Source organism: Calliphora vicina, chromosome 4, assembly GCF_958450345.1.
Source record: "Calliphora vicina chromosome 4, idCalVici1.1, whole genome shotgun sequence".
Lineage (NCBI taxonomy): Eukaryota > Metazoa > Arthropoda > Insecta > Diptera > Calliphoridae > Calliphora > Calliphora vicina.
The window spans coordinates 47,171,931-47,316,109 of record NC_088783.1 but is presented as its reverse complement, the minus strand read 5'-3'; the positions used below and the strand labels follow the sequence as shown (position 1 = coordinate 47,316,109).

The window sequence follows — 144,179 nt, the reverse complement described above, 5'->3', positions numbered from 1 at the left end:
GAATGGTGTTTCACACTACGAATAATCGAATAGCTGGTTGTCGAGCCTCGCAGCAGAAGCGATTGGTATATTAACTACCAGTCCGCTATTCTTTGGTTGCCATTACTTAGTAGTTCAGAGACGATGAAACCATTAGGTAGATCAATAAAAAAATTGGTCCAGAGAAATTACGAACTCGAGTTACCAGGCAGTCTCCCTTTATCCGCATGATGATATCATTTAAGACAACTAGATATTAGCACTTGCTATACAAAAAGTAAACAAAATTTTGGAAAATAGTAAAACTAGAAAGCAAACGAACAGACAGATTATAAAGCTCAAAGTCTTGGCCTCTTGCATCAAGTTCTATAGAAAAATGTCTTGTTCAGTTCACAAAGTGTTTAATAGGGTATTCGAATTATTCGATTTTTCTCTTGTTCGAATAAAACGAATAATTCGAATAAGAGATTTTAACTTGTTCGAATAATTCGATCACACGTTTAAAATTAATCGAATTATTCGAATAATTTAAAATTTTTTAAAAAAGTAAAGAATGAAGTTTTGATGTTGGTTTTTTAATATTTTATTGTTAAAGAAAAACAAAAAATAAAGTTAAAGTTAAAAATTCAAGTATTGATAATGTTAAGAAACATTCGAAAACAAAGTCCATCATTAAATTTTCAACATAAATATTCTGATCAGATTAACTCCCGAACAATCTACAAAACAATTGACTAGCAAACACTTTAGTTTCCGTTTTGGAGATATGCTTTAAAAAATTTGAGCTAGTTAGACATGATCCTGAATTCAAATACAATATAAACGTATTAAGAACTTTTTTATGTCGTTCATTAATTCGGGTTTTAAATTGAGTAACTAATTCTTTAGTAAATTAATTATTCGCTATTTCTAAATTATTTATAACAAACTGTATTATACATCAAGCTCTATCAACGTTGCCGAATCTTTGCTTAATAAAGTGGTCTTGGGGAACTACACAATAAAGGGAATCTGTCCAAAGTTTGATATCATTGTCAGTGAACGTGGCTAATTTGAAGTCAGTCAAAGATGTTCAAAATAATGTATATGACGAACTCTTGCAACAAAACGTTAGTTTGCAATATTTGTGTTTATCATTCGATTTATTAAATATTTTGCAACACTTACGTACGCGGTTAAAAACATCACTTACATTGTATATACATATATGTTAAGATTATGGGCTTCATCTATTTTAATGTAATCATTATAAATGTCATCCTTAATATCACTTTTCACTTTAATCTAAGTTAATATTTTGATTATTAATTGCGATTCTTCTAATATTTCGCCAGCTAAATAACAAATATTTTATTCCGTACCTTTTATTTTCATTGGTTCAAGTCCTAAGTTAAAAATTTTGAAAGATTTGTTTTTAGAATTGTAACTTCTTGCAGTAATATTTATATATTTATATATTTATAGAAGGAGCTATCGGAACACTCATCTACAGTGATCGAAAGTCCCTTTATCTTTAGTTATTTGTCGAATTTCAGAAACAATACAATTTTTGTGAGTCATTATTACTTATTTAAATATGAAATTATTAAAAAATTTAAGCAATTTAATAAATTTAAATATATATGAACATTTATTCGTTTTATTCGATTATTCTACATAAAATTATTCGAATTATTCGTTATTCGAAAATGGTCATTTTTAAATTGTTCGAATAATTATTCGTAAGAAATTATTCGATTAATCGAACGATCATTAGTCGAATGAATACCCTAGTGTTTAATAAAGTTTTTCTAGCCGCAATATTTCACAGCCTGTTCAGGTTCGTAAGCTACGAAAAGCCTTTGGACAATAAAAATTCCAGGACAAAAATAGAAATGATTGGGAGATTCACATTATATATCAAAAGTTGTTGCGAAATACTTTATTTTATTGCAAACCACTACGATATACGTGTTTAATTAGTATTTCAAAACTACGAGCTCGAATCATATACGAGTGAAATTTTTGAAAACTTTCAATAGCGAGTGACGAGAAAAAATTCGTACATACTAAAATAACTAAATATTTCCAACAAAATCCAACTTGGTCCAAACAATCAAAGGTCTGCAGTCAAACTGATTCTAATGTTCTTAAACAGTATCGAGAGAACTTGTCCATTGATATAAAACCTGGTTCAGGTAGAAGGATTGGTCCACATGATGTTTCTAAAGCCAATAAATAGAAATCATTTTCAAAAGAGAACCCAACACATCCAGTAGGAAAGCAGTCCGGTTAGTTCAGTACTCAGACTATTTGCTACGAAAAGTTAAAAAGAAAAGAAAAAGTTCCTGACAGGAACTCTGCTAAAAATTTATAGGCCAAAGACCATTCTGCATATGGATGACGAAATGTATGTTCTGGAAAATTTTTGACAACTTCCGGGTGAATATTTATAACCTACACCACCATAGTGGGGAGGGTATTATGCGTTTGTGCAGATGTGTGTAAAGCCCAAAAATATTGGTCTAGCACCTACCTTAGAGTATACAGATCGACTTAGAATCACTTTCTGAGTCGATTAAACAATGTCCATCCGTCCGTCCGTCTGGCTGGCTGGTTGGATGTCCATGTAAACCTTGAGTACAGGTCGTAATTTTGAAGATATTTCGATGAAATTTGGTACAAGGACGAAGCCTATTGAAACTGGCTGAAACCGGACTATTATTTCACCTAGCCCCCACACAAATGTCCTCTCGAAATTGGACTTTATCGGTCATAAATCTTTAATTTATATATGTCTCTACACAAATTTCGCTCCAAATAAGTTTTATATATACAAAATTCATGTCACCAAATTTTGTTACGATCGGTCAATAATTAGTCATAGCTCCCATATAGACACGCTTCCGAAAATCACTTTAACGTCACTTAAAAATGTTTGCACACACACAAAATTCAACATACTTAACTTTAATATAGACATAAATCACACGACCTAATTTCATGGTGATTGGTAGATAATTGGTCATAGCCCCCATATAAGGCCCACTTCCGAAAATCACTCACGAATATAAATTATTGATATTTTAAAATAAAAATATTTTTACTCATTTACTTGGTGTAGGGTATTATATAGTCGGGCTTGACCGACCATACTTTCTTACTTGTTTTATGTTGCTGATGTTCGAGGGAATGTTGTAGAAAAGTTTAGGACCCAAAAGCAGACAAAATTTCCCAAAAAGTTGTTGGTATGACAAACAATATGCAGTTGCGACAAAAGAAGTCAAACATTTTTTGCAAAAGGGCTCTATAAATACCGAAATTTACATAAAGAAAAGTTTACAAAAGTTGATGCATCCATTCTTAATGTGTCCACTAATTTTTGGCCTGATTTAGCATCCCGTCACTATGGTAAGAAAGGTCCTGAGTGGTACACGAACAATAATGTTTTATTTGTACCAAGAGAGGAAAATCGTCCAAACTGCCTGGAGCTAAGGCCATTGAAGAGATACATGGGCTCTTGTTAAAAGAGAATTGAAGAGCATAAAAAAGGTGTCCAAAAGTGTGGTAGATTTTAAACGGACATGGACCACCTGTTCAAACAATGGAGATAATTAAAAGCCATCCTAATATAAGTAAGTTTAAATTAGTTCCTATACTCTTTAAATAACTTGACATTTCATTGCAAAAGCGAGTGTGTGGTGCAAAAGGGTCTTTGGGTTTCTATTTCAAAGTAAATTTTTCATATTACACACATATAACAACCAACCCAACCAACCAAAAATCGAAAATTTATTTGAACACAAAGGTTGGTAAAATGATCAAAATGCTGAATCCATCGATATTGCTAATGATTCGTTATTGATATCATTTCGAACGTTTAGAATATTTTTAGTCGTTCTTGAATGTTTGTAAAAGTGACGTTCGCCCAAAGTTCGATGGTGACACAAATCTTCGAAAGCTCTGGTCAGTTGGGAAATACTTAAGTATGTGCGTGTGTTGAGTGTTTCCATTTATATCTTCCTTTATTGTCCCTTTTCCTCTACACTGGCTAGATGAAACTGAATCTAAAAGTTAATTAAAAGTAAACTGTCTCTTAAATTAATTGCATTTAAACGAACTTGTATACATTTACTGCTTTTTCATGCTTAATGTCTCATGTTGCACATGTTAAATACATGCAGCATGAAAATATGTGGATGTCACACAAAGAGATTCATAAAATTCATTATTATTTGAAAAACAACACATTTTAAATACTTGAGTTAAGAAGACTAATGAAATTATATGGTACATATGTATGTATTTATTACTATTTTAGCATTAAACTGTAGGTTTTGTATATATTTTTGTTTTTAGCAAGTAAGTATGTTTTTCTAGGAATACAAATTTATGTTTTGTAATTTGCCTGCAGTACAATGTGATGATATTTAAATAAGCTGCAGGACTTTACATTAAGAAGGATGCTTGCTAATGTATATATGTATATTCATTAGAAAATGGAAAAAGCTTTTTGAGCCTGTTGAAATAAATGAGCTGAGGATAATTAATTATAACGAAGTTATTATCTTATATTCATTAGGATGGCCCAATGAAAAGTTGTGGATGTTTCCAACTAAAATTAAAGTTTAATTCATTCCATGATACCGCTTCTCCAAGTTTTTGCCCTGGTTTTAGTTTTGCAAGTTTTATATGAATTTTAAAATTTCTAAAAATTAATAATTTTAATGATATAATGCATAAATGGTAACAACTATGTAATTTCTAAATTACTGGTCACATTTCATTGACACTGGGAATATCAGCCACTACATTCCAATATTTTTAAAACACAAAAAAAACATTTTTGCAGAATTATATAGAATTTAACAAAGATATTAAAGTATAAAATGATCATATTTAAATTTCAGTTTCCTATTAACTAGCACAATAGACAAATGTAATTTAATTTATATTTATGTATATGAGGCAAATCAAAAATTTTGCAGAATTTCACAAATTACACATTTTATACTAAAATATGAAAAAGCGCAATATTTTTGAAGAACGGAGTTTTAATGTGTCATATTTTTGAATCTAATTGAGATATTGTTTTGAAATTTGTTATTGTAATACCAAAAATTAACTTATTTAAACAAAAAAAAATTGGTTCGGAATAAATTTGGATGAAAATGTTTCTAATATTTGCAATACTATTAAATTTTTGATACAAATTTTAGTTTTAGAAACTCAATAAATATATAATAAAATCTTTATATATTAACGAAACTCAATGCAATTTTCAACGTTTTTTTTAAATTTGTAATTCTATATAACAAAGTAAAAAAAAATTCAAAGGGAATCCCGCAATTCCTAAAAGTTGGAGCGAAAATCCCAAAAATAAAATATAACAATTTTGCCCATAGGGTCCATATTTCGTTCGGGGCTGGGAGAATAAATATACAACACATCAAGGTTTCTAAATCTGCTTTCCGTTTTCTGATCCCAGTAGCCCGTTTCTGTATTTCTCGAATCGAAAAACTTTCCACGTGAAACGATTGAATTGCAACAAAAACAGTGTAAAATTAAACAAAATATGTTTTTCTCGCACAAGTGTTTCTGTATCTTGAGTTTGCGAGAATTATCTGTCATTTAAATAATTTTCCAGCTATTATTGGAAGGATGTGAGAAAAAGTGTTTCTGTAACAATATTTTGCTAAAAGTTTCTCACAAGAACTGTCAAAACAAGTCACATTTGAAATTGGTGTGAGAAAAACTAAATTTTAAAAAATATATATATTTTTAACTTTGTATGTATAAATATGGAACCCAAATCAGCCGAAAATGTAAGTAGCACAGAGTTTAAATAAAATAATTATATATACACATGAAAGTAAACAAAAATGTATTTCAAAATTATTTTTTTAAATTCAGCAGTTATAAGCGCCACACTATACCTTTTGTTTTATATTCAAATGACGTCAATCAATAAACACAATTGTTATATTTTGGCATTTTAAATTTTTTAGCCTTTCACTGTTTTCGTTTTATTATAAATTCTTTCTTTCGTTGACGTTTGTCTTGCATTTGACACTTAATTACCTGAAATATTTCAATAAGAACAGAATCTGTGTTGTCTGTTTTCACATTCAAATACAGAAACACTTTTTTCTCGCACATCGAGAAACGATGGAATTTTTTGTTTCACACTTCATGTGAGAAGTTTTCCGATGCGAGAAATACAGAAACGAACTACAGTTTTGGGATTTTAGAACATGTGAACCCAAAATTGAAATTTTGATAAAAAAATAGGTCAAATTCCAAATGGCTTAGGGCTCGTTGATATTCAAAAAATACCACATGTATTTATACCAAAATGTTCTCCGAAAAGATAACTTACAGAAAACAATAAAATTGTTATACATATCGTCACCTAAAATGCAAAATAACGTAACATTACTTTTCATAAGTTTATAGGAGAAGCAAAAAACGATATAAAATTAAAACTACTTGAGATATTGAAACAAAATTTTCAAATCTGAATTACAGTGACTCTAGAAATATATTTTCTGAAAAAAAACTAATTTTTTCAAAGAACACTTTAAGTTATATGGCTTACGTTTTTTTGAATTGTTATTTTCTCAAACAAAAAAACGTATCATCAATATAAATTTTTATGAAAAAATAAAAACTTAAATTAAAATATTTTTTTTATTTTAAATAAAAGCAGTTTATATATACATTTTTAATTTTATTATGTTTTTTTATTTTAATTACTAACAACTACTTTTTTAAACTAAAAAAGGTTCTTCATTAAATTTTCATTAAGACTGCAAAAAATATTCAATTGCAACAAATTTATTAAAAAAAAGTTAGGATACTACCTAAAATAAGGTAAAAACGATTTATTAATTAATTACTCAAAGCGTATACGTTATTTTGTTTAAGAAAATCATATACCACCATATAATTAACTGCTAAAATGTATTGCCACAATTATTTATAGGCTATAAAAATATCCAAAGTCTAGCATTTCTTTTTTCCTCATATATTTAATTTACATATTCCCATAAATAAATATTTGATTTTGTTACAAAAATACCACATAACCACAAATATAATATTGACCATATAATCCAACAATTAATATACATATTTAATTGTAAAATTATCTAGTTTTGATAAAAGCCCAACAACCCCCCATCTGACAGCAATGCAATTTAATCAGAAACCTTCCTTTCATACTTACTTACATGGATAATTAATATTTTATTTTCAATTAAAATTTAATTGCATTATATCAACGTATTATTATCAAGGAGAACAATGCTAATAAGCTTAATTAATTCATAGTTTTAATGAATACTTGTGCAGTTACCCAAACACACACACAATTTAAATTTACTAGAGCGTAATATTAGTAAAATTTAAGAACATAATACGGTTGTAGTTTTTAAATGGGTTTTTGTTTATTCAAATTTTACGTTTTTACTCTTTATGTGGTTAAACAGCAAGAGATTATTATTTTTTTGGGGGGTTTATAAGGCACTAAGCAAAAGAAAATAAGTTTTAAACCACAATATTTTTCGTAAAAAGTAGAAGATTTGATAGTAGTTGTGGTAAAAACACAACTTGAAAGAAAATATTAAATGAACAAACCCAAAAAGTAATCTAAAACTATCACGTAGTATTTATGTTAAAAATAAATGCAAACATATGTGAGCAAATTCAAGAATTTTTTTAGGTTAGGTTCCATTTAAAACTAATCACATTGTGATACCCAAGAAGTTAACAGCATTATACTTATTCTACATCCGTTGGTTACAAGTTGAACTAACAAGATTCTACGAATGGATGCATCTTATATTAATCCTTGATAACTCATATAAACATCAGAGGAAGGAATTCCAAGAATACGTTCCCTCAAGTTTCTAAGAGCCGGGTAATGGTAGAATAGTCTCACACAGTCTCCTCCTTTTTTCATTTCGCCAGCTTCTACAGTAGTCGTTAAAGTGTAGGTTCATTGTTCTAGCATGTGTTCCAAGTATGCAGTATCCTGTAATACATTGACTCACGACGAAATTCTATAAGTAGAACTTATGTACTGCCGGCTTCTAATACGGGCCAGGACGACCTCACGATAATACAGGTATTAGCTCTGTGCAGTCTCATATAGATTCTGCTGTACAACTATCTTATATTTTGCAAGAGAAATACCAGAAATATTAGGATCTCAGCATAATGTTACGACCTTCAAAATACAAAAGCAAAACATCTGCCTAAATCCCCTATCTAACAATGCTCAACGATCCTGAATAATTTAAACTTCTACTTTTTATGCTCACAACTACAAATTTATGCACATTACCAAAGCACTCATAAATCTCTATATACCCTCAGCATCATCTCAGCTCTCCCATAGTAAACAGCAATAATGTGCTGAAAAAATATTAAAACAATTTGCAACACAAGTGCAATTTTTTACCACAATTATTTTCTTTCTTTATTTCTTTTTATTTTTTGAACTTAAGGCAAAATATTATAAAAACATAACTAAAACATAAAACAACAATAATATAAAAACATTCTCTAAAAACTAGAAAACTAAAATACAACATAAATAAATTTAAAGAACAATTGCAATGGCCACAAGCAAATAAGAATAAATTTATGTTTAAGTCATTATTGAACTACAAAAAAAATAGCTAAAAGCCATTACTTAAAACATGAAATGGAAAAGGAAAACAGAGAAATATATTATTGAATATGGTTGGGAATCAAAATAATACAAATTTAAAAGATGTTAATTAACATTGTACTGGGAGTAGACTTAATTTACTATTAAAGAAACTACAAAATGTTGGTGAATAAAAATTAAGGTAATGATAAAAATATAAAAATTTGGAAGAAGTATGTTTGTTTTCGTTCAAATTACTCAATTGTGTTCTGTAAACCTTATTAAAAAACAAACAGTTGAAGTAAAAATAACACCTATACGTATGATTAATATGAAACTAAAAATAAAAGTTTATTGATCATACGCCCTCAATGCGGGCTATAAATTTTATATGAGGAAAATCAAAAATTTGGAAGAAATGTTAAATTTTGGAGAAATATGCACGAATGCCATATTGAACTACATATTAAACTACACTCAGAAAACAGATTGCAACCGAATTTTTATACCCTTCACCATGAGTGGCAAGGGTATATATTGTCATTCCGTTTGTAATCTCCACATTTTTCATTTGCGACCCCATAAAGTATATATATGCTGGATCGTTATAGATAGCGGAATCGATATAGCCAAGTCCGTCTGTCCGTATGTGTGTTGAAATCAACTTTCCGAAGCCCCCAAATAACTTACATACACGATTCATACATCAATATCTCCGAAATTCTTCCGGATCGGTCGGTATTTAAAATCGAGAAAATCGGTCCACAAATGGCTGAGATATAAGAAAAAACTAGGACAACCTCGATTTTTTACCTATATCTGGATTACTAAGTCATTAATATAGACAATATGGATATCTAATGATAGATATTTCAAAGACCTTTGCAACGACGTATATAAGACCATAGTAAGTTGGTCATACAATGGGTCAAAATCGGAAAAAAATATTTTTTAACCCGAATTTTTTTTTCATCAAAAATTTTTTTTGTCATAAATTCTTTTTCCAAAAAAATTAAATAAAGAAATTTAAAAAAACTTTTTTTTAAAAAACAATTTGGAAAAAAAAATTTTTTAAAAAATTTTTGATTTTGGTTAAATAAAAATATTAAAAAAAAAAAATATTTTTAAGTATAATTTGGTGAAGGGTATATACTTGTTTACTTTCACTTTATTTTATATGTAGAGTCTTCAAATTTTTCTCAAGCATCCCTGCCGGTTTTATAAATATTTGAGGACAAAATTGGTGGAGTATTAGTAGTGGCCATGGCACCTCCCATACCAACTAAATAATGAAATTCATAAGATATGACTAACTAAGGAGTGAGATCGAAAAATTCTTAACACACGTTTTTCATTACATTTTTTAACCCAAGTATTATTTGAATTTTTTTTTGATCAAGTTACCTTTGAAAAACATGTCAGTTATTATGTGTAATGTCAATTATATTAATTTTTTTGTTAATCTGATTAAAATGAGTGACCAGAAAAAAGTGCGTACTGAAATTATTAAATATTTTCAACAAAACCCAACTTGGTCTTACAAAAAGTTGGCCAAGCATACAAAGGTCTGCCGTCAAACTGTTTCCAATGTTATTAAACAGTACCGGGAGAACTTGTCAGTTGATAGAAAACCTGGTTCAGGTAGAAGGAATGGTCCACATGATGTTTCTAAAGCCAAAAAAATAGAACGCATTTTCAAAAGAGCTCCCAACACATCCGGTAGGAAAGCAGCCCGGTTAGCTCAGTGCTCGGACTATTTGGTACGAAAAGTTAAAGCTAATGCAGGTTTAAAAACATACAAGGCTCAAAAAGTTCCTGACAGGAACGCTACTAAAAATTTAGAGGCCAAAAACAGAGCACGGAAATTGAAGTCAAGTTTTATAAAAAAATATTCTTGCTGCATAATGGATGACGAAACGTATGTTCTGGCAGATTTTTCGCAACTTCCAGGTCAAAAATTTTATGTTGCTGATGCTCGAGGGAATGTTGAAGAAAAGTTTAGGACCCAAAAGCAGACAAAATTTCCCAGAAAGTTCTTGGTATGGCAAGCAATATGCAGTTGCGGCAAAAGAAGCCACTCATTTGTTACAACGGGCTCTATAAATACCGAAATTTACATCAAGGAATGTTTACAAAAAAGGCTGCTTCCATTCATAAGACTTCATAATGTGTCCACTTATTTTTGGCCTGACTTGGCATCCTGTCACTATGGCAAACAAGCCCTTGAGTGGTACAAGAACAATAATGTGGTATTTGTACCAAGAGAGGCAAATCCTCCAAACTGCCCGGAGCTAAGGCCAGTGGAGAGATATTGGGCTCTTGTTAAAAGAGAATTGAAGAGTACAAAAAAGGTGTCCAAAAGTGTGGTAGATTTTAAACGGAGATGGACTACATGTTCGAGCAAAGTGACAGAAAGCACTATAAAAACGTTAATGGAAGGGTTTCCGAAAAAGGTTCAAAATTTCATCACTAGTGATTAAAACTATAAAAATAATTTTTTTTGTAAATTGTAATAATAATTTCAATCAAATAAAAAAAAAATTAAAGCTGTAAGTTTAGTGGTTTCTTTTTTATAAACATATATGTATGTTAAGAATTTTTCGATCTCACTCCTTATATATAGGGAAAGCAATAGCAGCTATCAATATCAATATTTAGGACAGAAATGGGAGGACTATAAACAAGTATATGTTTGTGACAACCATTTTTATGGTGAAGGACTTTCCATATTATGTTGCTCTCAGCCTATGGATATCATAATCTGAGAAAACATATTATGATATATTTATTCATCATAAATATGATTGTCACAAACTGTATACTTGTTTACTGTAACCATGTGTATGATTGATACAATCATGTGAATCTTAAATTAACCATATTATGGTTACCTCAATCATATAAATAGTTGCTGTGACTATAATATTGTCGTCTAGCTGGCTGTTCATTTAAACCTGGGAGACTGATAACTCCGTGTGGAGTTATCAGTCTCCCATCGGACGCGTCCCAGGTGGCGGATAGGGGGAGCAATTACCTAGTCTAGTGATACTGTTTTCTACAACAGGTCACTGGCCCTGACAATAGCTCGAGCGATGTCAATATCTTGAGATACATTTTTAACAAATGGTCTGAACTTCTTGACATAGCTAGGTTTGTAAACGGAACTGCGATAGCTAACTTAATAATACTGTGATGCATTTTATAACAAATGGTCACAGTAGGATGTAATTGGTGTTATGATAATGCTTAACTGGCGATACATTTCATAACAAATGGTCGTCTAGTTCTAGTACATTATTTCTGTTTCTTAGTGTTACAACCCGCGGACCAAAACTGTTCTTTCGTCATTCTATTCTTTTCCCTCCACTTGTAAGGTTAAAGTGATGGTAGAAGTGCCGAAGACCTGAATGGCTAGTAAAAAGTTAAAGAAAACTAGTCGCTAACAGCTCCTCTCCGACGCCAGGGTACGGGTCGGTTGTAATTCAGTTTTTACCCAGTCCATGTACGCCGTCCCTGCATGGATAGTCCATCCCCTTACAAAAATTAACTTAATTAATAAACAACAGCAAGAGGTCAGCAGGGGAAACCTATGCTGGCCTATTGCAAAAATTCATCTGTCCAACCTTCTGGTGACAGTTTGATTAAAAGCAGCGAGGTAGTCTTGGATTTCAAGCCGAGCACCTCCAAATCTGCATTAGCCCTCGCTGGTAATACACCAGCAACAACCCCTTTGTTGGACACTGTCGATAAGACAGATTTCCCTGCGAAGATGCTACAGGTTGGATCGTCGAACCAGAAGTCGGGTTCAACCACTGTAGCCCCACCCGCCACTACGGCAGAACCGAACGCCCCAATTCGCAAGGAATCATCTAGGAGGGCTTTCGTGCAAAGGCGCGCCGCCTTGCGCATTATCGACTTGGATCCAAGTCGGCCGATGCGCTTAATATCGACGAGTTGTCGAAACTTAGCTGGGCTAAGGCCCAACTGGCTTAGCTGGACAGTTCAAATCCTCTGCAGCGGACCAAGCCGCATCTGCTGGGCCTAAACGGACAACGCTCTGAGGAGGGACTGCTTCAATAGCAAAATCAACAGCCGAGGACTAAACGTCCGAAAGAAAGAGGCTCGTGTGGTAAGAAGGCCTTACAGTAAGGTTGCTCGCATCCACTTGTAAGGGCGATTATCGACAGGAGTGTTGAGGACGGAGAAATGGCCAGGAGAAATGGCTGAAAATCCGTCAAGGTATGCTGGGGGTATACTGGAAGATTCTCAAGGAGAATTACGGTCCATCACCATAAAACGACGATGCTGGCTGATACCAAGGCCATGTGAAACTACTAGCGTGTACAAATGACCGCTCAGCTCTATTGCTAAAATTAACAATCGCGTCCCTAAAGGAATTATTGCCTGTGAATCTTTTGTTCCAAAACGTTTATTATAAAATTTTTGGAAATACTCATATAAATTCAAAAAGGAATTTTTGGTTCATAATGTTAATAAACAGCACCACATTATATATCACATTAAATGTATTTTGAAGCACTATTCAATCATACCCATAATGATCAGATTTTATGAGAAATTTACTATTTAGCAGAAATAAAATAAATTAGGAATATTAAAAATTATTTAAACTATTTAAATCTATAAAAATAATCTAAACTAACTGAATAAAATAGAGCGTGTGAGCTTTGTTGTTGGATGAGTTATAGCTGCCTATCATATATGGACAAAGCTTTTGCATATAGTTTATAATTGCTCAAGCAATGATCAATTATAAAATATTTGTATGTAATGAGAACAAATAATAAGATTTAGTTTTGAGAAATAAAAAGGGATTTTATTAAATATAATGAAGCTCACCTTATGGGAATTCCAGAAAAAGTGATTTATTTGTTCATTATTAACTTGCCTCGAAGGCTTAAACAAATTTTGGAAGTTAAAGGTAAAAAAAATGGCAATTCTATCTGATAACTTTATCCGTACTTAACATATATAGGGTTTCTTATGATAGATAACAATTCATATGTGTATGATTTAAATACAATTTTAAATTCAAATATAATTTCAAATATGATTTAAACACTAACTATTCATTCAATTCAATACTTACTCTGTTGTTTTTTGCGCACAAGAAATTTAGCAACTACTTCACTTTTTCCAATATATAATCCATTAAATAATCATATATAATGACATAATCTGTGATCAATTTATTGTCCGGTATTTGATTTTGATATTCTATTAAATGATTAAAATAATTTGCGAAATTTTTAGATTTCGACATTTAAAACAAAAATAATTACAGTTACCCTAAGTGATGCCATATTATTTGCATATTTCCCTTACCCAGGTTTGCTTTTGGTACTAAATTTCTTAACATACAGGGTTGCAATTTCATAACTACAAACACTTCCCTAAAATTAAAATGATGTGTAGAAAAAGTGTACTAAAATGATACGACAGCTGTCAGTTCTCTTTCCGTTTTCGTGAACGCTGCCAAAATGAAATAAAGGGCACCATCATAAAATATTTTTTCTACCAAATATCTGGTTAAAAACTACCAAAACGTACGAAATTTTAAATAGTTGAGAAATGCTATATAGATTCGTGGATTCAAAATTAATATAAGATGCGCCTCGGAAAATCGCTTTGACGAGCATAAATCTCTTAAAAATTTTGGTATACATACAAAATTCATGATAAATAACGTTCATATAGAGATAAATCACACGACCTAATTTCATGGTGATCGGTCCATAATTGATTATAGCTCCTATATAAGGCCCACTTCCAAAAATCACTCACGAACATAAATTATTGACATTTTAAAAGAAAAATATTTTTGTTCATATTACATGGTCGGGCTTGACCGACCATACTTTCTTACTTGTTTTTATAATATTCATATATCGGAACAGTTGTCTGTGTTTAGATATAAAACCAGCACTAGCGGATATAAATAAAAACAAGTAAAAAAGTATGGTCAAGCCCGACCATATAATACCCTACACTAAGTAAAAGAGCAAAAACATTTTTCTTTTAAAATTTCAATAATTTGTATATTTGAGTGATTTTCGGAAGTGGCCTTATATGGGAGCTATGACCAATTATGGACCGGTCACCATGAAATTAGGTCGTGTGTTTTATGTCTATATTAGAGTTAACTATGTTGAATTTTGTGTGTATACCAACATTTTTAAGCGATTTATGCACGTCAAAGTGATTTTCGGAAGCGGGTATATGGGAGCTATGACTAATTATGGACCGATCGTAACAAAATTTGGTGACATGAATTTTGTATATATAAATATTTTTTAATTATTTGAATTATTTGAAGATACATATATAAATTAAACATTTATGACCGATAAAGTCCCATTTCGGAAGGACATTTAAATGGGGCTAGGTGAAATAATGGACCGCTCAAATTTGGTACAAATTTTAAATATCTTCAAAATTGCGACCAGTTCTCTGCGCACAAGGTTTACATGGATAGCCAGCCAGCCGACCAGCAGACGGACGGACATAATTTAATCGACTCAGAAAGTGATTCTGAGTCGATCGGTATACTTTAGACTAACATTTTTGGGCGTTACAAACATCTACACAAACGCATTACACCCTCCCCACTATGGTGGTGTAATGTATAACAAGTAAGAGAACTATATTCGGCTGTGCATAATCTTATAAGTAAACCCTTCACCATATTATACTTAAATATTTTTTTTCAAAATTGTTTTTGAAAATTTAAAAAAAAATGATTTTAACAAATTTTTAATTTTTTTTACATTTTAAAAAAAAAAATTCCAAATTTTTTTTAAATTTTTTTGCTAAAAAAAATTTATGACAAAAAAAATTTTTGGGTAACAAAAAAATTCGGGTTAAAAAATATGTTCCCGATTTTGACACGTTGTAGGTCCAAATTACTATATCCTTATATAGATCGTTGCAATGGACTTTGAAATATGTTAGATTAGATATCCATATTAATGACTTAGTAATCCAGATATAAATAAAAAATAGGCCAAAAATCGAGGTTGTCCCGGTTTTTTCCTTATATCTCAGCCATTTGTGGGCCGATTTTCTCGATTTTAAATAGCAACCGAGTCGGAAGAATTCCCGATAAGTAAGTTATTTGGGGGCTACGAAAAGTTGACGGATATGGCTATACTTTGTGGGGTCGCAAATAAAAAATGTAGAAATTACAAACGGAATGACAGAATTATATATACCCTTGCCACTCATGGCAAAGGGTATAACAAGTAAGAGAGCTATATTCGGATGTGCCGAATAATATGTATTTTACTATAAGATAAAGAAAGAAAAATGTTTTTGTTAAAAAAATTTTGGCATAGAGTAAAAATATTTTGAAACAAAATGTTGGTGAAAAAATTATATTTAAGAAAAATTTCAGTTAAAAAAATTCTTAATTTGACCCATGTCGTTTCGAATTTTTATTAGAACTTACTTCTCTTACTTATAGATCAACAATAGGAAAAAGAACCGTTGTAGGGCCGATTATCCTGATGGACTATATCGGATATAATCATATCAACATGCCTATATCCACTCCACTATCTAAGTATAACGATCCAAAATAAATATGCTTTATACGGTCGCAAATGAAAAATGTATAAATTACAAACGGAATGATTTCTTACACAAATTTTATGATATTCTCATATCACTTTAAGAGTTGAAAGGTTGGTAATCTAAAATTTCGCATTCACAGGTTTTTTCTATGGTCCGCCGATAAGTGTCTTTGATTTTTTCATTTCGAAAAAATAAACAAAATACAAGATAACTGAATTGACTCTCAGCAATTCCCCAAAATTTTTGATTTTCCTTAAATGATCTAATTGAAACTTCTAGAATCAATATAAGAAATAAAGGAATATATTGTGCTTCACATATCTTATATTTGCAGACAGCAACATGAAAAACCACTTAACGTATAATTGATATTAATTGAATTAATAGCTGCATAACCATACGCTCCAGTATACCAGAAAATTTAATGAAATTAAAGTCAATACAAATTAACTAAATAAGAATAAAAATGTATCTCCTAAAAAAACTAACATATTTGTTTGCTAGTTTCCTAAATAATATCTATTAGTTTTCATAATATAATTTTTTCATAATTCTGTCTTGTCTCTTTCAAAACAAAATTTGTAACAAAATTGTTATTATTATTACAAAAGTTTTAACATTTCCCTCTTAAAGCAATTAAATTTAATAAATTATTTTCAACAATTTAAAAACTTCAACCACATTATGCCTGCCACACAAAAAACTTTACAAATTGCACTTGCTCATCTTTACTAATGATTACGAGCAAAAACTATATATTTTGAGTTTCATTTCATTCGTATAATAAATATTTTTTTGAAATTTATTTTTCTTAGCCCAACTTAAATTACTCAGTTGTACATTTTATGTTTATCTACATGTTTTCTTAATAAACCCCATTGAAATTTATTATTTATAAAATAAATACAGAAATGAACAAGAAAAAAATCTAAATTATGTTCCACTTTGCAACCTTTTTCCATCCTGAAACAGTGCAACATTTGCCACTCACTGGCGGCGGAAAAGCACAATGTCATGGAAAACGAAAAGAAAAAAAAAGTGAAATAATTATCCTGGTTATTTATGTTGCGGTTGAGTTTCACTTTTTATTTTATATTTTATTTTCCTTAAGTTTTTTTTTACTACTCATTTTTCATTATAATATTTCTTCTACTTCAGAGACTTTAACATGTTTTTTTGTGGTTTTTATTTATTTATTTTTTTTCAAACATATATTTTTATGAACTTTTCTTTTTTGGGGAGAGTATAGTATTTCATTTTGGTTTTAGTGGTATTTTTATAACAACTAAAAGTATTTCCTCCTTTATAAAATACCTAAATAAAATACGTATGTGGCGCTAAAGTATCAAAAAGTTGTTCTATTGTCCTTTTGTTTTAGAGCTGCTGTGTACACAAGTGGTAAATGCTATTTGAGGCTTGTTAAGGGATTTTGTTCTTTTCTCTCTGTCTTCATTTGTAGCTATGAACGTGTATGCCCCAAGGAAAACTTTGATTTAATTTTGCAACAAACCTAAATTGGCCAAATTTTGATAATTTTGCTAAGTAGAGGTAGAACATTACAGTGGATTTGGGGGAAATATATGAAAACTATTTATGGAATATAAGAAAGTTATTTAAACAATCAAGTTAATTAAATTGTAGTGGGTATAATGAAACAGAAATATTTAAAGGATTTATAAAATGGAGTTTACTACGATGCTGTACCTTTTTGGCATTGGTAAATGATAGAAGAAAATGTTTTGAGAGGATCTGCAGAATCATTTTAAAATTAATTTGTAATATATTTGTAACACTTAGATGGTTCCTGTTTCAACAGCAGGAACTATACAATTCATAACTTGTGGGTTCTACAAACTTCGACTAAGGAGTGAGATCGAAAAAAAACATAACACATGTTTTTCCTTAAAACTTTTTGAGTTATTTGATTTTTTTTATCATATTACCTTTGAAAAGTATGTCAGTTTAATGCCAATTGTGTTCATTTGTTGTTAAAATTATTCAATATTTTCAAGAAAACACAGGTTGGTCCTACAAAAAGTTGGCCAAACAATCAAAGGTCTACCGTCAAACTGATTCCAATGTTATTAAACAGTATCTGGAGAACTTGTCCGTTGATAGAAAACATGGTTCAGGTAGAAGGAATGGTCCACATGATGTTTCTAAAGCATTTTCAAAAGAGTTCCCAACACATCCACTAGGAAAGCAGTGCGGTTAGCTCAGTACTCGGATTATTTGCTATGAAAAGTTAAAGCCAATGCAGGTTTAAAAATATAAAAAACTCAAAAAGTTCTTAACAGGAACTCTGCTAAAAATTTAGAGGTTAAAAACATTGAAGAACATTTTTTTTTAAAAAAATATACCTGCTGCGTAGTGGATGACGAAACGTACGCATGAACAATTTTTCGTAGCTTTCGACTCAATATTTTTATGTTATGTTGCTGATGATCGAGGAAATTTTCCCAAAAAGTTCTTGGTATGGCAAGTAATATGCAGTTGCGACAAATAAAGCCAAACATTTGTTACAAAGGGCTCTATAAATACCGAAATTTACACCAAGAAATGTTTAAAAAAGAGGATGCTTCCATTCATAAGACTTCTTAATGTGTCCACTTATTTGGCCTAATTCGAATACTGTCACTATAGTAAGCAAGGTCTTGAGTGGTACAAGAACAATAATGTGGTTTTTGTACTAAGAGAGGCAAATCCTACAAACTGCCTGTTGCTAAGGCCAGTGGATAGAGATTGGGATCTTGTTAAAAGAGAATTGAAGAACACAAAAAAAGTGTCCAAAAGTGTGGTAGAATGGAAGGGTTTCCCGAAAAGGTTCATAAATTCATCGCTATTGATTAGAACTATAAAAATAATATTTCTTGTAAGTTGTAATAATAATTTCAATCAAATAAAAAAAAATAAAAACTGTAAGTTTAGTGGTTTCTTTTTTATTAACATTTATGTATGTTAAGATTTTTTCGATCTCACTCCTTAGATGTGTCCGTAAATATTTTGGATAAAGCTAAGAACTAATCCAATGCTGCTTATGAGTTGTAGAAGGCACACAGTAGATGAAGCCGGTACACCAAGCAAAGTTTGAGATCTCGATCCGATTTCAACGATTTTTGTATTGCGATCTTTGAATGAGGTTTTTGTTATCAATAAACTATATATCATTTTGAAGATTACATATCTGTCATTTATTCTCACTTCTTTATTAAACATAAGTGCAAACAACAACGTTTTTTTGCTTCGAAAATGTCGAATTTTGTGCCATCTAAGCGTCATAGTGGGAAGTTTTGCTTTACTATTTTAATTTAAAAAAAAAATGCCGCTGAAGAACACTGATTGCTCATCGAAGTTTATGGTGAATGTGTTGCATCGGCTTCAACTTACGAGATATGATTTGTCGGTTAAGAAGTGACCAGCCAAAAAGGTCTGAAGAACAAGAATTAGAGGCATTACTTCATGAAGATTGTTGTCAAACTCAACAAGAGATTGCAAAATCATTGAGAGCTACTCAATCAGCAATTTCAAAACTTTTGCAAGTAGTAGGGTTCATTCAAATGCAGAAAAATGGGTACCATACGAATTGAAGTTGTGAGACATTGAAATGCAAGTTTTCATGTCCGAAATTATGTTTGAATGCTATAAAAGAGAATGAGCTTTGCACCGAATCCATTACTTGTGAAGCCCGGATTACCAGCCGTGACGATACCATAGCCAAATATCCATGACGCTATGGTAATGCTCTTTATTTGATGGGCGCTAAAGGGTCATATCTATTATGAGCTGCTGAAATCTGGCCAGACCATGAAACCTGTATCGAATGCAACTTATTTCTATTGATGCGAGAATTTGCAGAGAAACGACCATAATATGCGGCCAGACATGAAACTGTTATATTCCATCATGACAAGAAAGAAGTGGTTGGGAAGTTTTGACCGGTTCGACTAATATTTGTTTGGATCGATGAAAATCGCTCTCTCTAGGATACGCTTCACTTTGTGAACAGAATATCCGAAATTGGCTTGATTCGTTCTTGGCCTCAAAAAATGAGCAGTTCTTTTTAGCTCGGAATCCATATGTTGCCAGAAATGTGGGAAAAGGTTATAGCTAGCAATGGCCTATATAGTACAAATGTTTCGAAATAAAATCTAAAAATTTACAAAAAAATCTCTTATTTTTAAAAACCAAATATTAATGAAAATATATTGCCAAAATTATCAAAACAAATTGTACTGTGCCTAAAATTTTCTCCGACCTCTACAACACAGATGGTTGCACATTTTATTTAAATGTTGGAATATTGAGACAATGTTTTCAAAAAAAAAATTAATTAAAAATTGGTTTTGTATTTACTATACTCATATACAATAAATTTAAATATAAACCTTTCCTAACATCGATATATCAAGTTATTAATTTGATACCAAAAAAAAAATCGTAGATAGAATTTCTTCAAAATATTTTTTATATGAAATTTCAAAAAATTAAAAGAATTGTTTTCGATTTTAATACACACTAAACGAGGATTAGAAATGCCTATTATGGGACCAATTTTAAATTGGAGAAATTTCGAGAAATTAAGTAAACTACGTTGACTTGATTTGTGATATTCACAAAATTTTATTGAATTGAATTTTGAATATTGAAGTTAATATTTTATATTTAAACATCAATGGGTAATAGGGCTATAACTTTTTTACATTTTTTGCAAATATCCAAATGGCCCTAGCATAGTCGAATAGACTATGGTACTACTTTTTATCCAAAAAACGCAAACATTTTTTTTTTAAATAAATCAACCTGGCTCGAATCTATATTTAAAATTTGTGCTAACTATAAAAAAATAAAAAAAGTAATAAAAATTTGTGGAAATTTTTACTTTAACGGTGAGGTTTTTATTCCAAAATTACCCAAAAACCAGTATGAGTTATATCAACACAATTTGTATTAAATCAGATTGTACGAATTACTCACAAAAAAATTCAGTACGAAATAAACGTTTATAGTGATTACAATCTATATTACTTAGAGACATTTAAACGACAAGTGACTTCACGCTAGATTACCTGGTATGTATAAAGTGACCAATTGACTTCTCTCTGCACTACAAAGAGCATATGCCTGTCAAATAACCCATATTATATAAATTGGAGTCAGGCAAGTGATCAAATATTAGTGACAATGACTATCTTTAAGAGATACATTGATTACTTGCTTAACTGCTGCCATCTATTTCGTTATTGTATCACACATTACGTGAAAAGAGAGCAATTATGTTTCATTTGTTTCATTGAATTTATATTTCCTTCCATTCTATGTATTTATACGCACTATGTTGTTGACATTTTCTATGACCATATTGTATAAATGTGGCTGAATTTCATTGATGCAGCGCATAGTGGGGGAATTTAAAAAAATGTGGAAATAAATCTGTAACTCTTAAACTGCTAGTCCGATTTTAATTAAATGTCATTCACGCAGAGAAAAATTATAGTTGTGCATGTTTACTGTAAACATTTCAATATTATTAGAAGTTTCTTAACAATATTATAGTCACAGTAACTATTTACATGATTGTGGTAACCATAATATGGTTAATTTACGATTCACATGATTGTATCAACTATATATATGGTTACAGTAGGCAAATACATTTTTGTGCCAACCATATTTATGATGAATAATTTTATCATATTATGTTGTTCTCAGATTATGATATCCATAAGCCACACAACATTTGCCATCGCATGGTGTCCTAATGGGTAATGAATAGGGGGCGGATTTTCATGCATTTATTATTGGAAAATATGCGCCTAAAATATGCTTCAAAAAAATCAAAATATGACGTAAAAATTTAAAAAATATGCACTTATATTTTTGTGTAGAAACATAAAATAATTAAGTATGGATTTCGAAATGTCTTAAAAATACACAACACTGTTGCCAAAGTTCTAAAACTATTTTTAACATAACTTTTCATCTAAAAAACGATGGATATTTATATTAATTGTAATATCTTGGTATAAATACTTGTTTAAACTTTAAAATCTTTCGATAACGAAATCTCTTATAAATCGAATGTGCAATGAAAACAAATATGAATGTTTTCGACACATTTAGTGAATTTTTGATACTAAAATTAAACTTTTTTGATGAAAAATGTTTTGAAATGATAAATTTAAATTACTGATAGAGAAATGAAGAACTTAATGCCAGTTTCTCGATGTCAAAAGAAGTTAGTCGATAAAATTTACTGTTATTTCTATAACAAATTCGACAAAAAAAAATTTTGTCAAAACAATGTATTGCCCATTAATGACAAAAAATTATATTTTTATTAAAAATTGGCATAATATGCATATACATATGCATTTTGAAGTAAAATATAACAAAATATGCATTATCAATAAAATATGCAAAAATATGCACTAACAAATCGATGCCATTTTGCAGCAAAATGTGCGATTCGGATAGATAATTAGTCTACAATGTATTTGGACGTTCGAGAAAAAACATGCATTTGCATATAAATCCACCACCTAGTAATGAACTACAAAAACTGTTTATTTTTAATACGATTTTTTTTTTCCAACATTTAATTTTTTGGAAAACTCGAAACTTCAAATCAAATGTTATCCGATTTTGCTAAAATTTTCAGCATTTAGATTTTAGATGACTAAGAATAAACAACCTTGGGAGCATCAAAAATCCAAAAAGTACAAAATAAGAGCCACCTAATGGACATAAATGGTTTCCACTCATAATAAGTATAAACATTTTAACAACGATTAAACCAAGTTAATTTGAGCAAAGTGTTTTGTTGTTCGAATTTTGTAAATCAATTTCGCGTGATTTAAATAAGGTATTTGCCGTAAGCAAATCAACATACATCTCTTGTTTTATGAACTCATAATTGCTAACTGTTATTAAACACCACACAAAGTTGGAGGGGATGGTATTATACATTTGAGCAGAAGTTTGTAATAGCTCAAACTAATAAATCAACATCCAGCATTACGTTTTGGTATATGACTTGTTATTACTTTCTGAGTTATTTGAATTTCAATTCTCGACATTGCACATAATAAAATCTAATGTATCTATATTTTTTGAGTATTGAATTATGTATTTTCTAGATCTTAAAGTCATGACCCAGCATGACTCTGGATTTCAACCCTTACTAAATTGTTACACATATAAATTGCAGCATATTGAACTAAAAAAACATCACAATAACTCTTAGTTAATTGATTTCGTTTTCTTTCCCAGAAGAATATAATTGAGTTTTGTAACTAATACGAAAATTAGCTAAAATATATTAAACACATCGCCGTTACGTGAATAAGAAACATTTATTAATGTTACTGGGGAAACATGTTTAATTAGCCTACTTTAGGTGCAAATTAACTTAAAATGTTTCCACCTATTTGTCATGGTTAGTAGGCGCACAATATTAACATATGTACTTTTATGTATGTGTAAATACATATACACTCACATGTTCACACATAGATATCCATAAATATAATAGTATGTTAACAGCAAAAACAAATGAATAACACTTAATAGACATTTATATACATATGTATGTTTATTAGGGTGGCGCAATTTGAAAGGGAGCCTAAAGCATATAAAAATAATATTTTTGATATTTGATCCATTTAGAAGCAAATTTAAAAACACATACATTGTTTACTCTCGTGTGTTGTTTTCCACACATACGTTATGTCCATGTATTTTACGCTAGTAACATAAATTTTGTAGTCAAATTCACCATTTAGCATTAATAGCATATTTGTCATTATATTTTTTTTTATTTTCCATCAAATTAGTTTATCTTCAAAACATTTTACACAAATATTTCGGTTATGATGCAGCTTTCACATACACATTTTTACAGAAAATCACATTTGCCGACAAAAAATGTTGTTTCTATTGCCAAATATACATAAAATACATATGTGTGAAAAACCACACAAGAGGGTAAGAAAAATTTGGTTTGAATAAAAATTTTAGATTTGCATTTTATACAAGAAACATAAATTTTGTAGTCAAAATCATGATTTACCATCAATAACATATTTTTCATCACATTTGTATCTATTTAACATCAAATTAGTTCATCTTCAAAACATTTTATTATCTTTTGTAAACATTCCTTGATATTTCGATATTTATAGAGCCCTTTGTAACAAATGTTTGTTTTCTTTTGCCGCAACTGCATATTGCTTGCCATACCAAGAACTTTTAGAGAACATTTTCTGCTTTTGGGTCCTATACTATTCTACAATATTCCCTCAAACATCAGCAATATAAAAATATTGACCGCGAAAAATTTCCCAGAACATACGTTTCGTCATCCATTACGCAGCAGGTATATTTTTTTTTAATCAAATTTGACTTCAATTTCCGAGCTCTGTCTTTGACCTCTACATTTTTAGCAGAGTTCCTGTTAGGAACTTTTTGAGCCTTGTATATTATTAAACCTTCATTGGCTATAACTTTTCGTACCAAATACTGCGAGTACTGAGCTAACCGGACTGATTTCCTACCGAGCTCTTTTGAAAATGCTTTCTATTTATTGGTTTTATCAACGGACAAGTTCTCCCGATACTGTTTAATAACATTGGAATCAGTTTGACGGCAGACCTTTGATTGTTTGGCCAACTTTTTGTAGGACCAAGTTGGGTTTTGTTGAAAATATTTAATAATTTTAGTACGCACTATTTTCTCGCCACTCATTTTAATCAGCATAACAACAAATGGACATAATTGACATTAAACATAATAACTGATATAGTTTTCAAAGGTAACTTGATCAAATAATACTAGGGTTAAAAGTTTTAAGGAAAATCGTGTGTTAAGGTTTTTTCGATCTCACTCCTTAATACACATTTTTTTGGCAGAAAACTCATATTTTCCTATAAAAAATGTGTGTTCCTAGTGCAAAATACATAGATATTAAATATGTGTGGAAAACCACACAAGATGGTAATCAATGTCAATTTTTAAATATATCGACATCAAAAAATGTGACAGGAAAATTGCAGAAATTGCATAAACATCATTAAAACAACATTGTTTTAAATATTTATAATAAGGATTAATTTTGTGTGGTTTTCCACACAACTTTGAGATGAGGGTTAAAACAAACTAAATAATCTATAATTTTAGTTAGAAGCATTGACTACCTTTGTTTGTCTCTCTACAAATGAGGTCAACCTAATGTACAAGCTCGTTTACACTTCTACATGTTATGTACACATGTAAACAGAGAAGCGACAGGGCATCCTAAGTGTGCTTATAACTTAAAGAAACTGAGATTAATAGCTTATATAAATAATATTTAAAGTACCTATATATCACATGTATACACAAAATATACTGCTACTGCTGGCTTGTACTTGTAACAGGTTAAAATAAAAAGTCCTTTAAAATTGAGTCCTAAAACTATAACAGGGACTCTCGGAGCTTAAAGCCAAATTCGTTTTTGAAAGAACTTTTCAGTTTTTCCTCGGTTTGAGTCCATTGTATAACACATGTATGAACTCCTTTGCCTCTAGACATATGTGTTTGCTCTTATTTGTCATTGCTGTTGCTTAGTAACCCAAAGGTTGGATGTCCTTTAAGAAAATGGCTTGTAAATTAAACACATAAATTAATATGCGGCCACCTACATATTGTGTGGTTAAATTGTTGCTGTTGCTGTAGTTTGTTGCTTGTCTTAATGTTGCTGTTGCGATTGCCATTATTCCTGCTGTTGATGCTCATGCACGTGTTAATTTATGAGATGGAATTAATTTCGTTACAGTCTGTTTAATTTACTTAGTGGAAGGGGTGCTCACAGTTTGTGAAAGTAATTATGTAAGGTTTTGATATTGAAATATAAATTAGCATTATCTCAATAATGTATCAACTAGTCACTCAATAAGCACTAAAAAACTAAAAATTCAAGCTCTTGAAAATATTGCTAGAATTTTACTTGAATTAAAATAGTAATTATTACCATAGAGAAACATAGAGCGGAAACTAGGAAAAAAAATCAAATAAAAAAATTACTCAAAATAATCACACATACGAGTGCTGTTTTTGTTTTCACAAGTAAATTCTAGGGAGAGGTTTTTTTAAAAAAAAAATTTTAAGTAAAATTGTGAATTTTTTTTAGACCTTTCTCCTTATAATTAATGATAAATCAAAAAGGGCTAGTCCGATGTTATTAAAATAAACTTAGAAAATTTTAGATTTACACAACCTTTAATCCGTTTATATATTGTGTTTCAATCGGCTCAATAGTTTCGGAGTTATAATAACAAATTGAAGCAACACATATATTTTTTACGTGAAAATAGCAATTTTTTTTGTTTTAAAAAAATCATGAAAAATCGAAAACGGCAAAAATTGTTCAGATTTATTACTTTATCGCAAAGCCATATGTAATGGCAAAAAACGAGATATTTATCATTAAAATTGATGGGTTATCTTTGAATTTATGCATAATTAAGTGAATTCGTTCATTTTCACAAAATTTATTTTTTTTGTTTGATATACATAAAATTGAGTAATTAATGTTCTACTTTCGATTGATTGAATTTTGAAAACATTTTCCCCAATTTTTTTTTTTTTTTTGTTTTAAAAAAATCATGAAAAATCGAAAACTTCAAATAATGTTTATTATATGTGCTTTATTGCAAAGCCACATATAATAGCAACAAAATGAGATATCGATCATAAAAATCAATTCATTCTTTACGAATTTATTCACAATTAAGTGAATTCGCTCATTTCCAAAAAAATTTTGTTTTTTGTTCGGTATACATAAAATTTATCAGTTAATTTTCTTCTTTCAATTGATTGAATTTTGAAAAAAATTTTTCAAAAAAATCATGAAAAATCAAAAACGGCCGAAATTTTCTGGTTTATTACTTTATCGTAAAGCCACATATAATACCAACAAAATGAGATATAAAAAAAGATTAATTCTTTTCGAATTCATTAACAATTAAGTGAATTCGAGGGTTTATATTCAAATAGTGCTATACGACATTTTCTCGAAAATGAGGTTTTTATAGCAACGTATTCCCTGACTAATTTGTCATCTGTCATTTAAATTAAAAAAAAGAACATTTCCAATGGTTTTTTCATAAAATTTATATTGTGCTATCTAACACACAATGCATATGAAATTCGTGTATATAATAAAATATTAAAAGTGTTTTTTATATATATTACAGCATACGACACTCAATATTAGACACGAACCGGATGACATACGTCTAAAACTATAAATTAAATGGAGAAAAACTGCGTTTTCAGTTTTTCATTTCGTGATCCTGTTTCCTTTTAAAAGGACTTCAATTTTTCAGATGAGTAAATTTTTGAAAACATGTTTTAAAATACCTCTGATCATTCTACTATGCCAAATTTGATGTCAAATGATCAGGAAGGGTTGTAAAATATTTCGTATTATTTTATCCTGTCAGGATCAAAAGATCTTAAAAATGTCCTTCCAAATTTTTATCCTTGAATATCCTTTTAGAATTCCAATCATTTTTTTTCAAAAAAATAGTGAGTTAAAGATCCATATATTGAATACCACACGCCAAAATTTCATCCTTCTATCTTCACTACTTAAGTGTTAAATAATATTTTAATTTTGCATTATTTAATTGTTTATATTTATTTTAATATTGCATTCGAAAAAATATAACAAAAACCGTTGTGAAAAGAAACGAAGAATACGTTTTAATAAACAACGATCAACCACCAAAATGAATTCCCTGCACCCTACATTTGAAACGTTTTGGAGTATGTCCTGAGTAAGTAAGCAATTTTTTTTAAAGACCCACGTAGCACAGCTTCCTACAAAAAGAAATTCTGTGGAAAATTCTAGGAAGCTGATTAGCTTTATGTATAAACTTTCTTACAACTACGAAGTTCTTCACGTATGTAAATCTATGTCCTATTCAACTAAGCAAATATTAAAAACTCGTGTTATAGGGCACATACACTACACCATCATGAATGTGCAATCAAGTGATTGTGCCAGCTGATTGGCCGTGTATGAGCTTGTAGTGTGATTGTACCAGCTGCTGGGCTTTATCAAAAATAATTTGATATTTTTTTGATTGTTTCCGCTCAAAGTAAGCATATAAAATCTTATGAAAAAAATCTATCCACAGAATTGAAAAATTTTACCATTTTTATACTTAGCTAACCATGATTCATCAAAGCTATATAGTGAATAGTCAAGCCTTATTTGGCTGTTCACCTGTGTAAATCAAATTCTCCAACTGCCATGGTCTATAATTATTTTCGGTCATCAAAAACATTATATTGAAAATTCCAGTAAACTCGGCAAATATTTTATATGAAGTTTTAGGGTCAAAATTTTCCAACAAAATTAATGTTGAAAAAGAATTTATTAAAAATAGTTTTTGTAAGTTTTATCCTTTTTTATTTTATTTTTAAAAACCAACATAATTTTTTATCTCAAATAACGCATGGAAATCCATAGTTGGTACAACAGGCCGTATTAGTAATACTTAATTCAAGGAATGCATTTTATATCAATCATACGTACAGGTGATGCTTTAAATTGCACTAGGTATAAAACTTTAGTTTCATATAGTCTGCTTTTACACAGGGCAAGTTTACTTGAAGCAAGTCTCGTCGATTCCCTTTTAAACTTGCTCGTCTGTTTACACACAGCAAGTCTGTGAGCAATTTTGTATGTCAAAACCTAATAGACGCCATATTGAAAATGAGAAAACAAAAGAAATTTGAAGAGACTTGCCAGTACAAGCAAGTGTGTACCCCTCTTCTTTCTTCTTGCCTCTCTCTCCTATAAACTCTAGACTTGCGCAAGAAAAATTGCCCTGTGTAAAAGCAGACATATTGATTTTGTCATTCCGTTTGTAATACATTAAAATATTTGTTGCAGACCCACATATATATTCTAGGTACACAAAAAATTTCAAGACGATCTGTCAATGTCCTTCCGTCTGTCCTTATGTCTGTTGATAACACGATATGGCCCATTGAAATTACCCTCCAGAAAACTGTTTCTGCAGTCATTGATTTGGTGAACCCTTTGGAACCGCAATATGTCTGGTAAATTTCATTAAAATCGAAGAAGTCAAATCCGAAAATAGCAGTTTTCTGTCCGTTTTGATATGGATACTCCCAATGGATAAATTTACCGTTTTCCCAAGAGAGGATAATTTTAACATTTTAATCAATGAACAAGTCATAATCGAAGTTCCATTTTAAATATTCAGTGTCACAGTATTCTCAAAATTGTAAAAAAAATAATTGATAAACTATCAACATTTTAACACATTTAGATCAGTATGTCATGGAGATAAAATGTATACAATTATTTATACAGTCATATTATAGTATTTACCTTGCTCTGTGACCTCCCCTATTGTATATGATTTTTTTTAAAGCGAAACAATCTTCTTCAAAACAAGACAGACAAACTTTGTAAGTGATTTAAGTAAACTTACAAAATAGAAATGTCCTTGATTTTGAATTTAGTACACAAGTTGGGCTGGTTTCTCATTAAAATACTTTGCCATATATTTAAGCTTTACATGAAACAAAACTTTATTATTTGTCTTATTTTAATTGCATTAAAAAATAATATTTTTTCTTAGTCTGCATGAAACAACTAGAGTGATATTTAGAAATTTAAAGGACATTAAAAATGTATTCAAATGTTTTTAACAAATAATGATTTGTTGATTTAATAATTTTAGATAAATTTTCATTTATATTGTAAATATAAAATCTATAAAGTTTTCAACAAATAATGATTTGTTGATTTAATTCATTTAGATCAATTTTGATTTATGTTGCAAAATTTTGTGGACAAAGAAATTTGAACTTTCGCACAAACACAGACAGAAGGTGTTTGCATTTTTGCAAGTTTAAAAAACGGAGAAGTAAATGCCTTTAAAATTTTGTACTAACAGCAACCAACCACAACTCTATTCTTGGGCCCTCCTAATCCTCATATGACTTGCAGTCCCTAGGCTTGTAAGATAAACTCATAGAGAATTAAAAATATTTCTATACTATAAAAATAAATTTCAATTACTCGTTGTCATAGTCATAAAATGTAATCCTTATTTTTATAGGCAAATATTTGCAGGCAAATTGAATAAATTATAATTTATGCTTAAATTGTTAGGATACAGAAGAGAAATCATAAATTCTATTGTATACTAGGCAATAGGATTTGTTTAAATATTAGGCAATTACTTGGCTTTTTTATTGTTTGAACAATCTAGTGTGTGGCAATAGGTTTTTCAAATATAATGGTTATAGACATAGGGTAGAACTGGAGGCGCAACTTATTCTCTACACGCAGAGAAAAAATATAGTTGTGCATGTTTACTGTAACCATTTCAACATTTTAACAATTTTATAGTCACAGTAACTATTTATATGATTCTGGTAACCATAATATGGTTAATTTACGATTCATATGATTGTATCTATCATATATATGGTTACTAAGGTGACCAGATCTCATATGGGGAGAAAAATATGTCTGGACCCCACAAAACTATTCCCCTTTCCAGATATTGGGATAGCCGAAATTTGAACTCGATTAAACGACGTTAACTGCTCGTGCTGCTCGTCGCTCAAAGTTTTGAGGTGCATTTAAAGGGTGAAAAAAATGCAATTTTATTAGTTTTTGTAAAAATTTTGACATAAAAAAATTACTTTTGAACATTAATTTAAAAGAATAGACATGTACATGCAATTGTCGTTCTAATGAGATATACAAGACTAAAATTGGTTAAAAAATGTTAAAGTTATTAAAAATTCCCCAGACCATTAACGTGTCTCAGGCCACTAGAACAAGAAATGTAGGAACAAAATTAACATATTTCAAGAAATATTAAAATAAAAGCTCACTTTTGCTTAACATATATCCATATTTACTTGTATATGACTTTTTGTCTTCGTAGAATATCGTTAACCTATTCGCAGGTAGACCAAAAAAATTTAATTTTTTTAACAGCAGTGTGAAATATCCGTTTTCAAGTTTTTCAAAATTTTGTTAAACAACTATAAGAATTTTTGTGATCTTCACATTTGGATTTATTGACAATATAATAGGGGAAAAAATGTGAAAAAATTATGGCAATACCTCCTACAGTTTGTCCGTACCATCGATTTAAATTTGGCGATGTTCGAGAAAAACTAATTTTTTGAACATATTTTGGCGAATGAGCCCAATTTCCTTACTGTTATGCATTTTAAGTAAAACCTGTTAAGAGTATTATAGTACAGGTAATTCTAAATTCAGTCGGAAAGTTTTATTAAAATCGGAAAACGTTACCCCTTAAATCGTGAAGGTCAAATGCAAATTTTTTTAATATTTGGAATTTTTCATGGAAATATAGCGAAATATTATATATTTTTGGGCTGATTTTGATAAAACTTAAGAAAAATATAACACAAAGTCTAGTATTTACAATAATAGCACAAAAATTAAAATTAACCCTTAATAGCACTTGGGGTTATAATGAACCTCAACTTTTAAAAGCGTCATATGTGGGAAGTTTTGCTTCACTTCTTTAATTTGAAAAACACATCGATTGCTCACCGAAGCTTATGGTGATTGTGTTTCATCGGCTTTAATGTGCGAGAGACAGTTTTTGCGGTTCAGAATTGGTGATTTTGACACGGAAGACAAACATAGACCAGGCCTCCCAAAAAAGTTTGAGACCAAGAATTGATTTACTCTATGAAGATTATTGTAAAATTCAACAAGAGCTTGCTAAATCATTGGGAGCTACACAGCCTGCCCTAAATGCTGCTTGAGTGCTATAAAAGAAAATATTTTTTGCACCGAATCATGACTTGTGATGAAAAATGGAACCATTACAATTGCCCGAAGCGTAAGAGATCGTATGTGAAGCCCGGCCAACCAGCCGAATCGACATTAAAGCTAAATATCAGGGTGCTAAGGTAATGCTCTGTATTTGGTGGGAGCAAAAGCGTTCTATCTATTATGAGCTGCTAAAATCTGACCAGACCATCACAGGGAACTTGAACCGAATGCAACTGATTTGTTTGAAGCAAACATTGGCTGAAAAACGCCCAGAATATGCGGTCAGACGTGAAACCGTAATATTCCATCATGACAAATCTCGGCAACATGATGCAATACCTTTTAAAAAAATATTTAGAATGAAATGGTTGTGAAGTTTATCCTCACCCGCTTAATAGTCCAGACCTTTCCCCGGCCGACTACTATTTGCTTCGACCGAAGCAGATCGATCTTCTCTTTGCAACAGAGTATCCGATATTGGCTTGATTCGTTCTTGGCTTCAAAAGATGAGCAGTTCTATTGGCTCGGAATCTATATGTTGTCAGATAGATGGGAAAAGGTCATAGCTAGCAATAGCTAATACTTTGAATAAATTTATATTGTACAAATGTTACAAAATAAAATCCAAAAATTTAAAAAAAACAGCTTTTTAAGTAATACACCCAATAAAAAGTGCAATAGTTATTTGGCTATAGCACATTTTGCTTTTTCCCCCCTTTTTTATGAAAACTTTTTGGTTTTAGGGGGGGGTGTAATTCCTACTTCACTCTCCCTGGATTTGATAGAAAGTATTGGATTTTTGGTCAATAATGAGTGATCTTAATTTGATGTAAGGAAAGAAGGCAAATAGTTATCATATTCTAAAATAACTAAAGTTACATTATAAAAGTTTTACACACTAAAACAAGTAAGAAAGTATGGTCGGTCAAGCCCGACCATATAATACCCTACACCAAGTAAATGAGTAAAAATATTTTTCTTTTAAAATATCAATAATTTACATTTTTGAGTGATTTTCGGAAGTGGGCCTTATATGGGAGCTATGACCAATTATGGACCGATCACCATAAAATTAGGTCGTGTGATTTATGTCTATATTAAAGTTAACTATGTTGAATTTTGTGTGTATACAAACATTTTTAAGCGATTTATGCACGTTAAAGTGATTTTCGGAAGCGGGTCTATATGGGAGCTATGACTAATTATGGACCGATCGTAACAAAATTTGGTGACATGAATTTTGTATATATAAAACTTATTTGGAGCGAAATTTGTATAGATACATAGATAAATTAAACGTTTATGACCGATAAAGTCCAAATTCGAGGGGACCTTTGTATGGGGGCTAGGTGAAATAATGGACCGATTTCAGCCAGTTTCAATAGGCTTGGTCCTTGGGCCGAAAAAGTAATATGCACCAAATTTGATCGAAATATCTTCAAAATTGCGACCTGTACTCTGCGCACAAGGTTTACATGGACAGCCAGCCAGCCAGCCAGCCAGCCAACCAGACGGACGGACGGACGGACATCGTTTAATCGACTCAGAAAGTGATTCTAAGTCGATCGGTATACTTTAAGGTGGGTGTTAGACTAATATTTTTGGGCGTTACAAACATCTGCACAAACGCATAATACCCTCCCCACTATGGTGGTGTAGGGTATAAACATACAAATTACTTTGTTTTTAGTGTGTAACATAACTTATTCTTTATTAAGAATATTTCCTAAACTTCCAATCATTTCTAGGTTAACTACAAAATTGTCTTCATTCTAAAACTTATACTTTATTCTTTTACAACTCACGTTCTACATCGTGCCAAGAATGCAATTAAATACATCTATGTATTTTTAAGAATTTTTTTGTCTTTTTTATTATTTTTCCTCAATCCAATCATATAGAAAAGTTACTTTAATCTATGTTCAAATTCAACAAAAAGTAAAATATTAAATGGTCAATTTAGTAATGACTTTATCTATGTTTCTTTGCCTTCGTTTACACATACAACAGCAATTGGAATATATATGCCCACCCGACCAAACTATCGAAGATTTAGGAAACTTCTTAAAAGCCAATTATTCTGGAACAAATTATTCGCTTTCAACAAAATTTGGAAAGTTTTTAAAATCAATGGCCCATAATCATAGTCAAACACTAAAGTCGGTTCTTATTAAAAACAACTTTAAAATAAAAACCTGCTTTTAATTATTTTGCAACTATAGTCAAATTGAACCGACTCTAACTGGGTGCAACCTCAAATGTAGAAAAAGTTTTCATACATTATACAACAAAATACAGACAAGTGGCACCGCTGAACAGCTGACAGAAAATTAAAAAAAAATCAAAAAAATTTAAACAATAAAAGTAACCGGTACAACTAAAGAAAAAAAGTTGTTTGTGGTGGAAAACTGGAAAAGATAAGATTAATATCATACTAATTTTATTGATAACTGTTTAATAATTGCAAAATCTCTGCCAATATCTTGTAACCAAAACATTTTTGACTTTTTGTGGAACTTTTTTAACTTTGTTAAATGAGTTAAAAACAACTTCAGCTGGTTTTATATTTACAGTCGACTTTAACGTCAAAAGTATACTTTAACTTGTCTATGGTAGACCTAAAGTCCACTCTTAGGTAAAGACGACTTTATTTCTCTTAAAATTTACTTTATTTTTGACTATGATTATGGGCCAATAATTTTTTAAAAGTAAATCTGAGAAGTTGTGGATGCAAATCTCGATCAATATTGCTAATGATTCGATAAGGTATTATTGACAGAAACTTAGCGACAGCTGAACATTTCTCGAATCATTTGGGATAATCGTTCGTGAATGTTTGTAAGAGAAATGTTCGCATGATTTTCAAAAGCTCTGGTCAAGTGGTTGTTTTTAAATATGTACTATGTATTGGTAAAATAATAATAAATTTCATTTGAACTTCTAAAAAACGAAATACATACCAAATTTGTTCGTGTATTAATTTCAAACAATTGAAATAATGTTTTCTGGTATAAATATAAATGTTTTGTTCTTTCTGTAAATTGTTTTAGTATGTGATCCACATAAATTGTTAAAGAATATAACTGAAATGTAAAACCATTCGTACTTCTTGCTACTGATTGGTGTTGCGTAAATTTATTTAGATTCACACAATCAACTACTAACAGGAAATGAAACGAAATGAGAAAAGAACTAAAAGTAAAATCTATATTGCTTGCATAAGCACTTATTTGTTGTTACAAGTAATTCAAGTGTATTAACATTTTTCTCATATTCTCACACACAAGTTTTAGCAGAAAAGCCCGGTAGTTCTTGGAACTAGTTCAAAATTAACAAACTATTTGCTGTTCAGTGTGATTTTGTTGCCACACACTCACAGTAGTTATGGAACTAGCGATTTTATTGGTGTAAGGTAATGTAGACAAAACCAATTTTGACCAGTGTTTTTTAAAACTGCCAGGATTTTCTTGCTTCTTCTGTAGTAAGTTCCAATATCTGTGAATCTGTGTGAGTGTTTAAGTATGTTGTTTAGTGCTTGTATGTGTCGATATGATTTGTTTTTATTCCAGCTATCAATAGATGTTTCTTCTTATGCTCCTCACTTGCTTACAAACATTATCTTATTTCCCATTACATCTTATCATTTTCTTATTGTTTGTTCATTCTTTTGTGCTGCCAGCACTTTCATGTAAAGTAACACTTACCGTATCTTGCTTACTTATGGATAATATAGGTCAAGTTTGTTTGCCATTGAACATTGAGCAGATTTTTAGTTTTCATTCTGGCTGCACGAATATTAAGAGCACCAGTTTAAAATTACACATAATATCTGCTGACAATAATAATTGAACAGCTAAATTTTAGCAAGAACTAAAAAATGAATTTCCTTGAAACGCATTAGGATCGATGGGAAGCGGCTTTAAAATGTCATGTTCTATTAAAAGAATAATAATAAAAGGTATCCCAAAGTTTACGCAAGATTCTAATTAAGTAGAAAACATAGCTTCAACATGAGTGGTAAGAGTACCCGTTTATCAGTCCACTTGTAATTACCACATTTTTTGCGGTTTTCGTGTCTTTTTGAATTTCCTGCCTCTTAACTGCTTAACCTATTTGCCTCTATAAAGCCTTTTTCGGCGCTGAGGCGATATTTTTTACTATTGAATTAAAAATTTTAAATAAAATTAAAAAAAAATTTATTGACTATTGTCAAAATTTGAACAAGATGCGTCATTTAGTTTGTGTTTGACAGCAGACTACCTCATGATTTGAGGAGAAATTTGAAAAAAGTGAATTTCGATTGGTATATGGGAACTCTTTACCATCAATTTCAAAGGTAAAAAAGTGTTTTACTAAATTTCGTCGTGGCCGTACAAACACGGAAGATACCGAACGTTCTGGAACCAATTGCTCGACAATTGTCAAGTATGCACCAGGTTTATATGATTTTAACAAGTTCTATTGTCTTTTGATTTGCGTTGGACCATATAGGAATTCACAACAGATGACGTAACTTTTGAACAAGGTTTTTGTCTTTAATAACTTATATGTCATTTTGAAGGCTACATATCTGTCATTTATTCTCACTTAGTTATTGAAACAAAATTTTTTTTGCTTCCAAAATGTGAAATTTTGTGCCAACAAAGCGTTATATGCGGGAAGTTTTGCTGAAGCACACCGATTGCTCACCGAAGCTTATGGTGAATGTGTTTCATCTGTTTCAACGTGAGAGAGATGGTTTGTTTGGTTCAGAAGTACTGATTTTGAAACGGAAGACAAAAATCGCCCAGACCAGCCAAAAAAGTTTGAAGGCCAAGAATTGGAGGCATGCAAATTGTAGATCAAACTCAACAATTCCTTGCAAAATCATTGAAAGCTACTCAATCAGAAATTTCAAATTGAAGCTGAGAGACCTTGAAACACGATTTTGTATGTCTGAAATGCTGCTTAAACGCTATAAAAGAAACTATTTTTTTACGATAATCCGAAGCGTAAGGTATTGTATGTGAAACCCGACACCAAAGCCAAATATCCAAGGCGCTACGACAATACTCTGTATTTGATGGGACCAAAAGGTTCATATCTATTATGAGCTGCTGATATCTGGCTAGACCATCACAAGGAAATTATACCGAATGCAAATCGATCGATGCAAAACGCTCTCTCTGGGACAGAGAGAACAGAGTAACCGAAGTTGGTTTGATTCGTTTTTGGCCTCAAAATATGAAAAGTTCTTTTGGTTCGGAATCCATATGTTGACAGAAAGATGAGAAAATCTGATAGCTAACAACGCCTAATACTTCAAATAAATTTATTTGTACAAATCTTTCAAAAAAAAGCTAATAATTTGAAAAAAATCACGCATTTTCAAGTTTTACACCCAATATTTCAAATTATTATAATAACTGTATGTGACTGCTCACTAGTTTCACAAAACATGACGAATTCAAAATGAAATCATCAAAAAATACGTAAGTTATTATAAAACATAAGAATATTTGGTTGTGTTATTTTCTTTATTTTATATTTACATTAGGATGTCCCTTCTTAAGGTTTCCATAATTTGGCTGTTATTTGTTTCAAACGAAAAATATAAAATATTGGTATCAAAATTCTTTGAAAGCGAAACCTGCTGAACTTTAAATGATTTCTATTGATTTCCTTATTTCAGAAAAAAATCGCCCCTATCGGCAATGACATGTGAAATTAATGTTCCCATTGAATATATTTCCCTTGAAGGGAAAATTGCTATCGTGATGAACTTTTCATTCACAATAGTTGATTTTATACGTAACAGCTGTTTTTTGTTTACAAAATTCCATCTAAAAATTTCATAACATGGGGATTTTTTTCACGTGAACAAAGTTGATAAACGAAAAATTTGAAATGGGAACATATTACATGTGAAATATTGATTCGCGATAGGGGTGACTATAAATATTGGGAGTTGTATATGAATTCGTATTATTTTATCTATATTAAGTAATATTCCAATGAAACAGTTTCAAAATAAATTTTCCTTAGCCTTTCGATAGAATTTCATGTGATTTCAAAATTCCACATTGATCCTTTAGAACAAATATAATATAAATCTCAGAAACTTAAAAAAATTAATTGTCTGTCCTTAGATCCAGAACAACAACTGCTAACACTAGAACAATATTTCTTATAAAAATTACATTTTACATCTGCTGACCATCCTAATGTAAGTACATGCATGAAGATGATCTATTTATTTTATGCATAATGTGCTGAGTTCTGCAGTATTTGCATTTGTTTGTAAAATACCTATCCAGGCAAACAAACACCCAAAAACGCACCCATACCTACTTATTTATGTATGAAAATGCAAATGATAATGTCTGTTCATGGACTAGAATTTCAATTGCGAAACAGGAACAAAGCAAATGAAATGCTCGTAAAATAAATATTTTTTCAACAATGTTGGAATATTTTGTGGTTATTTTGTACATAGATACATATGGGTAATTCCATGAATATGTCAACCTTGACTGAAAAAATAAAACTCTTGAATATTTTTTTTCAATATGAGTTAAATAGGTATTTAAAGCTTATTACAACTTTGTAAGAACCAAAATAACAGTTTAAAATAACTTGAATATATTTTTTGCTATTATTCCCTTGTTTTCTGAAACCCAAAATATTTTTTATTTGTTTCTTAGCTTTAACAGAAATATATATACAGAATACATATTTTATTACTATAAGAGAAAAATCTGTCATGACCGATATTAAATATGATTAATTATAAAATCAGCCAAAGATTGGTTTTATTTTATGACTATCCATTTAGAAGTAACAGATTTAATTCCTCTTTATTTCATTTGCCCCACTGTGTTTCGCTCTATTTTTTGCAAAATCTTTTCGATTATATATGCGTACAATTGTCACTTACGATGTCGTGGAAATTCCCATATGTGAGTATGTACTTAGAAACACTTGTACATGGTGAGTATCATTATATGTTTTAATACTTTTTCCATAAGTGAGTGTCATTTTACAACTAATAATTGTACCATAGCACTATGGCCCCAATGACAAAATTTTGATACTTAAATAATAATAACAATAAAGAAGTTTTCTCTTCAAAAACTGCTTCGGTATATACATATTTCATCGTCGAAAACACTGTGCATTAATGGCTCTTCCTTCTGCTGGTTCTAGAGATAGAAATATTGTAGAGCTTTGCAGACATGATCATGATATTGGTTGAATAACTTAAAATCGCAGTATTCGATGGCGTATCTATTGAACGTGGTTTTTGTTTTTAGTAAAGTTTCAAAAATGTTGAATTTTGTGCTACGAAGCGTCATATGTGGGTAGTTTTGCTTCACTTCTTTAATTTGAACAAAAGTGCCGCTTAAGCATACCGCAGCTTATGGTGAATGTGTTCAATCGGTTCAACGCACGAAAGATGATTTGACAAAGATCGCACAGGCCAGCCAAACAAGTTTGAAGACCAAGAATTGATGAAGATTGTTATTAAACTCAAGCAGAGTTTTCAAAATCTTTGGGAGCTACTTTACGAATTTAAACAAATCCTTCCGCATAATTTTAAAATTTTGACTTCAGATTCGAAATACGAAAGTTTCCAATTTATATTTCATATATGCTACGCTTTTAAAAGTAGCGTTCGTCAACCAATTTAGGATTTATCTCGAAGTTGACTGGTGTGTTGGAGGATTTGTTGGGATTTAAATTAACACCGTTGGAAGTTGGAAGCTGATCATCAGACAATGTTGGATATGTGATGCCCTTCTTGTCTGTCGTTGATTTGTCTGCTCGAATGGCTACATTCGCCTGGACGCGTCGTTCTTTGTCCCTGTGATTTGAGACCTCTTCCTTATATAGAACATCATACAGTTGAAATCCAGGCTTGAATTTGCAGCCTGAAAATTTGAAGTTTTATAGAGCTCTTTTGAAGCTTCACAATTTTGTCCAGAACTGCTGTTTGGAAGACCTTAAGCTTCTTTAATACCTTCTAACCATACGATTTCATGGAATTGAGTTAAGATTATTAGGCTTTAAAGATAATAGCTCAGACACACTGAGGCCAATAGGACACGTTCCTACTTGTCATTTAACAAAAAAAAGTAGATATTGGGAAAATATCCTAAACAGAGCCTTACTACTTACTACGGAGTACAAACTGAGCTGCCAATCTAGATTCGCAATATTATGTTCAATGGCTCTTCAACACGCATGCTCGCTTATTGGGACTTAATGAGGCTATGCCATTATCAATTGATTTTCTATATTGCATTTCTATATTGCATTCTATTTCTAATTCTTGATATGAAAAACACCTTTTAAATTTAACAATTAAGGAGCGGGAAAAAGTGATCACAAAATTAGCTTCTTATTCACTGATCAATTTATAATTTTTTTACGGCATTTACACCCATAAACAATTAACACATATTTTCCACAGGTAGTTTTGCAAAATCTTTTCTCCATATTCATATATAAGTTTTTCATTCCGTTTCTAATTTCTATATATTCTGTATCGTTATATGTTGATAGCGGAGTCGATCAACATCAGAGGCTCTTAAATAATTTATATAAATGATTCATACATCAATACATCCGCTATAGTCTCGGTTCGGTTGCTATTTAAAATCGAGAAAATCGGCCAACAAATGGCTGAGATATAAGCAAAAACCAACAACTACCTCTATTATTTTTTTTTTTTATTTAAACCAAAAATACATAATAGCCCATGGTGCACGGTTCAAATATTTGTTTTATTTGTGCATGCTTCTTCAACTTTTGTCTTGTTGTGTTGATATCAATTAAGTCATTGTGTTCTAGTACGTGTCTGAAATCTATTGTCTCCGCATTGTCTCTGTCAAATTTCACTCCGTTTTAAACGATACAACAATTCATGCTACAAGATTTTCTCATTAGCATTTCAAATTGTTAAAGGACAAAACTGTTTTTCCACCCACAAAATTCTGCAATGAAAGTGATGTGCGGTGATTTTAAGCAAAATTGAAAGAAAAAAAAAAGTTTTTGGTTTTTTGCATTTCTAATATGGAATTAAGATACCAACAGTACACCTGTATTGTTTGGAAATTATGTTGAACAAATCTAATTACAAATTTTAAGGATTTGAATTAAACACTTAGCATTTGTGGTGAAACAATTTGCAGCAATTTGAAATTTTATTTATATATTTTAATGCACTTTTGGTTTAAAATGCGAATAATGAAATGGAAATTTATATTAACTTAGGATTTAAAAAGGTTTTATTATATTATTCCAGCGAGAAAAGTATGTAAATTATACTAAACGTTCTTGTTGTGTTAAATGTGAAAATATGACATATTTATTATTTTAATCACTGTCAAAATATCCCTCCTGGTACTATGTTGTGTTAAAGAGTATGAAAACCCCTCAAATGTGAAATCTCGAAAAACCAATCACAAGAATAGTTCTCTCTCCCTGTGTAATATAATGAGCCACTTGAGTTTCAAATATATAAGCCACTATATCACAAAATATATATGTATGTATTTAGTATTTCAAATTTATCATCTTCTACTTGCTTACATTTTCCATACTAAACAGGTTACCTGTCAAAATCTCTCACAAATCTTGAAACTTGATTAAGTTAAATTTAAATTGAAAATCTATCAGTGCTGCCCCATTTAAAACCACAAACATTTTTGGATAAATTTATTTCTTTACAGTTTTCTTTTGTGCTCATTTTCAAATATATCCTTTACTACATGCTACAAACAAACAACCTTCCTTTATATGCCTTTGACCTTTTTAATCCTGCTTCATCAACGTTTACCAACGTTCAAGCTTAATTAATCTTCTGGTGTGTGATAGGAAGACTGCGAGTGTGCGAGTTTGTAGAAATATTTGTTCCTTAACATCAGCAACTTCATCATGCTGCTCTGTACATATAAATCAATTCCCATCAATATCTACACATTAGGGTGGCCCTTCTGTTAAACTTTTTGGAATTTCGATATTCCCAAGGTCTTAAAAAAATGTGCAGAGGTATCACATTTTATATGATGTTTCCAGTGTTTATACCCCACACCACCATAGTGGGGAGGGTATTATGCGTTTGTGGAGATGTTTGTAACGCCCAGAAATATTAGTCTAACACCCACCTTAAAGTATACCGATCCGTCCATCTGGTCGGCTGGCTGGCTGTCCATGTAAACCTTGTGCGCAGAGTACAGGTCGTAATTTTGCAGATATTTCGATCAAATTTGGTACATATTATTTCTTCGGTCCAAGGACCAAGCCTATTGAAACTGGCTGAAATCGGTCCATTATTTCACCTAGCCCCCATACAAATATCCTTCCGAAATTGGACTTTATCGGTCATAAGTGTTTAATTTATAAATGTATCTCCACAAATTGCGCTCCAAATAAGTTTTATATATACAAAATTCATGTCACCAAATTTTGTTATAATTAGTCATAGCTCCCATATAGACCCGCTTCCGAAAATCACTTTAACGTGCATAAATCGCTTAAAAATGTTGGTATACTCACAAAATGCAACATAGTAAACTTTCATACAGATATAAATCACACGACCAAATTTAATGGTGATCGGTCCATAATTGGTCATAGCCCCCATATAAGGCTCACTTCCGAAAATCACTCAAACATATAAATTATTGAAATTTTAAAAGAAAAATGGTTTTGCTCTTTTATTTAGTGTAGGGTATTATATGGTCGGGCTTGACCGACCATACTTTCTTACTTGATTTTATTAGCTTGGTCCAGCACACAGGGGCTGGCACTTGCTCATGTCATGCATTGTTTTGGATCTAAGAAAATAGGTTATGAGATAGAGGGAGTAGTGTTTGTGGACATTTTATTTGAATTTTCATATATTGAATGTGACAGGAAAGACTTCAGCAGGAAGCTTATTCCACATACGGACTGTATGGCAAAATAATGGACCCTTGCAGAAGAATGTATATTGCAGAGCACATTCCATTGTAGTATCGGTAAAACAGTGATAACAACCCTACTGTCACCGATAAGCATCTTCGCCCTCTTCTGTACGCAGTCTATTAACTTAAGAGTTGTATAATAATATAAGTGGTGTAAATAGTAAGGAGAGCAGATGGAGTGAAGTATTTACTACAAAGTTTTAGAAAACCAAGGGACTTGCTTCGACACTTGAAAATGTGTTTTGTACAGCGGACATCGCTCTGAATACATATGCCTAGAACATCAAGAGCTGCTGATCAACGATTTTAAAATTTTAAATTTCCAGGACTTTATTAACCCTTTTATATTTGCCCAATACAGCAGAGAATCTACTCAAAATTTTATTCTCTTCAGTTCATACATTCCTTCGACAGGTTCAAATAAAATGTTCAACCTCTAAACGTTATTTTGCTAAAAAAAAAAAAACAGTCGAAAATCCACAAAGTGCAAAATAGGCGTAACCCTACTGCACAAACTACTATACAGTACCAGAGAGAGTTTAAAGGAATTTTCAAGTATAAATCAAAATTGGCATGTTACTAATCAAGAACTGAAATGTTTAATTTTCTTTTTTCTATATTTTCATTTTACTTTTTCAAGATTATCAAGGGTAAATATACATATTTAAGTAAAAACTAGTAAGAAAGTACACCATTTTAAAAACAGTTTTTTTTTAAATTTTAAATAACTTTTTTCGCAAGTTATTTTCAGAATTTATAACATTATATAACAATTCTGTTTTATTGGTGTAAGCCAATATTTGTGTCCTTTATCTGTTATCTTTTTCCATAATCTGCCATATTTTGTCATCTTAATTTTTAAAATCAAAACAAATTTTATTTGACGCCGGTCACTGGATTTTTCTGTCAAATCGTATAGAAAATGTCGGGCTGTGCTTGTTCTCTTCATACTCTTACTGAACTTTGAAAATAAATGGTAACACTTAAATTCTTATTTTAATACTAGACTTTATGCTATATTTTTCTAAAGTTTCATTAAAATCGGCCTAAAAATATATAACGTTGCGCTATCTATCAATTAGAAATTCCAAATATTGACAAATTTTGCCTTTGACCTTCACGATTTAAGGGTTAACATTTTCCGATTTTACTAAAACTAGGAGATTATGTAAAATATGTAAAAAAAAATTTAGAATTCAACTTTTTCTTTATGTCATCTATTTTCATTTTCAAAATCTGGTCGCCTTACCTTAGCACCATGGATATTTGGCTTTGTTGTCGATACCACAGTGGGGCAGAATCGAAATTTTTTGGAAATAAATCAGGCATTTCTAAACGGCTGTCCGAGCGGGATAAAGGAGTATTCGAGTTTAAGTTATTAAAACGGGCCCTACAAATACTCCAGGGGCGACGTAATGGGGGCTCAAAGTAGGGTACCTTCGACATGTAAAATTTTTAGACACCTGCCATTTTTTTGTTTCACATCCGATTTCAAAGAATGTTATATTTTTGGAAAATGCTCGGCTGGGTCTTGAAAAAACATGATTGCGTGTGCTATTTATCTCTTATAATTTCCTAGTTATAGGCATTTCAAAATTGCCATACCTTGGTCCGCTTTTTTAAAAATATAGGGCGCACTTTTGAACCGAATAGACTCGAAATTTTTTTGTTAGTTAGACAACTGAATTACCAATAACATGCAAAAGATTTCAGAGCAATATCGATTACGAATCCAAAAATAACCGATTTTTAATTTGAAAATTCTAAAAATATTCACCCCTATCGGCAATAACATGTGAAATTTTGTTCCCATGAAATATTCATTTCCCTCGAAGGGAAAATTGCTTTCGGGAATATCACGATGAACTTTACATTCACAATAGTTAATTTTGTTCGTAACAGCTGTTTATTGTTTACAAAATTCCATCTAAAAATTTCACAACAAGGGGAATTTTTTCACGCGAACAAAGTTGATGAGCGAAAAAAGGAAAAGGGAAAATATTTCATGTGAAATATTGATTCGCGATAGGGGTGATTATATTTTTGCTGTTTTTTGGACAAAAAGGTGACTTAACACTTTTTTTTTATTAAAAAACAACCTTCTTTAAGAACGTATAACAATTTTATGTTTTTCTATAAAGTTTCTTTACGGAGAACATTTTGGTATAAAAAACATGTCCTATTTTTGGAACATGTCGGCTTACGCTCTTTAGAAATTGACCTATTTTTGATCAAAATTTCAACTTTGGGCCACATGTTCTAAAATCCCCGAAGGAAATGTGGACCCTATAATTGAGAAGGCCAAACACTGAATTGGAAAAGTACAATGTAGTAAACACTGTCAAACATGGTGGATAAGGGGTCATGTTGTGGAGTTTTATGGCTGCATCTGGTGTAGGAAACTTAGTTTTCATCGACGGATCAATGGACAAAACAGTGTATCTTAATATTTTAAAAGAAAACCTACTACAATGCGCTCGAAAGTTAAAGCTTGGGAACGTTTCTATTTTCAACAGTACAATGACCCCAAACACACAGCCCATGACGTCCGAATATGAATAGTGCATCATGTTCCCCACATTATCCCGACTCCTCCGCAATCACCTGACATGAATCCAATAGAACATCTGTGGGATAAATTTGCCGAACGTGTAGGAAAGCACCATATTATTAGTAAGACTCAACTTAAAGAAGTCCTGTTACAAGAATGGCAAAATATTGGAGCTGACGTCACCAAAAATTGGTCGATTCAATGCCAAAACAATTAAAATAAGTCATTACAAAGATAGGCTATTCCACAAAATATTAAACTATTAAAAAAAACAATTTTCCTATTAAAAATTAGAAACTGTGTGAATATTTTTGTCCCCTTAAAATCGAACTTCGAAACATTAGTTAATTTTTTTTTCTGAAATGTGCCAACTTATGTTTAGTTTTTCCATATATTTCAATAAGTTATACATATGTAAATAAATATTTTTTTGAAATCTGTATGCTGTGTGATAAATCTGTATGCTGTGTGAATATTTAAGTCCGGCACTGTATACCCTTGCCACTCATGGTGAAGGGTATAAAAATATAGCTCGGAATGAATGTGGATCAAATTGTTCCTAATATTTGCAATCCTATTAAAATTTTGATATAAATTTTAGTTTAGAAACTCAATGAATGAACCCCCATAGCGCCGACCCTGGAGCATTTGTAGGGCCCATTTTAATAACTTAAACTCGAATACTCCTTGGACCAGCCGTTTAGAAATGCCAGATTTATTTTCAAAAAATTTCGATTCTGCCTCACTGTGGATTCATTTGACTGGATCCATTTTCCATCGCAAGTAATGATTCAGTGCAAAAATAGATTTTCCTTTATAGCGTCCAAACATCATTTCAAATATGCAAAATCGTCTCTCAAGGTCTCTCGGCTTCAATTCGTATGGTAGCCAAATTCCCTACACAGAGAAAACAGATTCGTGATAGCAAGCGAATTTGTTGCCAATCGAATGATTCTATATTAGTGACCGAATTTTACAGTTGTGACTACAATATTTTGTATGGGGTAACAGACATTCTCTTGTTAGAACTGAAAAATTCTATGTGTGCAACCGAATCATTCGATTGGCAACAAATTCGGTTGTTATCACGAATCTGTTTTCTCTGTGTACTTTTGGATGAATACTGCTGCTCAGAAACGTTTTGAAATTGCTGCTGAGTAGCTCTCAATGATTTTGAAAGCTTTTGTTGAGTTTTAAAACAATCTTCATGGAGTAATAACTCCAATTCTTGAATATACCATATACCCTCCCTACTATGGTGGTTATAAATAGTTAAAAAATAAATAAAACAAATCACAAATATTTTTATTTATATATTTTTAAGTATCAATATTATTAAAAAATATATATTTCTTTATTTAGTTTTATACGCGTATTGGTGTATACAAAAATATGTATTTATGTATGATATTACGAAATAATATATGTATAAAATTTACAGTTGTTTAAATTTTTTTATTAGCATTGTAGAATTAAATTACATTGTTGTTATAGAAATACAGAAAATTTTTAAAATATTTAGAAAAGTTTTTAAAATTTAGGTTTATGTTTATTATACCGGATAAAATTTCATGAAACAAAAATTTTAATTTTCAGTCACCGCCTTCTATTGTAATATACTGGGGCATATTATGAGAGTCATTGTCGTAGTAGAAAACAAATGATTTTGTTGAATTGCTATTACTAATGTCATAGCCACCAGGGGTTGAACACAAACTACTATTTAGATGAACACAACACGTATTTGAGCGAAACTCGTTAAAATTATTGATGACTTTAAGGAGTTTGGTGAGGGTAAATCAAAAACACAATCAGAAAACATACATTTACTAATGTGCCATGGTTTTATTTGTGCCGACCACTGATTTCATGCTATAAACAAGAGTATGTCCTACGAATTCGACAATGAAACTTATAATAAGGGGGACTATTTCGATGTTTGTTATGGTATAAGCATTTTTTGTTGATTATCCATATTTCAGGATAAAAATATACCGTTTTGTAACTTTCTTTTTAAATTTGCTTTAAAAGAATAGCACTAACACTTTAGTATTATATAAGAGGTCTTTGGTGCTAATAGGCCCTAGGTAGGATCTCTCCAGGATAATCGCAACAAGTTTATATTTTCTGGAAATTTTGATTATAAAATTAAAACATTGAATCAAAATGAGTTTAAATGCTTTTAATTTTAATTCAAAATTGCGAAAATTTTTGCTGCTGATGACAAAGTTTTATTCCAAAATTGTTCTACATAAATATATCAAAATCTTTGTCTTGTTGAAATTTGTTAATTGAGCAAAGTTTCTCCTATAAAATTTTATACAAATTAGGATTTTGTATGAATTTTTTTCAACAAGTTTTTTTTTTTGCCATGATATACTTATTAGCACAATTTTGGGATGAGATCATTTTAAGGTTTTAATTTAAACTAATTCTATATTTTTGGACGCTTTATAGAGTCCCCTTTTATATGCAAATTTTTTTAAAGAATCCTATTTAATGTAAATCATACACTTTATAGTATTTCATCGAAATTTGAACTATTTTTCTAAACATTATCTTATTTTGTACTTTCTGTTAATGGTTTTTTTTTAATTAATTAATTAATTGGCTATATGTATATTAAAATTTGTATTTTGTTAACTTTTTTTTATATTTGAGAAGGTTTTCCATTTAAAATATCTGTACAAATTTAGATTTTTGCCTATAATTTTATAATTTACTAAGAAGATGTCTCAATATTTCGTTATTTTATGCTTTATAATTTAAACAGCTTTCAAATGAGACCCATAATGCTACACTTTCATTAATTATTAAAATTTTTCAAATTTGGGAAGGACTCCTAAACAAAAGAAGTAAAAAATTATACATCCCTAGAAAGCTTAAAGAAAAATAAACAATTAAATGCCAAAATTCTAAGCATTTGCATATAAAATATAAAAGTTTTAAATTAAAAAGTAAATTTTTCAATATTTTTATGAGTTTCCTTCCCAATTTTAAAAAAATTTTTAAATATATTGCATTTAGATTTACTAAATATGTATTCAATTTATTAAATCCATTAAAATACTTTAAAATTATTTATATTTGGGAAGGTCTTCCATACAAAATATGTGGAAAATTTAGTTTTTTGCTTATAACTTGCTAATTTAATAAGCAGATGCATTAATATTCCTATATTTTATTGTATATTTTCTAAAAAGCTTTGCAATGAGACCTATAATGATATACTTTTATTAAGGAGTAGGAAATTTTCTAGAATTTGGGAAGGACACCTAAAATCGTTCGGAAATGCATCACTGCGCTGCATCTATGCATACATCTTTAAGATGTGTGTGTTCTGATGCATTTCAGAACATCTGATGATTTTTCGAACGCACTACACATCAGCTGCTGCGCAGTGATGTATTTCCGAACGGGACCTCCGTAAAGAAAAGACTGTAAACTGAACTTGGACTAAAAAAAAATTTAAATCAATGAATAACGAAACGATACGAGCGGAACTTGCGCAAAAAAAATGGTTCCTAGAATTTGGAAAGGACACCTATAATAAATATAAGCTAATTCAGAAATGCCTAACTGCAATGTATCTGATGATCATACATAAATATTCTGCTTTATTTGTTTATGTGTGTGTTCTGATGCATTTCAGAACATCTGATGCTTTTTCGAACGCACTATACATCAGCTGCTGCGCAGTGATGTATTTCCGAACGGGACCTCCGCAAAGAAAAGACTGTAAACTGAACTTGGACTAAAAAAAAATTGAAATCAATGAATAACGAAACGATACGAATGGAACTTGCGCAAAAAAAGATTGTTCCCAGAATTATGACAGAAAAAGAACTTAGACCAAATAATAAAAGAAATCACTGAATAACGAAACGATACGAACGAAACTTGCGCAAACAAAAAATTGTTCCTAGAATTATGAAAGGACAGCTATAATAAACAGGATGGTAGTTCGGAAATGCATAACTGCGATGCATCTGATGATCATACATAAATATTCTGCTTTACTTGTTTATGATGTGGGTGTTCTGATGCATTTCAGAGAACCTCTGATGCTTTTACGAACTCACTATACATCGGCTGCAGCGCAGTAATGCATTTCCGAACTGGACCTGCGTAAACAAAAGACTGTAAACTGAACTTAGACAAAATAATAAAAGAAATCACTGAATAACGAAACGATACGAAGGGAACTTGCGCAAAAATAATTGTTCCTATAATTATGAAAGGATATCTATAATAAATATAGACTGGGTGTTCGGAAATGTATAACTGCGATGTATCTGATGATCATACATAAATATTCTACAGAAATTGTTTATGATGTTGCAGTTCTGATGCGTTTCAGAAAACATCTGATGCTTTTACGAACTCACTATATATCAGCTGCAGCGCAGTAATGCATTTCCGAACGGGACCTGCGTAAAAAAAATATGGACGAAGAAAGACTGTAAACAAAACTTAGACCAAATAATAAAAGAAATCACTGAATAACGAAACGATACGAACGGAACTTGCGCAAAAAAAGATTGTTCCTAGAATGAATATGAAAGGACAGCTATAATAAATATAGGCCCGGTGTTCGGAAATGCATAACTGCGATGTATCTGATGATCATACATAAATATTCTACAGAAATTGTTTATGATGTTGCAGTTCTGATGCATTTCAGAGAACCTCTGATGCTTTTACGAACTCATTATATATCGGCTGCAGCGCAGTAATGCATTTCCGAATGGGACCTGCGTAAAAAAATATGGACGAAGAAAGACTGTAAACAAAACTTAGACCAAATAATAAATGAAATTACTGAATAACGAAACGATACGAAGGGAACTTGCGCAAAAAAAATTGTTCCTAGAATTATGAAAGGACAGCTATAATAAACAGGATGGTAGTTCGGAAATTCATAACTACGATGCATCTGATGATCATACATAAATATTCTACAGAAATTGTTTATGATGTTGCAGTTCTGATGCGTTTCAGAAAACATCTGATGCTTTTACGAACTCACTATACATCGGCGGCAGCGCAGTAATGCATTTCCGAACTGGACCTGCGCAAACAAAAGACTGTAAACAGAACTTAGACAAAATAATAAATGAAATCACTGAATAACGAAACGATACGAAGGGAACTTGCGCAAAAAAAATTGTTCCTATAATTATGAAAGGATATCAATAATAAGTATAGGCTGGGTGTTCGGAAATGCAGAACTGCGATGTATCTGATGATCATACATAAATATTCTGCTTTACTTGTTTATGATGTGGGTGCTCTGATGCATTTCAGAGAACATCTGATGCTTTTACGAACTCACTATACATCGGCGGCAGCGCAGTAATGCATTTCCGAACTGGACCTGCGCAAACAAAAGACTGTAAACAGAACTTAGACCAAATAATAAAATAAATTACTGAATAACGAAACGATACGAACGGAACTTGCGCAAAAAAGAAATTGTTCCTAGAATTATGAAAGGATATCTATAAAAAGAATATAGGCTAGTAGTTCGGAAATGTATAACTGCGATGTATCTGATGATCATACATAAATATTGTGCTTTAAATCAGAAATTGTTTATGATGTGTGGGTTCTGATGCATTTCAGAGAACATCTGATGCTTTTACGAACTCACTATACATCGGCTGCAGCGCAGTAATGCATTTCCGAACGGGACCTGCGTAAAAATTACTAAACCGAACTTAGACAAAATAAAAAAATTTTATGAAAAAAGGAAATGAAGAAAAACTGTAAACTTAACTTAGTCTAATAAAAAAACAAGATAATTGAAAATAATTTTTATGTTGAAGCGAAAATTTGATCTTTCGCGCAATCACAACAAAAACAACATACTGGATAAGAATGGCAGTTGTGATTGAGCAAAAGTTTGCCATTTCGGGAGCTGAGTAAAAAAAAATGTCCCTAAAAATACTGCAAAACTAAACTTAGACTTAATAAAAAATTAAATGAAAAATAAATTTTATATTGTGAAAATACGATTTTTCGTACAATCATAACAACAATAATCATATATATGATACGTATGTTTGTTGTGATTGTACAAAAGTTCGCAATTTCAGGAACTGTCTAAAAAAACGTCCCTAGAAAGACTTAACTTAGACTAAATAAAAAATTAAATGAAGATATTCAAATCAGCGAAACTGCGATTTTTCGCATAATCACAACAACATGAGTATGTTTTTTGTGATTGTGCGAAAATTCGCAATTTCGAGACCTGTGTAAAAAAATGTTCCTAAAAAAGTGGAAACTAAACCTGGTTTTAATAAAAAATTTAATGAAAATAAAAATAATTTTTGTTATTGAAAGTATGTATTCACATTAGCGAAAATGCAAAATTTCGCTTAAACACAACAACAACAATATACATGATACTTAAGTTTGTTGTGATTAAGCGAAACTTTGCAATTTCAGTAACTGTGTAAACTAAACTTGGACTAAATAAAAAAAATTAAATGGCAATAAGGAGAAATAAACTCACAATTTTAGGACCTGAGTAAAAAAAATAATTGTCCCAAAATATAATAAAAACTTAAATGAAATATAATTTTTATATTAAAGTTATTTACATCATCTTTTTTTCCTCTGGCGAAAATTTGAACTTTCACTCAAACACCACAACAACCTTAACGATACGTATAGTTGCAGTGATTGTGCGAAAATTCGCCATTTCGCTAGAGAAAGAAATAGTGATGCAAATGAAGCTATTAAATAAATAATTTAAAAAACTAATAACCAATTTTCTGTAATAAATTATACGAAAAACCTTCTAAAATTTTATAAAAAAAAAACCTTAATAATTTTAATATTAACAAATTATACTTAACAAAAGTAAATAAATTAATATACAATATGGACCATATTCTAGACAAAATATTTTCATATTAAAATGATTGGTGTTGAAGCATATTTTGTTTTTAAGTTTGGGCAAAAAAATACTAAGTAGGAAAAAAAAAAACCAAAACAAAATTCAATAAAACTTAATATTAATATGGTCCATTTTAAATTGAAATAAGTGGGTGGGGGGGGGGTTGTTACATAGGAAATTGGGAATAGGTAGAGTAGAAAACCAAGGCAAAATCAAACCAATAAATCTTATATTTATGATATTCACGTCAATGGTTCTTTTACCCTTATGAAAATTTAAACTTTTGCACAATCACAACTACAACAACATACATAAATCATATGTATGATTTGTTGTAATTGTGCAAAAGTTCACAATTTCGCCAGGATGACAAATGACCACGTGAAATTCCCTAATTGTGAGTCTGATTGTATAAACGTGTGTGATAATTAAATAGTGCAAAACTACAAAATATGTGCGTATAAAAATGTGGGTGCGTGTATAAAGGGTGCAAAAATACAACAATTTTTAAGTTAAATTCCGAAATATCGAAATGCTAAGCTTCATTAAATGAGCTTTTTTTTAAGTAAATTCGATGTAATGAAACTGTAATTGTGTATAATGTTTTGTGTAATATTGTACAAATTGAATGTAATTTCTGATGAACTGTAGTATACTAATGTGTTGGTGTAAATGTGTAAAATTGTAAAGTGATTTCTGTAACTTAAAATGTTGTATATTAATGTTTTGGTGTAAATGTATAAAATTGTAAAGTTTATTAATGTTTTGGTGTAAATGTGTAAAATTGTAAAGTAATTTCTGTAACTTAAAATGTTGTATATTAATGTTTGTGTGTAAATCTGTAAAATTGTAAAGTTATTAATGTTTTGGTGTAAATGTGTAAAATTGTAAAGTAATTTCTGTAACTTAAAATGTTGTATATTAATGTTTTTGTGTAAATCTGTAAAATTGTAAAGTTTATTAATGTTTTGGTGTAAATGTGTAAAATTGTAAAGTTTATTAATGTTTTGCTGCACTATAAATGTTGTATATTAATGTTTTGGTGTAAATGTGTAAAATTGTAAAGTTTATTGATGTTTTGGTGTAAATGTGTAATTTTGTAAAGTAATTTCTGATACTAAAATTGTTGTAAAGTAATTTTGGATAATAAAAATTTTGTATATTAATCACCCCTATCGCGAATCCCTTTTCCCATTTTTCGTTCATCAACTTTGTTCACGTGAAAAAATTCCCCAACATGGGAAATTTTAAGATGGAATTTTGTAAACAATAAACATCTGTTACGAACAAAATCAACTACTGCGAATGAAAAGATCAGGGGAATTTCACGATATCAATATTCCGTTCGAGAGAAATGGATATTTCATGGCAACATAAATTTCACATGTTTTGCCGATAGGGGTGAATATTTTTTGGTGAACATCTGCAAAATTGTAAAGCAATTTTGCAATAAAAATACTAGAAAAAGCAGATTTTAATGAATGTAAATTCATTTGCATAGTATTTAAGTGCAAGTGCAAGTGCATGAAACCTTTGTTAAGCGCCATTAGCGACGCTTTGTAAAGTCTTATTAGATTGTGCTACGCTAATCGCCTATGCAACGTGCATTTAATAAAAATACTACAAAAAGATTTTAATTAGGACAATTGAAAATAGAATTTCATATAAGATATGTATATCGTATAGCTAAGTATTATGTATGAGGTTTTTTATGAACTTTTAGATAAATCTAAAAGTGTGGTGATGTATGATGTATGAGAAGCAGATTTTAATGAATATAAATTCATTCGGATGGAGAATAGAATTTCAGATGAGATATGTTTGTCGTATAACTACGTATTAATATGTTTTTAAATTTCACACAACAGTTTACTTATATAACTATAAAATTGAGTTTTAAAATTTGTAAGATACAATCGAAAAATTTGAACATTAGATTAGTTTTTTTTTTAAAAAGAACTTTTAGATAATACTAAAAGTATGGTCTATTGCTGATTTGCAGTAAATGTATTGATTTTCGAAATTCTAAAATTTCGGAATTTAGCTGAGCTTTCTAAAGACCTTTCAGATAATACTAAAAAAGTGTTTTAAACTCGTGCTGGTGGAGAGTAAAGATTATTTAAATTTTGTATAGGAGATGACTGAAAAATAGATATAACTAGGTGTTAATTTGTATAGAGAATAATTAGTTTTTCGATTTTAGTAGTACAGTAGGTTTGGGCATTTGTTTGTATGTATGTATGATTTAAAATTTGAATTAAAGTTTTAGTGCAAAAGTTTAAAAAGTTTTTTACTTAAAACTATTTTTTTTTTTTTTTTTAATAAATATTACGTTAAATATATAAAAAAAGTGTTTTTGTTTTTCTTATACATATAATTTTTTTTTGTATGAAGATATTCACTTGACCATTTTCTAACTTAGAGAAATTGGAAACTTTCGCATAACTCTACAACAATCAAGCATATCATGTATGTTAATTGTTGTTTATAATTGTGCAAAATTTCGCATATTCACAAAAGTAAATAACGGTTATGTGAATAACTTCAAATTTTCTACATTTTTTTTAAATTTTTTTTTCAATATTTTCTAAATTTTTTTATATTTTGTTTACATGCAGACAGACAGATATATATATGTTTGTGAGAAGTTGAATTAAATGTGGGTTTGTGTGGAATGTTATAATAATTTGTCATTCTTTAATACTAAACATCTAACATATATTTTGGCTAACACCAAGTCTGTTGAATTTGAAAAATTGTATACAAATATGAAATTGTACTAAATTTAGGTAATTTTGGTTTTTTTGTTTTTTTGTTTTAATAATTTGAATACTGTTTTTTACTTAAATACATACTGCCCTCTAAACTGTACTAAAAAATTTGTTTACATAAACCTGAAAATGTTGAACGTTACCAATGCTTTACGCCTTAGTAACTGTCCTCGGGCTAATTCAAAAGATCCCCACCATATGTTTGAATCAATGCAATGTTGCTATCGGTAGTAAATTCATGTTGATTTACATCATATTCGTTGATATAAATAGCCCCCAAATAGGCGGTATCCTTAGCTTCGGCCGATTTGCGATACAACACACCAATGTCTTTCACCTGTATGATGTTATCAAATTCAACCACATAGTAGCGCACATGCCAGCCATTGGCATCTGGATTTGGGAATGCCATATCTATTGGTATCTGGGGACAATTTAAGGGGCCAGTCAACAGCGCATTGTATTTGGGTTTGAATGGTGAAACATAACAGCGACCACGTTGCAAACTGAACGTATCATAGTAATCTCCTAGGAACAGATAACAATCTCTTGCATTGTTGACAGTGCAAAAACGCAAGATGCAATCAAATTCACCGTCAGTGGGTTTTAATTTATAAGCATAGGCAAACACCAAGCCACCACGCATGATTTGAAAATCAGAAGCAATTATACGAAAACTGGAGTCGTATTGTAGAATACGCAAACAAGAGCCACCATTGAAGGCGTCATCATAATAACGTGTTGCTACATCATGCAATGGTACGGATGGCTGCAGTGATTGACGTGACAAATTGAAAAATCTGCCATCAAGAATTTCTGTTTCCGTATTGCCAGCAGCAGATTTAGTTCTATTCGCTTTAAACTCTTTAGTTCCTTCTGCAATTATCTCTGAGTCAGTTACAATTGTTTGCGTTCCAGTTGTTGTCATTTTTTGCAAACCATGTAGGTAGGTTTTCTTTCCCGAACCCAAACAAAAGTCCGTATAGAATGGCATTGTTATGTAGGGATGGGTGGCCAAATGTTCCCATAATAACCACCAAAACTTTTCGTTTCTCATTAGAAATGCCTCGTTGGTTTGTTCATCACCAAACGGCTTTTTTAAATTGTAGCCATACTGCTGCAGAGTTTCGTATGTCCAGGCCGGAGCAAAAATTCCAACGGAGAAACGTTGCTTGACAATGCGTGCCAATGTTTGTTTACTTTGAAATTTGGCAGTCTGCCCGCGACCAAAGATGTCAATGCCAAAGAAAACTTTTCGTAAGGGCACACGTTCTTGTTCACACACCGTACGTGTCACCTGGAAACTTCTGTCGTTCCACGAATAGTTGACGAGAGTGCCATTGGCCGACTTAAAGAAACGCACATTCTTGTCATTGATCTCATTCTGCCACAACAATTGGCCACCTTCGATAATACTGTCATACCAGAACACTGTCCCCGAATCAATTTCTTGTTCAATCATCTCACGTAGTCTATCCACAAAGTATCTGAAAAGGATGCAGAAGCACAAAAGAAACATTTTACATTAAACACAAACAAAACAATAAAAATGTTTGCAGTAAGCATTGATTTTTTTCTCTTTTCTTTTTATCTACTTGGGAGCCGTAAAGATGGTTTTATATAAATACGATTTTGTTTTATTGTTTACACCATTTCGAGGGGCAAATTAATGAATTTAATTAAAAAAAACAATTAAAAGAGCTATATTCGGCTGGACCGAATCTTATATACCCTTCACCAAATTATACTTAAAACAATAAATTTTAAATATTTTTAGGTAAACAAAAAATTTTTTTTTTCCAAAGTTGTTTTTTTATTTTTTTTTAACATTTAAAATTTTTTTTTTAAATTTTTTTTTTGTTTTTGTTTTTAAAATTTTCTTTTTTTTGTGAAAAAAAAATCGGATTAAAAAAATCTTTTACCGATTTTGACCCATTGTAGGTCCAACTTACTATGGTCTTATATACGTCGTTGCAAATGTCTTTGAAATATCTATCATTAGATATCCATATTGTCTATATTAATGACTTAGTAATCCAGATATAGGTCAAAAATCGAGGTTGTCCTGGTTTTTTCCTCATATCTCAGCCATTTGTAGACCTATTTTGCTGATTTTAATTAGGAAACTTCTCGAAAGCATGTCTGACAGAATTATTGAAGATTTGGATCACGAATATATCTGGGGTCTTCAGAAAATTGATTTCAACAGACAGACGGACATGGCTTAATCGACTCCGCTATCTATAAGGATCCAGAATATATATACTTTATAGGATCGGAAAATTATATTGTGGAAATTACAAAAGGAATGAAAAACTTATAATAACCATGAAAATTCGTCCATAACCTTTGAATTTATTTGATGATTTATTATTATTGTGGACTACAATGTCCATGAAATACTTTCTTTAACATTAAGCATGTTTTTTTCGTACTTTTAATCTTGTATGCTTCGATTTTTTCGAGCAGTAATTATTTGTTCGAAATTGTTTCAGATATATCAAAGATCTAAAACAAGTTAGATTTGATAATTCATATTTAAAACCCTATTAAAACATGTATGCTTTGGTTATTTCGTTCTGAACGTCTTACATAATTAAACATTCTTTCATGGAATATTTTCTTTAACACTAAAATTAGCTTTATCCTAATTTTAATTTTGTATGCTTAGATTTTTTCGCGCAGCAATTTAGTGATCCAACTAGTTTTAGATATAACAAACATATGAAAGAAGTTAGATTTGAAATTCCATGATTAATACCTTATTAAATTGTGTATGCTTTGGTTATTTCGTTCTAAACGTATTAATTAATAAATAGTTCTTTCTATTTAAGGACAACAATGCTGATGAAATATTTTATTCTGCATAAAGCCACTAAGATTTATTTCTACTTTGTACTTTGTATGCTTAGCTTTTGTCCAGCAATATTAAATTATTTCCCAATTAATTTCACAAACAGTGTAATTCCCAGCATCCTTAGACGTCTACAAAATAAAACCATCATTGCATTGTAGTAATGTAACTAAGAGTATTTCAAATGGATTTAATTTTTGTTTTGGCATTAGTTCTTTATTTTCTACAAATTTGTTTACGAGCTTCTTTAGTTTAACAGCCTTGCTTGGCAGTTTCATGTCGGTTTTTGTTATTGTTTGTCCTCAATTTGTTTTTTTTTTTGTTGTTATAACCATTTGTTATTGTTACCATTGTTTTTAGTGTTTTTTTAGGTTTAATCTTAATAGAGATTGAAATGACTTTATTTTGTTCATTTCTTTTTTTTTCTTATTTTTGTTTCATTGATATAAATGTTGCAAAGTTTTGCCAAAAAGACAATAGAATTAAAAAGGAGAGGGAAATTAATATAAAAAGGTATTTAAAAATAATAAACAAAGAATTAGCTTAATGTAGAGCTATGATATTTTTTTAAGTTTTCGTAGAAAATTCAAATAATTGCATAAACTGCTTTAAAATCAACAAGATTATTTGCAAATAAATAGTTTTAAAATTACAGTATTTCTTAAATGTCCCATTTTTAATTTAATATTTTTTTGTATTTTATTTCCAGGTAAACTAAATAATCCAATATTTAATCACAAAGTTGTAAGTAAATGTTTATATGCAATATAAATGAGAAACGTTACATCTCCCAGACCAAAATTAGACTCTATAGAAGGAATTTTAGGGAAAATAAGCTCAATCTGTGCTGACTCATACTTTATACCAAAAATTGATTTTTAGTATAAAAAACTCATTTATCTTAAATCGTTCATAACTTCGTAAATACTGCGATTTTAAGGAAAATATGCTCAATCTGTGTTCATTTATATTTTATACAAAAAAACTATTTTTAGTATAAAAAACTCAAATAACTTAAATCGGTAATAACTTCGTTAATATTGTTTTTTAGGTAAAGAAAATTTAAAATTTTTTTCCAGTTGTTTTTTTCAAAATTGTTTTCTAATTTAATTTTTTTTTAATTTAAAAAAAAAATTTTTTGTTTTTAAATTTTTTTTTTTAATATTTAGTAAAAAAAATTTGTTGGTGAAAAAAAAATTCGGGTTAAAAATTTTTTTTCCTATTTTGACCCATTGTAGGTGCAACTTACTATGGTCTTATATACATTGTTGCAAAGGTCTTTGAAATAACTATCATTAGATATCCATATTGTCTATATTGACTTAGTAATCCAGATATAGGTCAAAAATCGATGTTGTCCTGGTTTTTTCCTTATATCTTAGCCATTTATGGACCGATTTTCTCGATAGCAACCGAGCCGGAAGAATTTCGGAGATATTGATGTATGAATCGTGTATGTAAGTTATTTGGGGGCTTCGGAAACTTGATTTCAACACACAGACGGACAGACGGTCATGGCTATATCTACTCCGCTATCTATAACGATGCAGAATATACTATATACTTTTATTACAAACGGAAAGACAAACTTATATATAACCTTGCCACTCATGGTGTGGGGTATACAAATTCAAATATCGTTAATAACTTCGTATATACAGCGATTTTAAGGAAGCACAATCTATGATCACTCATAGTTTACACCAAAAATCGATATATTGTATAAAAAAATTCAAATATCATAAATCGTTAATATTTTAATGAAAATAATATCAATATGTGATCCTTCACATTTTATACCAAAAATAAATTTTTAGTATAAAAAACTCAAATATCTTAAAAATCCTTAATAACTTTGTAAAATAAGCTTAATCTGTGATCACTCATATTTTATATCAAAAATCGATTTTTAGTATGAAAAACTTAAATATCTTAAATCGTTAATATTTTATATCTGTATTTAAAAAATGTATACAGATTTGAATCGTTTGCCACATATGCACTGCACTTATGTAAATGTAAACAAAAATATTAATTTGCTAATAATATCTTTTCATTAATGCTTTAAAAATAAGAATATGAAATTTAATTCAGAATTTTTTGCATTGAAAAGAAAAAAATTAAAAAACTACGTATGTCTTGATATTTCATTGGCCAAAACATATGTAACTAATTGCTTCGAAAACATTTATATCTATAAAACTTAATATTTGGTGTCAAATCCTATATTTTCAATGACGGCCTTACATCGGCAAAGCAGTGAAGCTGTCAAATTGGCAATAAAATTTGCAGGAATAGTGCTCCAATCATCTACCAATCCTTGAAACATAATCACCCCTATCGCGAATCAATACTTCACATGAAATATGTTCCCATTTTTCGTTCATAAACTTTGTTCACGTGAAAAAATTCCCCATGTTGTGAAATTTTTAGATGAAATTTTGTAAACAATAAACAGCTGCTACGAACAAAATCAACTATTGTGAATGAAAAGTTTAGGGAAATATCACGATAGCAATTTTCCCTTCGAGGGAAATAAATATTTCATGGGAACATAAGGAAGAATAAGGACAAATTGGTACACGAAACCCACATCTTCAGGTAGAATGGTTAACTTCAACTCTACACAACCATTGAAAATGAAGATAAGTACAGCGACGAATTTAATAAGGAAAGTATTACAGATAAGTGATGTTGAATACAGGAAAACCAATATTAATAGAATAAGAAAAATACTTACAAAGAATAGTTACCCAACATATATGACGAACAATTTAATCAACAAAGTACTAAAATATGAAAAACAGCAGAAAAATCCAAACACTGAGGAGGAAAAAGTTTTTTACAGTGTACCATTTATTCCCAAACTAACGGAGACAAAAACAATGAAGAGAATGATCACAGAGAAAACAACAACAATAGCTTACAAATCAAATATGACACTGAGGCATCTATTTACAAACAACAAAACAAAAATTGACAAACTTAAGAGTGATAATGTGGTCTATGAGATAAAATGTGACGGTAATGAAAGGGAGAGATGTAACTTGGTTTACATTGGTACGACAAAGAGAATGTTGGGGACGAGAGTTAATGAACACAAAACAGATATTGAAAAAGGAAAAATAACGACGGCATTATCTCTGCACGTAAAGGAGTGCAATCATAAGATGGATTTTGACAATATTAAGATATTGGACAGAGAACAAAAAGAGAACAAACGATACACTCTTGAAAGCTTAAGAATACAACAAAAAATACACAATACAATGAACACGAAAGAGGACAAGGATAACACAAAACTGCAATATTCCGCTGCAATATATAATTATTAAATCAGTTGAAGTTCTGTGATATTAGTATTAAGTTTGACTTATAGTATATGTTTGTGTTGTAATGATTATTTATTTATTTATTAATTCTGTGTCGTGAAGTCCAGTTTTTTAAATAATAAGTTAATTGACAATGTAAACAATAGAATTTCGTAAGTTGAACTGTGATATCTTAAGTTTTTCAATGATTTATAATAAAATATTTATATGTTTTTGTCGCTAGAATTCAACAATAAAAGAAAACCCCTGAAGAAACAAACAAACGAAACGTTGGGTAAATAATAATAAAAATGAAAATACTTTGATTTTTATTTACACATTTGGTAACAAATGATTGACCATAAATAGCCCGTAAGATTGGAATCTTAAAAACTAAAATTGTCAACATCATTGGTCATAAATAGAAAACTAATAAATTTCACATGTTTTTCACGATAGGGGTGAATATCTGAATTAGTGCAATTTTCGGCATCGATTCTTTGATTAACGATTTCCTAAAGGTTCTCAATCGGTTTAGATCTGGTAATTGTGGTGGCCATTCCATTACCGAAACTCTTTTTTGTGCTAACCACGATTTAACAACATGTGAAGAGTGCTTGGGGTCGTTATCGTGCAGAATAACTCATCGAAGAGGCATATTATCCTCAGAATTTGGAAGCATTACTCTTTCCAAGATGTCTCTATAGATAAATCCATCCATTATTTCATTAATTTTGAGCGATGGGCCAGCAGCAGAAAAACAGCCCCCATACCATTACGTTGCATCCTCCATGTTTCTCCTACTGTAACATGAAAAAAAGTTTATATTGATTTTTTAAAAAAATTTGGAATCGGAGACACCAATTCTATATAAAAAGAGCGCCAAATAATTTTGTCCACCTAGATTTTGATTTGGAACCACAGTGATATGTATGTCCGCAACATGGGGTATTTTGATGATTCAAGAGTTCAAGAGAGAAAAGGGAAATGGTACTTTTTTAATAATATAAATTACACAGAGGAACAAAATTGACATTTTGGTTTGGTGCCGCGGAAAATGTTTTTGATAAAACATGTATGGGACATTACATAGTCAAAACTATATTTAGTTTTTTTTGAGGAGCTCTTGTTTTTAAGATATCGCGGTTTTAATTTGCTTGGTTATTCTGTATTTTTTTCTCTTTTTGTTGGGCTATTTCATAAATGGAGACTAAAATTAAAAATGCATCTTTGTACTGGTATTCTACACAAAATTATATTTTCTTTGACATCAATTTTGTTTATCTAAGTTTCAGGATATTTTGGTGATATCGCAAGGATGTTGAAAATTAACTTTTTTCAGTTTCATCCTTATAAGTTTGACCTATGGTAAAAGGGTTCAAAATTTGTTCACTATATACAATAAAAACTTATCAATAAACTAATTTATATAAAAATATTGAAAATTCGCTGAAAATATACTAAACTATTTGGCAAATAACTCAAAGTTTTACAGTATTTTTCATATTTATTTCATATTAAAAAAACTATATAAATGTTCGTAACTTGAATGTTTTACACCTGTTTTTTTTATAAATATAATATCACTTGTTATATTATTTCATTATGGCTAGTAAGATGAGATGCTGTGTTAAAGATCCTAATATGTTTTGTTACATTTGTGACGAATATATGTTAAAAGATCAGCGAAAATCAATTAAAACACTGTTCTCCAATTGTATTTTGCTTGCTTTGCTATTCAAATTCGCAACATAGACAATTCCTGGATATATAATGTAGAAATAAATCTATATGTTTGTAAAAATTTATTTTTTTCTGTAAATTACTAGTGTTTTTAAAAAAAAATTTAAGATATTTTCAACAAAAACGCTGTAAATCACGTAAATACAAAATTCGCAATATTTTAAAAACGTCAAATGAAGTATTTACATTGCTGTAGTTAGATTTAAATGTGTATTAAAATATAAGACTAATGACTACCTAAAAATTTATTTATAAAAAAAATTGTTTTTTAGGATGTTAAATTTCGGGATATTATCAAAATATTTCATTAAATTTTTAACTAATTTTTCATTTTAATTAAAAACTATATTCGCTATAATGCCTTGAATGTGCAGTGATAAATTTTTATTTAAAATTTTCATAATGCACAATTTTATTAAGGATAAAGCTAAAAAAGTCAAATTTCAACTTTCTCGAAAGATCAGACAAATATGCCAAAATATCCATTAGAGTTATTATACTCAAAAGAAGCATATGTTTATGTAGACCAGTCTCATGTTAAAAAAATTTCACATTCTTAATTGCATTACCCAAAATTTTGAAGAAAAATACAAAAAAAATAGGGTATTCAATGAAAATATAAAAACCGCGATATTTCGAAAACGCGAGCTGACTGGAAAAAAACAAGTATAACATAGTAATGAGGGTTCATCAACGTGTACAAAAGGTAGTTCAAATCTCGGGCACCAAAATCTCTGTTCCGCAGTGTTATTAATCTTTTCGACATAAAAATAAGCTGAAAATAAGAGAGAATTAATAGGGAAAACTAATGGTAGTTTTTTGTTCTTGTAAAGGTACTTTTTGAATTTTTTATAATAATGTACCTAGAATATAATACAAAACGGGTAAATATTGGTACTTTATTCTTCTTTACAGTCTAATTGGCATCATAACTGTTTATAGAATACATAGTTGTTATTAGATAATCACAGGCAAATATTTTTACACTTTATTTACTTCTTAAAAACTACCCAAAAAATCGTTATTAAATAAGTAAAATAATTTTTTTAAAAAATCCCTTCATTATTTCACTATGATTATTGGTGTAGCGAAGTGAACCGGTATTTACTACATAAACCTTCTTATTAAAATTATTTATCCCATGTAATTTAAAGCAGTCACGTGTAAAAATATTTATATTCAATTGAAAACATGTATAATGGCTAATTAATTTCATTTATATTTATTTACACAAATTGTTAAAATAAATAACAAGACATTTGTGTATAAATATTTGAGTTCAAATGTAAGATATTATACAAATAAATGTCTGCAGAATTTAAATAAATATTACTGCAATTAAATTAATGTGAAATTAATAATGGATCAGTGAACCAGAGATGTAAAATTCAGTACTATGATGGTTTTTTGCAAATTTCACAAAATTATGCAATTATTTACCTTTTAAATGAATGATTGTTTCATTAATGCCTCAGCAAAAGTATGATAATGACGTGGCACTACTGCTGAACATTATTTTAATGAATACCGTCCACATTACATAGAGGCAGTTTAGAAAGGACTGGATTTTACCCTAATACAAAAATACTATATTTTTCTTAAATACACACTGGAACAACTAAACTTAAACGTATCAGTACAGCTTCAGTATAGCTTTTCCGAAGTACGTAACCATTCCTCTTCCGTGTTCATTCTGAAATTTCTTCGATCAGTGAATTATTATAGCCCTTATATAAAACTAGTTAGTAATATAATATTGTTGCCTCCGAGGCCATTGCTGATTGAAACTTTTTTGTTGACTTTTTAATACTAGGGTCAATAAGTCCGTGACTATTTGAATGAGGATCTTGGATAAAACGTATCTCCAATTTGTTTATCCTTTCCAAAAAATAAGATTTGTCGAGGTCATCAAAATAGGTATTTGTTTGTGAGATGATTACATTTTTTTTTTCCGCCGATCCACTTCCTCAGGTTAGAATAGGGTGGATGAGGGATCAATTTGTAGTCTAATTCATTGATTTTTGCTATGGAAACACATATGTGCAACCTTGGATTTTCCTATAGCTTTCAGAATAGGGAGGATCAATAGGTCCGTGACTTTTTTAATTTCTCGCCATTTAGCTGAAAAGGAAACACTGCTCCTGTCAACACCCATCTGTCAACTGACTCATGTCAAATTTTGAATAAGCTGCATCATTTAGTATGTGTTCGACAACCATTGATAGCAGACTACGTGACCTAGGGAGAAAATCGAAGCAAGTGAATTTCGTGTGTTCATTAAGCTTTATTTTTTGCCCAAAACCCATCACTCAAATCAAGGCTTAATAAATACTATGGAAACTCCATTCCGAAGCACCATCAATTTCAATGGTAAAACAGTGGTTTAATGGATTTCGTTGTGGCCGTACAAGCCCGGAAGACGCCGAACGTTCTGGACGCTCAATTGAGGTCTCTACACCCGAAACAATTGAAAAAATTCACGATTTGGTGTTGGCCAATAGGATATTGAAAGTACGAGAGATTTAGGAAGCCATGGGCATCTCACATGGCTCAGTGGTTTCAATTTGAATGATCACTTGGGTATGAGAAAGCTTTTGGCAATATTAGTGAAGCGTTAGCCAACAATCGCAGGCATTTGTACAATCTTGTAACAACTTCGCAACACACCAGAGACCAAATAGTGTAAATCGGTTATAAAATGGCTATTTTGAGGAACTCGACAATTTTTTTTTTTTGGAATTGATAACAAAATTAGGGAAACGTTGGACAAAGTGTATACAGCTCAAGGAGGACTATGTCTAAAAATAAAAATAATTGTTATCCAAAAAACCTGACTAAATCTTAAAAAATTTAAATAACAGCCGATTTATTAATGTATCAATCATGTTTGAAAGTTATTTGGGGGATTCGGAAAGTAGATTTCAACAGACAGAAGTACATGGATATATCTACTCCATTATACATAACGATCCAGGATAAACTTGTGGAAAATGTAGAAATTACCAAACTCATGGTGACTACATGTAAAACTGATTGTTAAACTGCGTTTAACTTATCATTCTGCAAACATTCTGCACAATTTTTTCAATATTTGATAAATGTTTCTTTCTTTTCTTTTTTTCTTTCGTTTCTTTTTTAATATGAACAAAATAGATAGAGAATTTAAAATAGTATTGTAAAATTTCTCAAAATACTGGAGTAAAGAAAGCCAGTTTTTTCTCTCCATAAAATTTTGACGCAGTCTAATGTATAAATTTAAAAACTAATTGCCAACAAGTTAACAACAACAATTAAATAAAAACCTAACTACTTTTTCATAACACCCACTGCACAGAGCCATCGTAAGAAAACACTTAAGAGGACAGTTCTTTTTTTGTTTCAACTGGCGATTCGTGCGGCAATTGTAATTTATTGAAAATATATTGACAGGTTGTTATATTTTTAATGGCTCAACAACGCCATAAAGTTGCAAAAAAAGAAATAGCAGCAAACAAAAAACTGCACCAGAGGGTATTACAACAAATTGTAAAAAAAAGAACAACTTTTTTAACACCATAAATAAGACAACAAAAAGAGTCATAAAAATAACAACAACAAATATGTATGAAGCTTCCTTTCGGAAAAACAACACACAGAAAAAAAGTTTAATTAAAATAATGGCTCACACTTGCCAATGAAAATAAGAGAAAGAGAAGAGAGCGAAGAAAGATCAATAAAACCAAAACAGGCAAAAAGAAAAACTTTAATTTAGCCGAAAGACAGATACCAAAAAAAAATTGGTCTCGTAAAACTTTGTTAATAAATTCCAAGTAGATTAAAGGCATGCACGAAACAACTAATAAGGGCCGAATGAAGAAAATCGAAAAACAAAAAACTATGATTACTTACATATTTTATGGGAAAACAAGTCAGTCAAAAGTTACTTTACGAATTACAAATAGTTAATTTATGGCCTGAAAAGTTTCGTTTTCTGATTTAAGCCTTAAAGTCTTAAATGTTTAAGAATCTGTTTTTATTTGTTCATAAGTAACTTATTTTGTTCATAGTCAAGAGTAGATTAAATGTCATCTTTAGAAGTAGCAAAAAATATAAGTAAAGTAGTAAACAAACTAAAGTCAATAAATTTTTCTTTTAATTTATTTTGGAGATGGGAAAAAAAATAACACTTAAATGTTGTGTTTAATGCCAAAACTCTTTATACATAGTAATCTTTTAACTGAGATGTGGGAGTGGTCATCCTACACGACCATTATGATGAGCTACTGGCGAAAATTTGAGAGCTTTGGATCCAATCCATAGAAGAATTGAAGAATCAGATAAGAAAACATCTGCCAATAGTTAATCTAATCATCTGAACTAAAAGATCTTACAATATTTAACTTATTAACCCAGTTTAGCTTCTACACAAGCTAAAGATATATTTTTTCCATTTGAACAAATGTAATAATTCCATAAGTATCCTTATACCAGTAATAAACCTCATAATAAGCATAAATAAAAACAACTCATGACTTATGACCAAAATCCAACCAAATTCATGTTAAAATAATATTGAACTTGGTGTAGTATTTTGTTGATTTAACTTTTAAGACCTTTTAGCAATCACACACACACTCACACATAATATTCAATACATTTACATGTACTTTCTAACACTCAGTTATAAACACTTACAAATGCTGCACACATTTATATTTGTATATTAGGGTGGCTATTATTTTGCACTTCTTAAATGCAGAACATTTTACGAAATTCAGATAATATTTTATTTTAAGTTTTTACTTATGGATTAAAGAAGCTGTGCCGATTCATATATACCCTTCACCAAATTATATTTAAAATACAAATTTTAAATATTTTTAGGTAAACAATATTTAAAATAAATATTTAATTTATAAATGTATCTCCACAAAATGCGCTCCAAATAAGTTTTATATATACAAAATTCATGTCATCAAATTTTGTAACGATCGGTCCATAATTAGTCACAGCTCCCATATAGACCCGCTTCCGAAAATCACTTTAACGTGCATAAACGCTTAAAAATGTTGGTATACTCACAAAATTCAACATAGTAAGCTTTCATATAGACATAAATCACACGACCTAATTTCGGTCCATAATTGGTCATAGCCCCCATATAAGGCCCACTTCCGAAAATCACTCAAAAATATAAATTATTGAAATTTTAAAAGAAAAATGTTTTTGCTCTTGTACTTAGTGTATCGTATTATATGGTCGGGCTTGACCGAGCATACTTTCTTACTTGTTTTAATTTTAATATTTTTTTTTTTAAATTTATTAGTGAAAAAAAATTTCGTGAAAATAAAATTCGGATTAAAAAATATTTTTCCCAAGAAAATCGGCCCACAAATGACTCGAGATATAAATGTTTTTATCGAAGTTATCCATGTTTTTTTATATCTCAGCCATTTGTGGCCCGATTTTCTCGAATATCAACCGAGCCGGGAGAATTCCCGATATATTGATGATCAATCATGTTTGTAAGTTATTTGGGGGCTACGGAAAGTTGAATTCAATGACGAATTTTGAATCGTCATATGCGGGAACTTTTTCTTTACTTCTTTAATTTTGTAAAAAAGTACAGTTGAATCACATCGATTGCTCACCAAAGCGAAGGTGAATGTGTTCCATCGGTTTCAACGTGCGAGAGATGGTTTTGAAGTTGTGATTGTGACACGGAAGACAAAGATCTCCCAGGCCAGCCAAACAAGTTTAAAGAACAAGAATTGGAGGCATTACTCCATGAAGATTTCTTTCAAGCCGCAGTTTAAAAACGTTTGCGTGCAGCAGAATTCAAAAGCATGACTGAAATGACGCTATAAAAGAAAATCATTTGTGCACCGAATCATTACATGCGATAAAAAATGGACGAGATCGTACGTGATGCCCGACCAACAAGCCAAATCGACACCAAATATCCATGAACATAAGGTAATTCACTGTATTTCGTGAGACCAAAAGGGTCCCTGAAATCTGGTCAGAACATCACAGAATATGCGGTCAGACATGAAACCGTAATATTCCATCATGACAACGCTCGGCCACATATTGCAATACCTGTTAAAAACTATTTAGAATGAAGTAGTTGGGAAGTTATGCATCACCGGCTTTATAGTCCACACTTTGCAACCAACTCCCCCCCCCCCCCTTACTTCTATTTGTTTCGATCGATGCAGAACGCTCTCTCTGGGATACGCTTCACTGTGTAACAGAGTATCCGATATTGGCTTGATTCGTTCTTGGCCTCAAAAGATGAGCAGTTATAGCAGTTATTTTGGAATCTATATGTTGCCAGAAAGAAGGGAAAAGGTCATAGCTAACTTCTTCTTTATTTGCATATTCGTTTTCCGAATGTTAGCGATCATTACAAGTAAATCATCAATGTACAGTGGTGGCCAGGAATTTAAGACAAAAATTGTTTGCTAAATTCCACGTGATTGTCAATTATTTTTTCAAATATTTCCACAAATATGTATGCATGAGGACTGTTTTAACACACAAGTGTGTTTTATTCGACTGTGTCAATTCATACATATTCACCACGAACACATACAATTTTTCTACAACTTGACCAAAAATTGTTTTTTTAAATAAACATATTTTCTCACATTTATATCATTATATTTTTATTATTATAAAATATTCGGACCAAATTTCGTATTTTTAGTTCCATTAGTTTCGGTCATGTCATGTTATTAACAGCGGATGTTCGCTGAGGTGGGTCAACGTATTTCCACATATCTTTGTCCATATATGTTTTACCGATTTTTTCAAACATTTTTCAGAAACTAGAAATATTAATAATAAATTTCATACCCTTATTTTGGCTCTATCGCACTTAAAATTCAGTTGATGAAAAAAATTCAAGTATTTGTCTTAAATTGGTGGCCACCACTGTATATATATATTTTCAAATGGAATTTGCTTACTATAATGTACTCGGATTTTCAAATTCTCTTAAAATGTAACCACAAACATTTTTTCCCTCTACTGAAAATTTTGAGTATTAACAGTATTGTTGAACGAGTGCGATATGTTTTGTGTTATTGTTTAATTATTTACAATTTTATTTTTGTGGCGAAAAAATTTCAGAAAAAAAGAATTTTCAATAAAATTGAAGAAAATGTGAGTATTTATACTTTTTAAAAGGAATAAAATAAGAAAATTGTGTGTATAAAACAATTGTTACTGGAAAAGCGTTCATTTACTTTTTACTACTTTTGAGAATTTAACAGAGTAATTTTGTAAATTTTGATTTTATTCTCTCGTTGCAAATATTTACTGGGAAAGTAAATGAAGAGACCAATTGTTTCAAAATATAATCTAAAAATTCCTAATTTTTAAGTCATACACGCAATATATAATTTGTTTAATAATTATAGTCAAATAGAATACAGAAATTGTTCAAAACAAACAGGTCTACCTTTGCTGTCTTGGACAATTTTGATCCCAGATAGAAAAGGGTTAGTTAACAATGTCCTTGACTTTCTAAATTAAAAATTCGTAATTAAGCAACCCAAAGATTCAATCTGAAATTAATTACTGAAACTATTTCCACATTTTTAAAAATTTTCAGTCACAGTAATTAGTTTTGATTTTGCTTAAATTTTCAGTAACAAAAATCCAAAAAGTTCAAAATAAGGGCCACCCTATTGTATATATTGTAGATACGTGTTCTCTAAATAAATAACCAGTAACATGAGCTTGTGATTCATGAACAAAACTGACAATTTTGTTGCCAAACATTAGAGGGAACTAATGCCATGAAATTTAAGTTTTATAAACGAGGGTCATATTGTTTTATTTAGTAAATTTTAACTGCTTTAGAATCTCTCACTAAATTGCTCCAAAATTTCATTTAGGAACAAATGTCATAAGTAGCTTTCTTTTGAGTTTCCCAGGACCTCGTATCATCCTGAATAAACAAATTTCTGTTGGTATTTGGTTTTTACTATTTTTTGCTTTTTAGTTAGAAACATTTTTAGGTGTAAACACTTACACTATCACATGCAAATGTTGTTAGTTATTGGCACTCGTTGCCGTATAAATAAGTAGATATAAATACACGTTCATACATACTAAAATACAAGCAAAAACCATTACTCACACACCTATAAATCTAATATTTACCTTTGGTCTTAAAAGTTTTTTCCTTTTGGTTAAAAATGTAATCAAAACTAAACAAAACGACCGATCGACCGACAGACAGACAGTCATTTACAGAGTTACACATACTCATAGCACTCTATATAAAGAGAATTTGAAAAACAACAAAAACGAGAGATGCATAAAAGCTTTGATAAAAACAACTGCCAACTACCCGGTAGTTTGTGGGAGGACACTAGTCACTTGACTAGTCAGAAGGGGTTAGTTTAATATGATGACGTCCAGGATATAGCATAACATAGGGACATTGCCCACCTATACTAAGTACTCAATTGACCTCTCAATTGAACCTGCAACTCATGACTTCAAGTTGATTACATTTACACAGAAATAACCAAAGGATACCCAGCAGTTAAGCAAGTAGTCAAGGTATCCCTTATAGACAGTAATTGCCACTAATGGCTGATTCTAATTTAAGGGGGATTTCACGTCAAGTCAACCAACTTTTAAAGTCGATGTCTTCCGATTCAGACACAATTTTTCAACAAGATCGGTCAAAACTTTAGGAGTTAGAGGGGGTCAAAATTTGACATTTTGGCCAAACATGTGATTTTTCCCTTCATGTAACTATTGTTCTTAGCAAAATGTGTCCCAAATAGTTTAGATAGCTATTTCTTCAATCTTTCGAACAAAAATATTTAATAAAAAAAAAAAAAGGTTTAATATTTTTTTTCCGAAATCAAAAAATTGTTTGGATTTTTTTCAAAATGGGACCTTTTTTATAGGTCCTTAAGGACCTATTTGGTCGCTTAGATCAAAAATCCCTTAAAGGAATGGACCTAAGGTTTCATTTGAGCAAACAAAAATTTTAAAAAGAGCCATTTTGAAAAAATGTTCGATTTTGCCAAGAAAATAAAAATTGTATATCTTGAGTTAAAAAAGCATTTATTTTGCTATATATCCCATTCGCATCCCACTAAGCAACCAAATAGGTGTTAAAGGAATAGACCCAAGCTTTCTTTTGAGCAAAAAAAAAATTAAAAAAGGGCCAATTTTAAAAAAAAAGTTAGATTTTGCAAAAATAAAAAGTAAAAAATTGCATATTTTGAGTTACAAAACATTTATTTTGATAGATATCCCTCTCTCATCCCACTAAGCTATATAGGTATTCAAGGAAAATATCTGAGCTTTCTGTTTAGCAAAAAATTAAAAAGAGGGCACATTTCGAAAAAAAGTCAACAAAGTTTTTGATTTTGCAAAAAAAAAAGGCAAAAATTGCATGTTTTGCGTTACAAAACATTTTTTTTTGATAGATATCGAACTCGCATCGCACTAAGCGACCAAATAGGTCCTCAAGGAAAATATCTAAGCTTTATTTTAAGAAAAAAAGGCCCATTTTGAAAAAAAAAAATCAAAAAAGTTTTTGATTTCGGAAAAAAAAAATTAAAATTTTTTTTTTTTTTGATATTATTTTTCGAAAGATTGAAGAAAAGCTATCTAAACTATTTGGGACACATTTTGCTAAGCACAATAGGTAATAAGTTATCTATATCATATGTTTGGCCAAAATGTCAAAGGGTAACTGACTCTATGTAACCGGTACGTAAATTCAATACGTTGACTACTTTTGACCAACTATCGGACAGTCTCATTGTAATCCAAAAGGGTATATTGCCTGACCATCTGCTTAGGACATGCAAGTGTTAAAATAACACATCACGGAACTACTTATCTACTAGTTGTCAACCTAAATGGTCTCCTAGAACTGCTGGGTACTTATACATACTCAAACATGTACAAATATATTTTATTTCATGTAGTATATAGTAAATAACCAAATTATTACGTTAGATTGAAGTCAATTGCTATAAAATGCTGTGGTTGTAGCTTTTGTTGTGTATAAAGTTTAAATAAATAACTACAGTAAATTAAACAAAGATAAAATTAACATTTTAAATCTATCGTTTAGTCCTTTGTTTGTTTTAGACAAAGAAATATTATAAATTTACCATCAATTAGCAAAATTTTATATAGTTTACATTAAATTTAAAAATATTAAGATTTTATAAAGTTTTCTTTAATCCACATACTATCTTTTCTGTGATCAAAGCAATAGTTTAATTTTCCATTAATGAATTTATCCTAAAGTATAGTCTTTGGTTGTCATAGACAGTTTAAGGTTCTTAATGAGCTACACATCATACAACTAGACCACAATAATATTAATGGAATTTACTAGAAAAGGCATCTCTACGATTAAGCTAGTATCGAAAACAGATTGATACAGTCGTCAGAATAACTCGGATTGCTATTTAAAATCCAACTTCTAACACAGAATTGTATAATGTTTCTCGAGATTGGTAGAATACAGCGCAAAATTGTAATCAACCTCAATATTGGCCACAATACTTGGTAAACATATGGTCAAATGGCAGTGAAATGAGGCTATTGAATACACATACATATATTGGGTGATGACTGAAAGATTCGGAATTTTTTCAAATGTTTTGCTTTTATTTTGCTATGACCTTTTGCCAACTTTCTGGCAGCATATGGATTCTAAGCCAAAATAATTGCTCATATTTTGAAGCCAAGAACGAATCAAGCCAATATTGGATACTCTGTAACACAGTGAAGCATATACCAGAGAGAGTGTTGTCATGATGGAATATTACAGTTTCATGGCTGGCCGCATATTCTGAACGATTTTCTGCCAATGCTCGCTTCAAACGAATCAGTTGCATTCGGTACAGGTCCCTGTGATGGTATGGCCAGATTTTAGCAGTGCACCCACCAAATACAGAGCATTAACATAGCGCCATGGATATTTGGCTTTGGTGTCGATTTGGCTGGTTGGCCGGACTTCACATACGTTTTCTTACGCTTCGGGTTATCATAATGGATCCATTTTTCATCGCAAGTAATGATTCGGTGCAGAAATGATTTTCTTTTATAGTGTTCAAACATCATTTCGGACATGCAAAATCATCTTTCAAGATCTCTTGGCTTCAATTCGTATAGTACCCAATTTCTTTGCTTTTGGAAGAAACCTGCTGCTGAAATTGCTGCTTGAGTAGCTCACAATGCTTTTTTTTTAGTTTTACAACATTCTTCGTGGACTAATGCCTCCATTCTTGGTCTTCAACCTTTTTTGGCTGGCCTGGGCGATCTTCTGAACCGCACAAACCATCTCTCGTACGTTGAAATCGATTAAACACATTCACCATAAGCTTTGATGAACAATCGGTGTGCTTCAACGACACATTTTTCAAATTAAAGAAGTAAAGCAAAACTTCCCGCACATGACGCTTTATTGGCACAAAATTCAACATATTTGAAGCAATAAAAACTTTGTTGTTTGCACTAAGTGAGAATAAATGAAAGATATGTACCCTTCAAAATTACAATTAAGTTATTAAAACAAAAAACGCATTCAAAAGATACGACATCTAGTGAATTCCGCATTTTTAAGGCATACACTCAATAAAATTTCAAGTTGTCTCAGGAAATTTGATTGTTTTAATTTTTGAAACAGCTCATTTACTAATTGAATATTTATCACAGATAGTTTTTGTTTTAATCCAGCATTAAAATCGTTTATTTTAATTGTAAAATTTTCGAAAATCTTGACATCTCTTAGTAAGACCCCTTTCACACTAGGTAATTTAGTTGCGCAAGTCTCTTGCCCAACAATAAAACAGCATGCAAAATTTTCTTCTCCTCAACCCGACATTACCTCTGGTATCTACAAACATAAGAGACTTGCGCAACTAAATTGCCTAGTGTTAAAGGCGTCTAACTATTTAAAAAAATTATTGTATGAAAAAAATTACGAATAGAAATTCAAAATAAAATAAACATTACATCGTTTTATTAGTCTACCAGTTAGTTTTCCATTTTAGTCTTTTTTTTATAGAAGTAATAAAATAAAATCGTATATAATCGGATAAATCGGATTAAAATATCTGTTATTAAGTTATGTTATTTAATACTCTTTATACATATTTAGATATTACTCAATAAAATACTGTATGTAAAATGCACCTGTAGTAAACATTTACCGAAATTAGTTTTAGGCTCATTCCAACACAATTGAAGATTTTTCTCCAGGCCTATATTGAAAAAGATAAACGTTGTCCAAAATTTTTATGTGGAGCTGTTCTGATTACAGATATCAAATCATCCTAATATTTTTGCAACACTCATACACATATTATTGTACAAAAATAATTACATATTCCACACAAAGAACCCTTACTATTGTATTAAATTTATAATGAATTCAAATGTATCGTTCTCCAATAAGTAGTATCACATAAACCACAACAATATGTATGTGTTTAATAACATTAATTTTATATCAATTACTTAGCATTACATGTTTGCAAAACAATAATACTGGTACTTACAGTAAATTCTCCATAAACTGTGGAATCACTTTACATTCGATATTCACTAGCCAACCATCGAATTGATAGTGCTTGCATAAGCGAACCAGAGAATCGACAACATTATCGACCATCTCAGTTGATTCTAGGACTTCATGCAACAGCTTCGAACCTTTTGGGCCCTCAGCAATAAAAGTACCTGTAGAAAAGGAAAGAAACAGAGAAGGAAAAAAGCATAAACATATAAACAATGATAATAAAGGTAACGGTATTTGCACTCAAAAGAGAAACAAAATGATAATACACGCAAGCAACAACTTAATACGTATGCAATTCCTAGGGGTAAAAATGCCAACAAGAGGGCCTTAATTGGTAATGTTACAAAACTCTTTGGTTTTTTACAAGAAAAGTGTCATAATGATTTCTTCATAAGATGAAGGAAGAAGAAATTCATGAAGATATTACATCATCATGAATTTAAAGTTTTTCATCTAATCAGGAAATCATTAAAAAGAAATTCATGAAGATATTACATCATCATGAATTTAAAGTTTTTCATCTTATCAGGAAATCATTATAAAAGTCTTTAAGAAACGAAAACGGAAGTCTTTTAAAAGATATTTTTAGAGAAAGCTGGCAGGAATGAGACTAGAATCTTATAGAAAGCCTAGTAAAGGCGAAGGTCCATATACTGAAGGCCTTACAATTTTCCCACTGGTCACATATAAGTAATTGTCGTTTATAGTATGTATGTACTTCTACAATCTGTTCATGTAGACTTGTCCTGAAGCATGCTGAGTTTAGTGTGTTCATTTCAAATGTCCAAAAACATACTACATACATATATGTACATTAGGGTGGTCCTTATTTTGTACTTTTTGGATTTTCGGACTAAAATTTTTCTTCGTCATCTAAATTCAAAATGCTGAGCAAAATCGGATAACTTTTACAGGTTGCATAGATTATTTGAAATTTCGAGATTTGAAAAAAATTTCAATTAATATGTGACTTAAAAATGAGGGATTTACGATAGTGTATCTTTTGAACGTGGTTTTTGTTTTTAATAACTTATATATCATTTTGAAGGGTACATATCTCGCATTTATTCTCATTTAGTGTAAACAACAAAGCTGTTTTTGCTTCGAAAATGTTGAATTTTGTGCCAAAAAAGCGTCATATGCGGGAAGCTTTGCTTTACTTCTATAATTTGAAAAAAAGTGCAGCTGAAGCACATGGATTGCTCACCGAAGCTAATGGTGAATGTGTTTTATCGGTTTCAAAGTGCGAGAAATGGTTTGTGTGGTTCAGAATTGGTAATTTTGACACAATCGCCCAGGCCAGCGAAAAAATTTTGAAGACCCACAATTGGAGGCATTACTCCATGAAGATTGTTGTCAAACTCAACAAGAGCTGGCAAAATCATTGGTAACTACTCAAGTAGCAATTTCAAAACGTTTGCAAGCAGCAGAATTCATCCCAAAGCAGGGAAATTGAGTAGCATATGAATTAAAGCTGAGAGACCTTGAAAAACGATTTTGTATGTCTGCACTAGGGTATTCGAATTATTCGATATTTCTCTTGTTCGAATAATTCGAATAAGAAATTTCAACTTGTTCGAATAATTCGATCACACGTTTAAAATTAATCGAATTATTCGAATAATTTATTTTTTTTTAAAAAGTAATGAATGAAGTTTTACAAAAAATAACGTTAAAGTTAACAATTCAAGTATTGGCAATGTTAAAAAAACATTCGAAAACAAAGGCCATCATTAAATTTTCAACAGAAATATTCTGATCAGATTAACTCCCGAACAATCTATAAAACAATTGACTAGCAAACCCTTTAGTTTCCGTTTTGGAGCTATGCTTTAAAAAATTTGAGCTAGTTGTTCATGATCCTGAATTCAAATATAATCGTATTAAGAACTTTTTTATGTCGTTCATTAATTCGGGTTTTAAATTGAGTAACTAACTCTTTAGTAAATTAATTATTCACTATTTCTAAATTATTTATAACAAATTGTATTATACCCTCAAGTTCTATCAAAGTTGCCGAATCTATGCTTAATAAAGTGGTCTTGGGGAATTACACAGTAAAGGTAATCTGTCCAAAGTTTTATATCATTGTCAGTGAAAGTGGCTAATTTGCAGTGCATGATTGATGCATTTACAAATACGGAAAAAGTTTATTACCATGTTAGACAAAGATGTTCAAAGATGTTCAAAATCATGTATAAGACGAACTCCATGCTTTTCTTGCAACAAAACGTTAGTTTGCAATATTTGTGTTTATCATTCGATTTATTAAATATTTTGCAACACTTACGTACGCGGTTAATAATATCACTTATATACATATATTTTAAGATCATAGCCTTCATATATTTCAATGTAATCATTATAAATGTTATCCTAAATATTACTTTCGGCGACTGTTTCCAAATCACATTCAACTCTACTTTAATCTAAGTTAATATTTTAATTATTAATTGCGATTCTTCTAATATTTCGCCAGCTAAATAACAAATATTTTATTCTGTACCTTTTATTTTCATTGGTTCAAGTCCTAAGTTAAAAATTTTGAAAGATTTGTTTTTAGAATTGTAACTTCTTGCAGTAACATTTATATATTTATTGCAGGAGCTATCGGAACACTCATCTACAGTGGCCGAAAGTCCCTTTGTCTTTAGTTATTTGTCGAATTTCAGAAACTTATTTAATTTTGGAATTATGAACAATTTTAAGCAATTTAATAAATTTAAATATATATGAACATTTATTCGTTTTATTCGATTATTCTACATAAAATTGTTCGAATTATTCGTTATTCGAAAATGGCCATTTTTAAATTGTTCAAATAATTATTCGTAAGAAATTAATTAATCGAACGATCAATAGTCGAATGAATACCCTAGTCTGCACCGAATCATTACGATGAAAATGGATGCATTACTATAATCCGAAGCGTATGTGAAGCCTGACCAACCAGCCGCATCGACACCAAAGCCAAATATTCATGGCGATAAGATTTAGAAGCTACTTAAATCTAGCCAGACCATCACATGGAACATATACCAAAATATACAGGCGGACATGAAACCGTAATATCCCATCATGAGAACGCTTTACCACATGTTGCAATACCTGTTAAAAACTATGCAAAAAGAGGTTGGGAAATTCAGACATTGACCCATCCGACTACGCTTCACTTCAGAACAGAGTATCCGAAATTGGCGTGAGTAGTTCTTGACCTCAAGAGATGAGCGGTTCTCTTGGCTAGGAAACCATATGATGCCAGAAAGATGGGAAAAGGCCATAGCTAACAATGACCAATACTTTGAATAAATTTATATTGTACAAATGTTTCAAAATAAAATCTAAAAATTTGAAAAAATACCGCATTTTTAAGTCATACACCCAATATATACCCTTCACCAAACTATACTTTAAGATAAAGATTGAAGAGAATTTAAAAAAAAATTATTGGTGGAAAAATTTGTAGATAAAAAAATGTTTGGTGACATTTTTTTATCCGATTTTGATTTTTGGCTATATCGACTTCGCTGTATAAAAAATGTCACGTATAGTGCTCATTTGATACTCGGCCCACACATGGCTGAGATATAAGTAAAAACGACCATTACCTCGATCATTGACATATTTATCACCAAAAAAAACCTTCAACAAACATTTTTTTCGCCAAAAAATTTATTTTCAACATTTATCGTAATGAAGGATAAATGAGATTCGTCACAGCTTAATATAACACTCTTATTTGAATCGTTTATTTCAAAAACCAGTCAAGCAACAAATGATTAATTTTTAGTAAATTGAAGAAAACCTAGGAAGTTTTCTAAAAATTATTTTACAAAATTTATATTTTTTCCTAGAAAGTTATCCTTATGTGTATCTGTTTGATAAACATAAAACTTTTTTTATCTATATGAACATAAATATATTTAATTTTTTATATAAATTTTGTGTTGTAAATTTAATAAGAAATATACAAAAGTAAAATGACAAATGAACTTTTTAAATAGTTTAACTCACATTCATATATACATATTTATTATGAAATAAATATTCGTTATCATACACTGGTTCTACAGTGCATTCTGCTTTCGTTGTATGGAATTGAAAAATATTCCAATAAAACTCTTCATATCCAACCAAGTAAATCATTATGTTTTTATCACATTTATTGAAACCTACAACATTTATGTCACTTGACTTCTTTCTGCACTAAACATGGACTTCTCGACTTTGCTTCACAATAATAGGAGGGCAGTATTTAATTTGTTTTTTTTTTTTTTTGCAATAAACGATGCATTTTCCTTTACAAAACAGTAATAGCCCAATAACTCAATTTTGGATTTTTTGTTGCTTGACTGGTTTTTGAAATAAACGATTCACTAGTTAACCATCATTTAGTGTTTATTAGAAATTAAACCATTTTTTAATTTTTTGAAATTTCTTTTAAACAAAATGTTGCAAATATAAAGCTTTGAATATAATTGATATCAAATTATAATGGGTAAACGAAAAATCTATGGGAAAACGAAATATTGTACAAAATTTATATTTTTTTTTCAACATTTATTATCTCATTTTTTTATTTTGGAAAAAATTGCTAGTTTGATTCAAATCTGCAAATTTAAATAAAATGTACAACCTTTAAACATTATCCGGTTTTGCTCTTATTTTCCGCATTTGGTTTTTTAGATGACGGATAACAATTTTAAACCTTGGGTGTATTGAAAATCCCAAGGTCCACCCTAATAAACATGTATGTTTATAAGAATCCATGTGTCAATGTGTGAATATTTGTATTTGTACATGTGTGCATTTATTCATTTTGTTTATAGTGTGTCATGTAAGGAAGTGCGATTTCCTGTTTTTATGTGTTTTTTTATATTTCTTTTTTTTCTATTTGGATTATAAATTTAATTGCCTGTATGGTCGTTCATTTGTATTAGGATATCAGTGACTGCACGTGTTAGTTGTTGTTGTATGAATGTATTATGTGAGAGTGTTAAAATTTACCTAAAACAATAACGCCATGTTTGTGGGCAGCGTTAATCCAACCGCATGGTGGTATTGTAATATAATTGTGGCTAAAATAGCAGAAATAATCAATGCCTGGCCAATGATAAAAACGATAATCGTCGTATTTTTTAGAGGAATGATAATGCCTGAAAATAAATTAAAATATTAATTCAAATTAAAAGTATATATTGTATAGATATGTAGCTAAAATCATATTAAATATGTGTTAAATAGTCAGTTAATTATAGCTGCAATTCTAAAAATGTAGTGATTTCTAATAAAATAATAAATAAAAATCTTTCTTATATGACCACTAAATTTCGCGTATATATATCTTCTCACTGAACAATTTAGAGATATACTAACTATGTACTAAAAACTTGTAGACATAAAAATAATTGGTGAATTGGTCTATATGCAATAGTTACTTATAAGTTATTTATTAAGCCCTTAGAGACAGTAGGGTAGAAGGGGGACCATAGCCACTTTTTTATTGAAGCGATCTCAAATAAAAACCACAATACATATTCTTAATTTTTATTTTGTTTCGGATACTTAGATATGTTGGCTTTAGTCTTGATCATTTCAATCTCGCCTATCTCATCTTAATATACATATTTTTTTTAACATTTCTAGACTGACCAAGAACTGCGAAACCACCCCACCCATGGGGTAAATACGCCAAAGGGGTGGGGCAGATTTGTCATTTGTAAAATAAAACAAAGGGATTCCTTGTATCTGGCAAATGTGCCCCTATGGCGAATGATCTCCATTCTACCCTAACTTTTTTTTAAAAAAATCTTACATGAAAGTTTTTACTTAAAATCTGATATTGTCACTAACAAATTATGAAATTGGCTCCCGGTGATGTGTATGCCACACGTTGGGAAGCACTGGTCAAAGTTTTTGAACTTTTGTGCTCCAAAGGATGACATCAGTGCGGTTAGCTATACAGTCCATTATTAAAGGAAATAAACCACCGTTTTAAAAGGTGAAAACGTAACAGTATTGTACATTTTTAGTATATCCGAAGGCTATGGGTTTTTGATTAAAAATCAATGAAATTCAATATTTAACAATAAAGTTACCTAGTTTTATACTCCTGCAAACATTGATTTAAATTTGTATCGGAAAAAAGTTAATTTTATTGGAATTTGGAGTAAAATTATGTCCCAAAATTAAATAAAAAATTAAAATTTTCGAATTTTTTTGTATTACTCCCATAAAGTCCACATTTGCTCCAGAGCTAGTAAAAGAATAATAGGGATGATTTAGAATACATCATAATATATGTAAAATTGTTCAACATTTTGGAATACCAGTTCACAGTGGGGCAGAATCGAAATTTTTTGGAAATAAATCTGGCATTTCTAAACGGCTGGTCCGATCGGGATAAAATTTGAATTCTGCGTAGCCAAGGAGTATTCGAGTTTAAGTTATTAAAATGTGTCCTACAAATGCTCCAGGGGCGGCGCTATGGGGGCTCAAATTAGGGTACCTTCAACATGTAAAATTTTTAAGCACGTGCCATTTTGTTTCCCATCCGATTTCAAAGAATTTTATATTTTTGGAAAGCGCTCGGCCAGATCTTGAAAAGATTTCAGAGCAATATCAATTTCGAATCCAAAAATAACGATTTTCAATTTAAAAATTCAAAAAATAGTAAGGGTACTCATTTAAACGCTTAAGTTTCCCATTTGTGCAAATGGGCAAATTTGCGCGACATGTTTCATGAACCCACCTTTAAAATTTTGTGCAAGTTTATACAGAAAATTTATATTTGTCAAATAAAAATACATAAATTCAACAAAAGCTTTAATAATTTTTTTTCAAATTGTATAAATTTTAATTTTAAAATGTTGAATGAAAGTTAAATCTTTGGAACAAACGGTGGTATACATAGTTTGGAGGACTTTGTTTATGTTCTAGCTGTTGGTTAATGTTTTCATACACAATGTCATTTAATACAATCATTCTGTTCCAAAGTTACACAATTTTCACATGCACAAAATTTTTATATTTTATTTGATTTTTATTTCTTATAAATAAAAGTAAACAAAAGCAGCTGATTCATCAAATGCACAATAAATTCAAGTTTGCGAGTCTAAATTGTCGCGCAAACTTATCGGAGTTGTGCAAATGAATTTCCATACATTTTTTGACATTTCATTTGCGAGAGTGTAAAAATGCACAGATTGCACAGTTTGCGAGGCTTTTAAGCGTTTACATGAGGACCCTTAGTATATTTTTGTTGTTTTTTGGACAAAAAGATGACTTAACTCTTTTTTTATTAAATAACAACTTTCTTTAAGAACATATAACAATTTTACGTTTTTCTATAAAGTTTCTTTACGGAGAACATTTTGGTATAAAAAACATTTCCTATTTTTCGAACATGTCGGCCCTAGGGCCTTTGGAAATTGACCTATTTTTTTTATCAAAATTTCAAATTGGGCCACATGTTCTAAAATCCCAAAGCTGGGATCCGAAAACGGAAATCAGCTTTGGAAACCCTGATATGTTCCCTATTTATCCCTAAAGTATTTTCCCAGCCTCGAAGGAAATGAGGCAAAATTGTAAAAAATACCATTTTTGGGATTTTCGCTGCAATTTTTAGGAATTGCGGGATTCCCTTTGACCTTTTGAGAATTTTTTTTTAGAATGAGAAACTTAAAAAACGCTGAAAATTTCATTGAGTTTCGCTAATAAATAAAGATTTTATTAGTTTCTAAAACTAAAATTTATATCAAAATTTTAAGAGGATTGCAAATATTATGAACAATTTGATCCACATTCATTGCGAGCTATATTTTCTTGTTTAGATAAGTTAATTTTTGGTCTTATAAAAAAAATTTCAAGGCAATATCTCAATTAGATTCAAAAATATGCCAATTTAAAACTCCGTCCTTCAAAAATATTGCACTTTTTCATACTAAAATTTTTTTATAAATTTTAATATTTTATTCAACACAAATCATTGGATCTTTAGTATGAAAAAGTGCAATATTTTTGAAGGACGGAGTTTTAAAGTGGCATATTTTTGAATCTAATTGACATATTGACTTGAAATTTTTTTTCTAAACAAAAAAATAGCTCGGAATAAATGTGGATCAAATTGTTCCTAATATTTGCAATCCTATTAAAATTTTGATATAAATTTTAGTTTTAGAAACTCAATGAATATGTAATATATAATAAAATCTTTATTTATTAACGAAACTCATCAAAAAAAACTTGTCAAAAGGTCAAAGGGAATCCCGCAATTCCTAAAAATTGGAGCGAAAATCCCAAAAATGGTATTTTTTTACAAATTTTCCTATAGGGTTCACATTTCCTTCGGGGCTGGGAAAATACTTTAGGGATAAATAGGGAACACATCAGGGTTTCCAAAGCTGCTTTCCGTTTTCTGATCTCAGCTTTGGGATTTTAGAACATGTGGCCCAAATTTGAAATTTTGATAAAAAAATAGGTCAATTTCCAAAGGGCGTAGGGCCGACATGTTCGAAAAATAGGAAATGTTTTTTATACCAAAATGTTATCCGTAAAGAAACTTTATAGAAAAACATAAAATTGTTATATGTTCTTAAAGAAAATAGTTTTTTAATAAAAAAAGAGTTAAGTCACCTTTTTGTCCAAAAAACAGCAAAAATATACTATTTTTTGAATTTTTAAATTGAAAATCGGTTATTTTTGGATTCGTAATTGATATTGCTCTGAAATCGTTTGTATTTTGCAGGTAATTTAGTTGTCTAACTAACAAATTCGAGTCCATTCGGTCCAAAAGTGCGCCCTATATATTTAAAAAAGCGGAAAATTTTAAAATTTCAAAAAAGCGCACACACGCATGTTTTTTCAAGATCTAGCCGAGAGCTTTCCAAAAATATAAAATTCTTTGAAATCGGATGGGAAACAAAAAATGGCACGTGTTTAAAAATGTTACATGTCGAAGGTACCCTACTTTGAGCCCCCATAGCGCCGCCCCTGGAGCATTTGTAGGGCCCTCCTTGGCTACGCCCAATTCAAATTTTATCCCGATCGGACCAGCCGTTTAGAAGTACCAGATTTATTTCCAAAAAATTTCGATTCTGCCCCACTGTGCAACTTTGGATTCGAAATTTTGAATTTAGTTTAAATCTAATAATTAAATTAAAAATTTCAATACAAAATAGGATAAATTTGGATGAGCCTAGGGAAACTCCTATTAGCAAATTTTAGGCGTTTTCTATTTTAAATATAATCGTTGTTTTGATACTTTTAGAAACTTTTTTTGTGGGAAGTTTTCGGGAGAAATACGAAAATTCAGCATTTTCACCAGTTCGAAACAGTTTCCTAGAACTGCTGGGTAGCGTTTATATTTGTTTTTATCCATGCCGTTTTCAATATAGATCATAAATGTATATTTACATACTGAATATCTTACATTAACGCTATGTTTATAGTAGTTAACTATTTATAATTAAATATGGCTTAATTTTATTTTGTGTTTATTTTCCAACTCACCTGTCCTCCAGATAGTTGCCCATCATATCATGACACACTAAAACCTTTCTTCGATTGTGGTCGCCAATGGGTTCTCGATAATTACTCATTAAATTAAATTGCCTTTGCAAGAATACTGGATTTGCACGGGATTTAAGGGGTATAACCAACTCTTCCCACGTAATATCTTTACTGCGGATATTCAAACTCAATAGTTGGCGATTGGTGTGCAAAGCCTCAGCCTCTAATTTAACTTCAAGAGATGTTAAATTGGACATTATTAGTATTATTATTAATAAACAATTTAAACTGTATGTATAACTATATATAAAGAATATTTCAAAATAATTAAATTAAAAATTAGAACAATTGTTGTTAATTGTTACAAGTTTCAATTAAAACTGCGCTCAAAATATTAGCATATTTTTTAATTGTAAATTGTAAATACTAAATACTATTTATTGTTTTTGTTAGTTTATTCTTATCAAAATGAAAGCAAAATCATTTTTATTTTAGCATACATTCATATTTGTTTTTGTGTTGTTTTAAATATAACATTTGCATTCAGTGATTTTGAATAAAAATATATAAATTCTGATTAGAATGGCATTAGTTTTTCTCTTACAATAATAACAAAGAATAATGGAAAAACAAAAACAACTAACAGACTAATGACGTCATAACCCCATTTATCATTTCTTGACGGCAGAAGAGAAACATTTCTCTTTGCATGTCGTTTGTTGGTCGAATACAATCGAATGCATTTTATGGGTCATTTTAAGTATGAAATAATGCAACAACAATAACAACAAATTATAGTATAGTTCTATAGAGAGCAGTTGTACGTATTTTTAATAAAATGGCACGTTTAAAATAGTTTTTTTTATAGCGGGAAAAAACACGATAAAAGATTGTTTTAACTAAAGTTTTACTTATGAAAAATTTTTGCTTTTTTATATTATATGCATATTGATTTTGTCATTCAGTTTGTAACGCATCGAAATATGGGTCCTTATAAAATTCTAAAACGATCTAGCTATGTCCTTCTGTTGTTGGCACGATATAGAATAGGACGTCAGGCGCCAAAATCGGTCAAGTAGAACCAGAGTGGACCAAAATGTATATTTTTCAAAAATGTTTTGCTATTTTCTTTAAACTAGCATAACCCGGTGCACTTCGCTAACTCTACCCTAGGAAAATTAAAAAAATATGCATGGAAATACGAAAATAACACATACAAAATTTGAGAATCTCTTAATTACAGTTAACTTGATATTCGAAAATAACTAATTTTGTATGGGACATATCACTCCAGTGATCTAATCCCACCTACTTTTAAACCTTTTATGTAAATATCAAGCTTTACTTTAACTTTCCCTTATAAGGTAGGGGTCATTCCTACTACGCCGATCACGCTTAGCTAAACTTCGAACAGGGAACAGGAATAAATTCGTTTTTAGCTAACCTCCGTATAATGGTAATAAATTGATTAATACCGAGTACCGAGTTTAAATTCTTTTAGAATTATAGTTCTCCAGATATTCAAAATTAATTATTTACTTTGTGCCACAACCATTAATGCAATCCCGACCATTTTCAGCCAATCTGTGTAAAATGGTAAGAGAGTAAAATGTGTGTAATGTAATGTAATGTGTGTAAAATGGTAAGTTTGAAGAACATTGCAATTATTACTTTCTATGGGAGGTGACTCACATCCTTTTCCGACCTCTCCCATTTTGAGTGCTATGCCATCTAATCTAATTCCGTCTATATTCAGCTAAACTCCGCACAGTAATAAGAAATTAATTCGCTAAAAGTTTAAACACTTTTACAATTATAGTTCTACAGATATTCGAAATTAATTATATACTTTGCATAGGATGTGCCACGCCCTCTATTCCAATCCCGATCAATTTCAGCGAAACTATGCAAATAGTAGAGCCATTTAGACTAAGTTTGAAGAATCTTGCAATTATAGTTCACAAAATATTTAGAAATAACTATTTACTTTGTAGTTTCCGTTTTTTCCGACCCGTCCCATTTTTCATTAAACTTCATGCAGTGATAAACCGTTGAAAATCGTCACAATTATAGTTCTGCACATATTATGAAATAACGATTTACTTATCTACAATTACATATTTACCCCCATATGCATAAACAGTTTTTTTAAATTTGTCAAAGGTTTATAAAACAAATTATCAAAATATATTTATTAAAGCGAATTTAAATTACTAAAGTCTTCTTCTTTGTTTTCTATAACAACTCTCACTTAAAACAGAGCGAAATCAATACTGTTTAATTGTTTCTCTTATTTATTTACAACAACAAATTGGACAAACACGCATTGCTTTGTTTACCTTTTAGCTTAAGGTTCACATGTACACGTTTTTGCATATGTGTTAGTAACATCTTTAAACGCTTATAACTCCTAAAAAACTGGACGGATTTCAATAAAACATATATTATGCACTTCTGTGAATAAATCCCTTTAAAATGGTATATTTCTTGTCCAAATTGAATATATAATGTGAGATTAAAACGGGTCTAAAGAAATAGACTTGCCTATTAATAATATGATGATAAGAATCGGTACATGATTTCTCACAGCTCCCTTACAAATTTCTATAGAATAGCAGTTTACATAAAAAATTCAGCAAAAATAAGTTTCATGTAAAAAGAAATCACAAAACTATATTGTGTTTGGATCGGTCCATATTTGATCATAGCTTCCTATAGTCCACTTCGGTAATAACTTCTCTCGATTTATATCGAGCTTTCTCATAGATCGCATTATACGAGTTGTTGTAGATGAAATCTCATCAAGTTCAAGATCAATTCAGGGAAACCGCAAGACTCCTTTCTCCTACTCCATTTCTTTTCTTTCTAAAAGACCTTTTACGTCAAACTTCCAATCCTATCTATTATTTTGCAGATGACAGCATTCATATTCATTCAATTATAGACCAAGCCTGACGTAGATTGGGGCGATGTTGCAAAACATGAATGTTACGCTTAATCAAGAACTTGTGACAATCTCTGAATGGTGTTGTGGGAATAGAGTCGAATTTCCAAGATACACGTCAAGTGAATGAACTTTTAAAATCGATATCATCCGATCGGTATAACATTTACACCAAGGTTAGACCTATTGGATAGTAATTCAATAACAAGATTGGTCAAGAACTCTCCGAGTTAGATGGGGGTCAAAAATTTTTTGATTTTAAGAGTGTTTAGGTTGCATCCTTTTGGTAATAACTACATTAAACGTATACTATTTTTAACAACGTTAGAATTTATTGTTGCTTCCTTTTTTATGCAACTTTGCTGGAAGTATTTCACTAGATTCTAGCGAGTAAACCGTTAACGGGTCCTTAAATATTGTTTGCCACCAAATTATGCTTGTTATTTTAGCATTAAAAAACACTTGTCAAATTGTCTTCGACATAAGCACTACGTGCATTTTACTAAAAACGCAATATATTCCTTCTACGAGGTAATATTTATTAACAATAAAAAGAGATCTTCGTCTCTAATTTAAACTTGAAATTTGTTTGTTTTATTTTTATAACAATTTTGGAAAACTTGGATTGATGCCAAACATTTGGTCCTAGCGAACCGGATTTTTAAACGAGTACTGGATCTTTGGGCATCATTGACTCCATCATCCCCTGGCAATAATACAGTCCACCGGCAATATATATATTTATTATTTATTTTTCATAAAATAAGGTACGTAAATATATTTCAATTGTGAGCTAAAGTGAAGTGATTAAAATTCGTTTGATATTAACGCGACGCACATACACATTTCATTCGTGTTTTATTTCATTAAATTCTTCGGTTTTAAAAAATAGTGACACTATTTATTTCATTTGTTTAAAACTTAATTTATTTATACGGACAATAAATAAAAATTAGTATTTCTTACATTTTCTTTTGTACATTTTTTGTTTACAGATTTACATCTGTACATTACAATAACAAATATACATATACGGTTAATTCTTCTTCTTCAATTGTATTGGTCACCCTACAGTCGGTCAGTTTGACTAAACATAGTTTTGGGAAATATTTTTGTAGAATTTTACATATTTTTGTAACTAAATAGAAATTTAATTCTATTTATTATCGATAATTGAATAAGGAAAATGTCGATCACTCCACTAAATAGATTCATTAGAGCATCGGATGCTCTTATTGCTTTTGAGGCAAATTTTAATGATTTTCCTGAGGACATTCATAATATTTATACCTTGGAGGTTCAGAGCGCTGAAATAAAAGTGTTATGGGAGAAAGTTAAAACAACATATGAGGCCTGTTTAGATTTTTTGGATAATTCTGATACAGAGCCTAGTGATGTAGATGTAGCTGCGTCTAAATATCAGGTCACATATGTAGCCTATATGATATGTTTAGGTTCGATTAATGAGAAGGTTAGCAAATTTAAATCGGTACCGAACGCAAGTGATTTGCCAGTAGTGAATTCTGATTCTGGACATACTTTGACTCTACCCCCTTGCGATGTCGACGCATTTGGAGGGGATTATGATTCTTGGCCGGCCTTTAGAGATTTATTTACGGCGATTTATATAAACAGCTCGCGCCTTAGTAATGTAGAACGTCTTTGTCATTTAATACGTAAGACCGAAGGTGAAGCTAAGGATATTGTTTTGAAAAGTCCTTTGAGTAATGAGGGCTTTGATATAGCCTGGCGGGATCTTAAGATGGCGTATGAGAATCCTCGTATGTTGGTTAACAACCAACTGAAACTTCTATTTAGCCTTCCTTCCTTTGACAAGGAAACTAGTGCTGGACTTAAAACCTTAAAACGCGGAATTAATAGTTGTCTTACATCCCTTTCTATTTATAAAGTGTCTACTGATAATTGGGACCCAATTATCATCTTTATATGCATACAAAGGCTACCTTCATCGACAATTTCTCTTTGGGAACAGAGCGTAAAGAACAAGACGGCTCTTTCCCTTTGGCAAGATTTGGATAACTTTCTGACGGAAAGAATTCTGACATTGGACTGTCTTAACAATCTTAAGGGTAACGTTTTGAAAACAAAGTCAAACCACGTGAAATATTCTGTACCTTCTGACGATGGTACTTCTTCGAATATTTCTTGTATTTTATGTCCTAACCAATCTCACTTTTTACGCACTTGTCGACGATTTAAGAGTCTTCCAATAACTGACCGAATTTTAGCTATGAACGAAAATAACTGTTGTTCTAATTGTCTTTCAAGGACACACCATGTCAGCAATTGTAAAAGCAATAATAATTGTTTAATTTGCGATAATCGACACCATACTATGCTTCATCAAGAGCCAATAGAAAATTCAAACGTGGAATGGCCTACGACTTCTTCCGGTCAGAGTTCTGCTGAGGTTCTTCGACCCAATAACTCGTCACCGACTTATCAACGACCTTCTATTTCTACTAATGTTACGCAAACTCGACAAGTATTTCATACACGTCAAAATCAATCTGTTATCTTAGGAACTGCATCAGTAAACATCACACATAATGGCAATAGGTATCAGGTCCGAGCTCTTATTGATTCAGCTTCGGATTGTTCATTCGTTAGTAATCGATTACGAAAAAGGTTTAAACTTCCCACGCATTCTGCAAATGCTAAAGTTTCTGGCGTAAATAATACGATTTCTGTAGTTTCGAGAAAGGCTTGTTCTCTGAAGATCGGCTCTGATTTGGATTCTTCTGTGGTACTGAATACCAAGGCCTTTGTTTTGCCAGATATATCGGGGAATTTGCCTTCGATTTCTGTAAACGCCGACATTAAAGGATTATTTCCAAATGTTCATTTGGCAGATTCCAATCCTTTCGATAGCCGGCCTGTTGATATTCTTATTGGGGCTGATTTATATCCGCAAATTATGTTACCGGAAATTCGACGAGACGTATTAGGGTCATTATTGGCTCAGAGAACAATTTTTGGCTGGATACTGACAGGTCCAGTTAATTCTATATAATTACCAGTTAATGCTATTTCACAAACTCGGGATTTCCTAAAAGACCTAATGCTGTCATTTGATTATTCCTCCTTTTATTACTATGGATCTACATCTATGAATTAAACACAAATGAATTCAATATTTTAACTAACATTCGAATTGTATATTTACATTATCATTAAAAAAGCTCATTGAAATATATTTACGATTTACCCTAGTATGTATTATTTTACTATATTCTTTATAAAACCATTGCCCGCAAGGGTCAGTTGATGGATCTGTCTAAAAACCATTGCCCGCAAGGGTCAGTTGATGGATCTGTCTAAAAACCATTCAGTTGATGGATCTGTCTAAAAACCATTCAGTTTATGGATCTGTCTAAAAACCATACCTATGCTATTAACATTACAACATACATTAGTGTTGCAAGGTGGCCGGCAATGTTTAGGTTGCATCCTTTTGGTAATAACTACATTAAACGTATACTATTTTTAACAACGTTAGAATTTATTGTTGCTTCCTTTTTTATGCAACTTTGCTGGAAGTATTTCACTAGATTCTAGCGAGTAAACCGTTAACGGGTCCTTAAATATTGTTTGCCACCAAATTATGCTTGTTATTTTAGCATTAAAAAACACTTGTCAAATTGTCTTCGACATAAGCACTACGTGCATTTTACTAAAAACGCAATATATTCCTTCTACGAGGTAATATTTATTAACAATAAAAAGAGATCTTCGTCTCTAATTTAAACTTGAAATTTGTTTGTTTTATTTTTATAACAATTTTGGAAAACTTGGATTGATGCCAAACAAAGAGCATATTTTAAAGTTTTTACTGCATTTAAAGCGCTTAAAACGTTTTTGTTTAGAGCATATTTCTGGTTTCCCTGGTTATTATAAGACAATTATGTTCAAGTTATTTTCTGAGGAGGACCTTGTATGACGACTAGGAACAAATGTTGCCCGGTTTTTGTCCTACTTTACAGTATAATTTCATATCTTCATTTAATTCTAAAATACTGAATTACAAAACATTCAATATAATAAGTAGAATCTTTAGAGCTACAGGTTTTTTTCATTTATTACAAAAACTAAAAAAATTGGACAAAGCAGCCTTTGCTTCTATATCCCTCATTTTAAACAGGAAGGTTTGTGAAAGTGTGTATTCAGATGAGTGTCATATTTGGGTATGCGTAAGGTCAGTAAAATACAATAAATATCCATGGTCATTGTTTAAGACATATACTAATATCCATTCATGCATAGTTCAATGAAATGTGGAGCGAGGATAATCCGAAAAGTCCTTTCAAAATACATAACTATAAAAATTTTCTTTTGCTACCAAAAGAAAATTACCATAATGGTAAGCAATGTCCAAATAGTCTTACAACACATCCTCGTATCGAATAATGAAATTTTGTATTTTCTATTTGGCCATACATTTGTAATTTAAAAACACAAAAATCATCCTTTTTAAAGAATGTTGTATTAAAACAATATACATACATACTTTATTGTACAAGTTTTGCCTACAATTCGATGTAATTGCAGTTTACGGCCTTATGGCCATAGAATATTCCCTTCCAACTGAATTATAATTTTTATTCATGCATATAAATTGCAAAAAAAAGGACAAAATTTACAATTTTCCCCAGTTTTAGCACTTGATGGTCGTACGAAAGTGCCATAAATTAAATGAAATGACAAAGTGTCCACAATGGAGCTTTCACTTATTTTTATTTTTATGTATATTTTGTATTCTTTCAATCTTCCATTTTCTGTTTATTACTGCTGATGGTGTCCATGTAAATTATTATAAATTGTTGTGTTCTGGGGCCAACAGCTATAACAACAACACCAACAACAACTTGTCTTACTTTGTTGCTTGTTTTACACATTTATTTTATAATGGTTTGTGCAATTTTCTCATGGACTGCAAACGTTTGTGCGAACTTTAAATATCATTTATGAGAATTAAAATGTAATGGTGATTAAGTTTTTATCGTGATTTTCATTGTAAAGAAAGTAAAACAATACAGTACTAATGCATAGTTTTTTAAATATTTTTAATTAAAAAACAAATAAGAGAGCTGTGCCGAATCTTATATACCCTTCACCAAATTATACTTCAAAATAAAAATTTTAAATATTTTTATGTAAACAAAATTTATTTTTTTCCAAAGTTGTTTTTTCAGTTTTTCAAAATAAAAATTTTAAATATATTTAGGTAAACAAAATTTTTTTTTTCCAAAGTTGTTTTTTTAGTTTTTGGAAAAAAAAATTTTCGATTTTTTAAAATTTTTTTTAATTTAAAAAAAATATTTTTTTATAAATTTTTTTTTAATATTTAGCGAAAAAATTAGTTTTTAATGAAATTTCACAGTTATGTAAAATTTTCTATTTAAAATTTAAAAATAAAAACGAATTTTGAAATGTATTATCAGCAATCCCGCAATTCCCAAAAAAAGAGTTGAAAAATCCCAAAAATGGATATTTTTAGTTTTTTGGCTATAATATCCATACCAGGGTCGAGTTATCGGAATCCTTTACAAAATAATTAAAAGTATATTGGGTCATCTAAAATCGGTTATTATATTTTGATATCGAATATGCGATTTGAGAATTTTTGCCCTAAGGTTTAATTTTACTAAAAAAATAGGTGTTTTTGAATGGACCTGGTCCCCTCGGTAAGAAAAATTTTTAATTTTTTTTCATTTAAAATATTTTATGAAAACTTAGCTTTCAGAAAGTATAAATTCCTTATACATCCCCTTAGAAAAAGAAAAAAAGTTCTTTTTCGCCAAAAAATTAGCGAAAAATCGGCTTTTAAAAATTTTTTAAATTCAAATGCTTATAACTTTTGACTCAGTCATTATTTTTAAACAGTTCTTTTCTTATTTGACACATACGTAAAACTGGAGAAAATCGGAAAATATTTGGATACGCTGTTATCCAAAAACTGGAGTAGGTTGGATAAAAATGTTTACAATTTAATTTTCAAATGCTATCTCCTAATAGGGGGGTCAGACGGAATGTATTGCTTGTGTATTGGGACATGTGGAATTCCATGTGTATGTCAAAATTCTCGTTATACATACGATTCATAATTTCCACGTTCAAACATACAGTGGTGGCCAGGAATTTAAGACAAAAATTATTTGCAAAATTCCATGTAATTGTCAATTATTTTTTCAAATATTTCCACAAATATGTATGCATGAGGACTGTTTTAACACACAAGTGTGTTTTATTCGACTGTGTCAATTCATACATATTCACCATGAACACATACAATTTTTCTACAACTTGACCAAAAAAAATTTTTTTTAAATAAACATATTTTCTCACATTTATATCATTATAATTTTATTATTATAAAATATTCTGACCAAATTTCGTATTTTTAGTTCCATTAGTTTCGGTCATATCATGTTATTAACAGCGGATGTTCGCTGAGGTGGGTCAACGTATTTCCACATATCTTTGTCCATATATGTTTTACCGATTTTTCCAAACATTTTTCAGAAACTAGAAACATTAATAATAAATTTCATACCCTTAGAGGTCCTTTTATTTTGGCTCTATCGCACTTTTATCTTAAATTTATCTTAAATTGGTGGCCACCACTGTACATATGTAATTGCATGTGACATAACCGCTATTAGTTTATATGTTTGTTGTTTTTAACAATATATTTATTTAAAACCATTTTAAATCACAATAAATATATTTAATGCAATAAAATTTATTTTGTTATGATTTTTCTTTACTCTTTTTTGTTTTGTTTTTTTTTTATTTTGCTTTCAGACAGTGTTGTATTTCAAAATACAAGCCGTCTGACTCCCCTTTAAGCTATAAGAGCACTCGATGAAAAGATTTTATGTGCGTAATTTTTTTGAAATCGGAACACAAACGAAGAAATAGGATCATTTTAAAAATGTAATATACCCGAGGTGTCCTACTTTGAGGACCCTTGGTGGGCCCATGAGGTCCACGTTCAGAACTTAAACACTTCTTTGCGCATGTGAAATTTCATTCAAACCAATCTAACCATTTAGAAGTTACAGATTTATTTCCCTCTTTTTTTTCTATACCACTATGTGTCGCTTACGATAAAATTCGTTTACTGTAAAATGTAAACATTGACTTACAATAAAATTTTACCCCCTATAATTTTTAAGTTATTAACATCTAAAACATCAGTCGGTACATAAAATTTGAATTTTTGCAATAAAAAAAAATTTAGAAAATGTCGCTTACGATAATTTGGCGCTAAGGGCTCGATATATCCATATTGTCTATATTAAGACTTAGTAATCCAGATATATGTAAGAAATCGAGGTTCTCCTGGTTTTTTCTTTATATCTCAGCTATTTGTGGACCAATTTTCTCGATTTTAAATAGCAACCGAGCCGGAAGAATTCCGGAGATATTGATGTATGAATCGTGTAAGTTATTTGGGGGCTTCGGAAAGTTGATTTCAACAGACAGACGGACGGACATGGCTTAATCGACTCCGCTATCTATAAGGATCCAGAATATATATACTTTATAGGGTCGGAAAATTATATTGTGGAAATTACAAACGGAATGACAAACTTATATATACCCTTCTCACGAATGTGATGGGTATAATAATCCAAAAGCATGTAATTTACATATAAATGATGTATAAAATTTGGGAAAACTTATATGAGCAAAACATTGTTTCGTGAGTGATTTTCGGATGTAGGCATTATATGGGAGCTATAAATAATTATGGACCGATAGGCATGAAATTAGGCCGTGTGATTTATTTCTATATGGTTAAATTATATTTGAATTTTAAAATGTTTAAGAGATGTATGCTAGATAGGAAACTCTCCTGTCAAAGACCTAACTCAGTTGTCAAAAACCTAAGTGGTGAGAATGTATTATAAAATAAAACTAAAACACTCATAAGTGTGATTACTTTGGGTAATTTTTTCGTTATATTTTTTTCTAATTTCCGTTCTATGTCTAGTTCTCTACATACTATCCTTTGACAAAAATGAGAATTTAGATAGTCTTTTTTTATTACAGAAAATTTAAAAATGTTTTATAAAGCATATAACTATAAAGAAAATTACCAACAAAACTTCAATATTTCTCTTCTTATTCATCTTCATTAAAAATTGAACGTTTTCCGTTGACCTTAAACATTTATTGACCCCTTTACGGCTATGATTAAAACGAAAGTCATCATTTTTGCTGATGTCCTTTTTCTCGGTTAAAATTATTCTTTATTATTGCCATTTTTTATGTACCACAATTACCTTCTTTTATGAGCATTTTTAAAGTGCACTAAAAAATCAGATCATATACACAGCCATCAGCAATTTTTTACGTGACATACTTTTGTTACTGTTCATGTCCTTTTTACTCGCAGTTGATAGAGTCATTAAATTTAAACAGCAGTAAAGATTTACGAGAAAATATACGCTCAAACGGTTTGGTTTGATTTAAAGTATTCTGGCTTTGTTTTATTTTAAAAACAAAATATTTGGCATTTAAGCAGTTTAAACAAGTAGGAAAGTATAGCAGGTCAAGTCCGACCATATATATTACCCTACACTGAGTATATGAGCAAACAAAATTTTGTTTTAATATTTCAATAACTTTAATAGAAATAGACATCCAGACGGACGGAAGGACATCGTTAAATCGACACAAAAAGTGATTCTGACCACTTTAAGGTGGGTATTAAACTAATATTATTGGGCATTACAAACATCTCCCTCCCCATTATGGTAGTGTAGGGTATAAGAAAATCTTTATTGACAGCAGATTGAGTGTAAGAACAACAAAGTAATTAGTACTTGTAATTTACTTTCAAAATCATGTCTTTAAACAACTTAGAAATTGTTTCTCCATTCTCCCTCATATTAACAGTGATTTCAAATCCTTAAGTAATTGATAAATATACTAAGTTGAGCCACATATTTGCAACTTTTTATTACATCAATCGGGAATTGGTTGTATAAATAGTTTATTTGCCACCACCTTACACAGCATTTTCTACTTTCAACATTTCTATAATATCCTATTCTTTTATGGCCAATAAATAAAATTGTCTTGTGATGAATATGCTGAAATAAACGTTTTAAAACGAGATTGATAAATTTAAAAAAAAATATTTTCAAATGCTACTCTGATGTTTGTAATAATGATGATGTCGATGATGAGAATGATTTTATTCCTCATTTACTTTATCTGTTTTTTTCGAGCCTTATTTTAAAAAAATGTTTAGTTAATGGGCTCTTAATATTCTTAAATGAATACAAAATGAAATTCATGTTGAATATTTAGTAACATGATACTTTATTCGTACACGTTGTCTTAATATGTGCGATTGTGTGTCATTGTCAATGAATTATTTTGTTTGGTAATATTTTGTAAACTTTACGAATATTTTGGCAACGTAGCAACTGCCATTATTATAAATCAAATAAATTTGTCGTCATATTCTGTGGTAAACAACATAATTATTGATGCTGTTAAGTTTATTTATGTCTCTATTTAGATATTAAATTGAAGGGGATGTAGTTTTGTTTTAAGGATTTTGAGAAGATATAAAATCTGTGTTGACATGGTAGATATAAATAACACAAAGGGCAATTAAAAAACAATTTCAAAAATATTCCATTGAGCCTGTATTTGTATTCATTCGAATTCTCACAAAAAAATAAAAACAGAGTTATTAAAATTGCAGAATAACACCAAATAAGTTTAATAATTTTTAAATATTAAAATCAATTTTGGAAATTATATTCGAATTTTCGAATATGAAATAAAATACCTATAAGCAAAAATATTTAAATAAAAGTAGGTATTTCGTAGCAAAATTAGTTAAAATATGAACTTTTTTATACCCTTCACCTTCCTGAGAAGGGTATATAAAGTTTGTCATTCCGTTTGTAATTTCCACAATATAATTGTTCGGACCTATAAAGTATATATATTCTGGATCCTTATAGATAGCGGAGTCGATTAAGACATGTCCGTCTGTCTGTTGAAATCAATTTTTCGAAGCCCCCAAATAACTTACATACACGATTCATACATCAACATCTCCGGAACTGATCCGGATCGGTTGCTATTTTAAATCGATCCACAAATGGCTGAGATATAAGGAAAAAACCAGGACAACCTAAATTTTTGACCTATATCTGGATTACTAAGTCATTAATATAGACAATATGGATATAACGATAGATATTTCAAAGACCTTTACAACGACGTACATATGTATATGTAAGACCATAGTAATATCGAAATAAATATTTTTTAATCCGAATTTTTTGTCACCAAAAGTTCTTTTTTCCCTAAATATTAAAAAAAATTGAAAAAAACAAGAAAAAAATTAAATTTTTTTTTTTAAATTTAAAAAAACAATTCGAAAAAAAAAATTTCCAAAAAATTAAAAAAAAAATAATTTTGTTTACCTAAAAATATTTAAAATTTTAATTCTGAAGTATAATTTGGAGAAGGATAAGATTCGGCACAGCCGAAATTTTTTAATAACACTGAAATTTTATTTAAAAAGAAAATTATAAATCTAACAAGTAAGAGTGCTATATTCGGCTATGCCGAATCTTATATACCCTTCACCTTTGTTGTGGATGCATTATTATTTTTTATAATTAGTATATATGTATGTATGTACATTAGGGTGGCCCTTAATAAACGAAAGTTGGATTTTGGCCATTCTCACCCTCCAGTTTGGTGAACATTAGCAAAAAAATCATCCTGAAAAAATTTTAGGTAAATCGGTTGGGGTTAAGACTTGCCGCAGCCCTCTGAAGTTTTGATATGCATTTACAAGGGGAAAAAATGCATTTTTTTCAGTTTTTGTAAAAATTTTGCCATTAAAAAATTACTTTTGTAATTTAATTTAAAAGAATCGAAATGTGTACGTAATTGTCGTTCTAATGAGACATAAAAAACAGAAATCGGTCAAAAAATGTTAAAGTTATTAAATGTTAAAGTTATTTGAGAAATATTAAAATAAAAGCTCATTTTTACTTAAAATATGTCCATATTTACTTGTATATGAGTTTTTGTCTTCGTAGGATACCGTTAACCTATTCTTAGGTATGAACAAAAAAATTTAATTTTTTTAACGGCAGTTTCAAAACTCCATTTTCAAATTTTTAAAAATTTTGTTAAACAAATTTCAGAATTTTTTGATCATCTCATTGGGATTTATTAAGAGTATAATAGGGAATTAAATCGTGAAAAAATTATGAAAATATCTCTTATAGTTTTTCCGTACCTGCGATTTAAATTTTGAAATTTTCGAGATCTATTTCCTTACTCTTATGAATTTTAAGTAAAACCTATTCAGAATATTATAGTCCAGATAATTCAAAATATACTCTGAAACTTCTACTAAAATCGGAAGACGTTAACCCTTAAATCGTGAAGGTCAAAGGTAAAATTTTTCAATATTTGGAATTTCTCTTGGAAAGATTTCGAAATGATCGAAATGTTGTATATTTTTGGGCCGATTTTGATGAAATTTAACAAAAATATAACATAAACTCGCAGGTACGGAAAAACTATAAGAGATATTTTCATAATTTTTTCACGATTTAATTCCCTATTATACTCTTAATAAATCCCAATGAGATGATCAAAAAATTCTGAAATTTGTTTAACAAAATTTTTAAAAATTTGAAAATGGAGTTTTGAAACTGCCGTTAAAAAAATTAAATTTTTTTGTTCATACCTAAGAATAGGTTAACGGTATCCTACGAAGACAAAAACTCATATACAAGTAAATATGGACATATTTTAAGTAAAAATGAGCTTTTATTTTAATATTTCTCAAAATATGTTAATTTTGTTTCCGATTTCTGTTTTTTATGTCTCATTAGAACGACAATTACGTACACATTTCGATTCTTTTAAATTGAATTACAAAAGTAATTTTTTAATGGCAAAATTTTTACAAAAACTGAAAAAAATGAATTTTTTCCCCTTGTAAATGCATCTCAAAACTTCAGAGGGCTTGCGGCACGTCTTAACCCCAACCGATTTACCTAAAATTTTTTCAGGATGATTTTTTTACTAATGTTCACCAAACTGGGGGGTGAGAATGGCCAAAATCCAACTTTCGTTTATTAAGGGCCACCCTAATGTACATTGCACTCTTTCAGCGTACAGCATCCTAAATTTATCAAGAACACAAAAAACAACAACAACGCCAAACGAAACAAAACACAAAAGAAAAACAAAATACGCAAAGCATGCACATCCAAACATACGTTTTGTTGCTTTTTTGTCAAAAAAAACCAACACACAACCAAACAAACGTTTAGTTGTATAAAAACAACAACAACGCCAAACGAAACAAAACACAAAAGAAAAACAAAATACGCAAAGCATGCACATCCAAACATACGTTTTGTTGCTTTTTTGTCAAAGCATGCAATACATTGTGTTTTTTGATGAAATTTTCAGAGGTTGTCTCGGATTTTTGCTCATATCTCCGTTATTTATGGACGGATTTTGCTGATTTTAAATAGCAAAATTCTCGAAAGTATGTCTGACAGAATTGTTGAAGATTTGGATCCCGGAGATATCTGGGGCCTTCAGAAAATTGATTTCAACAGACAGACGGACAGACAGACAGACGGACATGGCTTAATCGACTCCGCTATCTATAAGGATCCAGAATATATATACTTTATAGGGTCGGAATGAAAAATGTAGAAATTACAAACGGAATGACAAATTTATATATACCCTTCTCACGAAGGTGAAGGGTATAAAAATTAGAAAAATTAATTCACTCACTCACTGATGAGTCAGTGAATAAGTGACAATTTTCATGCGATTTCAGAAATATAAATAGTAGATGTTAACATCTTTCTAATCTGTATTTAACCCAAATTTTTACTTATCAAATATACGAGAAAACATGTATTTTAATTTTGATGTTTACAACAAAAAAACACTCTCACACAAAAAATAATTCATTTTATTGAAACTGATAAAACTATATGAAAGATTATAGAACGGCGCATATTTTGTATATTAGTTCAAAAACACGGATTTTGAGTTATGACTTTGTTGCAGCAAATAGGCGATATGTTTACAAAAATGATCTCAAATACCTTATTTGCTGTTTTTTATTTTTTTGGACACAAAATTCGTTGTTGTATTTTCAATTGAAAATTAAAATAGAAATTATTCGTTTAATCGAATTTTATTTTAACCGATTATTAACCGAATAAATCTAAACCTCGATTAATTATTTGCTCGATTAACCGATTAAACCAGAAACCCGATTAATTGAATACCCTAGTATTTAATATACACATTTTTAAGATAATTTATAACTAAAGGTTTCAAAATTAAATGAAAATAGAAACTTCATACTTACAAATTATTTTCTTATCTAACCAATGAATTATATTATTTTGTTTCTATTAATTTACCCAAAAAAATTGTACATAGAGCGGAAACTACAAAAAAAAAACTCAAACAAAATCATTACTCAAAAATTACATTTCTACTAGTACATTCTGTCCACTTAGGTTTCTGATGGTAGAGTTAGGTCTTTGACAGGAGAGTTTCCGTTCTATGTCTATTCTCTATGTATGTAGTATTAAATGACAATAAAATATGATTGTGTTAAAAACTACTGAAATTAATTTCGAATATTATTTTCCAAACTTTCCAAAACTTCTTTTTCAGAAATCTAAATTAACCATAGACATTATTTTGAATATGTTTTCAACCACTGTAAGGTAAAATTTAAAAAAAAATGTATGATAAAATACCGTAACCGTTATCTTTTAATTCTTTGAAAACCGTTATCAACCTTGCAAAATACTCATAACTACTTTTAAAGTCTTGTTTTTATCATAAAATAATAAATTTTTCATCAACACTTGTTTACAAACAAAGCATTTCCTTTTAAATAATTAATTTCTAAAAAAAAAAATAATAAACATTTGTTTGTACTATTTATAGAAAATCATAATACACATATTACTCATTAATTTTATATTATAAACTGATTGCAAAAAATATAATTTTATATTTCTCCCCCTTCTGAGAAACATGTGTATTAAAAGAAACCCGCCAACAAATGTCACTTAATTTCAATTTAAAAGTGACGATTGGTGGCGGGTTTCCAGTTATTTACTTTGTTGTTATTGTTGATGCTGATATATTCTTGCTAGTTTGAAACAAAAACAAAGTCAGTACAAAACAGTGATGAACAAATAGGTACAAATGTACTTTATTGCTGACAGAATACCTAAACTAAAAGTACTAAATGATAAAACATTGAGTAAATAGGTACTAGAAAATGTTTCAAAATCTAATTGGTAAAATAGAAATAAACAAAATTTAATATTTAATTAAATGCGGTTGCAGATTTAGGTATGGGTAGATTAGACAATTAATAATTTAATATGTATCATTAAATCAAAAAGATTTTTTGGTACTAAATTTAAAATAAAATACGTGTAAATGTTTGTAGCTCTATTGGACCAATTACATTTGGAGCAAACATTTTTTTCTTATTAAAAGTTTTATAAATTTAAAAAAATTATTCATAATCAATTTTATTAAATAAAAAATATTTAAAATATTGTTCGCGTCCCTGGTATATGCAAAACAACAATAAATAAACAAATGTTATTTATAAACAACAAAAAAACAATCCAAAACGAGATTTCAAAAATAGTTATCCATTTTGCTCTGCTGCATTCTTCTCCAAATCTTACTGTTTTATTGGAGACATTGTTGTTGTTATTCGATTCTACCTACATTAATCCTCTCAACAAATAAAACTGTAAATAATTAGTTTGTTGTTGGTTTTCCCTACAACAGACTCTGACTCATTTATTCCTAAAAATTAAGCAACAAAATAAGAAAACAAATAATAAATAACACACATTTGTTGTTGTTATTTATTTTACAGTTACTATTTGCGCTTAATTTTTTTCTTATAAAAAAAAGTGTGCCAAAAACAACCGTATAAAAAAATCCGTTGTTTTGTGTTGCTGTTATCTAAAGCAGATGTCGCCTGTAAATTTTTAGTTTTAATAATTTTTATTTGTTCTTTATCATTTTGTTTACGTAGTTTGTTTGTTAAATAAAATGAAAGTACATACTTTGATAAACAATTAAAATAACGCTAATTAATTAAATTTCCACAAACAATAAGAAACTTGTAATTTAGAAATTAAAATAGTTAACTATTAAAAAAGGATTCACACCACTGCACAAGCACATGTTTTATTACCCTTTTTGTTACTTTCATTTTAATTAAATTATTTTTTTTTAAATTGATTTTATTAATAAATTCGCAAAACTTACAGCAACATGGATTTTTAAAATCGCACATCATAACTTTCGTTGTTTTTTTTAAATACATTTAAATTTTTTTTGTTTGGTGAAATATTTTGCCTTTTTTGGTTTTCTACTCTATAGAAATGGATTTGTTTATGTTTTCCTCAAAGCACTTTTTCTTTCACTATGTTTTTAAGAATTTTGTTTTGCCACTCAGACACAAAGCAACGAAAGACCGGTGCGAACAGCTGACAATGACATTCGCTAATAGAATGCTGCCAAGTTGACAAACTGGCGCCACATCTAATTGGAAAAGTAAACAAAATGGTATTGCCAGATTGTGTTAGTGGGTATTGTGGGGATCATTAGATTAAGTGGTGCTAGTTGTTTGATTTTTAAATAAATTTAAGTGTTTTAGGTAAAGAAGATTAGTTTAAAATATGTAATTCTTTGATAGGATAATTTTGAAAGTTATTTAAAATAAAATTAAAATATAAATAATGATAGGCTAATGTGCAAATGTACAATTTGTATGGCAGTTTAAATTTGTATACAAAAAGTTAGGATAAGTAAATTTATAACGTTTTTTTCACACTTTATTTTAATTTTTGTGGCATGCAAAAGTGGTAGTATGTCTATATGAAGATCTCAATCATTATTTTTCCAAAAAAAAAAAAATTAAAAAAAAAAAATTTAAAATTAAAAAAAAACAATTTTAAAAAATCAAGTAGGAGAGTTATATTCGACTGTGCCGAATCTTATATATGTACCCTTTAGCAAATTATACTTCAAAATACAAATTTTAAATATTTTTAGGTAAAAAAAATTTATTTTTTTTCCAAAGTTTTTTCATTTTTTGAAAGAAAAAAATTTCGAATTGTTATTTTTAAATTTAAATTTTTTTTTTAATTTAAAAATTTTTTTTTTTTGGTTTTTTAAAATTCTTTTTTTTTAGTGAAAGAAAAAAATTCGGGTTAAAAAATATTTTTTCCGATTTTGACTAGTCATTAATATAGACAATATGGATATCTAATGATAGATATTTTAAAGTCCATTGCAACGATGTATATAAGGCTATAGTAATTTGGACCTACAATGTCAAAATCGGGAAAAATATTTTTTAACACGATTTTTTTTTATCATCAACAAATTTTTTTATACCCTTCACCATGAGTGGCAAGGGTATATATTAGTTTGTCATTCCGTTTGTAATTTCTACATTTTTCATTTGCGACCCCACAAAGTATATATATTCTGAATCGTTATAGATAGCGGAGTCGATATAGCCATGTCCGTCTGTGTGTTAAAATCAACTTTCTGAAGCCCCCAAATAACTTACATACACGAATGATACATCAATATTTCCGAAATTCTTCCGGAGAAAATCGGTCCACAAATGGCTGAGATATAAGGAAAAAACCAGGACAACCTCGATTTTTGACCTATTTTTGACCCATATCTGGATTACTAAATCATTATTATAGACAATATGGATATCTAATGATAGATATTTCAAAGACCTGTACAACGACGTATATAAGACCATAGTAAGTTGGACCTACAATGGGTCAAAATCGGAAAAAATATTTTTTTAACCGAATTTTTTTTTTCATATTAAAAAAAATATATTTACTTGTTTGTGTCTTAAATTCTTTTTCCAAAAAAAACTTACTATGGTCTTATATATGTACGTCGTTGCATAGGTCTTTGAAATATGTATCATTAGATATCCATATTGTCTATATTAATGACTTAGTAATCCAGATACATATAGGTCAACATTCGATGTTGTCCTGGTTTTTTCCTCATATCTCAGCCATTTGTGAATCGATTTTACTGATTTTGAATAGGAAACTTCTCGAAAGCATTATTGAAGATTTGGATTCCGAAGATATCTGGGGTCTTCAGAAAATTGAAATTGCTTAATAGGCTATATTGACAATATTTCGTAAAAAATATAAAATAATTGCATAAAGATAGAGCCTTAAGAATTCAAAAATGCAAAATTTCCGAAGATTTAGTACAGAATTCTTAACTCATTTGCTATTTGAGTCCACAAATAAAAATAAATTTAAGGAGACCGTTTTCATATTAAATACAAATGTAATTTAAACTGGTTAAACGGTTTTTTAAGACAAAAACCGAAACCGTTTAACCGGTTTTTTTAAAACACACTTTTTCGGTTAAACCGGAAATCGGGTTTTCAAATTTTCCGGTTTTTTGGACACTCTAGTTCATACCAAACAAAATCAAATTTTAACCTAATTCTACTACACTAACGTCATTCCCAACAGACTTACCCCCATTTTCTCAATATCTGGTTATCGTTTTTCGTAACTATAAACCTCCAATTAACATTTTTTTGTATGAGAACTGTCAGTTTATCGTCACAATAAAAAATAAGAAATTTGGAAATTTTATAAATTCTTTTCTCTATTTAATGTCTATGATTTTATCTAATGAAATTTATATCGGCTGATGGTCATATAATAATAAAATTACAAGTACTAATGGTTTCTATTGATATTTTGTTTATTTTTTAGGATTTTAGCAGACAAGCAAAGCAGATGTAAATAATAAATTCATATCTTCAAAAGGGAAACGAATAAGAGCCATGAATAGTTTTTAATCGATGATAACTAATGGAATCAAGACGCCAATATGGCGGCCATGTTTAACATAAACAACAACTCTAAACAATCATCATCTTCATGCACAACAATAGCAACAATAACTACAACAATAGCAACATTAACAACAAAACAACGAATAAATAATAAATGTTAAAGAATATTTAAAACTTACATTAAAACTAAAATAGTAAAATTAACAAAAGAAACTCTTTAGTTAAATATTTAAAAGATTAAAATAACAACATACAATCTAGTATAATTTAATTTAAATTACATTTTACTACATACAGCATCCTAAACAAAAGGTGAAATGGATTTGCTGCTTCTCTTGTGATTTGAAAAAAAACGAACGAAAAACTTTAAATACAAAACGGAAGGACCAAATTAAACAAAACGAACGAACAAAAAAAAACGTTCAGAAAGAAGTTTTTTTTTTTGCTAATGATTCTCATTATTTTTTACTATATTATTTTGTGCTGTTATACAAAATAATTCCTTGTAAAGGATAAAGTTTCTGCGAACTTGATTCAATATTCAACGAGTAGTTTATATTCAAATAAAAAATAAAAATCATACATATATTAAATAAAAACCACAACAACCACAAAAATGCCAGCTGGACGTGTTGCCGGAAAAGCTGGTTATTCCACCAACTATTATAATGGTAAGTATTGCAAATGGAATTTTCTTATTTAACAATATTTTTTTTTTCTACTTTTATAAATAATCGATACAGTGGTATGAATGGTTTATTTAATTAAAATTACTAACAATTTACTAACATTAAATAAAAATGTGATTTAAAAATTTAAAGAAATAATAAAAAATTATAATTAAACAGAGTCTGTTTTTATAAAATTTTCAAATCTAACTTATGTATTTACATATATATAATAATCGTACTATATATAGTAAACCTTGGTAAAAATAAAATTCCTTTTTAAAAGGAAAATAGTTTTCTTTTCACTAGATCTTGGATTCATTTTTTAAAATAGAGAAATCGTATTACAGTAAATATATAACTTTTAGGGTGTGTTATTCGTAATTCAATAGTAACGAATTTTTCAATACCTACTCCATGGTTTTACTAACTGCTTGTTTCAGGATGTCGAAGAAAAAGTGAGTCGAAAAATAGTTTTAAAAATATTTACGGATAACTACACATTAGCTCAAAAATATTATGATTAAATAGTTCATATTTGCAGTTTATACTAAATTCACTAAATTATTATAATTGTACATGTATATTTCTTCTCTATAATATTGTTCAAATTCATTAAACATTCAAATATCGGTATTTATAAATTTATCCATATGAAAAGTGAAATTTTTTTTGGAGGACTGAGTTTTAAAAGTGGCATCTTTTTGAAAATAATTGAGATTTTGACTTGAATTTTTTTTGTAAGACTAAAAATTAACTTATCTAAACAAAAACTGTGAATCATATTAAAATTTTGATACAAATTTTAGTTTTAGAAACTCAATAAATATGTAATTTGTAATAAAATCTTTATTTATTAACAAAACTCAATGAAATTCTCAACGTTTTTTAAATTTGTTATTCTAAATAACAAAGTGTATAAAAACTTTTTTAAAAAGGTCAAAGGGAAATCCGCAATTCCTAAAAATTGGAGCATAAATCCCAAAAATGGTATTTTTACAATTTTGCCCATAGGGTCCAAATTTCCTTCGAGGCTGGGAAAATACTTTGGGGATAACTAGGGAACACATCAAGGTTTCCAAAACTGCTTTCCGTTTTCTGATCCCAGCTTTGGGATTTTAGAACATGTTGCCCAATGTTGAAATTTTAATAAAAAATAGGTCAATTTCCTAAAGGCGTAAGGCCGACATATTCGAAAAATAGAACATATTATTTATACCAAAATGTTCTCCGTAAAGATACCTTACAGAAAAACATAAAATTGTTATATGTTCTTAAAGAATGTTTTTTTTTAATAAAAAAACATCCTTTTCGACCAAAAAACAGCAAAAATCTACTATTTTTTTAATTTTTAAATTCGAAATCATTTATTTTTGATATTGCTATGAAATCTCTTGTATATTATTGGCAATTTAGTTGTCTAACTAACATAAAACATTTGGCTCCATTCGGTCCACAAGTACGCCCTATATTTTTAAATATTGAAATGCCTATAACTCGGGAATTATAAGAGATAAATAGTATAAGCAAGCATGGACCTAGCCGTGCGCTTTCCAAAAATATAAAAGTCTTTGAAATCGGATGGGAAACAAAAATATGGCACGTGTTTAATAATCGAAGGTACCCTACTATGTTGGGCCCATTTTAAAAACTTAAACTCGAATACTCCTTGGCTATGCTCACGTCAAATTTTATTCTGATCGGACCAGCCATTTAGAAATGCCAGATTTATTTCCAAAAAATTTCAATTCTGACCCACTGTGGAGTGTGTCAATAAAAACTTATACCTACTTGTATTAAGTTAAATAAAACTTAAATCGTTCAATATAAAAATTCTCAAAATATATTTATATATTTGACCAAATATTGTACAAATTCATTAAACATTAAAATATTGGCATATTACTCGGTATTTATAAATTTATCGACTTTTCCCGGAAACCCTCCCATTAAATATTTTATAGTTGCTTTCGATATTTTTGGACGAGGTGGTCCACTTACGCTTAAACTCGGATATGTTCGGTGATACCTTTCCTGTGTTCTTTAAATTTTCTTTTACATGCTGCCAAATTGGGCAAGAAATATGAAGGCAGTCTGTGCAGTTTTATGAAAGGTAAAAGCCGTTTTTGTGTCTACTCCGTAATATATATTTCTGTGTTGATCGTGCCTGATGTCACAAATGATTGGCTACTTTTGACACAAGTAAAATAAGTTTTTGAAATAAATAAAAGAATTAAAATGTATTTTATTTAGTGGTTACGTCTTTTTCGTCAAATATTTGTTATGTGTGACCCTACCTTTATACTGTTTAATGTCTTTTGAAACACGATGAAACTTCAGCTTTTGCTATTTTTTTGATAGTCCGTATTGGATTTTTTTGAAAACATTTAATTATTTTGTACTTTTTTTCGGTGACCATTTTGACCAAAATAACAGTTGTAAATGAATGATTTAGAAATGGTAATATCTGACATATTGTTAAAAGCTAACGTGATTTAAAACAAGTAAGAGAGCTATATTCGGCTGTGCCGTATCTTATATACCCTTCACCAAATTATACTTCAAATTAAAAATTTTAAATATTAAATAGGTAAACAAAATTTATTTTTTTTTGCAGTTTTTTAATTATTTGGAAAAAAATTTTCAAATTGTTTTTTTAAATTTTTTTTTTTTAATTTTTTTTTTAAATTTTTTTTTAATATTTAGCGAAAAAAAACTTTTGGTTAAAAAAAAAATCGGGTTAAAAAATATTTTTCCAATTTTGACCCATTGTAGTTCCAACTTACTATGGTTTTATATAAGTCATTGCAAAGACCTTTGAAATATCTATCATTAGATATCCATTTGTCTATATTGGTAAAAAATCGAGGTTGTCCTGATTTTTTTTCCTCATATCTCAGCCATTTGTGGACCGATTTTGCATATTTTAAATAACAACTTCTCGAAAGCATGTCAGACAGAATTATTGAAGATTTGGATCCCGAAGATATCTGAGGTCTTCAGAAAATTGATTTCAACAAACAGACAGACATGGCTTAATCGACACCGCTATCTATTCAGATCCAGAGTATATATATTAGGGTATTCATTCGACTAATGATCGTTCGATTAATCGAATAATTTCTTACGAATAATTATTTGAACAAATTAAAAATGGCCATTTTCGAATAATGAATAATTCGAACAATTTTATGTAGAATAATCGAATAAAACGAATAAATGTTCATATATATTTAAATTTATTAAATTGCTAAAAATGTTTCATAATTCCAAATTTAAATAAGTCATTATTGACTCACAAAATTTGTATTGTTTCTGAAATTCGACAAATAACTAAAGACAAAGGGACTTTCGATTACTGTAGATGAGTGTTCCGATAGCTCCTTCTATAAATATATAAATATTACTGCAAGAAGTTACAATTCTAAAAATAAATCTTTCAAAATTTTTAACTTAGAACTTGAACAAATGAAAATAAAAGGTACGGAAATAAAATATTTGTTATTTAGCTGGCGAAATATTAGAAGAATTAATAATTAAAATTTTAACTTAGATTAAAGTTGAATGTGATGGAGTATGTGATTTTGAAACGGTCATCGAAAGTAATATTGAGGATGACATTTATAATGATTATATTGAAGTAGATGAAGACCATGATCTTAAAATATATGTATATAAGTGATGTTATTAACCGCGTACGTAAGTGTTGATAAACACAAGTATTGCAACTAACGTTTTGTTGCAAGAAAACAGTTCGTCTTATACATCATTTTGAACATCGTTGAATATCTTTGTCTAACATGGTAATAAACTTTTTGCGTATTTGTAAATGCGTCAATCATGAACTGCCTGAATTCAAATTAGCCACGTTCACTGACAATGATATCAAACTTTGGACCGATTCCATTTATTGTGTAATTCCCCAAGACCACTTTATTAAGCAAAGATTCGGCAACGTTGATAGAGCTTGAAGTATAATACAATTTGTTATAAATAATTTAGAAATAGTGAATAATTAATTTACTAAAGAATTAGTTACTCAATTTAAAACCCGAATTAATGAACGACATAAAAAAGTTCTTAATGCGTTTATATTGTATTTGAATTCAGGATCATGTCCAACTAGCTCAAATTTTTTAAAGCATGGCTCCAAAACGGAAACTAATGGGTTTGCTAGACAATTGTTTTGTAGATTGTTCGGGAGTTAATCTGGTCAGAATATTTCTGGTGACAATTTAATGATGGACTTTGTTTTCGAATGTTTTTTAACATTATCAATACTTGAATTGTTAACTTTAACGTTATTTTTTTTGTTTTTCTTTAACAATAAAATATTAAAAAACCGACAACAAAACTTCATTTTTTTACTTATTTAAAAAAATTAAAATTATTCGAATAATTCGATTAATTTTAAACGTGTGATCGAATTATTCGAACAAGTTAAAATCTCTTATTCGAATTATTCGTTTTATTCGAACAAGAGAAAAATCGATTAATTCGAATACCCTAATATATACTTTATATGTTCGGAAATGAAAAATGTAGAAATTACAAACGGAATGACAAACTTATATATACCCTTCTCACGAAGGTGAAGGGTATAAAAACAAGTAAGAGAGCTATATTTGGCTGTGCCGAATCTTATATACCATTCACCAAATTATACTTAAAAATAATTGTGTATAAGTTTATTTTTTTTTTGACTCACTCTTTATATGTATTTTCAACATAAATCCAGTCGAAGTGAAAATAGTTTAAAATTCAACTTTTCTAATAATGATGCATCATGATGTTAAGTATACGATTTGAAAATCTGTAAATAGCGTGAATTACGATTCCCGCGCTGGGCGCTTTAGTAAATGGCAAAATACAGAATTAAACGAGTTTAAGGTAATGAAAATCAGTCAGTTTTTAATTAGTTTTCAGTCCGTATTTCTGAATCAATAAGCTTTGTTTGATTGTGTACCTTATTATGGGCCTCACTTTACATCATAAATTACAGGCAACTATAAAATTAATTAAATATCCTAAACTTAATTCAGAAATGATTTGAATTATACATATCCAAACTACTTTGCAACACTTTAACCATAACCATCCGCTATTGAATACAATATGCATATTTATTTGATTTATATATTCCTTTCTCTTTTGTGTATTTTAAATATTTTGTTTTACAAATTTTCAAAAAAATAAAAAAGCAAAATATCTGCTAACGAATATTATTTCATGAAATACCATTAATTTCAATAACAAATTGTAGCCGTAGTTGTAATTCAATACACTTGAATATACTGCAATAAATACCCAGCAGTTAAACAGGTAGTCAATGTATGCCATATAGACAGTAATTGTCACTAATTTCTGACCACTTGGCTGATTCCAATTTATATATTTTGAGTCATTTGTACTGCAGAGTGAAGTTAATTGCTTATTTTATGCATCCCTGGTAATCTAAAATGTAGTCAATTGTCACTTAAATGTCTTTAAGTAATCTAGAGTGTGGTCACTTTAAATATTTATTTTGTACTCCACTTTTTTGTGAGTAGTTTGTACAAAATGCTATTATACAAATTTTGTTGATGTAATTTCCATACAGTTCAATTTCTTTTTGCTTAAGTATACTGACATCCCATGTAACCTAGCTTGAATTCAGCTGTCACTTTAGTGTCACTTTAGTGTTTCTAAGTAATCTAAAGTGTAGTCACTTTAAACATTTGTATTATACTGGACTTTAGAAAGTAGTTATTTCACCCATCAGAAGCGATCTATTGGAGAGTTGTCAGAGGAAGGTTTGTTTACAAGCACTGACTATTTGACGTCAATTACCATCTGTACATGTAACCAGTTGGGTAGCTAGTAAGGCAACTGACTCTATGTAACCGTGTACTACTTTGGACCAGCTCACTTTAACCCAAAGGGTCAATTGACATGCACTTCTAGTTATATAACTAGTTGTTTACCTACATATATTATAGGCAAGAAAGATCACTAGTTCGAGACAGTCAGCTTGAACTGCTGGGTACGGTAACGAAAAAAAACCCACGGAAAATGTGGTCTACAAAACAAAACATACAGATGTATTTATATGGAATATGAAAAATCTTTATGGGACAAGCCAGTTACCATATTTTGGTGGTTTTATATTCACTGTTTTTTTACTTTTGGTTATTTTATGGAAATGCCCTGAAACTGAAGGCAGGAAATAAATAAATGTCTGCATAAAAAATCCTTTTAAAACACTTTTATTAATGAAAAGAAAATATTTTGCATGCGCCTGCATGCATACAATTTTAATTTACAATTATTATTGTATCATTACACAATTATTTAGCATTGCATGTCAGAGATGGTAGGTTTATTGGGTACTTCTGATGGTACTATCAGAAGCACCCGATGACCTTATATGATATATTGACTACTTGTAGGCCTGTAAGTTAGTTTGGGGCTTTGCAAAATCTATTTCGACAAGAACACAAACAAATGGGCATCTCTAAATCGACTTTGCTATATATAAGGATCCAGAATATCTACATATACTTTATACAGTTGTAAATTAATATTGTTGAAAGTAGAAAAATGACAGGATGTCAATATTTTATTACACTAGGTTGGACCGGTCCCCATAATAAAGAGTGATTCTGAAAAAACGTATACACACTATTTGAGCCAAAACTTATCCTTGGTCCAACAAATTGTTTTTTTTTTAAATTTTAAAAATATGTCAAATATTATCTTGTCTAAATCATTAATTTTCGGACAGCAAAAACGTGAAAACTTAATTAAAACTTTTCAAAAAAATCGCAAAAGATATGAAGGTTCATTGTCACACTGTTTCAAAAGCCATTAAACAGTATAAGGAAGACTAGAACATTGCAAGAAAATCTGGATCAGGAAGAAAAAAGGTCTAACAGATATTGGTAAGGCAACACTTTCGAAAAGCACCGAACACTTCTAACAGAAAAGCAGCTCGTAAAGTTAAATGCTCTGATTCTTTTGTACGCAGAGCCAAAGCTAATACTGTGTTGAAGTCGTATAAAGTTTAGAAAGTTCTTGATCTTAAATTGATAAAGAACTAAGAAGCAAAAGAAGGAGCAGACTTTTTAGAACCTACGGGTCAAGATTTTGATGTGGCTCAAGAACAATACCGGACAAAACAAGTAAGTGTGCTATATTCGGCTATGCCGAATCTCACCATATTATACTTCAAAATAGAAATTTTAAATATTTTTAGGTAAAAAAAAATTTATTTTTTTTCCAAAGTTTTTTTTTATTTTTTGGAAAAAAAAATTTTCGAATTGTTATTTTAACATTTTACTATGGTCCTTTATACGTCGTTGCAAAGGTCTTTGAAATATCTATCATTAGATATCCATATTGTCTATATTAATTACTTAGTAATCCAGATATTGTCAAAAATCGAGGTTGTCCTGGTTTTTTCCTCATATCTCAGCCATTTGTGGACCGATTTAGTTGATACCTAAATACCCTACACCACCATAGTGGGGAGGGTATAATGCAGATGTTTGTAACGCCCAAAAATATTAGTCTAACACCCACCTTAAAGTATAGAATCACTTTCTGAGTCGATTAAACGATGTCCGTCCGTCTGGTCGGCTGGCTGGCTGGCTGGCTGTCCATGTAAACCTTGTGCGCAGAGTACAGGTCGCAATTTTGAAGATATTTCGATGAAATTTGGTACATATTATTTTTTCGGCTCAAGGACCAAGCCTATTGAAACTGGCTGAAATCGGTTCATTATTTCATCTAGCCCCCATACAAATGTCCTCCCGAAATTGGACTTTATCGGTCATAAATGTTTAATTTATATATGTATCTCCACAAATTCCGCTCCAAATAAGTTTTATATACACAAAATTCATGTCACCAAATTTTGTTACGATCGGTCCATAATTAGTCATAGCTCCCATATAGACCCGCTTCCGAAAATCACTTTAACGTGCATAAATCGCTTAAAAATGTTGGTATACACACAAAATTCAACATAGTTAACTTTAATATAGACATAAATCATACGATCTAATTTTATGGTGATCGGTCCATAATTGGTGATAGCCCCCATATAAGGCCCACTTCCGAAAATCACTCAAAAATTTAAATTATTGAAATTTTAAAAGAAAAATATTTTTGCCCTTTTACTTAGTGTAGGAAGGGTATAAAAAGGCATTTGCAGTTGTGGCAAAAGAAGCCAAACATTTGTGACACGATCAACACAGAAATATATATTACGGAGTGTCTAAAGAAACGGCTTTTAACTTTTTTAAAACGGCACGACTTGGCATCATGCCACTATGGAAAAAAGGCCCTTGATTGGTATACAAACAATAATGTCAATTTTGTACCACGGGAGGCAAATCCATCCAACTGTCCAGAACTTCGGCCTATGGCTCTTGTAAAAAAAATATTAATGAACACAAGAAAGGTATCCCAGGACATATCCGATAACCATAACATATTTAATGGGATGATTTCCGGAAAAATTTAGAAATACTGTGTAATAACTGGTTTAAAAACATTTTTTGGAAATAATTCGATATCATGGGAACTATTGGAGATATTGTTACGAAATTTCACATGGTTTGAGCTGAGGTATTTTCGAGTTGATTTACGTTTGTTCAGCTTACTAGCGCTAATGGGGGGGGGGCAAGTACGTAGTCCCTTAAAATTGGTCATCTCGGGTCTTTTTTTTAAAAAAAAATCTCCAAAAATCCATTTATGAACCAAATGAGCTGAAATTTTGAATATAAATAGACCTTGAGAAGATCTACGCTTATATAGATATTCAGGTTTATTGATTTATTTTTTTTATTTTGCTTGATCTTTTTATGGTTTTTTAGATATGGCGGGCCTACTGATGGTCGAAATTTATTTTTAAAATATCAGCTATATTGCCGATAAAATTCTTACTTGCTATCAGTTATCTCTTCCCTATAAAAAGTTATACACATCCAAAGTTGAAACAGGGCCGTATTTTTTTAAGTTTTTTCCCAAAAAAAACCCATATATTTTTTCTTTTGAAGAAAAAAATTTTCTTCGGGACTATATAGAATTTTTATATGATCCGGAAAGATAACTTAATGAAAAAGCGTATAAAGAAAACTGTGGCTCACTTAAGCGAACGTATCACATTCCAGTCCCATCCAAACTTGGGCAATTTAAAAAAAAAAATTCGATTTGAGTAAAAAATTCTACCGATCCGCGAAAAAATGCTCCATATTTGTATAACCCCATATGTTTCTTAAATACCTACTAAGTATTTTTACTATCACACGGTAAAAAACGTCACAGTAGGCACTTTTCTAAAAAAAACTAAATTTTTTTAACACATTTTCCCCGTTTTAGGAATTTCGCTATTTGATAATTAAAAATTTCTAAAATTCTAATGCCATTGATTTAAGGACTATATTGGTCTATATTGGTTCCAAATTTTGTTATGATATATTTAATTTTTAAAATTTTACATTAATTAAAATTTTATATTTTTATTCGTGTAAAATCACCATATGAAATTTTTTTTTAGTTTTTAAGGTAAATGAAGTCTTAAAATTTTATAAAATTATTTAATTTTTCTAAAATATCAATCCTCAAGTCATAATGTTTTCAACAATATCAAATACTTATGTATATAAAAAGCCTTTATTTACTCCTTAGAAGTTCCACAAAAACGAAACTTCAAATAAAATATGCAACCTTCAGCATTTGGTTTTTATATGACGGAGAAAAATATTAGACTTTGAGAGCATCGAGAATCCAAAAAGTGCAAAATAAGGGCCGCCCTTATTGTGTAGTACGTAGACTATACAATGGTGTGCTGGACTATCAATCTGAGAGTTGGCGGTTCGATTCCCACCAGAGACTCTGAGTGTATCTACAGACAAACAAAACGCTTCGCAGTTTATGTTTGTTTAAAAAAAACATTAAACAAGTAAGAAAGTATGGTCCATATAATACCCTACACTAAGTAAATGAGCAAACAATTTTTCTTTTCAAAAACATCAAAAATTAATATTCGTGAGTTGTTTTTAGAAGTAGGCCTTATATGGAAGCTATGACCAATTGTGGACCGATCACCATGAAATTAGGTCGTGTGATTTATGTCTATATGAAAGTTATTTATGTTAAATTTTGTGTGTGTACCAAAATTTTTAAGAGATTTATGAACGTTAAAGTGATTTTCGGAAGCGGGTCTATATGGGAGCTATGACTAATTATGGACCGATCGCAACAAAATTTGTTGACATGAATTTTGTATATATAAAACTTATTTGGAGCGGAATTTGTTGAGATACATATGTAAATTAAACATTAATGACCGATAAAGTCAAATTTCGGGAGGACATTTGTATGGGGCTAGGTGAAATAATGGACCGATTTCAGCCAGTTTCAATAGGCTTGGTTCTTGGTCCAAAAAAATAACATGTACCAAATTTGATCGAAATGTCTTCAAAATTCCGACCTGTACTTTGCGCACAAGGTTTACATGGACAGACAACCAGCCAGCCAGACGGACGGACGGACGGACGGACATCGTTTAATCGACTAAGTGATTCTAAGTCGATCGGTATACTTTAGGTGTTAGACTAATGTTTTTGGGCGTTACAAACATCTGCACAAACGCATTATACCCTCCTCACTATGGTGGTGTAGGGTATAAAAAACACATGGTGATGGGTATACAAAACATTAGAATCTGAGGGGATGTTTGACAATTGTAACTTTTCAAGCGTATTAGAATGTTAAGGAATCTTGGCAAAAATGTGTTTTTATATTTTTCTCATAATATTAAAATATATCGCAACGTATTTAAATTTTGGATGTCTGACACAAACAAATGAATTCACTTTAAAAATCTACTCCGAAAATAAATGTGGGCGGGTGTGGGATCCTACTTTTGGCTTGTTGCATCTTCAAAAATTCGTAATGCCTATTGAATTCTGGAAAATGTGACAGGACTTCAATATTTTTAAAGTTTCTTAGATTTTATAAACTTAAATAGAGTTTTAATACAATTTTATAAAATTATTAACGTTTTCATGCGAGTGTACATAATTCAATTCAGTTAATATTATCAATTTCTATTTGCTGGACAATTGTTGACTTCATTTCTTAAACGACAAGTTAAGGTTTGACGATCGTACCATTTATTAGCGGGACATCTGTAATGCTTAGTTCTGCCTGAAGAGCACATATAATAGCGGCGACAATGATTAGCATCCACTAAAATAGTTCCTGATTTTAAGGCAGAACAATCAGATGAATTTCTTAGGGTTAGAACTCGTTTGGATTGGTGTATTGTAGATGATTCCGTTGTACAAGCTTTTGTTGTGGTAACACATGGATCCGTTGTGGTTGTTTTTATGGTCGTAGTTGTAGAAGTGGTTGTAGGAGTAGTTGTAGGAGTGGTTGTAGGCGTGGTTGTAGGCGTGGTTGTAGGAGTAGTTGTAGGAGTGGTTGTAGGAGTGGTTGTAGGAGTTGTAGTTGGAACTGTAGTAGGTTCATCGGTTGGCTCATCTGAAGGTGTTGTAGTTTCAATGAAATTGGTAACAGCACTGTCTTCGCATTCACTACAGTTACAGAGAGATAAGTTCAGTAGTAAAACAACCACAACTAAACTGTCTGCATTTGGAAATTTTATTAAAAAATTTTGTTTATTAATTTTATCTCTGTCTACTTACAAAATTTCATTGTATCTATTTTCCGCTACAATGTAAAGTGGTTAATTTAGAATGAAATGAAAGGCAGACCTATATCAGTGAAAGTTTTTATATCTCACAGTTTTGCAATTTATTTTATTTCCATCAATGACTGCAGAAATGAATACCAATTCTTGTAAAAGTTATGGTCGAATAAGCTATAACCTTAATTAATTATGTTGTGATTTTTTCGTGAATAATTAATAAAAAATATATAATTTTGTTTATAGAATTTTATATTCCAAATATAGTTTAGAAAATTATATAAATTTAGTTAAACAATTTATTAGGAAATAATCGAATATTTTGATTCTATTAAAATTTGTATAATATGTACAATATTTCTACAGCATTCTTGTTACAAAAAAAGTTTTAAACTTTACAAAAGTTTTAAAATACTTTATGTTTTATAGCGTTCATAATTACAAGGAAAATCAATTACGAATACTTAATACTTTTAATTAACAAGTACTTTGATGTAAAATTAAAATAAGGCTAGCCCTATATAGGGAACTTTGGACCCTCCATTTTGAACTTTAATATCAAAACTCTAATCACAAAATTGTATTGCCATTCAGTTCTAATAGGAAACTTGTATAGGAACGTTGATGCATCTATGATGATCGAATAAGTTGAGCTTTTCAGAGCAGAAAACTAAAATTTGGAATTGGAAACAAGATAAAAGAAATTACCGTGAAGAAAATTTTTATTGAATCCGGCTAACACCCATATTCTCAACATTATGATATAATTGAAATAAATCCGAAATAAGCCATACAAATCTTCATTATTGTCAACAGGATTAAAGTCAGACAACAAAATTAATACATTAACTTACGATAGTGTGCTGGATTATCAATCCATGAGATGCTGGTTCAATTCCCTCCACAGACTCTGGTTGTTTCGCTATTTGTGTTTGTTAAAAAAAAAACAAGTAAAAGAGCTATATTCGGCTGTGCCGAATCTTTTATACCCTTCAAAATAAAAATTTTAAATATTTTTGGGTAAACAAAATTTTTTCCATTGTTTTTTTAATTTTTTGAAAAAAAATTTCGAATTTTTTTAAAATTTTTTTTTTTCAATTAAAATTTTGTTTTTGAAATTTTTATTTTTTTTATATGTATAGCGAAAAAAAATGTTTGGTGAAAAAAATATTCTGGTTAAAAAATATTTTTTCCGATTTTGACCCATTGTAGGTCCAACTTACTATGGTCTTATATACATACGCCGCACAGTGGCTCATTTTCGTTTTTCATCGGCGAAAACTCTGTAACTTTTGAACCGATAGAGATATTTTAGAAATTTTTTTTGATGGACAGATAACTTCTTGAATTTGTCTCCAGTTTTAATTTTATTAAAATCGGTTCAGCAGTTGTTGAGAAATTTAACGTTAAAATTGAACTTTTAATTTTTTATAGCATTTAGTATGGAAATGCGTTTTTTTTAATTTTTTGCATAAGCTTTACTATAAAAACAAGTAAGGAAGTATGTTCGGCCAAGCTCGACCATATAATACCCTACACTATAATTTATTTCGGAAGAGGGCATTATATGAATCTATGACTAATTATGGACCGATAGCCATGAAATTAGGTGGTGTGATTTACGTCTATATGGAAGTTATTTGTGTTGAATTTTATGTTTATATTAACATTTTTAAGAAATTTATGCTCGTTAAACTGATTTTCCGAAGCGGGTCCTATGTGGGAGCTATGACTAATTATGGACCGATCGCCATGAAATTAGGTCGTGTGATTTATGTCTATATGGAAGTTATTTCTGTTGAATTTTAAATTTATACCAACATTTTTAAGAGATTTATTTTCGTTAAAATGATTTTCGGATGCGGGTCTTATATGGGAGCTATGACTAATTATGGACCGATCGCCATGAAATCAGGTCGTGTGATTTACGTATATATGGAAGTTATTTCTGTTGAATTTTGTGTTTATACCAACATTTTTAAGAGATTTATACTCGTTAAAGTGATTTTTGGAAGCGGGCATTATATGGGAGCTATGACTAATTATGGACCGATCATCATAAAATTAGGTGACTTTGATTCAGTTTATATAAAACTTATTTAGAGCAAAATTTGTGTAGATACCTATATAAATTAACCATTTACAATCGATATAGTTAATTTCGGGAGAAAATTTGTATGGGTGCTAGGTAAAATAATGGACCGATTTCAGTCATTTTCAATAGGCTTCGTCCTCGGGCCGAAAAAAATGTATGTACCAAATTTTATCGCAATATCTTCAAAATAGCAATTTGTACTTTGCGCCAGTCATATGAACATGTAAAATAAAAATAGAAAAAGAAGTTGGGAGTAATTTCATTCAAATGAGAAAAGTGTTCAAAAAACAGATCAAAACAGGTCAACAAGTATATATGGGCTTAAAGAGGACACTTTGGCCTTTCTCCTGGTAGTAAAATTTGTTTAACCCCTTTTGACCCTAAGCACTTTTATTCCACTGAAATTCAAATTTTAAATTATAGTACCTGTGAAAACATTTAATAACATAGTAAGTGTAAACGGTACAGTGACAAATCATACCAGTTCTTAAAGACCATTATTCTACCAACATAACAATAAAAAAATCATTCAATTATCGATAATAGTTTGCGAGTAATGATAATTTACTTCTGATCATATTTACAAAAAATCACATTTTTTATAAAATGACATAAAATATTTGACTTTAACAGCATGCCACGCACACAATTGACAATATTTTTATCTAATTATTTGGCTACCTTAGTTTCAATGTGTGTACTATTGAATGGCATTTTGAAATCGGAGTTAACATAAAGTTGGACTTTTGGCCGATGAAATTGAGATATGAGCCACCGTGCACCGTTGCAAAAGTCTTTGAAATATCTAGTCTTTGAGATATCCATATTGTCTATATTAATGACTTAGTAATCCAGATATAGGTCAAAACTCGAGGTTGTCCTGGTTTTTTCTTATATCTCATCCATTTGTGGACCGATTTTCTCGAATAGCAACCGAGCCGGAAGAATTCCGGACTTCGGAAAGTTGATTTCAACAGACAGACAGACGGACATGGCTTAATCGACTCCGCTATCTATAAGGATCCAGAATATATATACTTTATAGGGTCGGAAATGAAAAATGTAGAAATTACAAACGGAATGACAAACTTATATACATATACCCTTCTCACTAAGGTGAAGGGTATAAATAAAAAATTTAAAAAAAGAATTCGAAATAAATTTTGTTTACCTAAAAATATTTAAAATTTGTATTTTGAAGTATAATTTGGTGAAGGGTATATAAGATTCGGCACAGCCGAATATAGCTCTTTTATCAAATCCTTTTATTAATGAAATTGTACTTTTTATTACACCAACCACCAAAAATATGTAGGTATATTGATTTTGTCATTCCGTTTTGTAACACATCGACATAATGTTCGTAGACCCACAAAAGTATATATATTCTAAGTCCTAATCAAATTCTAGACGATCTTCCGTCAGTCTGTTGAAGATACGATTGAGTCTAGTGAGAAGTACCTAGGGGAATGAAAATTTCTGTTGATCAGAAATGTTATTGAATATGTGCAAATAGGTCCAACATGAAACAATTTTAGAACAACATGTCTGTCCGAAGTTTAGACGGACAGACAATATGATAGGATCTAAATGAGGAGACCTCGATGTAAAAAGCTCTACATCATGGGAATCGCAGAATAGGGCATTAATTTCTAGAAATGTTTGAACACCTCTGGTTTCCAAAACATTTTTGAACTCGTAGCTTGTACAAATATGGACAGATTTCAATGAATTTAATATTTTTTTTATACGCTTGACCATGAATGGCAAGGGTCACATGAATCATACATCAGTATATTGGGAATTCTCCAATCACTTTACAAGCTCTATTTGAGTTTTACAACAATATTAATGAAATAATGCATCCAGTTCTTGGTCTTCAAAAATGTTTGTCTGACCTGGGCGATTTTTGTCTTCCGTGTCAAAATCACAACTTCTGAACTGAATAAAACATCTCTCCAACATTGAAACCGATGGAACACATTCGCCATAAGCTTTGGTGAGCAATCGATGTGCTTTTTTTCAAATTAGTAAGAATAAATGACAGATATGGGAACTTAAATTAATTATAGATCTATCCTAATTTACAATATCCTTGTTTAAGATATTACACATTCAAGCTATCTTCAACAAACACCGAAATATTTACCAGTCTTCCACTCAAGTTAAAATATTTTGAAGTACTGAAACAAAATTACATGAAAGTACATAAGTACTTAAATGCTACTGAAAAAGTTCTATATATGATGTAAATTGTATAAGTGAGTGAGTAAATAATGTGTTTTTAAGTGGAAGAGAAACAATTATTTTAGTTAGTTTCCATCTAAATACCTGTTATAAAGAAATTTATAGGAACTTTAAATTTTTGTATACCAATTATATCTACATTCTGGGTCCTCATAAGATTCTAAGAAGATCTAGCTATGTCGGTCTGTCTGTCTATAGAGCCCAAACGAATGGAGCTCTTCCACAAATACTCTATGTTGTTAAGATTTCTTTGGCATTAAAAATGAGCAAAGTCGGTCCATGATTTCACCTAGTCACCATTCAAATGTCCCTCGGAATACTGTTGGAACAGGAATCCTGATAAAAGTTTGCACAAATTAGTTTGAATTTGTACTGCAAAGTATGACGAAAATCGGACGACATTTGTTCCTGTCCCATACAAGGTCCCCCTCCGAAATTGACTTGAGCATTTATAATTGCCTTATAATAACACTGTACAACACAAACAAAAATTACAAAGTCCGACCAATAAATTTTGATAGAGGAGACAAAAAAAAATAGACACGTGTATCGGCGTTTTGAAATTTTACATCTGAATTTCAATTGAGCGGGGGGTTAAAGTTTCCCAACTCTGGCACATTTTTATTGTTAATCGGCATAAGAAACCATGTGTATGTGTTTAGGTATAAAATGTGTTCAGCATATTTATGTAAAATGTTATGGAGAACATATTTGAATATGTTAACCCTCTACATCCTCAAGGTATGGGTCTTTTTTGTACTTCTTTTAAAAAAGATCAAAAACACCATTAAAACAGGGATTTAAGGGGTTAAAATGTTCCGCAAAAATATTGTACTTGAAATTTTACTATAAGTTCCTAAATACACCAAACCGGAAAATTCAACCAGAAAGTCAGAAATAAGACACGACAAAAAAAGAGAGCTTAAAATTAATTTCGCATTTATTAAGAATTTTATTTTAAAGTATCCCAACAATTTAGCATGAAAAAAAAAATATTTGAAATTTAACTATAAAATTCACTGAGATATTATTTTACCTTCGAGAGCAAATTTGGATAGGGAGTATTCATTAATTACATCCTTATAGATAGCGGAGTCGATTAAGCCATGTCCGTCTATCTGTTGACATCAATTTTCTGAAGATCCCAGATATCTTTGGCATCCAAATTCTGTCAGACATACTTTCGAGAAGTTTCCTATTTAAAATCAGCAAAATCGGTTCACAAATGACTGAGATATGAGGAAAAATCCAGAACAACCTCGATTTTTGACCTATATCTGGATTACTAAGTCATTAATATAGACAATATGGATATCTAATGATAGATATTTCAACGACGTATATAAGACCATAGTAAGTTGGACATATAATGGATAAAAATCGGAAAAAATATTTTTTAACCCGAATTTTTTTTTCACCAAAAAAAAAATAATTTAAAAACCAAAAATTTTTTTTTCAAATTTAAAAAAAAAATTGCAATAACAATTCGAATAAAAATTTTTTCCAAAAAAAGAAAAAGCAACTTTGGAAAAAATTTTGATTACCTAAAAATATTTATAAATTGTATTTAGAAGTATAATTTTGTGAGGGGTATATAAGATTCGGCACAGCCGAATATAGCTCTCTTACTTGTTATACCCTAGACCACCATAGTGGGTCTAGGGTATAACAGATGTCTAACACCCACCTTAAAGTATACCGATCGACTTAGAATCACTTTCTGAGTCGATTAAACGATGTCCGTCCGTCCGTCTGGTTGGCTGGCTGTCCATGTAAACCTTGTGCGCAGAGTACAGGTCGCAATTTTAAAGATATTTCAATCAAATTTGGTACATATTATTTTTTCGGCCCAAAAACCAAGCTTATTGAAACTGGCTGAAATTGGTCCATTATTTCACCTAGCCCCCATACAAATGTCCTTCCGAAATTGGACTTTATCGGTCATAAATGTTTAATTTATAAATGTATCTCCACAAATTGAGCTCCAAATAAGTTTTGTATATACAAAATTCATGTCACCAAATTTTGTTACGATCGGTCCATAATTAGCCATAGCTCCCATATAGACCCGCTTCCGAAAATCACTTTAACGTGCATAAATCGCTTAAAAATTTTGGTATACTCATAAAATTCAACATAGTAAACTTTCATATAGACATAAATCACACGACCTAATTTCATGGTGATCGGTCCATAATTGGTCATAGCCCCCATATAAGGCCCACTTCCGAAAATCACTCAAAAATATAAATTATTGAAATTTTAAAAGAAAAATGTTTTTGATCTTTTACTTAGTGTAGGGTATTATATGGTCGGGCTTGACCGACTTTCTTGCTTGTTTTTATATTAAAAAGATATTGGCCACATAATAAATTTTAACCAATGTTTAACATTTCATGGACCATATCAATATATTCATTATGAAAGTTCAGCGAATAATAGTTAAGGTTGAAATTTCTAACAAGTTGAGTTTGAAAACCGCTACTCGAAATGCTCAAGCCCGACAATATGATAACTACCGTACACCGAATATATGAGTATAAACAGTTTTGCTTGGCACCGCTTTGGCAAAATTTACACCAGTTTTATTTCACAAATAATGAAGACTTTAAGTCTACTTCAGCGATATGACTAGAGTATCCAAAACCGAAATCGAAAACCGGTCAGCCGGTTTTATCATCTTTGTAAACTCCACCGGTTTCAGTTTTTTTAACTTTTCGTTTTTTTGACAAACCGGTTTTAGTAAGGCGGTTAACCGGTTTTAATGAAATATACTTTCTAAAGCTCATTCAAACATATTTATGAAAATAACTGCATAAAAGTAGAGGCTTAAGAATTCAAAAATGCTAATTTTCCAAAGATTCTACAAATAAAAAGAAATTTAAGGAGACTTTTCATATTAAATAAAAATTTAATATAAACCGGTTAACCGTTTTTTTGAAGACAAAACCCGAAACCCTTTAACCGGTTTTTTAAAGAACAATAATCAAAACCGGTTTTTTCAAAAATACGCTTTTTCGGTTAAACCGGAAACCGGTTTTTCAAATTTGGCGGTTTTTTGGACACTCTAGATATGACATTTTTGCATGCACACTAACGGAGCTATGACCTATTAAGGACCATTTGTCCAAAAATTTAGTAGCTTAAATTCTGTATGTACAAAAAATTGAGTTAAATTTTATCTCGACATCAGTACTTTTAAAAGATTTATTCATGTAAAAATGATTTTGTCTTATATGGGAGCTATAGCTTATTATGGACCGATCGTCACAAAATTAGGTGCCATGATTTGAATACCTATGAAACTTATTTGCCATGAGTTTTATTTGGATACCAAAATTTTTAACAAATTTATACTCGTTAAAGTGATTTCCGGAAGTGATCATTAAAGTGATTTTCTAAAGAGGGCTTTGTTCAATTATTGACCGATTCGCAACAATTTGATGGTGTAGTTTCTTTTGATATATAACTTATTTATTGCGAAATTTTTGTGGATACCTACTATATAAATTAGACATTTATGATCACTATAGTTCTTTTTCGAGAATCATTTGTATGGGTGCTAGATGATATAATGAACTGATTTCAACTAATTTCAATATACTTCGTCCTTTGGCTGAAAAAAGTGCAAAAAAATATTAAACCTTTTGAATAATTCATCATACATATTTATTTAGTACATATTGTAATAGATTATACTTTAAGACAATACATATTTGCTTAATTACGTCCAGCTGCACAATTTGTTACTTCCTTGCGTGGGCGACAACTGAGTGTATCCGGATCAAACCAGTTGCCATGGCGACATCTTTCATGTTTGACACGGTTATTGAAGCAAACATGATAACGGCGACAGTGGCTATGATCTACGAGATATGTATTATCGGGCAACGAGACACAGTCCTTGCTGTTCGAATAAACTTTCACAGCAATCTTATTGGTGTTTGTTGCAGCAGGTGTTGTGCAGGGTGGTTTTGTTGTAGTGCAGGGTGGTTTTGTTGTAGTACAAGTGACTGTTGTTGTGCAAGGTGGTTTTGTGGTAGTACAAGTGGTTGTGCTTTTTGTAGTTGTACAGGTTGTCGTTTTAGTAGTTGTACAGGTTGTCGTTGTAGTAGTTGTACAGGTTGTCGTTTTAGTAGTTGTGCAGGTTGTCGTTTTAGTAGTTGTACAGGTTGTCGTTTTTGTAGTTGTGCAGGTTGTCGTTTTAGTAGTTGTACAGGTTGTCGTTTTTGTAGTTGTGCAGGTTGTCGTTTTAGTAGTTGTACAGGTTGTCGTTTTAGTAGTTGTGCAGGTTGTCGTTTTAGTAGTTGTACAGGTTGTCGTTTTTGTAGTTGTGCAGGTTGTCGTTTTTGTAGTTGTGCTGGTTGTCGTCTTTGTAGTTGTACAGGTTGTTGTTGTCGTGGTACAGGTTGTAGTGGTTGTTGTACAGGTTGTTGTTGTCGTGGTACAGGTTGTAGTTGTTGTCGTACAGGTTGTAGTTGTTGTTGTACAGGTTGTTGTTGTCGTGGTACAGGTTGTAGTTGTCGTTGTACAGGTTGTAGTTATTGTTGTACAGGTTGTTGTTGTCGTGGTACAGGTTGTAGTTGTCGTTGTACAGGTTGTAGTTGTCGTCGTGCAGGTTGTAGTTGTCGTAGTGCAGGTTGTAGTTGTACATGTTGTTGTCGTTGGCGTTGTACAAGGCGTTGTTGTAGGTGTACAAGGCGTTGTAGCAGCCACAGGCTGTGGTGGCATTGGTTCCTCTTCATTGCCATTGTCATCGTCATTGTCGATATGAAGATCAAATTCAACATTTGGTCTTGAGTTAATAATATCATCTATGTTATCACTCAATCGATTAAGATTACAATCAACCAGGTAGGCTCTATTGCAAAGACCCGACGTTACGTCATAGTACAAACCACGAGCACAGCGTTGTTTTAAACTTTTGCCAGCAACGCACAAATAATATTTAGAACAACTATTGCTATCCGGTAATGTTTCGCCATCATCATATTGGCTGCAATCTGGTTCAATATTACGACGTTTTGACAAAGCATCGGTTGTTTGTGCACCCAGCAAGGCCACAAATAAAATTAAAAAGTCTTTTAACAAAAAAACATAATAAACATTACAGAAAATATTGTAGTTAGTTTTGTACTTTGTAATTCATTTTATTTTCACTTACAAATTTTCATTGTTTTAGAACTTCACTGTTTCTTTTGTTGTGGTCGAAATTAAAGAAGATGTGTAACTGTAATTTGCAGCATCACATTGATCGCATTTATATGTCAGTCATTTCTCCCGCTGATGATTGATAACGATCGTTAAATAAACACTTCACATTTTCTTGTAACTGATTAGAAAACACATCAATGGACATTGTTTTAGATTCGAGGAAATGTTTAAATTGTTTTATATTAATGAAGCATAGTGGTTGTGTATAAGGGCATATTAACCAGTTGGTTAATTTTATAGGAGACATACTAAAACTTGAAAATTACATACATATGTATGCTAATGGCACTGCTACACGTTCAATATATATATTGACCTCGATCCAGTATAGCGATATTTATTGAAGGTGTAGCATGCTGTATTGATGGATCGAGATCCAAATCGCAGAATAACCTAATTTTGCGTGATCCATTACAATGGATCGCGATCCAAATATCACAATACATATTGACCGCGATCCAGTATCGATGGATCGCGATCCAAATCGCAGAATAAGCTAATTTTGAGTGATCCATTACAATGGATCGCGATCCAAATATCACAATATATATTGAACGTGTAGCAGTGCCTTAAGACAAAACTCATACCAAAAATTTAGTAAAAATTCGAACAAAAGTCTTTTTTAACTAAAAAAATGCTAAAATAACAAAAAAGAAATACTTCTCAGCAAAAACTTTAATTACCAAGTAATGAGTTAAAATGCTAAATTCTGTAACTTTACTAATTACACAATAACCCATTATTTTAACTCTTTGCGGTTTGGTGGTTAGTTTACTAACCACATTTTCTATAGTCTTTAAAACATAGTTTATTGGCATTTATTGCCATTTTGCTAAACAATTATATTTTTTGAAGTCATCGTTTAAGATTTTTTGCAAAACTTTGCCGTCAGGGTGCTCTGGTTAAATAAATATATTAATTTGAAAAAATTGTAAAAATCAGTTTTTTTAAGAGACTTTCACGCATTCAATAAAAAACAAGTTAGAACGGTATATTCGGCTTTGCCGAATCTTAAATACCCTCCACCTGCATACGTATTTTTTAGGTTGATATACATTTGAGCTATAGCCAATTATAGGCCGATCATCATATAATTATATATAGCGATTTTGGTATTTATGGTATTTATTTACGATATTTATAACATATTTGTGCTAATTTAAGTGATTTTCGGAAGTGAACTTTATATGGGGGCTATGGTCAAATATAGGCCGATCCACAAAAAATTTAGTGTTGTGATTTCTTTTAGCACGAAACTTATTGTTGCTGAATTTTGTATGGATACTGCAATTCTGAAGGCATTTATAGACCATAGAACCATATTTCGGGAAGAAATTTGTATGGGGGCTATGAGAAATCATGAACCGATTCTTATAATTTTCACTAGAGTTAGTCCCTTTATTATAAAAATAGCGTGTGTAAAGTTTTATGGTATTATCTGCAATATATTTTCACAAATAACCAAAAATATGTGAAAATTTTAAATTTTTTTTAGGTTGTCTCACATTTTGGTTCATAGCTCTGGTTCTACTGAACCGATTTTGCTGATTTTCAATACCAAACTGCTTAGGACAACAATAAACATACTTTTTGCAAGTCTACCAATTTTGTTTGCGTATTTTGGACGTGAGCGTGTTTTACATAGACACACAGACGGACGGACAGACGGACATGGCTCAATCGACTTAGAATTTCATAAGGATCAAGAAAATATATACTTTGTGGGGTCTCAGATGAATATTTCTCAATGTTACACACGGAATGACAAATTTATATATACCCTCATTCACCACTTATGGTGGTGGAGGGTATAAAAACATAGAGTTGTTTCGTCAGAAAATTTAGTCAAAAATATTCGATTTCCAAAAAAAATTTATGAAACAAAAATTTGTATCACAGTTATTTTTAATGCCAACCGCCATGGTGGTTAGTAAACTAACCACTTCACTCCACAAAAAACCTTGGAATGGAGTGGTTTTTTCATGTTTTAATTGTTTTGATTTTAAACCTATACACAAAAAAGCTGAGAGAGTTAACATGGCGATGTCATTGGTGCCAAGTACATATGTACTTAGTACAACTTCTTATAAATACATATGTACTTAGTACAACTTCTTATAAATACATATGTCATTACTTTAATATTACAAAAGCAAGTTACTATTAATGACTTGAATAATTCATTGATAGTTAAGTAATGATTAGAAACTAAGCAGTAATATAACAGATAATAAATAAGTCATTAAACGACTACTTCTAATTAATGAATACGGTAATAGTAGTTGATTAAATTTAAAAGTTATTACCAAATTGTTGCTGGTATTTCATTATAAGTATTACTATAAAAAATGGTATTTACGCTCTTATGCACCAACATGCTTCAAATAAAAAGTATTTTTTTCAATAAAATATAGAAAAAAATTTTTATATATTAATTGTGGTGTTATTACTTACTTTTATTTTCTGTTACAAGGAATTTTTTTATAACAAGTATCAGGGAGTGACGCTGTATCAAAAATGTATGTAGCAAATATCAAAATTGTCTTCCTGTATTATTACAGAGTTCAATTCAATTAGTCTATACATAGTAAGTTGACTTAAAGTGTACAAAGACTCTCCATAGTTGAAAATAGGTGGTATTGTATTAGTGGGCGTGGCACCTTCCATATAATGAAAATCCTTGATTTCGAATATCAGAAGAGCTATAATCGTAAAAGAATTTAAACTTCGTACAAATGATTTTCTTATCACTATACTGAGTTTTGCTGGAAAATGGGCAGTATTGTATTAGTGGGCGTGGCACCTATTACACCGTACGACAAAAAGATAAAAAAAAATCGTTAAACACAAACCGGATGATATACGTATGAAACTATAAATTAAATGGAGAAAAACCGCTTTTTCAGTTGTTCATTTCGTGATCCTCTGTCCTTTTTAAAGGACTTTAAAGTTTCAAAGAAGTACATTTTTCAAAAAATATTTAAAAATACTCCTGCCCTATTTAAAAATACTCCCAATAACAAATTGTATGACAAAAGAACAAGAAGAGTTGTAAAATATTAATCTTTATTTTAACCTGTCAGGATCAAAAGATGTCAAAAATGTCCTTTAAAATTTGTATCCTTTAATATTATTTAAGATTGTCAATAAATTCCTTTTAAAAAAAATAGAGCCTTAAAGATCCAAATATTCTATACTAAATGTGAAAATATTAAAATATTAAAAAAAGAAGAAAAATATAAAATTTGAATTAATGTACTTTTTTAACGGTTAAAGATATAATAACAAAATTTGGAAATATTGTGGCATTAACATTTTTGAAAGTTTTTATTTTCAAATAGCAAAAATCCTAAATAGGCGAAAATGTGTTAAAAAAACTGATTTTTTTTAAGTGCCTACTGTGAAGTTATTTACCGAGCAATAGTAAAATAACTTTGTACGTATTTAAATAAGATACAGGGCTATACAAACATGGAGCTTTTTCGAGGATCGTTGTTTTTTGCCTTCTTACAATTTTGTACTCAAACCTATTTGTTTTTTTTTTAATTGTCGAAGTTTGGTTAGGTCTGGAGGCATCTAGCTCCGCTTAAGTTAGCCAAGTTTTACTTTACACGCTTTTGCATTAGGTTCTCTTTTTGGTTCATATACAAATTGTATACAGTTCCGAAGAAATTTTGTTTCTACAAAAAAATAAATATAGGGACTTTTTGGGGAAAAAACATAAAAAATACGGCCATTTTTACATGTTCAAAATTTGGATACATGTAACTTTTTATAGGGACTAGATAACTGTTAGAAAATTGTTTTTATAGTATTCAAAATTTTATTGCAAATATAGGTGAAAAAAAAATTTGAGCCATCGTAGGCCCGACATATCTAAAAAGCTAAAAAGAGATCGACCAAAATTAAAAAAAAAATAAACCTAAATAACTCTTGACCTAAAAGTGATGTATATTTTTTTGCAGATCTTCTCTAGGACTATTTATATTTTAAATATCAGTTCATTCGGATCATAAATAGGTTTTTGTCGTTTTTTTAAAAAATGCCACCTTGGCGTGTAATTTCGCTAATTAAGCGTAAAGAGCTTTATTTACAACTATACTTTCCCGCAAACATTTTCGTAGAATATTTTAGTCCTTAAATGTCCTTTTTGAAAGGACTTTTTTTTAATTTTCTCGAAACAAAAGTGTCAAATTGACCCCTAAAGAGAGGAGATAGAGGGTTAAGATCTTCCACAAAAATAATCCCCATGAAATTCCACAATATAACTCTGACAATAAGAATTCTCTCAGACATTAGTTTACAAAATTTTATTCATTTAGTATAATGCTCCCTTCAATCAAAAAATTAAAACTTTGACCCACTGTAAAAAAAAAAATTCAGACCAGCTGAACTATAAATTTGTTCTCCAAAAATTATCTACTCAACATGCCCTTTCGGAATAATAGGGTCGCTGTTCTGTTCCAAAAATGCTGTTGGACAGTGTAGTTATTTTTCACTATATCAGGAACTATAGTCAACGCAATGGATTCACATAACGGTTACATGGAGTCAGTTAAATTACTAGCTACATAACTGGTCACTTTATCAGCTACATAATTAGTTATTTTAACATGTACGGGTGATAATTGACCTCAAATAGTCAGTTAAAAATACATCTCATAGAAAGTCCAATAACCGATTGCTTTTAAACAAACTTTCCTCCGACATCTCTGGTGGCTCTGGACTTTCGACTTTGGATAGGAATAAAAACAGATATGCAAATTTGAAATCAAATAAATAAATACAAAAGAGAAAGCAATACAATTTACTGCCGAGTGGAGTCATTGTAAATGTAGCTTTACTGATTATTAGAATCGAAAATTAGTACATTACTGTAGTTTTTTTGAAATTTCATTTAAAATTTTTTTTGCGAATAAAAATATTTGGGATTGAGTTTATGATTTTGTTTTTTTACCCATCACCTTCGTGAGAAGGGTCCACAAATGGCTGAGATATAAGGAAAAAAGCAGGACAACCTATTTGACCAATTTTTTACCTTTGTATATAAAACCATAATATGTTGGACCTACAATTGATCAAAATCGGAAAAACTATATTTTAACCCGAATTTTTTTTTCACCAAAAGTTTTTTGTTCGCTAAATATTAAAAAAAAAATTAAAAAATTAAAAAACAAAAAAAAATTATAATTAAAAAAAAAATTTTAAATTAAAAATAAAATAAAAAAACAATTCGAAATTTTTTTTTCCAAAAAATGAAAAAAAAAAATAAATTTTGTTGACCTAAAAATATTTAAAATTTTTATTTTGAAATATAATTTGGTGAAGGGTATATAAGATTAGGCACAGTCGAATATAGCTCTATTACTTGTTTTTGGTATCAAATTACAATCGATTATCGATGTCCGAAAATCTGTTTATTTTATATTTAAAAATCTATGGGTAAATGTTATAGAAAAAGTATTTTTAAACTTCAAATAAAATAAATGTACAACCTCAAAACCTTGCACGATTTTACTCAAATTTTTAGCATTTGGGGACGGAGCATCAAAAGTCCAATTAATTTCTAATAAAATAATCTTATTTTAAAAATTATGAAGGGTTTTATGGTGTCGAAAACGATTTGCACGTTTGCTAGAATAAGGCAGACTATCTCGCCCTATGGTAAAATCATAACCAAACTGTTAAAAAAATTTAAATAAATATGTATGTAAGTAAATAATAAATAAGTTAATAAATTAATACTAATTAATTTAAATAAACACAAGCTAAACACAAAATGCACTAAAAATATTAACCCTATACTACCACTCATTAGTTTTCTATTTGTAAATTATAATTTATGTGTATTTCTTCATAAAACTATTTCTTTTAATTTAATTACGATTTTGTATTTTTCAAATTATGTTATAATTTTGTATCTACTTATGTAGGTACATAAATATATTTATCGGCACTGGCACTATTAAATGTTGTACCTATGTATATTATTTTATATATTTTTAATTTTGCAAAAAAATTAAATAAAAAAAAGAACACAAACAGCTTTTACTACTTCTTTTCCAAATTCTTTTTTCTTTATCTATTTTCAGATGGTACGTTCTTTGAAAGATTGATTGATTGAATGATTTCATTGCAGTGGCAGTTCAAAATTCTTAAATTTTTAATTTAAGCCAATTTATAAGGAAATATTTAAGTATTTTTTTTTTTCATTTCAATTTGTTTTCATTACAAACCTAATTTCTTTCATTGTTGTATGTGTATGTATGAGTTTTTCCTTAAATATTGTGTAGAGAGAGAGAAAAAAACTGAACTACAAGAGGTACAAAATATAAAAATTAATTATTGAAAATGAAATCAAATTGGTAATGACTGCGCTAAAATTATTAAAGTTTACAAAGTCTACAAAAATAAAATTTTGAAAAAATTTTAGGTTTTTCTAATTACAAACATTGGTTGACGAAGTTCTCAACCACACTCATCATAATGAAAGTATTTTTTTTTTATAACGTTGTAGCACAGTGTAATTATTATATAGTTTTTAAATTCAGACCAGTGGTCTGTTGTAATTTGATCATCTACTGATTGGGATTTTTGTTTCTTATTTGATAATTTGTATGAACTCCGTAGCTATTCGTGTTGTTTTGAAGTAAATAACAGATTAAGTTCGGCCCTTGGAGGATATGAGTGCCGACCACTGTTTTTAAGTATACATTTTATAAGGATTGAGAAACTCGGGCACTTAGATTTTATTTATGAATAAGAAATGTTTTCGAGCAATTTATCCAAATCAAAAAAAATATTTTTCAAATATTAATTTGTCTATAACAGTGGTCGGCACATAAAACATAATACAACCATTATAATTCTTCATATATAAACTTGGGGAAACTTCCGGAAATCTACAGCATTTTACTAAAATAGCCTGAATTTATAATGTTTCACAAATTACCGTAAATTTATTAAAAAAAAACATATGCTAATTTTAAAGCAAACTGGCTTAATTACATTTTAATTTAACATATGAGATGATACAGTATACATATGTATATTAGAGTGCTCCAAAATTAGAGGACGGAAGAACACACTTCATGCAACTGGACATATCACCATCTATAATTCAACCTTGGATCAGGATAAACACATCGACCAACTATCAGGATAAACCAAACAATTGAATGTTTTATATAATTAATAACACTGTAAAAAAATTACAAGGTCAGGCCAATAAATTTTGATAGAGGAGACAAAAAAAAAAGACACGTGTATCGGCGTTTTGAAAGTTTACATCTGAATTTCATTTGAGGGGGGTTAAAGTTTCCCAAATCTGGAAAATTCTTATTGTTAATCGGCATAAGAAACCATGTGATCCTTACATTTTAGGTATAAAATGTGTTCAGCATATTTATGTAAAATGTTACGGAGAACATTTTTGTAGAATATTTTAATCCTCTAATGCGAAATTTACAATAGAGAGCGTATCTTTTGAACGCGGTCTTACTTTTTAATAACTTATATGTTATATCCTGTTCCAACAAAGCTTTATATGCGGGAAGTTTTGCTTTACTTCTTTAATTTGAAAAAAACTTCCTCTGAAGCACAGCGATTGCTCACCGAAGCTTACGGTGAATGCGTTCCATCGATTTCAACGTGCGAGAGATCGTTTGTGCGGTTCAGATGTGGTGATTTTGACAAGGAAGACAAAGATCGCCCAGGCCAGTCAAAAATGTGTGAGGACCAAGAATTGGAGACATTACTCTATGAAGATTGTTGTAAAACTCAACAAGAACTTGCAAAATCATTGGTAACTACTCAGCAGCAAAGGGAAAATGGGTACCATACGACTTGAAGTCGAGATACCTTGAAAGACGATTTTGCATGTCAGAAATTATGTTTGAACGCTATTAAAGAAATTAATTTTTACACCGAATCATTATTTGCGATGAAAATTGGATCCATTGCAATAACCCAAAGCATAAGAGATCGTACGTGAAGCCCGGCCAACCAGCCGAGTCGCCAGTTATGTACCGCAAGCGGCCTGTGATATAATCAAAAACCTACAACCCATTAAGAATTATCTTGAGAGTGTGTCAGCAAGGAACTTACTCAGGCTATATGAGTCTTCTTTACACAGAGAAAACAGATTCGTGATAGCAACCGAATTTGTTGCCAATCGAATGATTCTATCTTAGTGACCGAATTTTACAGTTGTGGCTACAATATTTTGAAAGTTTGGTTGCCTCAACTGAAATTCTTCTTTATCAACTGACTTTCTGTTGTTAGAACTGAAAAATTCCATGTGTGCAACCGAATCATTCGATTGGCAACAAATTCGGTTGCTATCACGAATCTGTTTTCTCTGTGTAGTCTTCTTCGGTCAGGACATAATTTCATCTGGAATTTCTGATTATTCCTTCAACTTCAGTTCCTCAGTAGGGATAATTGGGCCGGGGTTTATCTGGTCGATAAGGATAACAAATGCTCATATAGACTCTCTAACGAGTGCAGCGCCTTTCAGGCAGAGATCTTCGAGATTTGGAAAGCCACAGAGTTGATAAAGGCATACGTCAAAGAGGAGTCTGTAGTGACAAAATACATAAGTGGACAGTCTGGCGGCACATAAGGCTCTGGAATGTCATTTTATACCGAGCACTGTGATATATAGGGAAATGAGGTAGCCCGACTAGGTCTTGAAAAAACATGCGGCCTATTTTTTAAACTAATTGAAATATTGACTTGAAAGTTTTTTATAAGACCAAAATTTAACTTATTAATCAAAAAAAATTAGTTCGGAATAAATGTGGATCAATTTGGTCTTAATATTTGCAATCCTATTAAAATGTTGATACAAATTTTAGTTTAGAAACTCAATAAATATGTAATAAAATATTTATTTATTAAAAAAAACTCGATGAAATAACAAAATGTAAAAAAACTTGTCAAAAGGTCAAAGAAAATCCCGCAATTCCTAAAAATTGGAACGAAAATCCCAAAAATGGTATTTTTACAATTTTGCCCATAGGGTCCACATTTCCTTCGGGGCTGGAAAAATACTTTGGGGATAACTAGGGGACACATCAAGGTTTCCAAAGCTTCTTTCCGTTTTCTGATCCCAGCTTTGGGATTTTAGAACATGTTGCCCAAAGTTAAAATTTTGATAAAAAAAATAGGTCAATTTCCGAAGGGCGTAAGGCCGACATATTCGAAAAATATAACACATTTTTTATACCAAAATGTTCTTCATAAAGATACCTTACAGAAAAATATAAAATTGTTATATGTTCTTAAAGAAAGTTTTTTTTAATAAAAAAGAGTTAAGTCACCTTTTCGCCCAAAAAACAGCAAAAATCAAAAATTTTTTGAATTTTAAAATTTAAAATCGTTTATTTTTGCATTGATAGATAATTGACTATAACTCGGAAATTATAAGAGATAAATAGCATACGCAAGCATGTTTTTTCAAGACCTAGCCGAGCGCCTTTCTAAAATATGAACATCTTTAAAATCGGATGGGAACCAAAAAATGGCACGTGTTTAAAAATTTTACATGTCGAAAGTACCCTATTTTGAGCCCCCATAGCGCCGCCCTTGGTTCATATGTAGGTCCCATTTTAATAACTTAAACACGAATACTCCTTGGCTACGCCCACGCCACTGTGCAATCCTGGAGCAGTTGGACGGATTACAAAGTGTCCTTTGGCCAAACTGAAAGCAAATGTAACCAAAACACTGATTATGTTGGATAGGTATATTCTCAGGATTCTAGTAGGGATGATAACCGGTCATTGCTCTATTGGGGACTTTATAGGCAAATAGGATAATGGCACACAGGATTTATGTAGGGTGTGTGGGGATGTATAGGAGCTAGAGACATTAGAGCATATTATGAGCAACTGCCCTAGACTAGATAGATTTAAATGGCTAGGAAACAGAATTCTTTATGAACTCGGTAGTGTGGCTGGCTGTAAACCGAGTAACATACTAGGTTTTATCAGGGGAATTGGTTGGCTATTTAAGAGACGTTCTACAGCGAGTCCAAATTTAATTCTTTTAAAAGACATCACCTGTGTTAATATCGAATGACGCATTCCAAAGTTATTCAATCCTGAACACTGTCCTAGTTGTACAACTTTAGAGGGCTTGATTTGTGTTTTTAAGTAAAATTAGAAATGGTAAAAATCTAAAATTCTCATATTAAATTTTTTGGAGCAGTCTAATAAACATACATACATTCAACATACATACACACATATACAAATACACATTATTTAGCCATGTTAAATATAAAATATGTATTACACTCCTCTATTTAAGTGCCACATGTTGCACCAGACAACAACAAAAAAAATACTATGTAAATGTAATTACAAAATTATTTAATACTGTATATTTTGTTTCTTTTTTTACTCTTTTCACTTTTTTCTGTATATTTTAAACCTGATACTACAGGACGCTCTTATGTTGGCATCAATGAAGAGATTATGTGGGTCAGCATTGGCATGGGCATTACCATTGCTGTATTGATAACCATAGCCCTGTGTTATATAGCACGCGAAAAATGTCAAAAACGTCAAAGGGAATACTATGTGACAGCATAGCTGGCTACAATATCTGTCAAACCAACGTTGGACTTGTCGGCGGTGGCGGCCACAGCAGCAGCAGCATCAGCCGCAAAAACCACCTCTATAGCCAAGTCAGCAATAAGAGCTGAACCGAAAAGAACCACAGGAAAAACTAATAAATATGATGTTAAAGTCAATAATGTCTATAATGTGGGAGACGATGACAGCCTTAACATCGCCACCACCAATAACAATTTCAACAATAATTTACATACCACCAACCAGCCAAGGGCATCCACAGCAACAACGACCACAACAGCACCCACCATAAACACCTACAATAATCAAGGAGCAGGTAATGGTGGTGATGGTGCTGGCGGTGGCATTGGAGGTCGACTGGGCTCGAATAATAATTTCAATTTTAGATTTTTAAATGAACCACACCACCAACAACAGCAACAACAACATTTACTTAGATTACAACAACCAGCTGTGGCACAATTGTATGAGACCCATCAGCCGCATCCACAACCACTTCATCATTTTAATCAAGAGCCTCAACAACAACACAACTACCACCACCTACAACATCCATTTTATGTAGAACAACCTGAACAACAATACTTTAATGATGCATTTGAGCCCGTCAGACAACCACCCATAATAGATGATGATAATGATGACCCTCAACCGGAATATCCACAACATCCGATGCAGCAACAATATGCCAACCAGCGTTATGGTATTCCATTGTCTATTGGTTTTAACATTGGTTCATGGTGCACCCGATCCTGGGGTTAAATATCTACTATTTGCTTTAGTAAATTTTTCTACATACAGACATCATTAAAATGTTAATCAAATCTGTTGACTTGCTTGTTTTTGTTTATTTTGTATGTTGTTGATTTGGCAAGAGGAAAAGTAAACATTTAAATATTTGATTTTTTTATTAAAATGATACATCTTCATTATTTAAAATTTCATTTGGTTTTATACCTGTGTACAGTGAGTGCTGAAAGAATGAGTGTCAATAATGGTTAGTAGTGTTATTTTATCAAAGATCTTTATGATTAAAATAACACTAAATATATATTAGTTTGTCCTTCTGTTTGTAATTTCGAATATTTATCATAATTTATCTTTATCTTAAACTAGTTGACCCCCCCCGGCTTCTCCCGGTAGCACACATACACCTGCCTGTTCTTATTTATTTGCAAATAAAATATCTAAATTTGTACTGCATACTTTAGGGAGCTTTTTTATTACAGTTGACTGGACTCAAACAAAATTCCAAATTTTACCCGGAATTTTTGAATTTTTTTTCCTTACAAACCATCTCCTGAAAATTTCGAATCGGATAAAAAAAAAATCAGCCAAATCACTCCAGCAGTTCTCACGTGATGCCATTACATATATAGACCATTTCATTTATATATACATACTAGATGACCGCCCCGGCTTCGCCCGGTAGCTATTTACTAATGTTAGTTCTTGAAGTTTATCCAACAAAATTCTCTTGTTAAGAAAAATGAGAAGTGAATAGGAGGCAAATTATTAAAAATTAAAATTTCCGAGTTTTTGATTTTTGTTTTTTACAAACCAACTCCTGAAAATTTCGAATCGAATAAAAAAAATTCAGCCAAATCACTCCAGCCGTTCTCACGTGATGCCATTACATACATGGACCATTTCATTTTTATATATATAAATAGATGTATATAGATAGATTATACTTTGATGGAAGGTACTGCCGAATATAGCTCTCTAACATGTTTCAGATCACCTACACAAACACCGAGTACTGATATTACCAATTTATACAAACTTAAAACCTTTTAATATATTTATTATTAAAAAGGCGTATCCAGGCATTGGTTGACATTGAGATAATTATGTATGTTATGTAGATTCCTTGACCAAAGACATCTATTTGTAAAACCATCTAACTTGGTTCCGTATCGTACCCCGATGTGAGCTGATTTATATCACTTTCCATGTGTAACTGCATCACCAAAGCACCCAATTGCTCTTATGAAGATGTAAAAAGACTCCAGGCTGATGTAAAATAAATCAGCCAACATTATAAGAGTGGATTGATGAGTGAATTGATCATACCCAATCAATATGTTGGGTCAGTTAATATGTCCCGGAACACAGAGACAGTTTGAACTCCTTAAGGAGAGAACTCCTTAGAGATTTTGAATATTTAGCGGGTATGTAGCCTTGCAATCAGTAAATCTGGTAATATCTCTCAATAGCCCTTAGCCAGTTTGAGTTTTCTCAATTGCAGAAACATCCACCAGTAATAATCTTTAATTGTAAAGCCAACCAAGTTTTCTTGCGGAAGTTACTTCCAGATGTGACTTCAAGAAGTTTTTTGTGGTGTAAACACGTATTAGATGTCGTTTTAGAAGTCACGGCTTGCTGAAGTGACCTGCAGCAATTATGTGCAAACACGTGTTTGTTGCTTGCTGGAAGTTACTTGAATGACTTGCTGTTAACTGCAAGTGGTTTGAAGACTTGCAGAAGAAGTAGTATTCTCTTCAGTTTTCAGTTTTGTTATGTGTTGTTTTTGAGTTCTTTTCCAAATTTATAAAAATGGACTAAAATAAATTTGTTTGAAGTAGTGAAAAAACACATTTGGTATTTGAAAAACAAGGAAGTTATCCTGAATTATGGGTCCCATACAGGACATATGGTAACACTGAATAAGATACCCATATTCACAGAACATTTTGAATGTATGAAACTGTTTAACAGACCGAGTCCAATTAAATCGGGAACTTTCCTCTAGAAGTTGTATTACTACACCATTTTTAATTGAAATTGAGAACATTACACAGAATTTCCATTTTAAATTGAGAAAATTCCAATTGAAATTGAGAATTTCAACTTTAAATTGGAAAAATTTCAAGTGAAATTGAGAATTTCCATTTTAAATTAAGAAAATTCCAATTGAAATTCAGAATTTAAACTTTAAATTGAGAAAATTCCAAATAAAATTAAATTGAGAATTTCAATAGGAAATTGAGATAATTTCAATTGGAATTTTCACATTTTAAAATGGATATTCTCAATATCAATTGGAATTTTCTCAATTTAAAATGGAAATTTTAAATTTCATTTGGAATTTTCTCAATTTAAAATGGTAATTCTCAATTTCAATTGGAATTTTCTCAATTTAAAATGGATATTTTAAATTTCATTTGGAATTTTCTCAATTTCAAATGGAAATTCTCAATTTCATTTTGGAATTTTCCCAATTTCAATTTGAAATTCACTATTTTACTTGGAATTTTCTCAATTTCATATTGAAATTCTTAATTTCATTTAGAATTTTCTCAATTTAATATGGATATTCTCAATATCAATTGGAATTTTATCAATTTCAAATGGAAATTTTAAATTTCATTTGGAATTGTCTCAATTTCAAATGGAAATTCTCAATTTCATTTTAGAATTTCCCAATTTCAATTTGAAATTCTCTATTTCACTTGGAATTTACTCAATTTCAATGAAAAATGGTGTAGAGCCCCGAATGCATGCTTGGAGGACAATATGAATCTATCGGATATTGTGATTCTACCATCAGTTATATTTATAGAAATTGCCTGTATATGATCTTCCCTATACTCCGGTATTGTAAAAAGTTTTATATTCTTCCTAACTAAAATAGCTGTCCCACCGCATAGGAATTTTTGTATCATAATTGTAAAAGCCATTAATTTTTAAACTTTTAATTTTAATAAAATTTTATGTTGTATAAAGTTCAACAAACATATTCTCAATGGATTCATTATTATATTTGAAACATTGAAATAATAATAAATTATCAGGTCTGTCACAGAATTTGTTCGAATGTGAAAATAGTCGTATTTTCCAATTCGTAACGTTTTGGTTTTACTTCTTCAGCTTTCGTAAAAACGTTCCTCTACAAAAACTGCACATGAGTTTAGGCGCACCTTACATTTTTATACCCTTTACATTCGTGAGAAGGGTATATATAAGTTTGTCATTCCATTTGTAATTTCCACAATATAATTTTCCGATCCTATGAAATACATATATTCTGGATCCTTATAGATAGCAGAGTCGATTAAGCCATGTCCGTCTGTTTGTTGAAATCAATTTTCTAAAGACCCCAGATGTCTTCGGTATCCAAATCATTAATAATTCTGTCAGACATGCTTTCGAGAAGTATCCTATTTCAAATCAGCAAAATCGGTCCACAAATGGCTGAGATATGAGGAAAAAACCAGGACAACCTCGATTTTTTACCTATATCTGGATTACTAAGTCATTAATATAAACAATATGGATATCTAATCATAGATATTTCAAAGACCTTTGCAACGACCATAGTAAGTTGGACCTACAATGGGTCAAAATCGGAAAAAATATTTTTTCACCAAAAAAAAAAAAAATTTATAAAATTTAAAAAAACAAACACATTTTTTTTAAAATTTAAAAATTCTAAAATTTTTTCTTTTTTTCAAAAAATGAAAAAAAACTTGTTTTCACCAAAAATTTTTTTTTTTAAATTACAAAAAAAAATAAAATTTTTTTTAAAATTTAAAAATTCGAAAAAAAAATTTTCCAAAAAATTAATTTTGTTTACCTAAAAATATTTAAAATTTGTATTTTGAAGTAAAATTTGGTAAAGGGTATATAAGATTCGGCACAGCCGAATTAGCTCTCTTACTTGTTGTAAAGCATAAAGCTTATGAATGATATATACCCCCATCCTTAATAAGGGGTATATTGATTCTATCGTTCTGTTTGTAACACATCGAAATATAATATCGCAGACCCACAAAAGTATATATATTCTGGCTCCGTCTGTATGTCCATTGAAAACACGATAGGGCCCAAACGATTCAACTAGCCCCCATACAAATACGCTCCCGGAATACTGTTTCAGCTGTCATAATTATATTGATTATGCGACAATCCTGATCAAATTTTGCACAAATTAGTTTTAAGTATGTACTTTGTAATTATATTGTAAAGTATGGCGAAAATCGGGCAACATTTGTACCTAGGTTTTCACTTTCATACGAATTTGATGTCTGTGACACACCTGTATATTTCGAAAATGGGTTGGACTAACAATTACGAATGAAAAAATTATTTTCAAACTGAAACTACAAATATATTTTGCACATTGGAGTGTACATTATACTGAGATCTTGATTTTGAATCGCTGATAGGAATTGAAAACATTACGCAAAACTTTGTTTGCTGTTTTCATTATTTAGTACATCAATATCACTCAAACGATGTGGGAATGATATTCCTTCCAAAAATTCCCTAAACCTTGTGATACTCTATTTTAGATTCTGTTAATTTTTGATACTCATTCTTTTAACCATCATCTGTATATCATTTCATACATTCAACCAATACTTATCTAGTTTTATATAGTACTTATATCCTAAATAAAAAAATTAAAATTCCTTACTCGTAAAAGCCAAAAATATTTTTTAAATAATTCTAAGAATTTTTGTAAAAGAAAATATATTTATGTATACTAACTATAAATTTAATTAGAAAAAATATTACTTTAACAAA

The 144,179-nt window shown here is 30.3% G+C and overlaps 3 protein-coding genes across 5 annotated transcripts; 1 reads left to right on the top strand and 2 right to left on the bottom strand.

Moving 5' to 3' along the window:
• Positions 1-53,223: 53,223 nt before the first annotated feature.
• ENGase (Endo-beta-N-acetylglucosaminidase) lies at positions 53,224-103,671 on the bottom strand. 2 transcript variants are annotated; one of them, XM_065509176.1, is made up of 5 exons: positions 103,526-103,671; positions 85,207-85,438; positions 80,704-80,852; positions 75,680-75,857; positions 53,224-56,719 (listed from the first exon to the last, which is right to left on the bottom strand). In XM_065509176.1, exons 1-5 carry the CDS (start codon positions 103,581-103,583, stop codon positions 55,408-55,410), a joined length of 1,929 nt encoding a protein of 642 aa, XP_065365248.1. In that variant the 5' UTR covers positions 103,584-103,671; the 3' UTR covers positions 53,224-55,407. The 2 variants fall into 2 exon arrangements, with proteins under 2 accessions (XP_065365248.1, XP_065365249.1); XM_065509177.1 differs by lacking the exon at positions 103,526-103,671 and having other exon boundaries at positions 85,207-85,567.
• A 2,897-nt stretch (positions 103,672-106,568) lies between these two features.
• LOC135958045 (uncharacterized) lies at positions 106,569-138,769 on the top strand. 2 transcript variants are annotated; one of them, XM_065508909.1, is made up of 2 exons: positions 106,569-106,795; positions 138,496-138,769. In XM_065508909.1, exons 1-2 carry the CDS (start codon positions 106,741-106,743, stop codon positions 138,642-138,644), a joined length of 204 nt encoding a protein of 67 aa, XP_065364981.1. In that variant the 5' UTR covers positions 106,569-106,740; the 3' UTR covers positions 138,645-138,769. The 2 variants fall into 2 exon arrangements, 1 of the variants encoding a protein (XP_065364981.1); XR_010576443.1 differs by lacking the exon at positions 138,496-138,769 and adding an exon at positions 134,139-134,242 and having other exon boundaries at positions 106,686-106,795.
• On the bottom strand, positions 117,882-128,006 carry LOC135956561 (mucin-2-like). Its single transcript, XM_065507096.1, has 3 exons — positions 127,997-128,006; positions 126,561-127,913; positions 117,882-118,429 (listed from the first exon to the last, which is right to left on the bottom strand). The coding sequence occupies exons 1-3, from the start codon at positions 128,004-128,006 to the stop codon at positions 117,882-117,884; spliced, it is 1,911 nt and encodes a 636-aa protein (XP_065363168.1).
• Positions 138,770-144,179: the final 5,410 nt, after the last annotated feature.

Bases quoted from the DNA above. Each gene is read 5' to 3' on its own strand.
- LOC135958045 (XM_065508909.1), top strand. From the start codon at position 106,741: ATGCCAGCTGGACGTGTTGCCGGAAAAGCTGGTTATTCCACCAACTAT. The intron at 106,796-138,495 runs GTAAGTATTGCA...CTGATACTACAG, and splicing joins TTCCACCAACTATTATAATG to GACGCTCTTATGTTGGCATC.
- ENGase (XM_065509176.1), bottom strand. From the start codon at position 103,583: ATGTATTTAAAAAAAACAACGAAAGTTATGATGTGCGATTTTAAAAAT. The intron at 85,439-103,525 runs GTAAGTTTTGCG...CATCTCTTGAAG, and splicing joins TTTTAAAAATCCATGTTGCT to TTAAATTAGAGGCTGAGGCT. The intron at 75,858-80,703 runs GTAAATTTTAAC...CCTTTTCTACAG, and splicing joins ACATGGCGTTATTGTTTTAG to GTACTTTTATTGCTGAGGGC.
- LOC135956561 (XM_065507096.1), bottom strand. The intron at 118,430-126,560 runs GTAATTAAGCAA...TTCCAAATGCAG, and splicing joins AACAAATTGTGCAGCTGGAC to ACAGTTTAGTTGTGGTTGTT.